The 139,590-nt window shown below is 38.0% G+C and overlaps 1 protein-coding gene, 1 long non-coding RNA gene and 2 pseudogenes across 5 annotated transcripts; 1 reads left to right on the forward strand and 3 right to left on the reverse strand.

Annotated features, from left to right (window-relative positions):
• Positions 1–24,634: 24,634 nt before the first annotated feature.
• LOC141516124 (adenylate kinase isoenzyme 6 pseudogene) lies at positions 24,635–25,569 on the reverse strand (annotated as a pseudogene).
• Positions 25,570–58,023: 32,454 nt separating this feature from the next.
• Positions 58,024–74,529, reverse strand: ING2 (inhibitor of growth family member 2). Its single transcript, XM_074228906.1, has 2 exons — positions 74,065–74,529; positions 58,024–66,732 (listed from the first exon to the last, which is right to left on the reverse strand). The coding sequence occupies exons 1-2, from the start codon at positions 74,243–74,245 to the stop codon at positions 66,062–66,064; spliced, it is 852 nt and encodes a 283-aa protein (XP_074085007.1). The 5' UTR covers positions 74,246–74,529; the 3' UTR covers positions 58,024–66,061.
• Positions 74,530–75,050: 521 nt separating this feature from the next.
• On the forward strand, positions 75,051–98,197 carry LOC141517651 (uncharacterized). 4 transcript variants are annotated; one of them, XR_012476934.1, is made up of 5 exons: positions 75,051–75,518; positions 75,620–77,570; positions 87,585–87,827; positions 89,711–89,971; positions 97,987–98,197. It is a non-coding gene; the product is annotated as an uncharacterized LOC141517651 (long non-coding RNA). The 4 variants fall into 4 exon arrangements; XR_012476933.1 differs by having other exon boundaries at positions 75,051–77,570; XR_012476935.1 differs by having other exon boundaries at positions 75,051–76,057.
• Positions 98,198–136,709: 38,512 nt separating this feature from the next.
• On the reverse strand, positions 136,710–137,558 carry LOC141516125 (mRNA turnover protein 4 homolog; annotated as a pseudogene).
• Positions 137,559–139,590: the final 2,032 nt, after the last annotated feature.

Raw genomic sequence — 139,590 nt, forward strand, 5'->3', positions numbered from 1 at the left:
CCCTCTCCCCTAGACCAGTGTAATGGTTTCCCCACTGGTCTCCCTGCCTCTTTCAGTCTCTTCCACATAGCTGCCAGATCAATATTCTGAAAGCACAGGTCTGACCATACCATTTCCCCTTTTAATTATAATGAGCAACATTCATTTATTGCAGCACTTTAAGGTTTTTAAAAATATTTTTCTTTTGACTGTCCTAATAGGTTTCTACAAATTTCATTATACCCAGTTTACAGATGAGGAAACTGAGGCTCACAGGGGTTAAGTGATGTATTTATGGTCATGTATCTAGAAAGTATAAGACTGGGAAAAGAACTTAGCCAAATTGGCCTTGGAAACTTACTAGCCTAACTTCTGTCTCCCTCAGCTTCTTCATCAGCAAAATGAGAATAAGAACAGTCCCTGTTTCCCAGGGTGGTTGTGAGGATGAAATGAGAAAAATAATTGTAAATCTTTTTGTAATGTCTGACACAAAGTGAGCGTGATATAATTTATTATTGTTGTTTTTATTGCTATTATTTTTAACTACCTCATAGAATTGTGAGGATGAAATGAAATATTAATTGTAAAGCACTTAGCACAATGACTGGTACACAGAAAGTGCTAGATAAATGTTAATTATTGTTATTATTATTATTATTATTATTATTATTACCTACCTTACAGAGTTGTTGCAAAGAGAAATGAGATATTTGCAAAGCTCCTAGGACACGTTGAAAAGCTCCTTCCTTCTCATTCCAATTCTCTTTTCAACACACTGTCCTGCATCCAGGTAAAGATGGAGAAGAATGTTTATTTAGGTACTTCTCTTCACTCTTCAGTTCTTTCTCATTCAAGTCCCCTTCAGAAAAAAGTTCGACGATGAAGGTGACAATCTGGCTCAAGGCAGAGAGCTAGGTGGGCAGGCTCCCATTGCTGAAGCCCAGAGCCCTTGTGGGGATATGTGGCTGCCAGAGAGAGCACTGACACACAATACTTCCCAGGTAGATAGCCAGAGAACTCCACTTCAAGTTAAATCAAAGTAATTACTCAAATATGACTCTCTGAATGATAGTCCTCAAATGGAGACTTACTATTAAAGAAGAACAGAAGGTCACTAAGGATAAGTGGAGCTCTCTTATATCCCCAAATATAACTTAAGTCTAAAATGTATCACTTGCGCTGGGAGCAACTGAGGCACAATGGATGATGCAGTTCATGAAGGGAAAGGATGAGGAAAGGTGTAAGGAAGAAGAGAAGAAAAAAAGGAGGAGGAAGGGAAGAAAAAAAGGAGGAGGAGGAAGAAGGGAAGGAAGGGAAGGAAAGAAGGAAGAAGAGGAAAAGAAGGAAGAAAAGAAGGAAAAAGAGGAGAAAAAGACAAGGAAGAAGAAAAGGAAGAAAAAGAAGAGAAAAGGGGTGGCTAGGTGGTGCAGTGGATAAAGCACCGGCCTTGGAGTCAGGAGTACCTGGGTTCAAATCCGATCTCACACACTTAATAATTACCTAGCTGTGTGGCCTTGGGCAAGCCACTTAACTCCATTTGCCTTGCAAAAATCTAAAAAAAAAAAAAAAGAGAGAGACAGAGAGAGAGAGAAAAGAGGAAGAAGAGGAGGAGAAAATCATTTGACTCACTTCAAACTCTACCTAGGAACCTAGGAGATATCTTTCTAATAGACTTAAAGGTGGACACCCCCCCTTCACTTACACTGACCCCAGTGTAACTGAGGAAGATCTAATTAAAAAAAAGAGGTTGATACATTAAATTAAAAAGTTTTGCACAGATAAAACCACTGTAATCAAGATCAAAAGAAAAGTAGTAAATTGGCAAACAATCTTTACAACTAATGATTCTGACAAAGGACTCATTTCTAAAATATACAGAGAACTGAGTCATATTTTTAAAACAAAAAGCCATTCCCCAACTGACAAATGGTCAAAGGATATGCAAAGGCAATTTACAGATGAGGAGATCAAAGCAATCCATAGCCATATGAAAAAATGCTCTAAATCATTAATTATTAGAGAAATGCAAATTAAAGCTTCACTGAGGTACCACCTCACACCTCTCGGATTAGCCAGTATGACCAGGAAGGATAATGATCATTGTTGGAAGGGATGTGGGAAATCTGGGACACTATTACACTGTTGGTGGAGCTGTGAACTCATCCAACCCTTCTGGAGAGCTATTTGGAACTATGCCCAGAGGGCAACAAAAATGTGCATACCCTTTGACCCAGCAATACCACTACTGGGTCTATACCCTGAAGAGACGAGGAAAAAGGGTAAAAACATCACTTGTACAAAAATATTTATAGCAGCCCTGTTTGTGGTGGCAAAGAATTGGAAATCCAGTAAATGTCCTTCAATTGGGGAATGGTTTAGCAAACTGTGGTATATGTATGTCATGGAACACTATTGTTCTATTAGAAACCAAGAGGGACTGGATTTCAAGGAAACCTGGAGGGATTTGCATGAGCTGATGCTGAGTGAGATGAGCAGAACCAGAAAAACACCGTACACCCTAACAGCAACATGGGAGTGATGCTCAACCTTGAAGGACTTGCTCATTCCATCAGCGCAACAATCGGGAACAATTTTAGGCTGTCTGCAAAGGAGAGTACCATCTGTATCCAGATAAGGAGCTGTGGAGTTTGAACAAAGTACAAGGACTATTCCCTTTAATTCGGGAAAAAAAAAACACCAGATGTCTTATTGTTTGATCTGTTTACCTCTGAGAATTCTGTTCTCTTTAAGAATATGATTTCTCTCTCATCACACCCAATTTGGATCAAGGTACAACATGGAAACAAAGTAAAAACTGACAGAGTGCTATCTGTGGGGTGGGGGTGGGGGGAGGGAAGCAAGATGGGGGAAAACTGTAAAACTCAAATAATATCTCTAATAAAAATTTAAAAAAAAAAGAGGTTGAAACCAGACTAACCATAAGGTTTCAATGAATAGCACAAGGTTCCTTCCCACTTGGAGGTGTATGTTTTCTAAGAAATGAATGGGAGCCTTGAGAGAGGGGAACCAAGAACTACTTAGGAGCCAAGAAGTAGAGCCCCTTCACAAAGAAATTGCCGGAAGCAAATTGTATCAACTCTGAGGAGAACTTCAAACCCCATCCCAGGATGGATCTTCCAGAGGGAATTCAGATCTTGTCTCAATTCAGCCCAATGCTCTTACTTCTAAAGAAACAATCTGGATGCAGAATGAATTCTACATTCTGTAGCTCATAACTCACAAGGGAATTTGTTTTTCTTAATTGTATTGTTTAAAATGTTCTTTTTTTTTCTTTTCTTTTTCAGTGTATGTGGGAGAATGAGAAAGGAAAGGAAAAGGGAGGGGAAAGGAATTCTTGTTAATTGAAAAAAGTAAAATTTAACTGAAAAGTCCAACTGGGAACATTAAACGTTTGGCAACCAGGATAAGTTCTTGCTATATGTAGATACTTAACATGAAGAAGAGAAGACTTGAGAGAGAGGGGCCATAATAGCTGTCTTCAAGCATTTGAAGGGCTGCCACATAAGACTTGTTCTGCTTGAATCCAAGCAACAACCTTTCCTTAGTCCCCAGTTGGAGCAACCTCATTTTAAGTGAAAGGTTTCTTTCCAAGTCCTTTCCTGCGCTTGGCTAGGTAATCGTAAACCTCAAAGATTCTCTAAACTTAAGAATTTCCCAGTTTCATTTCCAAAACATATAGGATGTTTCTGCCGCAAGTCTGATGGAAAAGTCACATGGTTCTTAGGGTACAGCTGCAAGGCAGATGGTAAACCCAAGAGCCAGTAGCAAGTTCCAGGTTCTAAAAAATATTTCCTGATAATCAATTGGTAATTTACCTTTTGGAAAATACAGTAAATTTTAGGATTTTTAAAGATATGAGCTGCTAAATTTTTTGTGTGAGGAAGATCTTTGGAAAGAAGTAGACTTGCAAATGGCACCTTAAAATGTGAATGATTCATACAGGAAATATTTATAAGTGTAAGTTGCTTAGGAAAGTTAGAACTTTTTTCTTTCCAGAGTGGAATTGCCTGATGGAAAATTCAGAAAGGTGATGATTCCTCCTGCTTCTTTCCTCTTTCTCCCTCACACATTCACCAGCTTTGACTACTGGTTCATATTTTTTTTTAAATCTCTGCATTTCAGTTTGCAATGATGTGACATTTGAGTGACTACAATCTGTTTTTATCATCCAAATTCTAAACTCATGAATGATTGCAACCTATTGTACCACATGTTCAGAGTGTATTCTAAAAGGACAAGTCAACTGTGGAGAGAAGGTCTTCCTTCTCCTCATTCTCTTCTTCCTTTTCCTCCTTCTTATGCTCCTTCTTCAGTCTAGAACAATGGCTGGCCAGGGACTGCTCAGCTAAGGCCATAGGGATTGGTAACGTATTCCATTCCTGGTTTTTTAACTGTTTTGAGAGCTTTGCCCTGGATTCATTACTCTGGGATTACTTTAGATTCCCCAGTGCTTCAGTCCACTCCCACTCACCTTTTGCTTTATCCTAGAGTTCCACCCCTATTCCTGCTTTCAAAGGAGGAATTAAAGAAAATGTTCAAAATAAAATAAGAATTAGGAAGTAGTTAGGGAATGCTAGGCAGTAAAAAATAAAAAAAAAAAAAGAATGATTAGAACAGAAATTAGTAACTTATCACCATCAATTGAGAAGCTAACATTTAAATCTTGTGTTGATAATTACAAAGTTTCTTTGTGAGGACTATTTGGCCATTTATCATTTTCACCTTCACACCAAGCACACTCGTTCCAGTAGTTTGTGTCTCAGGGTGATTTCACCAGGTTTGTCAGCTCCTGCTGTTGCTAGCATTCTGATTACTAAAGTAGCTTCTCTGCTGCTCAGGTGCCCTTTAAGATCTCACAAATCTCTGTAGAAGGGAAGAAGTCACAAATGGAAGTGAATCCAACCCAGGCACAAGGCTTGCCGAGGAAGCCTAGAGGCTAGTGACTGAGCTGAGCAAACCTTTTCAAGTCAGGAAGCAGAAGCCTGAGGGGCAGGGTTTGCTCCTTTAATATCTTCAAGGAGTTCCAATTCAGCAAACAATTAAAAGACATTTTTCTTTGTTTCCATATTGTATGAATCCCTAAGTCAACCTAGCCAATGAGAAACAGGCTATCTGCATATGCTATGAAGTGTATGGGGGGGGGGGAAATTCTCTCCAATGTTCGGAAACAAGCCCAACTCAAACTTCCCATATTTTTCCCATACTAAAGGATAAGAAAAATCTAGATTTCTAGTCTTATTCCTTTAGAGTAGGAGTTATTAATCAATTTTTATGTCATACAATCTGTATCCCTTCTCAGAATAATATTATTATTGTAACATAAAAGAAAAACAATTATATTGAAATACAGTTATCAAAAATTTAAAAAAAAACCCTGAGTTCATGAACTCCAGGTTAATGGGGGGTTTTTCTCTTCCCCAATAGCTTTCCTATTGATGTTATTAGCATGTTTAATAGCACCTGTGTGACCTTGGACAGACCGCTCTAGAATGTCACTTTATCATCTATAAAATGAGAATGGATTAGATAACCTTTAATGTTCTTTACAGTTCTAGACTAATGGTGCTAAGAAGTTTTACTTGCTTCTTTCAGGATTTTCCCAGAGAGGTGTTTCTAGGCTAGTGGAAAGAGCCTGGACCTGAAGGTGTGCAAAGTTCAGAGGGCCAGTTCCCAAAGTAAGTTTGACCAGTACTTAGTGTTGCCTAGCTACCTGGAGAACAAGGTCAAGAGACTCTAGTAGGAATTTCATGGCTTTAGGGAATTCTAAAGAAACAGGGTGCAAAAACAATTGAGGGCGGGGAATTTGCAAGAATTCAAATTTGACACTTTCCCTTGCTTGACTTTAAACTATGACAGAAATTTATTGTTTGCAGAACAAGCATGTCAACCCTCATAATTTGCCCTTCTGTTCCACCTTCTCCATGCTCCTACCTGAGGCCTGTACTTGAAGATCAAACTTTCTGTTCAGCTCTGGTCATTTTGACAGGAAAGTTTGAAAATCTCCTATTTCACTGAATATCCATCCATCTTTCTCCCCTGAAAAAGTATATTCAATTTTGCTGGAACTTCGGTGGACTATAAGACATGGTTCCTGCCTTTGTGGAACTTACAGTCTAATAGAAATGCGATACCAATTCAAGAAGTATATTTAGCATGGAGAGGATATTCAACAAAGATGTAACATTTATGTAAGTAGATTTGATTCACCTCTTTTACATGTTGAAACTTATCTGTTTAATAGGGATTAGTTAGAAGTGTCTGGTGATTTGCTGATCTGAGGACCATCCTACCAAGTTTGAAGCGAACTGACTTCTTTTACACCTTTAGGTGTTGGGAATTGTTCAATCTTCAATCTTCAATTGCTCAGTCTCCTGAGCTAATTAAGGCTCTAGGACTGTGGGGTAGTGGTCTAGAAAATAAATTTTAACATCCATGGTCACCCAATAGGTAACTACATCTAAGAGCAAGGTCATGAGAACTCTGTGAAAGGGACTTTCAGGCAAAAGAGAGAGACTATTTTAAATTTGAACCCACTTTCCCCAGGTATCTTTGTGTTCATGGGTATAGTGAGCCCATCAGTGCTTGAAATACCTTTTCAATGAATTTTTTTCTAAAAGTTTTATAAAAATAGTTAAGACATTTAATAAAGTAATTAGTGAAAATAGTAAGTTACTAAATGACTGCTTCCTTGAAGGTGGGGGAAATGGGATAGTGGTGTTGCTGCCAGAGCAGTTGGAGTAGGGAGATCTGGGAGAGACAGCTATGGCTTGTTTGAGTGATGAAATCACTAGACTGGCCCAGGAGAGTAAAAACAGGCATAGACTCTAATTCACAGTTTACTACTAAAAACTCAGAGATTACAACGAAAAGTTCACAAGTTAGGTTCTTTAACAAGGTAAAGAAATCAAGTTTTTAAGAAGATAGTAAGATTAAGCAAAGAAGAGACAACTTTACAAGTTGAACTGGGGGATAAGAGCAAAGACCATTGAGAAAAGAAACAAAAGAAACAGCCAGGAGATGGTGATTAGGCTTAGATGGTCATGAATCCACAGCATGGAGCAGGGATCACATAGATCCAGTAAGAAGAAAGGAAGGGAAAAGGAAGCAGGGCAGTCATGTAGAATAGGAGAAAGAAAGAACCAAGCAAAAGGCTAGACCCTCTTTAAATACACTTCTGGTAGGATGAGCAGGAAGGTGTTTCAGGAGTGGTTAACACCTGGTGTAAGGTGTCGGGGCAAGGTACTTCTTTGTCCAGAGTGCACCTTGACCAAGGTCAGATACATGAGCAACTACTGTTAAGTCCAGAGGAGTTTAGAATTAAAGATAAAGGGATCAAAATGGGGATTACAAAAGTCAATACAGAAAGGGGAAAACATTGTTAACAGTACAGAAAAAAATTGCTAAATTTGTTTCCAATACAAAAAGAAAATTTTTTCTGTGCAGAGTTCCCCTGCTTCAGTGTGGCAACTTCCCTAGTACTGGCCTTATATTATCTGAGGGTCTTTATCTTTCCCCAACCCCAGTTGAGGGTTTCATTTATCTCAGGTGTGAAATCATAAGATTATGGTCTAAGAGCTGGAAGGAACCTTGGATCCTATTTAGTGCAGCCTCTTCCTTTTTATAGTTGAGATATTGAGGTTCAGAGGAGGTAAGTGATTTGCCCAAGGCCACACAGCTAAGAAGTGACTGAGATAGGACTTGAACTCTTGAGACTGTGAACTCAAGTTTTCTGTTTTTTTTCCACACAAAATAATTGGAGGTTTGTTTTACAGATACAAAAATTCCATTTTGTAGTCCTTTTTCTTCCTCACAGAACTTCTTCATCAATTTCATGGTGCCTTCCATGACCTAGATTTACACTTTTGAGGACCAGCTCAGAAGAAAAAGGACTGCCAATGGTGCAGCTAAGTGGTGCAGTGGATAAAGCACCGGCTCTGGAGTCAGGAGTACCTGGGTTCAAATCTGGCCTCAGACACTTAATAATGACCTAGCTGTGTGGCCTTGGGCAAGCCACTTAACCCCGTTTGCCTTGCAAAAAAAAAAAAAACTAAAAAGAAAAAGGACTGCCCAGAGTGGTATGGAAGATGGCAGCTATTTTCCTGGCTTGATCTACGATACTGTTAGACTACCCACTCACCTGCTCAGAGGAACAAAAGATGAAATCTATTTGTAAGGCATTATTAGGACTTCCCACCGCACTGAAGAAGTGAAGTTGCTCTAGAACCCGCCCACAACATAATTGTGAGGGATTGTGCCTCACCTTCTGAGGTTTAGTGTTTACATTTTTTAATCCCAAGATTGCCTTCCCTGAATTTGGGTATCTGGAAATGGACTCACCGATGGTTCTAACCATTCTGTTTGAGTAGGAGGAGAAGCAGGGAACAAACATAGATCATCCATGTTAGGTTTTATTTATCTCCTCCAAATAAGGTAGGATATTCTTTTAGCTAGGGCTAATGACTTTGAGCTGTCAAAGGAAAAGGCCTCCCTTTTTTAACTTCCTTCCCTAAAATAAATACTTCTGCTGACTTTGGCTCAGATAATGAGATGCTTTATAGATATTCTGGGACATTGTAGTTGTTTTTGTCAGACTGGCCCTGAAATATTTTTTAAAAAATCTGGGTAGTTGGGTTTTTTTAACATTTAAAAAAAGCCCCCAAAATTCCATTTGAGGAAAGCACTAATATTTTCCATGTGGGCTGGCTATTGAGGGTAGAATTAACATTCGGATTCAATCGATATGGGCTGACCTCTGCGGACCTATGTATAGACGGCAGAGAAAACAAGAAAGCACATTGGAAAAAGCTATAGCACCAATCTTATGGGATGGAAATTGGACTGAAATTCCACATCATTAATGCTGTAAGGCAGAAGTAGGTAAATTTGGAAAGGCCCTGTGGTCTTTTCCCTCATTATGCTAAATGCTTAAACTTTACCTTTCATTAATGACTAGGTATACATTCACATTCACCAAGCAAGCAAGCTAAGCAAAAAGTCTCAACTTCCTAATTTGGAAGAGAAGCATGTCTTTTTATATATAGCTGGGTGATGTAGGGGATAGAGCTCCAGACCTAGAGTCAGGAAAGCTCATCTTCTTGAGTTCAAACTCTGGCCTCAAACATTTACCTAGCTGTATCTGAGCAAGTCGCTTAACCTTATTTGCCTCAGTTTTCTTATCTGTAAAAATGAGTGGAGAAGGAAATGGCAGATCAATCAAGTATCTTTGCCAAGAAAACCCCAAATGGGGTTGCAAAGAGTTAGACATGAATGAAAAACATGTCCTTGTGTTTTGGCATTGTAGAGGCCTAGGTAGTCCAGTTGATAAATCTCTGGTCCTACAATCAACAGACCTTCGAATTCAAACATGGCTTCAGACACTTACTAGCTGTATGACCCTGAGTAGATCATTTAACCCTGACTGCCTCAAAAAGAAAAAAAGAAAGGGAAAAAAAAAAGAAATGCTTTGGTGCTGTCTTAATAGTCTCCAGATCAAGTAAGGTGCAAGGCATAGTTTTTATTTTTGCTTAAGATCAGATGTGGGTTTTCAACAGTAGCAGGAACTCACAGTCAGAAAGCCCTCCATCCAAGATCTTGATCTTTTCTTCAGCTTAAAGAGTTTAAGTGATTTGACTAGGCGGTGTGATAGAACGAGACTTGAGCCCAGGTCTTCTTCACTCTGAAGCCAGCTCTCTAACTACTCTGATAATTTCTGATAGTCATATATTACTATAAGGTTCCCCAAGGAAATTTATTTATTATGGGAGTCAAGGAAAAAACCCAATAAGAGTGGCATCTTGCTTAGGAAATGTCACTGAGAATGGGAGGGGTGGAAGGGGAAGGTACATTTCCTTAACATTTTGCCACTAAAATATATACTTCCTTCTGTACATATGGACCATGCCTGTGGCCACAAATGCTTTAAAGCACGTAGGTTCTGCTCTTGATGGATGGAGCTTGTGCTTGATGTCTTAATCTGTCTGACCATAAGGATTGCTATTGACTAGGAAGCTCAAAGAAAACAAGGGCAGTTGTGGTTTTGATTGGTAAGTGGCTGGAGAGACATTTTCCAAATCTTCCCAGATCACCTCTTGACATCTCAGATATGACATATATATATATTTGTCTTCATGAGGCAATGGGGTTAAATGACTTGCCCAAAGTCACACAGCTACTAAGTATCAAGTGTCTAAGACTGGATTTGAACTCAGTTCTTTCTAACTCCAGGGCTAGTGCTCTATCTACTGTGCTACCTAGCTGCCCCTCATATGACTTTTAAAGTAGATTTTCATTAATAACTTTGGTTTTCACACCTAAATTTTTCCATGTTTCTTCCCCTCCTACCTCTCAAAGAGGAGTTATTTAACACCAATAATTGTTTATTTTATTTTTTATTTTTAATTTTTTGCAAGGCAATGGGGTTAAGTGGCTTGCCCAAGGCCACACGGCTCAGTAATTATTATGTGTCTGAGGCCGAATTTGAACCCAGGTACTCCTGACTCCAGGGCTGATGCTCTATCCACTGAGCCACCTAGCCACCCCCAATAATTGCTTAAAAGAAAAAAAAAAAAAGAAAGAAATCTATAAAAGTGATCAATAGATAGGGGAAAAGATCTGATGTTCCATACCCATGGGCTCCCTACTTCTGCAAAGGATTGAACTGAGCTGTCTTCAGATGTCTCTTCTCTGGGGTTAATATTGCTCTTTAACATATTCATCTTTGTTTTGTGGTAGTTGTTTTTGCTATTTATTTTGATGAGGTCATTTTGTATTATTGTTTTACTTTGCATCAGTTCATGTAAGTCTTTTCATCTCTCTATAATCACTAGATTTTTTTAAAGAAAAATCTTTCTGGGTGGAAAAGAGTAATTAACAAAATAAAGGACACAAAAATATTACAGAAACAGGGTGGTTAGGTGGCTGGTGGATAGAACACCAGCCCTGGAGTCAGGAGTACCTGGGTTCAAATTCGACCTCAGACACTTAATTATTACCTAGCTGTGTGGCCTTGGGCGAGCCACTTAACCCCATTGCCTTGCAAAAAAAAACTAAAAAAAATATATTACAGAAACTTAGGTGGCACTGGGATATAATTGCTTAAACCCTGAGATGACTGATACTGGGTTCTGTTCAGCTTTGCCTTGTGATGTTCAGGAAGACACATCATTATTATATTTCTCAGCTTCCCTCTATGTAAAATAATAATCATACCTGATTTTTATACAATGTTTTAAGATATAGAAAGCATTTTCTATATATTTAGCTTGTTTTATTAAGTTTACAACGATCCTGCAAGGTAACCATGAAAAGCCCAATTATCCTTATTTTATGATTAAGGACACTGAGGCACAGAGTCTTGTCAAAGGACACACAGTATCAGAAGTGACATAAGAACCCAGATCTCTCCTGAATGTGAGTATTCTTTCCAATATACTAGGTAGCCTCTATAACAGCTATTATCTATAATAACAGCTAACATTTGTGTTATTCATATTCATGTATGAATTATTCTTTGCATCAGTAACCCTATGCAATGTATTTGCATGTATAATTTCAAAAAGTCCCATAAAGAACTTTGCTCAGAAAAGGCATTAAATAAATATTGCTTTTCTTAATAGAATGTAAGTTCCTTGAGGGAACAGTGTCGTCCTTGTCTTTGTCTACATGACTGGCATAGAGTAGGCACTTAATAAAGGTTTGTTGATTGAATGAATGACTAAAGGTCATAATGGCTCATACCATGCCAGCTCAGGAAAGCTGATCATTAAATTTCCAGTGTGAGCATTTACACCTCAGAAACAGGAAAAGGCTAAAAATCTTGAGTTGATTTGTTTGTTGATTGTATAGGCTTAAGGAAGTGATGGAAAAAAATATTAACAATACATATGAAATTGAAAAGTGTGTGTCATCAATACTAAAAGACTTGCAATGGAGAATAGCATTCATATCTAGAGAAGAAAATGGAGTTTAAATGAAGACCAAAGTTTACTAATATCAATTTTTTTAAAAAGTTGTTTTATGAATTATGTCTTTTTTTTCTAATTTTTTTTCTGTCATTTGGATGTGATTTTTCTTTCATAATATGAATGTCTAGCATGGTTATAGACATAGAGCCTATATTATATTGCCTTCTGTCAGGGGAAGCAAGGAGGGAAGGGAGGTGGGGAGAAAAAATATAAAAAAATGATTGTTTCATGAAATTGGAAAAATAAAGAAAAGGAAAAGAAAAATCTCATGTACATTTAACAATGAGAGAGGAGGTTGTTAATCAGTTGCCAATAATACCTGGGTAGACCTTATTCTATTGATGAACAGGGGGACTTAGAGGAGGCCTAGTCTGAATAGACAGTCTCATTTTATAGGTGAGACAGCACAATTTGGAGATATAAAAGTGCCAGATCAGGATTAAAATCCAAGTCTCCTGATTTCATGAGCTTTCCACCACATACAAGGAAGAACTTTGTAACTTTTAAACAGTTTTTTTTTTTATTTTCGAGGAAAGCGTAGTGCCTGACTCATAGTAAGCTCTTCATGAATTTTTGTTTCAACTATTAATTGTTTATCTCACTTAAAGGCCTAAATTAAAACGGTTTCTTCACCTCTGGAAATGGGCCTTTTCTACTTATGTGAATTACAATATTCTTATTCTCTGAGGGCTTTTTTTGTGACTTCTGACCTAGGAAATATTTTAAAAGTCCCACATTCTCTAGGGAGCAGGCCGCTAGGATTTGCAGCTTGAAATGAATTTTTTTAAATTTTCTTTTGTTTCATTTTTTTTTAATATATCTCCACTAGAAAGTTCTGCATTTCTAATGAACTTCTCACTGATGGGAATTCATAACCTTGACTTTTCAGGGAACTTTTAAAAAAAATCAGCTGGCTCTGGGCCACAAGGACAAATTCTTCTCCAAGAATGTTCCACAGGGTCAGTTCGCCCACAAAGGACAGCTCCTGTCTGGACAAGAAAAGACCTTGAAAGGAAAAAAGGAACAGGAAAACACAGGTTTTAAGGATTGTTGGCTTTGGGTGGGGAGGATAACTGGTCATGTAATAGACAAAAAGCTGTAATTGGAACCAGGCAATAAGAACTCAGACATTAGGATTAACTTGTCCTAAGAGCAATCAATGTATTTGAAAACAGAAGATCCATTTTAGAATCTTAGCTATATGACTATTTTTCCTGTCTAAATTTCAATTTCCCCATCACTAAGTTTTGGGGGGATTTGGAGGCAAACAGAGTAATGTAACTGGCATAGGGTCACACAGGTAATAAGTGTCTGGAGGCCAGTTTTGAATTCAGATCCTTGTGACTCCAATGCTTGTGCTCTATTCACTCTATTCACAGGCCACCTGACTACATCATCCCTATCTATAAATCAGAGATTGGACTAAATCAGGGATTCTTTTTTTATATATATTTTATTTGTTTTCCAATTATATACAATAGTAGTTTCTATCTATCTCTCCTAAAAGTATTCTTTCTAATATACTAGGTAACCTCTATAACAGCTACTATCTATAATATCAACTAACATTTATGTTATTCATATTCATGTATGAATTATTCTTTGCATCAGTAACCCTATGCAATGTATTTGCAGGTATAATTTCAAAAAGTACCATAAAGAACTTTGCTCAGTGGGGGGGCGGCTAGGTGGATAAAGCACCGGCTTTGTTGTCAGGAGTACCTGGGTTCAAATCCCGTCTCAGACACTTAATAATTACCTAGCAGTGTGGCCTTGGGCAAGCCACTTAACCCCATTTGCCTTGCAAAAAAAAAAAAAGAACGTTGCTCAGAAAAGGCACTAAAACTAAATAAATATTGCTTTTCTTAATAGAATGTAAACTCCTTGAGAGAACAGTGTCATCCTTATCTTTTGTCTATATGACTGGCATAGAGTAGGCACTTAATCAAGGTTTGTTTATTAAATGAATGACTAAAAGTAATAGTGGTTCATACATACCAGCTCAGAAAAGCTAATCATTAAATTTCCAGTGTGAGCATTTAACACCTCAGAAATAAGCAAAGACTAAAAATCACCTCCCTCCCCCCCCCCCACAGAAGGCAGTCTGATAATCTTTACATTGTTTCCATGCTATACATTGATCAAAATTGAATGTGTTGAGAGAAAAAAACAAATCCTTGAGGAAAAAATAAAATATTAGCAATAGCAAAATTATGTAGTACAAAAGACAACTTTTTTTTTTTTTTAATTGAAGGTAGTAGTCTTTGGTCTTTGTTTTAACTCCACAATTCTTTCTCTGGATATAGATGGTATTCTCCATCACAGATAGCCTAAATTGTCCCTGATTATTGTACTGATGGAGTGAGCAAGTCCATTAAGGTTGCTCATTGCCCCCATGTTGTTGTTAGGGTGTACAATGTTCTTCTGGTTCTGCTCATCTCACTCAGTATCAGTTCATGCAAGTCTTTCCAGGTTTCTCTAAAATCCCATCCCTCCTAGTTTCTAATAGAACAATAGTGTTCCATAACATACATATACCATAATTGGTTCAGCCATTCCCCAATTGATGTAGGCACTTAATAAAGGTTTATTGATTGAATGAATGACTAAAAGTAATAGTGGTTCATACCATACCAGCTCAGATTCTTTGCCACTATAAACAGAGGTACTAGGAATATTTTTGTACCAGTGATGTTTTTACCCTTTTTCATGATCCCTTCAGGGTATAGACCCAGTAGTGGTATTGCTGGGTCAAAGGGCATGCACATTGTTATTGCCCTTTGGGCATATAAATCAGGAATTTCTAATTTCTGTTTGGGTAAGTGATGAGCCCTTTGCACTGTCTCAGAATGTTTTTAAAAGTATAAAAGACTCATCCAACCCTTCTGGAGAGCTATTTGGAACTATGCCCAAAGGGCAACAAAAATGTGCATACCCTTTGACCCAGCAATACCACTACTGGGTCTATACCCTGAAGAGACGAGGAAAAAGGGTAAAAAACATTACTTGTACAAAAATATTTATAGCAGCCCTGTTTGTGGTGGCAAAGAATTGGAAATCCAGTAAATGTCCTTCAATTGGGGAATGGCTTAGCAAACTGTGGTATATGTATGTCATGGAACACTATTGTTCTATTAGAAACCAGGAGGGATGGTAATTCAGGGAAACCTGGAGGGATTTGCATGAACTGATGCTGAGTGAGATGAGCAGAACACCCTAACAGCAACATGGGAGTGATGTTCAACCTTGAAGGACTCGCTCATTCCATCAGTGCAACAATTGGGAACAAGTTTGGGCTGTCTGCAAAGGAGAGTACCATCTGTATCCAGATAAGGAGTTGTGGAGTTTGAACAAAGTACAAGGACTATTCCCTTTAATTTGGGAAAAAAAAAACCCAGATATCTTATTGTCTGATCTGGTTACCTCTGAGAATTCTGTTCTCTTTAAGGATATGATTTCTCTCTCATCACACCCAATTTGGAGCAAGGTACAACATGGAAACAAAGTAAAGACTGACAGAGTGCTATCTGTGGGGTGGGGGTGGGGGGAGGGAAGCAAGATTGGGAGAAAATTGTAAAACTCAAATAATATCTTTAATTTAAAAAAAATAAATAAATAAAATATTTAAAAAGTATAAAAGAAAAATACTTAATTACAAAGAAAATCATTTATATTAAAAATAAAGATGTAATTGTTTTTCCCATCCAAGCTCACTAATACCCCCTGAAATCTATCTATGGTTGTCCAAGACTCTCTAGGTTAGACCAATTAAGCATTCAATCCATAAGCCCTTACTTAATGACTAGTTTGTATCAGACAATGTACTAAACATTAGAGATGATTAGAATAGAAGAGAAACAGCCCCTGCCTTGAAGAAGTTTGTCTTCTATTAAGAGACAATATGTGCATGTTAAGTATATACAAAATAGATACGGGGGCGGGGGGGGGGGTGGGGGGGGGGGGGCGGGGGGGGTGGGGGGGGGTGGGGGCGGGGGGGGGGGGGTGGGGGGGTGGGTGGGGGGGGGGGGTGGGTGGGTGGCTAGGTGGTGCCTAGGTGGTGCAGTGGATAGAGCACCGGCCCTGGATTCAGGAGTACCTGGGTTCAAATCCGGTCTCAGACACTTAATAATTACCTAGCTGTGTAGCCTTGGGCAAGCCACTTCACCCCATTTGCCTTGCAAAAACTAAAAAAAAAAAAAAAAAATACAAGGTAATTTGTGGGGAGCACTGGTGTTTGATGGCAAGAGGAAAGAACTTGGGTAGAAGGGGTTTCTTGAACTGAGTCTTTAAAACTCAAGAATCTAAGAAAGGTGGGTAGGCTAGATGGTACAGTGGATAGAGAGAGCACCAGCGCTGGAGTAAAGAGTGCCTGAGTTCAAACTTGGCACTTAATACTTACCTAGCTGTGTGGCCTTGGGCAAGCCACTTAACCCCATTGCCTTGCAAAATCCTAAAAAATAAAAAAAAGAATCTAAGAAAGGGAGATTCTTCAATGCTAAACAAAGATGAAAATGGAGTGTCATACGTAGAGCAGTGGGACAGTGGGAAGACCAGTTAGACTGACCTGTTGGGAAAGTGAAAAGGAATAAGTTATAGGTCAGATTATGATAGGCTTTATGAAGAAAGGAGTTTGTAAGGAGTTTGTATATGGTTTTAAAGTAACTGGGCTTGTGAATAGAAAGGATAGATCAGTCCAAATAAATAGATTTCTAGAAATTGGAGGTTTGCCCCCAGGGTCCTCCCACATGAGGCAGGTTGCTGGACTTCCTTGCTCTCATCTTTCTCCTTCTGCCCTAACACCCTCAAGGGTTCCAATACCATCTGCTCATAGTTCTTATCAGAAACAGAATGTTAATTGAATGTGAATTATACCTTTTTAGAAAAATAGCACTGAAAGAGGATGCTAATAGAAGCAAAACATATTGGACTAATCAGCCCTCTACTGCTGTCATTAACCTCATTTCCCCAGAGCCTCATTGGTTGTCTCAAGTGGCTCCAAGTTGTTTGGAAGAGAATGCAACCAGTGAAGCATAAATCGTGGTCTTTCTTGGAGAACCTCCTTGTTAGCCATCCCATTTACCAGGAGGTGGAATGCCTATGGATGTCAGAGGGTACAGGGCACAACTCAGAAAAAGCTATTCCAGTTAGTCTTACATTTCTAGCTCCCTGGGATTAATCCCAATGTTCAATTTTTCTTCAAAGGAGGACTTTCTTAGCTTGCAGCCTGGGTACAGCTACAGAGGACTCCCACTTTCTGAGCCACTTGTGTGGGGAACATCGCTTGGGCTAGCCCATAAGGAATACTTGGAGAGGGTGGTGGTGCTTAGAATTTCTTTTGGGATCTTGGCTCCTACTTCTTTATGACTTTCAGTACATCCTGATATTTTCATTTTTTAAATCCAGATTTTAAATACTCAGTAATCACGGATATGTCCTTAATTTTTAAATTCTAATTAAAATTGTGACCCAAGGAGATTAAATTGTCTTACATCATTATATCTTCTGTTTCTCTAGACTTTAAGGTTTTGCAAACTTTTGCTATTCAATTCAATTGAACAACTATTTACTAAACTCTATATTGTACAAGAAACTAGCAAAGCTCTGAAATAAAAAGGCATAAATGGAATAATCCCTGCTCTCAAGGGATTTACCTTCTTGTAGATAATGTTGAAAGGAACAGAAAAAAAAGGACATTTGTATAAGAAAAGCTGCTAAAAATCAGCTTAAGAAGAAATGCAGTCCTGCAAAAAAAGAGTCTGAAGAATTGCTGGAACATGGCCTTTAAATGAGTGAACTGATGAGAGGATGTTTGAGGAAAGAGGAAAAGATGATGGTTGCAGGGCATGGAAGTCCAGCAGCTTATTTGCTGTTGTATGTTTTCAGATTCTTAAGTGTTTTGACTGAGAAATAGCAAATCAAAAACCTGGGAGGCTGCAGGGATTTTAGGGGAGGGGTCACACATAACAAAGGTGGAATAGTTGCGATTCACTTCATAAGTTAGAGATCAGTGCTTATAAGGAGGCATTACCTGAGACTTTAGATGCTAGAGGGGGAAGCCAGTTTAAAAAAAAAAAAAGAGAAAGAGAAAAATTGAATGCAAGTAGAGTTGTGAACGGAAGCCACAGGCAGCAATAAACCAAATCAGACAAGCTTCTGATGGGCTTTGCAGCTACTAGAAATTCATTGGAAGAACATTAAATCCTGCTGACATTTTAAGAGCTATTTGGGGTTATTGCTCTCCAAGGCCATCTAATTTGGGTTTATTGCTCTTTGACGCCATCTACAGACTGATAGAGGAAATCAGTGTAAGGGGTTGCTGGCTTTCTGCTCCCCATCTCTGGTTAAACATTCCTTAACGTTCCAGAGCAGATTTAAGGAGTTTGACAGGTAAGGAACTGCTTATCACTAAAGGATATGTCAGCACCCGATCAAAGGTGACTGTGTGCTAAAAGGGGATATCAGTGATTCAATGGTCCCCAAATAACAGAAAATAGCTTTACCTATCAGGAAAACTGGGAGGACCATATTAGAGCAGATAGCAAGGAAACAGTTATGTCTGTCAGGTGATGCATGGTGCAGATCATTTGCTAATGAGACCACAGGTTTTACAGACTGACATCTAGAATAATAAGTTGCTCCAGGCACATGGCTTTCTCTTCTGATATACCTCTCTAATAGATCTCTGCAAGTATGTGGCCACTCCCCCTCATCAATTCTGTAAATTGTGGGAGAGTATAACCTAGTTTTATGAAAAGACTACTATATTTTGATTATTTCTTCTCTTGTCTTCTGTTGAGTAATTGCTATGGTCAGTAGACAAATCAGCCAAAACATACTACTTCTCCTGCAACATTCTTTCAAGACAATTCTAGCCATGCTTCACTTCATTCCCTCCTTTCTGGTTGACTCTTCTACAAACTCCAATTGCCAAGGCTCTCGTGAACATAGTGGCTTACCCTTTCCTTCCTCCCCATTCCTTAGTGACATTGTCCTTTTAGTGGCAGTCTCAACCAACTCTGCCATTACTCTATTCAATGCCCACTAACCATCCCTATCACTTTCCAGTCTAAAATTCCTCTAAGGGTATTTTCTCCTTTATTAAACATATAAGCTTCTTGAGCTGTCTTTGCTTTTATACCTGTAGCCTGGGGATTTAGTGTATTTCTTTGCACATAATAAACCCTTAAAAATTCATTTATTCATATTATGTCAGGCATAGGGAGTATCACAGATTCTTTAGCTTTTTGTCTATCAGAACCCTTATTGGAATAATGTTTTTAAATATATAAAGTTCATAGGATTACAATTATATTGAAACATAATTATCATATATAGTAATAGTTCTATCGTATTCAAGGTTATTATTAATGCTTTTCAAAAATAAAGTAAATTTGGATCAATGTATAGCATGGAAACAACATAAAGACTATCAGACTGACTTCTATGGGGGAGGGAAGCAAGATTAGGGGGAATTGTAAAATTAAAAATAAATTTTAAAATAAAGTACATAGGATTACAAATGGAATTGATTGTATTGAAATATAATTATTATAACATATATCTTAAAAGTGTCATTAGTAGTATCTTGTTCAAGACTATTATGTCCTGTCAAGAATGTTGCTTATGAGGAGAATTAAGATTCTTCCCTGTTTTTCCATGTGGATTGAATTACAGTTTATTATGTGTGGTAGGATGCCATAAAAATGAATTGAACAGAGTTTGGAGTAATGCCAAATTTCTAACACTCCACAAACATCTGACACAGCTGCTAGGTAGAAGATTCTCTGGCACTTCCAAATTTTGAGATCTTTAAAGGCAAATCTTTAACTAGGTCATCAGTTCTTCTTGGCTCTCCTGAAGCTGGCTGTTGAATTCAACAGTTAATGGAGCCAGAGTATTTGGTTGAGCTGTTGCTGTTCCACAAAATCTGCCAATCCATTCCCAGCCTTGGGTAGAAGATTCCAATCCTATGTGCCTTGGTTCTGGGGGCTCTGAGCAGGTTGCTGTGGAGGGAGCAGAACTCTCCCAACATTGCCTTTAGCCTTCCTTTCTTCTCTGCTTCATTTCAGCTTTCAGGATTTCTGGTGGTAGCTGAAATGAAAGCAAGTCAAGAAAAACACAGAAGACTGGAAAACTTGCTAAGGCAGGAAATGGAAAACCCTCAACAGCTAACCAGGGTTAAATCCTCTCCATTCCTTCTGCACAGAAGATTTTCCTTGTGCCATTTTACTGACAGAAGATAGCAATTTGCTAATTGAGGAGAAGATCCTTAGGATTCTTACAGAGATGGAAGAGTCATAAGATCACAGATTTAGAGTTGGAAAGGACCTTAGAAAGCGTTTAGGTCAACTCCTTCATTTTTTCAGCTGAAGAAATTAAGTTTTTCCCAGAGAAACTTGAAGACAGACTTGTGCAAGGTCCTAGTAAAAGGGATTTGAATTCCATTCATTTGGCTTGAGATCTGGAGATGATATCTCTCCCCTGGGCCTCACAACTTTAATATCACAGGATGCTTGAAGTCTTCAAACTCCAAGATTTCTCTCCTCCTTCCTCAGAAAAGTGGTTCACTGTTGTTCTTTTTCAGTTTTTAAGTTACCATCACTTCTCACTTTCCTGCATCTGGACATCATAGAACCCCAGGATTTCTTTGTACTGTCTCTTCTAATTCTTAGATTTTTAAAGAGAATTTACTGTGGAACAAATTAGGCTAATATGGGCTGGGGAAAGAGCAATAGATGTAAAATTTCAGCCAAATAAGGTTCTAAGGATTTTGCTCACATTCTTAGTCTCTCTTTTCTCTCAAATTCTTTTGCTCTCGTCCTTGACTTTAATTCAGCTCTAGTGGTATTTCCATGGGAATCCTATTACCTAAGCTAACTTTTGTAGCCTTCTGCAACTAGCTTCAATTCAACAAACTTCATCTTATTTCCTGTTATTGTAGGACAACAAACAAATTTTCATTGAATTGAATTAGAGATTCTAGAAGATTGTAAAGGCTAATTCTATAATAATAATAATATAATAATACCACCACCAATAGCATAGACTTGAAGAATTACAAAGCACTTTACATTATCTCATTTGGTAATCAACTACCCAGTGGGGTAGGCTCTATTATTATTATTATTATTTGTATTTTACAGATAGGAAAAAGGAGGTGAAGGATGAATAAGAGACTTGCCCAGAGTTACACAACAAGAAAATATTTGAATTATATTTTAAACTCACTCCTTACCTGTGCTCAAGGTGCTTAAATTCTGCTGGGGGAAGACATACATGTGGACTAGGAAATGCAGAATATATACAAAGTCATTTCATAAAGGAGAGTGGAAATCTCTGCAAATATGTCAGGCATTGGGAAATGTCAATACTTCAAGGACTTATGATTTTGTCAGTGTTCCAACTCTCTAAATTCTAGATGTAAGAGATGGCTCCCCACCACAGTTATTGTTTTCAAGAATTGTCTGAAGTTCAGAAAGTTTGTGATTTGCTCACCATCACAGTGCTTGTCTAAGAGGTGGGATGTGACCTTGGACTAAAAGTGCTTCTCTCCTGGTGGGGAGGTGTGATACAATCATAAAAACAAAAACACAGTCCTCAAACATTTAATGTAAATAGGTAGCTCCCTCAGCATGCCTTTCTCACATATAGACCACCCATAGTAGTTACCTCAGGCTCACAATACACTTTGGGGCCATACCCCAAAGGAAAGGGTTCAGATATATATTAACTTTTTTAGTCATTCTCTCTCTCTCTCTCTCTCTCTCTCTCTCTCTCTCTCTCTCTCTCTCTCTCTCTCTCTCTCTTTCTCTCTCCTTTCCCCCCTTCTATCCTTCTTGTGTCTCTGACTCTTGATTCTCTGTCTCTGTCTGTCTCTATCTTTCTCTATCACTGACTCTCTCTGTCTCTGCTTCTCTAACAGTCTTTGTTTCTGTCTCTGTCTCTCTCTTCCCTAGCTCACTCACCTCAAACTGGGATGATGCCTTTCCTACCAGAAGATCTGGAGTTCCTAAACGTGGGTTTGCAACTATGACTCAGATTCTTATATGGTAACTATTGTGGGAGGGATACACTCCCATTAGTCACCACTATAGCTCCTGAGCCCTTACTGGTATATTTCCCCATTTATACAAAACCAGTCACTTTTAGCTCTAAAACATAAAATATTCATTTATTTATAAGCTAAAAGCCATAATACCATAGTTATTCAATGTAAAACAAATGCACTAATAATGAAAACATTATATAACCTGAGGTCATGCTCTCCCATTGATACACTTAATCTCTTCAGAGGAGAATATGTACACACTTACAGAAACCTAGCAGGAAGAAACTTGAGGGAGGAAGCCTCCTATGCCCTCGGTGACTCACAGCTCTGGATTTCCAGCTTTGATGACCTTGGTACTTTCATGAACAATGCTCATGGACGCACCAAGCTCTTGTTGAGGCTAGCTACTCCCCTTCTGGTCCTTTCTGCACTTCTGCTTTCAAAATGATGAAGTAATGTAACATGCTCTTTTAACTCACAATCCCTTTAAGTGAAGGTTGAGAAAATGTGGTGCTATTGGAGTTAGAGGCATTTCTTTGCCTTAAATCAGGGAAGGCTCTCTGGGCAATGCAGAGAAATCCAACCAACTTTTCACTCAAAAGGATTATATATTATCAAGTCAGTTCTCATGGTAATGTTTTAGCATTTTAGCAAAATAGAGTTCATAGCAAAACTCCCTTTAAATATATTATATATATATATATGTATATATACATATATACATATACATATATATATATATATATATATATATATATATATATATATATCACACTCTCCCACAAATGTATATGTCTTTGGTGGAGACCAAGAACATATATAGGAATTACTCATCAGCTGCTCCCACATGGGGAAATATGAGGGACCCTGATGTCTTCTGGTGATGTTATCAAGCTGCTCTCACTAGGTCTTTTTGTTGTTGGGTATGTTATCTCTGTTTAGCACATTATTCCACTGGGCTCTTATGGGCTCCCCAGGAATAATCCTCTGTTCTGGTTATTCTTGTAGCCTGGAACTGTGTGACTGATCCCTCTGGATACATCAGTGATCTAGTGACACTGACCTTCTTGCTTTTCCTTGAACAAGACCTCCAACTCCCAGCTCAAGGGTTTTTCCTTAGCTATCTCCAGTGCATGAGAGACATCATTACTGCCTTCCTGATTTCCTTCCTACCAGCTACAATCCCACCATTAGCAAAAAGCCTTCATGGATTCCTCCTTAATTCTAATGCCTTCTCCCTAAGTATGATCTCCAATTTATCCTATATACAATTTAAACATTTGTCGTTTGTTAGTTTTGTTGTTGTTACATTTGATGCTGTTATTGTTCGGTCATGTCTTACTCTTGGTGACCCTTTTGGGGTTTTCTTGGCAGAAATACTGGAATAGTTTGTCATTTCCTTCCTTAGCCCATTCCATATGAGGAAATTAAGTCAAACAGGGTTAGGTGACTTGTTCAGGGTCACAGTGCTAGTAGGTATCCATGATCAGATTTGAATTTAGGTCTTCCTGACTCTATCCACAGTTCCACCTAGCTGCCCAGCATGTTTGTACATATTTGCTTGCATATTATCTCCCTCATTAGATAGTGAGCAGGAATATCTTTCCTTGTATCCCCAGCACTTAGGAGTTTAATAAATGTTAATTGGTTGACTGACATCTCCTCTGCTAGTCCTTGATGACTTCACTTCAGTGTTTCTCTGATATCTGCTGAGCAGTAGTTTCTGTTAGTCCAGAGGGTCTCCTTTTCACCCCAAGCAATCAATCCTAGCTTCAGTTCTAACATTTCCAGATTTAGGCTGGGATTAGATAGTTTCTTTTAAACCCCTTTGTTGAATTAGAGGTCCAAGCCCAGAGAGACAGAATAACCATCTGAGATATAGTAGATGCCCCTCCCAATTAGTTTGCAAATAACTTGAACCTATTCTAAAGAAAAACTTAAGAGGCTTGGTCTAAGATTCTCTCCCAGCTCACATTAGGGTCTTTATCAAACAGAACAGTTAGCATAAAAACTTGATTACTTCAACACTTTTGGTCAGGGAAAAACTTCAGCCTCCTTTCATATAAATAAGCAAAAAACACAATATGAGATAGGTGAGGATGCTACCCACCACAGACTCCAAAATACTTGCTGAAGTGGCTGATAACTGGGCTTGAGTCCTGAAATAAGGTAAGGTCCCAAGAGGCAGAAGAATGCCCTCCAGGAATGGGGGGGGGGGGCGGGGCGGTACTAGATAGTTTACAAAGTTCAGACAGGAGAGTTGGAAAGTCAAGTTCAGGGAACAGCCAGTCAGGTTGGTGTGATTACAACTTAGAATGATTAAGTCCCACCATCCAAACTCTGATTGGCAAGTTCCTACCAGAATCACCATTTTGAAGTGCCAGGGCCAATTGTGACTCCAATTCTGACTCTCCCGACTTCTCCACCCCCCCCCACCAACTAACCAAGAGTCTTCTCTCTATTGCCCTCTCTCCTATCCCTCCCCTACTCCATTTTACTACCCCCCGCCCCCAACACACACTTTTAAACTCTCTCTCTCTTAGGGGTGATCTTTGAGTTAATGTTGATAGCTTCATCCTTAAGCTCTTTTATTTACAAAGTCAGCAGTTCTTCCCAGTCATTTTTCTTTTTCATGTCAATTATAAGATTTCCATCTAGTTTCTCAAATTTGCTTACTCTTTAGCAGGTAACCAAAATAAATGAGAATGTTGAATATATCTAAACTTTAAAAATCCTTAATATCTTCTTTGTTTATTTGGGGGTTTCTCAGTTTTCTCATGGAGAAAAAAAAATTTAGTCATAACTCAACCTTATATATTATCCACCTGCCACTTGTACAACACAATTCTGGATAGTAAAATTTAGTGTATGTTGTCTTAATTCCTATTGCATAAGGAGGAAGAAGTCATCAAGAAAATAATTTGCAGAACACCTTGAAAATCCATGCTTTGCCTTCAAAGTTCAATTATTATCTTTCACCCACTGTTCAATCCATTTCATTATCTGATCTAAATTACTCTCTAGTTCTTCTGGTACATTGCTTGGCAGCTTGTGCACTATTTCATGCTTGTAGGAGGCCATGGCTTCTTCATAAAGAATTTGGAAAATTTCACACTGTATATTGTCCTGTAGTTTCTTTACACTGTATCCCCTCTTTTCAAGTCTTGAATATAACACAGAATTATCTGTTTGAAGCAAAAAAAAACTATATGAAACCATCGTTCAGGAAAGAAGTCACCGCCATGGTAATCAACAATAATTCCACCTTCGGTCATTTTATTTTCTAACTCATCAACTACTCTGTCTTCATCCAAAATAGGACGTTCGTATTCTTCATCAAAGCCATCATATAACTGTCCTTCTTGTGCTAAATCGCCCACATTAATGTATGTCAGTCCTGTTCTTGATGCAAGTTCTTTGTCTAGTGTGGTCTTTCTAACCCCTGGTGTACCCGTGAGCAGGATGTTGGGCAGCCTCATGGCAGCCGCGGCGCTGACTCCGCCCCGGCGCCGGCCCTCCGCGAGGAGCGGCAGGCCGGGCAGGCCGGCTAGCAGCCGAGGGGGTGCGATCTTTGAGTTAAAATGAAAGCCCCTTGAGGGAAGAAGCTGTCTTTTTACTTGTATTCTCAGTGCTTACCTGGCACATGCCTGACAAATAGTAAAAAAATCCTTAATAAATGTTTGTTGACTTGGAAATGTAGGCTACAACCACTAAGAAGAACTTTAAATGCTGACCTTGGGAATTTCTGTCCTAGAGAGAGGCAAGAAAGAATCACTGAAAATTCTTAAGGAGGGAGCAATACAGGTCAGCTGTGCTTTGGGAAGATAACTTTATTTTGGTGGGGGGGTAGAGGAGATTAACTTTAGAACCCGGATGGAGGATATCTTGAAGAGGGAAGGAATTAGTAGCAGACAAACCAAGAAACTTTAGAATTAACTACACTTGTCTCTCTGCTCTATCATTTTGGCACACTGCCTTCTCAACACACTAACCTAGACTTGGGAAACCTTTTCCTATCATTCCTTCCCTCTTCTGACTCCCAACAAATGAACAACCAAAATAGAATCTCTGAGTGAAAAATTACTCTCTTTAGTTTGGTACTTACAAAACTGACTTTGGTATGACAAAACTTACAAAACCCAATTTATCTTTCTTGGAGGTTTCTGAGCTCTGGAGCTACCTGAAAATTATAGACCTTTACACCTCACTTGTCTCTCTCTGACCATCTACTGATTCAGATTCTTCAAACCAGTCCTGCTTTAAAAAAAAAAACACCTATAAATACTGCTGAGTTTTCCTATGACACTTTTATGTTTTATATAAGTGATTTCATTTGAGACTCATAACAGTCTTGTACTGTTGATATGAATATAAGTATTGTTGTTATGAATATCCCCATTTTATAGATTAAACTGACATTCAGAAAGGTTAGTTGTACTAGATGTTCTCAAAGGTCTAAATCTATGATTTTATGATTAGTTGCCTGTGAAGACAGAATTGAGGCCTGAATACCTTTACTCTATGTTGGGCATTGCTTCCTGCTACTATCTCCTTTATTTGGTGACTACTTTCAGATTTAACTTTTTTCTTTTTTTAATGACATTTTATTTTATTTTTCTAATTACATGTTATGAAAATTTTTCAACCTTCATCCACATTCATATGCATATTTTATGTCATATGATTTCCTTCCTCCCTCTCTTCCCACCCCCTTCCCCTCAGCAATAAACAGTCAGGTGAATATTGTACATACACATTGTGTTTAACATATTTACAGATAAGTCATTTTCAATATGAGGAAAAGAAAACCAGGAGACAGGAAAAAATACCTGAGAAATTTTTTTAAAAGATTTTATTTATTTTGAGCTTTACAATTTTTCCCCTAATCTTACTTCCCTCCCCCCACCCCCCACAGAAGGCAATTTGTCAGTCTTTACATTGTTTCCATGGTATACACTGATCCAAATTGAATGTGATGAGAGAGAAATCATATCCTTAAGGAAGAAACATAAAGTATAAGAGATAGCAAGATCAGACAATAAGATATCAGGTTTTTTCCTAAATTAAAGGTACTAGTCCTTGGTCTTTGTTCAAACTCCACAGGTTCTTTCTCTGGATACAGAAGGTATTCTCCACTGCAGACAGCCCCAAATTGTCCCTGATTGTTGCACTGATGGAATGCACAAGTCCATCAAGGTTGATCATCACCCCCATGTTGCTGTTAGGGTGTACAGTGTTTTTCTGGTTCTGCTCATCTCACTCAGCATCAGTTTATGCAAATCCCTCCAGGCTTCCCTGAATTCCCATCCCTCCTGGTTTCTAATAGAACAGTAGTGTTCCATACATATACCACAGTTTGCTAAGCCATTCCCCAATTGAAGGACATTTACTTGATTTCCAATTCTTTGCTACTACAAACAGGGCTGCTATGAATATTTCTGTACAAGTGATGTTTTCACCCTTTTTCATCATTTAAGAGAAATTTTTTTTAAAAAGTGAATGTAGTTAAATAAAAATTTATAAAAGGGGGGGCAGCTAGGTTGGTGCAGTGGATAGGGCACTGGCCCTGGAGTCAGGAGGACCTGAGTTCAAATGTGACCTCACACACTTAATAATTTTTGTAAGTCATACAAACCCTATTGCCTTAAATAAATAAACAACATATATATATATATATACATAAATAAATAAAAAGATGAATGAATAAATAAATAAATATTTTTAAAAAGAAGTGAATAAGGGGGTGACTAGGTGGTACAGTGGATAGAGTTCCTGGAATCAGGAGCACCTGAGTTCACATCCGGTCTCAGACACTTAGTAATTACCTAGCTGTGTGGCCTTGGGCAAGCCATTTAACCCCATTGCCTAGCAAAAACCTAAAAAAAAAAAGTGAATAAAAAAAAAAGGTGAATTCAGATTCTGAAGGGTTTTTTGTTTTGTTTTGTTTCTCTTCCTCTGGATGTTGCTATCATTGTCCATAGCCAGTCTTCTAGGGTTGCCCTAGCTCTCTGGACTGCTGAGAGGAGCTGCATCCATCAAGGTCGTTCAACTCACAATGCTGTTGTTAATATACACCATGTTCTCTTGGTTCTGCTCTTTTTGCTCAGCATCATCTATCTTGTTTTCTGATCCTAAAACTGGGCTTTCATATAGACCCTCTCCTAGCTCATCACTGTTGTCCATTGAAATATACTAGAGATTTTCCCCATCCTCACCTAGTGATCTAATCTCTCCTCCCATGATCATAGTGAATTACTAACTCAGATTGGGCTTCTTTCCCCTAGGAAAATTTTGAAAACTATATGATATTTTTTTTTTTTAGATTTTTGCAAAACAATGGGGTTAACTGGCTTGCCCAAGGCCACACAGCTAGGTAATTATTAAGTGTCTGAGGCTGGATATGAACTCAGGTACTCCTGACTCCAGGGCCAGCGCGCTATCCACTGTGCCACCTAGCTGCCCCATATGATGTTACTATGTTATTATAAGCTGCCCCATAAGATGTTATTATGTTTCAAACATAACAGCTCCCAGAATAACTCCAAACTCATTGTTGCAACCATATCCATTCCAAACTATAACTCACAATTTCTGCCATTGTTTGGGGTTCCACCCCCAGTCAATCAAAAGACACAATTTGTTGAAAAAAGAGACATTTCATTCTTCCATAAAACTCAGACATCCTCTGCCCTAACTACACAAAATATCTGTGTCAAGAGCAGGCATACATGACCTTAAAGAGTATAGGCATAAGGAAAAAGTTTGTCCTGGGTCTGTGTGTGGAGGGAGAACTAAACATCTGATAGAGGGGATCACTGATGTCACACTGCTTTCCTTGGGCCTGTTCTCTGTTGGATGAGGTGAATTGGTTCCTGCTTCTAGTGCTTGGGATCAGCTCTTCAGGGTCTCTCAGCTCTCTCAGATCAATCAACTAGGTTATACCAATTAAAACATTTCTTTGATAAGGGCAGAGGATCAGAACCAGATAACAAAAGCAAGATGGAGTAATTCCTGGGTAAATTTAATTCTTTTCTTTTTGATCCCCTGGCTGTTCAAGAAATTAAGGGTCTCTTTATATAGTTTAGGTTTAAACACTTTCATGTAGCTCTCTAGTATACCATATAAATCATTTTGAGCTAGAATATAAAATAAGGAGATAGTCGTTATTCTTCATTCAACTAGCCTGCATTCTCACTTTTATTTTGTTATTTTTTAAATTAAAATTGGGGCTTCTGAATCTTACATACAAATTAGAATAGTTAAGTAATAAGAATTTTACTTGAATAGTTATTTGAACTCTAGTTATTTGAATAGTTATTTGAACTTGGTAAAATGAGACCTAGAAAAGTAATTTATTCCAATGTGATGAAGCCCGTGTCTTTTGCAAAATGCCAGAAACACTGATAGTGCATCTTGAGGCCATACCTTCAGGTTAGATCATGATGGATAGAGCAGATGTTGCATGAACAAGACTACTGGTGATTTCACCTTTATCAAAAACCCAAGATATCAAAGACCCTGCTTTGATTTAGTCTATCTGTCAGCAGCAAAGAACCCTAATTTGGTCCTATATTTTGGCCAATGAAAAGTTTTCTTATTTCTCTATATGATATATTTAGAGAATAGTATAATATGATTTTTCTTTTCCCACCCTGAATCCCAATAACTGAGCAGGGCATTTTCCCTTTATCCTTACCATATCATCCTGCCAGAGATGACTCTGCTCTATTGCTACCTGATATGCAATTGATGGACTGACTTCTTGGACACTGAGAATATTCTATTATCTAGGAGTAATTCATCTACAGGAAATGTCAATGACAAATGTCAGTGGTCAATGGTAAACTCCAGGAAGGAGAAATGAGTATTAAGTAGAGAGATTCTTAGTAAAGGAATCCAAAAGGATTCCACCAAGAACCTACAGTGACCTAAAGTAGATGTTTTTTCCTTCATTTTCACAGAAGACCATGGCAACAGGAAGGTTATACCATGACAAGCAAGTAAATTGGATTTGAGTGAGGGGATGCTGTGCTAAGTCACCAGTCTCACTTTCTCCTACAGAGCCATCTGGATCCAGTGAACAGATATGAATCAGGACAATTGGAGATAGTCCTGTTTGTGAGACAATCAGGGTCATGTGACTTGCCCAAGGTCACATAGCTAGTAAGTGGCTCAGGTTGGATTTGAACTCAGGTCCTCTTGACTTCAGGGTCAATGCTCTACCATTCACCATCTAGTGTGGTTAGCAAATGTTTAACCATCAGCACTCCAAAATGTATAACTCACTGATATTTAAGTTAAAGTGGATTTGTAGCATCAATTCAGAGGTTAAATGCTCACACTGAGAATTTCAGAATCAGCTCTCTGAGGTTGGTTTGAACTGATTCCAACATACCCCTAGCCCTAGACACAACTAACTTTCCTCTACTCTTTTGTCCTGGACTTTGGCTTACCAATAAAACTAATATAATAATAGCTAGCATTTCTATTAGTATCTACTATGTGATAGGAATTATGTTAAGCTCTTTACAATCTTCACAACAACCCTGGAAAGTAGGTATTATTATCCCCATTTCACAGTTAAGGAAACTGAAGCAAATTGCAGTTAAGCAACTTACCCAAGGTCACAAAACTAGTAAATATCTGAGGTTGAATTTGAATTCAGGTCTTACTGAACATAGGACCAATGTTCTATCCATTATGTAACTTAGCTGCCTGTGGGGGAACATGACCTGCCTCAGGTTATTCATTTTTTTTTTTTTTTGGCCAATCATTTTTCCTGAGTTTCATCTCTAACTGGTTGAGGAAAACTATTTTAGACTGCCTTAGGTTTGTGATGTTCAAGGGAAAATCCATTACTCAAATGTCTCCCCATTTTTCCTGTTGGGGAGAGAAGGGAAAATAGGTGAGTTTCCCACTTTTGTTCAGACACACACTCTTAAACCTCTCTCATCAAAAATAACTTTGATCACAAAACAAAAATTAGTGACCACTAGTTTTATTTGTATGACAATGAGATGAATAGTAGCAGGAAAGGATGGACAGAAAACTGAGGGAAGAAGGGGACCATGAAGAGCCGACTGATAGTGTTTTGTAAATAATAGCAGTCAATATAAAATGCTTCTGACTACAGAAACCTCCCCAGGAAATCTGTTTCTTCATAGAGAAAAGAGCCAGTGATTTCAGAAGAATGTTACAATTAAAGAGATGACATCCTTCTCTTTGAGAAAAAGAAGGGGATTCATCTCATCCAATCATCATTCACTCTGTTACAGTCTACCATTTTCTGGTCACAGATATTTCTGATGCTCCAGTAGCAACTACAAAAAATGCTTCAGACAGTACCAATAGGACAACATAGAGTGGGTCTGAAGGAGCACAGATGTTCAATTTATCAGGACCTGCACTGAGATGAAGGATGACTTCTTGACCTAACTTCTCTCTCCTTCCCCAAATCCTCTGTGAACAATTGCAGAAGCCACTCCAGCTCATAACATCAGTGGATGGTGGAATCCTGGGACAGTATCTGCATCTCCATGGTAACTTTGAATCAGGATCAGACTGGTGCAGGGTTACATAAGAAGCTCAGCATTATATTTTGTCTCTGAGTAAGAGCATATTTGTGGCTACTCAATCTGTGGACAAATTAATTCATTCTTGAACAGGCCAAAATGAAGTGGCTCCCTAGGAAATGTGTAGAGGTTTTTAATTGGAAAAATTCTTTTCCATTCAAAAAATATTTTGAGGGCATCCTCTATGTAGTCAGAACTCAGCATCTATAGTGGAAACTAAAGGATTAAGACATGGAATTTTAAAAACGTAGTAGGGGAGAGTGGTCAATAATAAATCAGATTGATTATATACTTTGTAGCCAAAGATGGAGATGCTCTATACAGTCAGTTAAACATAGAGCTGACTATGGCTCAGTTTCTTATCGCAAAAATCAGACTCAGATTGAAGAAAGTAGGGAAAACCCTTCAGACTATATTGGTGTGACATAAAAAATGTCTTATGAATAAGAAGTAGAAGTGATGACAGATTTAAGTGATTAAATCTGGTAGATAGAGTGCCTGAAGAGCTACAGACCAAGATTCACAATATTTAAGAAGACAGCAACAAAAATCATTTTAAAGAAAAAGAAGAGCAAGAAAGAAAATGACTGTTTGATGAAGTTTTTCTAAGCTGAGGAAAGAAAAATGAAAGGTAAAAAAAAGAAAGAGAAACTATATCCAACTGAAAGCAGAATTCCAAGAAATAGTAAGGAGTGACATAGTAATATTACATGATAATCATTTATGAAAGACAACTATTTTCAGCAATACAGTGTTCCAAGACAATTCCAAAGTAATCATGATGAAAAAAATGCTATCCACATCCAGAGAAAGAACTGATGACATCTGAGTGCAGTTCAAAGCATACTATTACTTTCATTTTCTTTATTTTGTATGTGTGTGTGTGGCAATTGGTCCTGTCATTTTTCTGGAAAACAGAAATAAAAGAAAGGGAAGTAGTGTCAGATTTTATATTCTTAGGGCTCAAAGATGACTTCAGATAATCACTGTCACCATAAAATTAAAAGATGCTTCCTTCTTGGAAGGAGAGCAATGGAAAAGCTGGACAGCATACTAAAAAGCAGAGATATCACCTTGCTGACAAAGGTCCAAATAATCAGGTTTTTCCAGTAGCAATGTATGGCTGTGGGAGTTGGACTATAAGGAAAACTGAATGCTACAGAATCAATACTTCTGAATTGTGGTTCTGGAGAAGACTTTTTGAGAGTCCCTTGGACAGTAAGGAGTTCAAATCAGTCAATTGTTAAGGAAATTAATTCAGACTCCAAGGTGACTTCAAGGTTAAATAGTGAAACTGTAGTTCAACTACTTTGGCCATATTACAAGAAGACAGAACTCACTAAAAAGACCCTGATGTTGGGAAAGGTTGCAGGCAAAAGGATAAAGGGATGGCAGGGAATGACATGGATAAGACAGGGGTGGCTAGGTGGCGCAGTGGATGGAGCACCGGCCTTGGAGTCAGGAGTACCTGGGTTCAAATCTGACCTCAGACACTTAATAATTATCTAGCCGTGTGGACTTGGGCAAGCCACTTAACCCCATTGCCTTGAAAAATCTTAAAGAGAGAGAGAGAGAGAGAGAGAGAGAGAGAGAGAGAGAGAGAGATGGATAAGACAAGTGTCCTGGATGAATATGACTTGGACAGTTCTCTGGAGATAGTGGAAGAACAAAGGGCTGGGTAGGCTATGGGATTACAATGAATCAGACTTTACTGAATGATTGAACAGCAACAATAAAAATAGTTTGGAAGGATTATTAACACCATTAGAGATTGATGACAGATTGACAAATTGATTTTTAAGTCAGCTGTTTAGAATTCAGAGAAAGTTAAAATTTGATGTGTTTTTTTAAAAAACTGGTATTGTAGGGGTTCCAGAGAAAAGGAGATTAGATGTGTGGTACTCCTAAGGAAGACTTCTTCCTGGTGATAAGACTTGAGTTGGGCCTTGAGTGTCTAAATAGTGTTGGGAAAGGACATTTTAGGTGAAAGGGAATTAAGTTGGGAAAATAAAAACATAGACAGGTGGTATCTAGGGTATGCAATGGATAGATTCTCATTGGTTCCTAATCAGGAAATCTAGACCCAGACATTTGCTAGCTTTGTGACCTTGGGCAAGTCATTTAACCTATTTGCCTCAGTTTCCTCAAACATAAAAAGGTAAATCAGAGGTGTTGTGAAGACCAAATGAGATAATATTTGTAGAGACCTTACCACAGCTCCTGGCCCAGAGTAGTCCTATATAAATTCTAGTGATGATGCCACAGGGATACATTTTCAGAGGTGGACTTGGAAGGACTCAGACTCAAGAGCAACTCCAAATTAGACACTGAGTGACTAGGAGTGTGGTGATATTCTGCAGTGTTCTGTTTAGTGTCAAGATGAAAGAGGGGCCTGACTGAACATCAATAGTGAATCTAAGAGGCAATTGGTGGCACACTGGATAGAGTGCTAACCTAGAGTCAGGAAAATCTGATTTCAAATCTAGCCTCAGACATTTAGCAGTCTGAGCAAGTCTCTTGATCTCTCTCTCTCTCTCTGTCTTTTTTTTTCAGGTGTATTTTTTTTGCAAGGCAAGGGGGATAAGCGGCTTGCCCAAGGCCACACAGCTAGGTAATTATTAAGTGTCTGAGACTGGATTTGAACTCAGGTCCTCCTGACTCCAGGGCCAGTGCTCTACCCACAGTGTCACCTAGCCGCCCCTCTCTCTCTGTCTTAATTTCCTCATTTGTAAAATGGGAATCACAATAGCACCTACCTCTCAAGGTTGTTATGAGGAACAGATTAAATATTTATAAAGCTCTTTGCACAGACTTGGCATCTAGTAGAAGCTTTAAAAAATCCACCTTGTTGGGGCAGCTAGGTAGCACAGTGGATAGAGCACTGGGCCCTAGAGTCAGGAGGACCTGAGTTCAAATCTACCCTCAGACACTTAATTACTTAGCTGTATGATCTGGGGCAAATCACTTAACCCCAATGCCTTGCAAAAACCAAACAAACAAAAAAACCACCTTGTTCTTATTAAATTGTGAACTCTCTGTCTAAAGAAGAATGTTGGAAAGGTTAAGGGGATTCCTCCTTCAGGTTCAGGTTAGACTAGGAACCAATCTCTTGAAGTTCATTCTAGCTCTGATATTCTGAAACTCTTAAATGCTTATTGCTATTTCCTTGAAGAAACCTACTATATGGAAACAAACACATTTGGAGTCAGGAGTTCTGGGTTCAAGTCCCAACTCTGCCACTTTCTGGTCACATGATTGATCAGTTAAACTTCTCTAAGCTGCAATTCTTTTATCTATAAAATGTGGGTAATAATATTCAAAGTACCTACTACATAGAATTGGCATTAGTCAAGAAACATTTATCCATATTTTGTAGATATTAAAATACTAACTAAAAGTATAATTTTCAGAAGAAATTAATCTGTGGAAATGGATATCAACCCCATATCTCAGAAATGACTGCTTTTGCTCTTTATTTTCTATTATCTTCTCCCCTGCTTCTTATCTTCTGGCTATTTTTCTTCCTATTAGCACCTCTCTCAGTGGGTAAGCTAATAAGGAATGATGATATTTGTTCTTGTTCTTGAAGATGAACATGACATCAGGGAGGTGATGCCATGACATGAAGATGAATTGGATTTGAGTGAGGGGTGCTATTCCAAGTCACCAGATTCACTTTTTCCTCTAAGTCCTGTGACCAGATATGAATTAGAACAGCTGGAGATGGTCCTGGATGTGAGGTAATCAGGGTTAAGTGACTTACCCAAGGTCTTAAAGTGTCATGTATCTGAGGTCAAATTTGAACTCAGGCCCCGCTGACTCCAGGGTTGGTGCTCTATCCACTGCACCACCTAGCAAGGGACAAAGAGATTCAGTGAATGTTTTATGACGTATAAAAAAGTTTGAGAGGTTTTGTTTCCTGGGTAATAAGTAATTTTATTAATCATGCTAGCATATTATTAGTAAAAGGGATCATGACACTCTTGAATGCCAAAAACCTATCATGGAACTACTCCATGTTTATATACTCTTGAGAGTGCATTCAATTGGTTAACAGTTAACGAAATAATGAATATTATAATGAGAGGCTAGGGGATATGAATTTGATTAAGTCATTTCCTTCCAAATCACCACAGCCTTGAGCAATCTAGACAAAGAATCTACCACCCTACCCAAACCTGCCTGAGTAGAACACAATGGGCTAGAATTTACCTTCAATTAAATTCTTTGTGAAGTTTTCTAGTTGGATATGTCTCAGTGGAGTAAAGTTTTGGGAAAGATCAGGGATCTCCCCAATAATTTGTTATTTACTAATCATTTTTCTTAGTTTTGATAGACCTAAAAAAGTTTTGCATCTTCCTGTTTGGATAGTCACTGAAGTCTTCACCATAATAATTGATCCGCTTACCTTTTTTTAACTATTGGTCAAGTGCTTTCCTCACAATGACATCATGGGTATACCCTCATTTTATAGTTAAATAAACTAAGAAGGTAAATGACTTTACAAAATCATGGAATTTAAGAGTTCTAAAGGAACTCAGACACAAGCTGTCACCAAAAAACCCAAACCCTCCATACAAGAAAAAGAATTTCCACAATCATACCCCAGATAAGTGCTCAGTCAGCCTTTACTTGAAGAATTACAATCTCCTCCCAAGACAGTCTGGGTGTTCCATTTATATGTAGCCAATATTTTTAGGAAATATTTCCTCAGAGCTCATCTAAATGTACCTCAATGCACCTTCTACCCTTTGTTCCTAATGTCTTTTGGCACCAAATTGGATAAGAAGAATTCCTTTTTTCATTTAACAGCCCTTCAAAGACTTGAAGACAATCTCTGGGTCAACATGCATCCTATTCAATAAGCCTTTATTGAAGGCTTGATAATATGGTTGACATCTGCTAAGTATAAAAACAAAAGTTAAAACAAACCCTGATTCTCCTTTTCTCTAGGCTAAATTACTTCATTTATGAGAGAAATTAGTATTTCTCTCTTATATTAATAACTAATTATTCATTGAGATTAAGGTTTTCCCTTTCTATTTCCTCATTCAGAAATAATGAGGTTTATCAGTCAGTCTCTGAAGGACATTGATTGTGAGATTGCCTTGGTTACTTGATTTTCAGTCTTGGGAGAAACAGCAACATCAACAATAAACAGAAAAACCTTATAAAGAGAATCTATTCTACTTAGGCAGGCTTGAGTGGAGGTAAATCCTTTTGTCTGAATTTTCTGAGTTAAGTATGATCTGGATAGAGCAGAATAAGAGCATCATATCCCCCAAGTCCCTAATTAGAATACACCCACCTCTTATTATAGTATTCATCTCTTTCATTAATTGTTAACCAATAAAAATTGATTTCCCTGTTGGAAATACCCAGTTTTCCAAGGGATATAATCACTGAGTCACTTCCATGCCTCATCTTTGGAGCCCAAGAGTGTCACTTACCTCTTTTATTATTTGATAGCCAAAATTAATAAAAATGATTGTTAATTACCCAGAAATTATCTCTTGGATTTTTAATATGTCACATCTTTTTCAATAATAGTACATACAGCTGACCTAGAATTAGAACTCAGAACTTTCTTTCCACTATATTGCTCAGATACCGTCCCTTTAATTATATATGGTGCCTTGTACTACTGGTATACTACAGTCTCATTTCTGTGGATCATCATTTTTATTTTTATTTATTTATCTATTTATCTATTTATTTATTTATTTATTTGCAAGGCAAATGAGGTTAAGTGGCTTGCCCAAGGCCAGGTACTCCTGACTCCAAGGCTGATGCTTTATCCACTATGCCACCTAGCCACCCCGGATCATCATTTTTATATGGAAAGGAGGAGCTTGGTTGCTTTGCTTGGTCTGAACACTCTTCTTATAATCAATTTGTGCCTTTCCAAAAAGATGCAATATCTCTTTCAAAGAGATGATTTATTCTTTAGGTAGTGACCCATTCCTAAAGTCCAAGCTATTTGTACTACATTAAATATACCTTTTATTTAATAATCCTTGTATAATGGGACAGGCTTTGTTATCCCAATTTTACAGAAGAAGTGAAGACTGTAGAGAAAAGCCTTGCCTCAAGTCATACAGTTCATCATAGGAGCAGCCAAGACTAGAAGATAAGTTTTCCAAATTCTGACCCATGGCCTTTTCAGCGCTGCCACACTGGACCCATTAGTTTTAGAGCCTTGTCAGTGACCACACTTGTGGGTCATACAATTTACTTTGGGCAATGCTAGGAAATGCATGGTCAGTTCCCCTTCCAGTACTGTCCAACTGCTAGTTCAGATCTCCTTCTGAATATTCCTAGACTTAAGGTTTTATATATATATATAATACATATTTATATCTAATGAATCTAATCTAAATCTGTCCTATTATATAAGATAAAAATATGAAATAAATATATATATCTCAAGTTACAGAAATAATATATGAGATATATAACCTAATTTAATAGTTAAAATAGATTTCATTTCAATCTCATAAAAACCATGGGAGATAGGTGCTATTATCCCCTCTAAGTAGAAAAGCACTTCAGAGATCATCCAGTTCACACTCCTCATTTTACAGACACTGAAGTCCAGATTGATGAAGCAGTATGCCCAAGGTTATTAAACCAATTTCATAGACCCCAGGTTCTGTGGTGCCAGATCCAGGAATCTTTCCATTATACCACTATGCCTCTCACCTACAATATTTCTGGCACTTCAGTCTGTTTTATTATAACCTTCATTAGAAGTAATTCCAGGAGACTAACTAGTTGTTTTATTTACTTGGAAAGAATGAAAAAGGATGGTTCAAGGAGAAAAATTCAATTGAACTTGGTACATGACAGAACCAAAGGTTTAATATGGCATTGAATCCTAATAAACTTTAGGGTAAACAAGGATTAGATGGGGGTTGTCATTACTTCACATACCACCCATTTGGGGCTGTTAATGACTACAATTATACAGACCATTATCATGTCCTTTTGACATCCCAGGCTTCTTTTAGGACCAGCATTAAAGAGGGATCTCAATTATGGTTTTTTCTGAATATAATGTATGGTTTTTCTGAAAGCTATACTAAGGTAAATGATGCAAAGAACAAATACTGCATGAGCTCCAAAGGACTGTACAAACTTCAAGAGAATAGAATGATCCTGTGAGAAAGGACTAAATTTTACATCCAGCCTCCTGGCTTTGTGATTATGAGCAAGGTTGTTGCCACATCTGAATTTCGGTTTATTTATCAGCAAAATGAGGATAATAGGACCCATGTTAATGTAAAGAAAGTATTCTTTACAAAGAGATATAGAAATGTCAGCTGCTATTATAACTATCCATATGATGTTTTCAAATATTGAATAAAAAGATTTAGAGCCCAGCTAATTGCTAACTAATTACAAATTATTTTTGACTCAACAAACTTTTATGGGATAATTATAACTAGAATTTATATGGTGCTTTAAATTTTGTAAAGTGCTCTATAGCTATTATTTCATCATTAAAACAATTGTAGGAGGTTGGTGCTATTATTATTTCCATATTTAAATGAAGAAATTGAGATAGAGGATAATTCATTTACTTAGGATCACACAGACAGTATCTGGATCTGGATTTGAACTCAGGTCTAACATTTGATCCATAGTGCTATCCAGCTAGTATTTATTAAAATATAATTTTCCTTTTAATAGGAAGGATCACTACCAATATATAAATTTCATATACTACTATATAAACTCCAGCCTACTGGATTTCCCCATTCTTCCCCTGCCCTTCCCAGTGTCCTTAACAATGTCACCTGTTTAATTACCATAAAAAGAATATATGTCCTGGGGCAGCTAGGTGGTGCAGATGGATAAAGCACTGGCCCTGGAGTCAGACCTGAGTTCAAATCTGGCCTCAGACACTTAATAATTACCTAGCTGTGTGGCCTTGGGCAAGTCACTTAACCCCATTGCCTTGCAAAAAACCTAAAAAAATTAAAAATAAAAAAAAAGAATATACGTCCCTGAAAGCTTATTGAACATCACTCATACCTATCAACTCTAGAAGAATCAAGGATTGGGGAATGAATGACAGCTAGACTTAAAAATTGTAAAGTTTTAATGTCAAATACAAAATAAATATGTTCTGGCTTTCTTTCATGGCTAGAGTATTAGAAGAGTAAATCACTGGAGGCAGTTTGATTGTACAGTGGGTAAAGTGCTGGGCCTGGAAGAGGGAAAAGCTTAAGTTCAAGTCCAATCTCAGATAACTCCTACCCTCTGCTTCAGTTTCCTCAATTGTAAGTCATAACAGCACCTTTCATCCAGGATAGGTGTGAGGTATGATTCAACAGCTATCACATGTAATAGATGCTGAATAAATGCTTATTTCATCCTTCTGCTAGTGATATAATCATTAGTTATGAAGAGCTTTATCTCTGTTAACATCTCTTACTCTCAGATTGTGACACCTTTCTTTTTGGACAATTATATAAATGTCTCAGCCACATCTGTGAAAAATCAGTGGAAAATCTGAAAGATAGATTACTATCTCCTCACCTTTCCCATTAATCAAAGTCTCTATATTGTATTCATTACCAAATAGTTTTTTTTTTTTTTTTTGGCAAGGCAATGGGGTTAAGTGGTTTGCCCAAGGCCACACAGCTAGGTAATTATTAAGTGTCTGAGGTCAGAATTGAACTCAGGTACTCCTGACTCCAGGGCCAGCGCTCTATCCACTGCACCACCTAGCCACCCCACCAGGTAGTTTTCTGATGGTTACTACTTTGTAGTAATAGCATTTGAGACCTGGTGCTGCTAGGTCCCAGAGTACAATATTAAAGGATATGTTATAGAATGATTAAAATGCACATGACTTCGGTAAGATGTGGAATTGAATATCGCAGTTCATCCAATCTGACTTCAGTGAATAAGAGTGAAGGACCTTCAGCTAAGATAGTTGCTTTAAATTCCTTTAAATATTTTCTCCTTTGAAATCATTCTTGTGTATAACTGGGTTATGACAAATATGGTTCTCTATTGATTTACCTAGTCCTCACAGTGCAGTCTGAATCCATCATTCCTGATAATAATCTTTCTGTTCTATTCCAATAACTTAAATAAGTAGGAGATCAACCTACCCCTTTCTAACTGGCTTTAGCTGGACCCTGTCCATTCAGATTGCTTAAGTGTTGGTGTTATTAAGCATTTCCCACAAATTCAAATTAATAGCTCCATTTGATACCATACATAAGAATTCAACTTATCAACATTTGTTCAATATTGCTAGACTCAGAAAAAGCAAATTGGGAGGGGCAGTTGGGTTGTGCAGTGCATAGAGCACCGGCCCTGGGTTTAAAATCTGGCCTCAAACACTTAATAATTGCCTAGCTGTGTGGCCTTGGGCAAGTCACTTAACCCCATTTGTCTTGCAAAAATATAAAAAAAACCAAATTGGGAAAACTTGCAATGCTCCTAACTTCCCCAAATTACAAGACCAATTCTAATACCCAAAGGAAATGTCTATACCTTCATACTACATATCTTTTTGGTCTCTTACATCTTTTCTGCTAATAAGACAATCTGTAGTGCTTCAAGTTTTTTTCTCTTTTCTTTTTTTTATTTAATATTTATTCTCATTTTGTACAAATAATTTTTTTACATTAATAAAATATTCTTGTTTAAGAGTAAATGAAATACCCCCTCCCCCAAAAAATATAGACTTGTTTGAGTGATAAAGTAAAGAGGAGAGGAAAAAAAAATTAAAATAAAAAAAAATAGTAATAATTGTAGGTATGGCCAGGTGGCGCAATGGACTGAACACCAGCCCTGGAGCCATGAGCACCCGAGCCCATATCCGGCCCCATACACCCAACCATCACCCAGCTGTGTGACATGCAAGCCACCCCAAACCCACTGCCCTGCAAAAACCAAAAAGAAAAAAAGAAAAAAAAAGACCCAAAATAAAATAAAATAGTAATAATAGTAGGGGTGGCTGGGTGGCAGACAGAGCATTGGCCCTTGAGCTAGGAGCACCCTGGTCCAAATCCGGCTTCAGAGACCCAACTATCACCCTGCTATGAGGCCCCAGGCAGGCTACCCAGCCCCATTTGCCCTGCACCCCCCCCAAATAATAATAATAAAAAATGTGCTGGAGTCTTTGTTCCAACACCAACAACTCTGTCACGGGTGGATCTCATTCTTTATGATAAGTCCATGGAAAAAGTTACTTCCATATTTTTCCACTGTTGCCATTGCTGATTGAAACTCCCTCCTTTCTTATTTCTCCACTACCATGTACTGTGTTTTCTCTCTCCTTTCACTCTGACTCTGCTGTAGGGTACCTGAGAGGTGCAGCAGACAGATCCCCAGCTCTGGAGCCAAGAGGCCTTGAGCCCCCATAGCACCCCTTAGGCCCAGCATCCACCTGGCCCTATGGTCCCGGACAGGCCATCCAATTCCAGCCCCTTGCAAGAAGTAAAAAAGAAAATGTGTTATATCTGACCCCTCTCCTCTATCACTCACATCTCCCCCTTCCCCCTATCCTCCTTTCCTTCTTACTCTAGATGCCTATACCCCATTGAGTATATATGCTGTTTCCTCTCCTAGCCACCTCTGATGAGAGTGAAGATTCCCTCATTCCCCCTTGCCTTCCCCCCTTCCATATCATTGCAATAGCTCATTGTAATAAAGAAAAATCTTATTATATGAAATATCTTAGCCTATTCTCCCCTCTCCTTTTTCTTTCTCCCATTACATTCCCCTTTTTTCTATTGACTCCATTTTTTACTCCATATTTTATCTTCAAATTCAGCTTTCTCCTGTGCGTCAACTATAAAGCTCCCTCTATCTGCTCTATTAACTGAGAAGGTTCATATGAGTATTATCAGTGTCATTTTTTTATGCAGGAATACATGCAGTTCATCAAGTCCCTCATATTTTCCCCTTCTCCTCCAATCTCCATGCTTCACCTGAGTCCTGTATCTGAAGATCAAACCTTCTGTTCAGCTCTGGCCATTCCAACAGGAACATTTGAAATTCCCCTGGTTCATTGAAAGTCCATCTTTTTCCCTGGAAGAAGACATTCAGTTTTGCTGGGTAGTTGATTCTCGGTTGCATTCTAAGCTCTTTTGCCTTCCTGTATATTATATTCCAAGCCCTACGAGTTTCCAGTGTAGTTGCTGCTAAGTCCTGTGTGATTCTGACTGTGGCTCCACGATATTTGAACTGTGTCCTTGTGGCTGCTTGTAATATTTTCTCTTTGACTTGGGAGTTCTGGAACTTGGCTATAATATTCCTAGGGGTTGGTTTTTTGGGATCTCTTTCTCGGGGGGATCTGTGGATTCTCTCCATTTCTATTTTGCCCTCTGCTTCTAGGATATCAGGGCAATTTTCCTGTAGTAATTCTTTGAAAATGATGTCAAGGCTCTTTTCCTGATCATGACTTTCAGGTATTCCAATAATTTTTAAATTATCTTTCCTAAGTCTGTTTTCCATATCAGTTGTTTTTTCAATGAGATATTTCACATTTTCTTCTAATTTTTCATTTTTTTGGTTTTGAAGTATTGAGTCCTGATTTCTGGTAAATTCATCAATCTCCCTGAATTCTATTCTTTGTCTGAAGGATTTATTCTCCTCAGAGAGTTTTCTTATCTCTTTTTCCATCTGGCCAATTTTGCTTTTAAAAGCATTCTTCTCCTCAATAACTTTTTGAACTGTTTTATCCATTTGACCTAAGCTGGTTTTTAGCATGCTATTTTCTTCAGCATTTTTTTTGGATTTCCTTGACTAGGCTGCTGACTTCATTTTCATGTTTTTCCTGCATCTCTCTCATTTCTTTTTTCCAGTTTTTCTTCTAACTCTCTCATTTGTTTTTCAAAGTCTTTTTTGAGCTCTGTCATAGCCTGAGCCCAATTTCTGTTTTTCTTGGAGTCTTTTGATGCAGGAGCTTGTGCTTCCTCATTTTCGGACTATTTTGATCCTTCTTGGGCTCATATGCAAAATATTTCTCAGTGGTGTTCCTCTTGTTTCTCTGCTTGCTCATTTTCCTAGCCTGAGCCTGGTTTTGGGGTGCTTCCTGAGCTTTTGGGGCACTCCCACAAGGGTCTCAGTGTGTGAGGCTCTGTCCTCCCTCCTGGTCTGTGAATGACCATATGTGCCTCCCTCTGCCTCGGGGCTGAGGTGGGGGGGCCCTGCTGTTCTATGGGGGTCCTAGACTGCGATCAGGTTCTGAATGTGGTCAGAGCCCCAGAGTCCTGTTCCAGGGGCAGAGGACAGAGCTGGGCAGTCTCTCTCTCTTCACTCCCCTCCCTAGGTTCAATGGGCTCATGCCCTGGGGGCTCCTGCTTATCGGCTCTGCCTACTTCTGTTGCTGGATCTGGGATGTGGTGGCCAGGCTGCTCTCTGTGTTCCCTGAGGGCTGGGCTTCACGTGCTTGCTCTGGCAGAGGTCCCCTCCACGCTGTTCCCCTAATTTTTGCCTGGTGCTCCCTGGGGCATAGCTCAGGAAACTCCCCCCACTGCTGTGAGCCGTGGCTCCCAGCGCCCTGGGGCTGCCTCCGGGAGGCTGAAGTTCTTTTGCTCTGGTGGGCCACCCCCTGGCAGGCCACCCCTCTGACCCTGGGGAGCAGAGTCTTTCTGCTCTTTTCCAGGTTACCTTGAGTAGGAGAACTGCCTCCCTGGGACCCTCTGTGGGTTCTGTCTCTCAGAAATTTAATTAGAGTCCTTAGCTTATGAGTTTTATGAGAGAGTGCCTAAGACACCATCAGTTCTTGTTGCTATCTTGGCTCTGCCCCTCGTGCTTCAAGTTTTAACCAGATAGAATGCAGAATTCATTTTTAGATATGACCAACATGAGAATTTCTTTTGCTAGAGCATACATATTTGGTATAAGGGTTTTGTATTTTTTTTTAAATTTTCTAATACTAAGGAGAGCATGAGGGAGAGCTAAGAAATGCATGTAATTTTTTTAATAGATGATGTAGGTGATGTAAAAATAAAAGATTTTAATAAATTTAAAGGGGAATATAATCCAAGGCTTGAATCCAATGGACTAAGATCTCTCATTGGTGACAATTGATTATTCAAAACTCTGTGTTTAAGATTTAGATTATAGAAAAAAAGAAAAAAGTTAATTAGGAGATTCCTTGGAATAATTCTCTTGCCAACTACATTTTATCCTTTTCTGGACAGTTCCTGAAAAGAAAAACAGACTCACTATTCTCATCCAGTTAGAATTGAAAAGGATCTGTGAATATCCAAAATGGATCAGTTTGTAGGACCAGGAAAAAAAAATCCAAAGCTCATTTTAGCAGTTAAAATATTAAATATTAATATTAATTAATATTAAATATTAAAATATTAAAATATTTTGACTTGGTCTTGTTTTATTATAAATGGCATCCAAGGAACAAGGTTATAGTTTGCTTGGTTATGATATATAAGATAATATGATGTAATATGATATAATATGATACAATAAAAATTATTAAAGACCTACTTTATTTCAGAGTCTATGCTAAGCACTGGAGATACAAATAAGAAAAAGACAATACCTGCCCTCAAGGAGCTTACAATCTGATGAGAGAGGATAAAACTCAACAGGAAGCTGTAAAAGGGAGGATATGGTGCCAGAGGGTACACAACATGAGAACATTATTATGATGATGATGATGGTACAACAGCTGGTGATAAATTAAAAAATGACTAGGATTTTGAATCCTTTATAAAGGGAGGCTATGAGAGGTTTTTTCCCTCCACCCTTCACTCCACCAATCAGAGAAATAGAAACAACTGAGGGTACAGATGATGTATGAATAGTGAAGATGAAGCCATCTCTTTGATGAGTTTCCCGGTGATGTGTTTCTCCTAGGAGGGTCATGGTAGATAGGATTTATATAGCACTTTAAGGTTTACAAAGACTTGATACTCCTGATTAACAATGTTGTCCTTCATTTTCAAAGGAGATCACAACATCATGACAATCACATGAAATAGATTTGAGTGAGAAAGGGTTGTGCCAGTCACCAGCCTCACTTTCTCCTCCAGAGCCATCTGGTTCCAGTGTCCAGTTATGAATCAGGATGACTGGAGATGGTTCTGGATGTGAGGCAATCAGGGTAAATGACTTGTACAAGATCACACAGCTAGTAAGTGTCTGAAGTTAGATTTGAACTCAGGTCTTTGTGATTTGAGAGTGCTCTACCCACTGTGCCATTTAGTTTCCCCTACATACCAAACTAGAGTCAAGCTCAATAGGGTCTTCTTTCCTCACTGATTCTGCCAAGCTTGTTCCGCTAGATAGTAGATAGGGACAGTGGAAATCTCACTCATAGTAAATATTCCTTTGAAAAAGTCACCTGATGATTCTTAGATGAAGAAATTAAAGCTATCCATAGGCATATGAAAAATTGTTCTAAGTCATTAGGTTAGGAAAATGCAAATTAAAACAACTCTGAGATACCACCTCACAATTAACAGATTGGTCAATAAGACTAAAAAGGAAAATGAGCAATGTTGGAGGGGATGTGGAAAAACTGGGACACTAATCCATTGTTGATGGAGTTGTGAACTGACCCAGTCTTTCTGGAGAACAATTGGAATTTTGCCCAAAGAGTAATAAAACTGCATACCCTTTGATCCAGCAATACCACCACTGGGCCTGTAACCTGAAGAGACCATAAAAAGGGGTAAAAAACCCATATGGACAAAAATATTCATAGCAGTTCTTTTCATGGTGGCAAAGAACTGGAAACTGAAAGAATGCCCATCAATTGGGGAATGCAAACAAATTGTGGTATATGAATGTGATGGAACACTATAGTTCTATAAGAAATCATGAGGGATGGGATTTCAGAAAAGCCTGAAAAGACTTACATTAACTGATACTGAGTGAAATGAGTAGAACCATAAGAAAACTGTACATGCTAGCAACAGCATTAGGTAATGATTAACTATGACAGACTTGTTCATTTCAGCAGTACAATAATCAAAGTCAATGCCATCCATATCCAGAGAGGAATTGTTGAGTTTAAATGAAGACCAAAGTTTACTATCTTCAATTTTTAAAAGTTGTCTTATGTATTATGTCTTTTTGCTCTCTAATTTTTCTTACCATATGAATTTGATTCATTCACAACATGAATAATATGGATCTATGTTTAGCATAATTACACATGTACAACCTATATTAGATTGCTTTCTGTCAGAGGGAAGGTGGAAGGAAGGGAGAGGGAGAAAAATGTAAAACTCAAAACCTTGCAAGAAATGATTAGTGAAAACTACTGTTGCAGGGGGAAACAAATAAATAAAAATATTTTTAAAAAAAGAAAAAGTCATCTGATATTAAATGGCTAAGTTGAAGAAAGAATACTAGAAACTAGTACCATAACAAATCATGCCAATGGCATAGAGAAGAGTTACCCCAAAAACCTCCTCATGGTACTCCAGCTCCCAGAGGGAAGATATAATTTGTACACTCTGGGAAAGTGGGGTCAAAGTGTGCATGTTATCAGAGTATACCATGAGGAGATCTTGGGGGGTGGGGATGATTTTTATATAGATAAAATATTTACTAAACGATTACTGCATCCTAGGTATTATGTTATGACATATAAATACAAACAAAATAATCCCTACCCTCAAAAGCTTACATTCTAGTAGAAGAATATAATACACAAATGAGAGGTAGAAAGTAAGAGTGAGAAAGGTGCAAGTAGGCTGTCTCCCTTGGGAAAGTTACTGGTGAGGTAGTAAAGCAACTTAGAATGCACTTTTATTAATCTGGTCTCAGATATGCTCTAGTTGTGTGATTCTGAACAAGTCACTTAATGCTATTTGCCTCGGTTTCCTCATCTATAAAATGAACTGGAGAAGGATATGGCAAACCAATCCAGTATCTTTGCCATGCAAACTCCAAAATGGGTTCAGTCAGGCACGACTAAAATGACTGCACTAAATCAAATATGACAGGTACTATGTTAAGTCTTAGGGATATGAATGAGGAGTTTTCAATCTAAAGGGGGGAGGATGGAACACAAAAGGAAAACTGAAAAGTTGTGGGGGAGGTTCCAATACCAGAGGGTACCCAGAGTGTGGGGACATGAGCAGGTCCTTTATAGAGGCAGTCTAGACAGCTTTGAGCCTGAGCCTCAGAATGGAGGTATCTTGGGGGAAGATGATGGATGAGGAGGAAAGAGAGTAAGATGAACTGGAAGTGAAGTCAGCATGGCTAAGATCCCTCAGGAATGGGTCTAGGAAAGTCATTGAACTCTTCCAGAGTCTGGTTTTCCTAGTTTTGCAGCTGACTCTCTAACCATTAGGTCACACTGCCCATATATTTTTATTCCTCTTCTCCCCATCTAGACTTTAAGTTCTTTGAAAGCAGAAAACATGTTTTACACTTCTTAGGATCTACTATAGTCCCCCAGCATTGAACCTTTACAATTGATCAGAACTGAATCATCATTTGATAATGTACTTAGTACACAGCACTTAATAAATATCTTCCACCATCTATTCATCTTTCTGTTTCTCCCTCCATTCATCCATCTATTCATTCATTGGGTTTAGAGCTGTAAGGACCAGCTTTGAAATCATAAAGCCCAATTCTCTTATTTTACTGATGAAGAAACTATGGCCCAGTGAGACTGGCTAGTGAGTGGCAGGGCCACAATTTTCACCCAGGTCTTCCAAGTGGAACAAAGTCAGCGTACTTTCTACTCTACTTCCCAGTCTCCCCTTTAGAAGTTGATATTTGGGTGTGAAAAATAAATGAGAGAATACGTATTATATTCTTTGGTTAACTTGTGAGGAGACTAATAAATACCAGAGCTTCTTTCTGTCTATACTAAGTGGACTCTTAGGCAGCTACCAGGAGGATTTCACAACCCTGGAACCTGCTGAAGGAGAGTTGGGTTTGGAGACAAGGGAGTCTCAGAGGTCTTGCAACTCTCTAACCTGCTACTGTTTCTCTTTGGTTTTTCTTTTTTTTTTTTAATTTTTTTAAGTTTTTGCAAGGCAAATGGGGTTAAGTGACTTGCCCAAGGCCACACAGCTAGGTAATTATTAAGTGTCTGAGACTGGATTGGAACCCAGGTACTCCTGACTCCAAGGCCAGTGCTTTATCCACTACACCACCTAGCCGCCCCCCTGCTACTGTTTCAAGCATGGTTGTGATTCCATATTTCAGATCTCAGCTGCTCGCTCTCTCACTTGCAGTTTCTACATCTCCTTATCTTGCGGCTGTCTTTGCTTTGAGCAGAGGGCCCTTATTTAGTCACCTGTCAAATAAAATGACTGCTTCTTTCCAGAGTGTGACTAAGCCTTATGTTAACTAATCCCTAGAAGGCAGGGGATAGAGCTGATTGACTGCTGGAGGTCCTTCCATGGCCATGTGCTGCTTTGTTCTGCAAACCACGGCTTGAACATCGACTTCTATCCCACACCAATTTGCTCAGCTTTGGCAAATATTAAATGCCAACAGCCTCGTGTTCTATTTAAGATGATGGTTGTTTGCGCATGTGGCAGAATCACAGAAAAGCAGCGTTGTAAGAGACCTCAGAGGTCCAACACATACCCAACAAACAAGCATTCCTGACACTGAACATCTCCAGCAATGGGATGGGGGTGCGAGGTATAGGGCAGGAGTGGGGAGAGGGAGAAATCCCTCCTCTCTTTCCCCCAGGCAGCTAGGCAGTTCACCCCAGTCTTGAGCCTCTTGTAGCTTCTTCCCATCTATCCTGGTTCTGTTCTCTGAGGCCAACTACAGCCATTCTAATCTCCTACCTGGTAGCCCTTTAAATAGATGACATGTATTTATATCTATATAAAGATATGATGATGATGATGATAATGATAATAATAATAATAATAACAATAATAATAAACAATAGCTTACATTTATCTAGCCCTTATTTTGAGCCAGGCACTCTCTGTTAGGAACTTTGTAATTATCTCAATTGCTCCCTTGGGAGGTAGGTTATCCCCATTTTACAGATGAAGGTACTGAAGCAGACAGGTCAAATGAATTGCAAATGTGTGTGGGAGGGTGTTTGGGGCGCTGGGGTTCAAATACAGTTTATCACTTCTTCCCAAAAATTTTGATCATGTTCCTTCTATCTGGCTCAACTCCAAGCCCGCTATAGCTTCACATCCTTTCTTCTATCTCTGATATCACCTGTCTGACCTAAGGCAAGTCATTCCCTGGGCCTCAGTTTCTTCTTGAGTAAATTGGGACATTTGGACGATATGGTCTCTCAGATACCTCCCAGCTCTAGATCTGTGCTATTTTCTAGAATGGAAACTCTTTAAGGGCAGAGACTTCTTTGCTTTTGGTGACAATAAAGCACTGGGACTGGAATCAGGAAGATCAGAATTTAATTCTGCCTCGGGCAAGTCATAACTTCTGGTTTCTTATCTGTAAAATGGGGATTGTTATGTGGATCAATTCTAATATTTGGAGATGCTTAGCACAAAAATGTTTAATTCCTTCCTTTCTTTATAATCATGATAACTAGCACTACACTCTTACTTAATGTGTGATTTCTTGATCTGTAAAATGAAGGGGTCAGACTAGATAACTTCTGGGGTCGCTTCCAGCTCTTACTTAATATGTGACTGAACTCCAAGTTCTTTAATAGATCCCTCTTGAAGAATGAAAGCTTCCTGAGAACAGGAGCTGCCTCTTACTTAGACTTTGCAGACATTCCAGTTTGCCTGGCATAAAAAAGTGGGAAAAATGAAAATACTAATGATAATAATAATAGCATTTGTATGGAGCTTTAAAGTTTGAGTTTATAAATATTATCTTATTTGATCCTCACAATGACCCTATAAGTATGGGTTATTTTTATTCCTATTTGATAAAGAAAATTGAGGCAGGCAGAAGTTAAGTGATTTGCCAAGGTCACTTAATTATCTGAGAAAGGACTTGAACCAGGGTCCACTTTATCTAGTGTTCTTATCTACAGCACCACCTAGTCATATACTATAAGCAGACAACTGGAACCTAGGCTCTGCATGTAGAATGTACTTAAAAAACAAACAAAACAAAACCCTGAAGTCCCCTGCTGACCTTGACATACAGGACCTGTTTCAAATCCCAACTCTTCCATTTACATATGATCTCTGTGACTTTGGGCAATTGACTTCCCCTCTCTGGGCCTCAGTTTCTTCTTCTGTAAAATGAAATAGTTAGATTAGATGACTTCTGAGGTCACTCCCAGTTCTAGTCTATAATACTATGAGTTGTTTTTCTTTCTCTCCCCCATGAATCTCCAAAGTACTTTGTTCCTATCTCTTAATGTGCTTGTACATTCTATCTGGTAGTATAGTGATTTGTGTGGATTTCTTATCTACTAGATTAGGCTGTAAACTCTCTATGGACATTATCCCACTGGCATCTAGCCAGTGTCTTAGATTATTCAACAACTATTTGCTGAATAAAAACTATTTGGAAAAGATTTAACAACACAATAGTCCTCAGGCTTTAAGTCTTCCCATAGCATCCTCTCACTGGACAGATTTAGTCTCTACAGCTGAATAGAGACAGCAGGCTTCTCAGTTTTAAACCCTGACCCTGGTTTAAAAATAACATTTTCAACTTCCACATAAAAATAAAAATTCCCCCTTTCTCAAGAAAATTTGACTTCATTTAAGGATAGACACAAAATCAATCTCCTCCTTCAAAGCTTACAACTCATTGGAAATCCACTTTTAAAATCTATGATTACCAATGATGTGAGCTCTCTCTCTCTCTCAGACACACACACATACACACACACACACACACACACACACATTTGTATGTATAGACACATACAAATGAAGGTATTCTCATTTCTTTTAGTTCTATATGATCCTCTACCAAGTCTATCAACCTTAACACAATTAAAAAAGCAAGATTAATTTCCAATTTTATCCACTAACATTTTCATCAAGCACTTTTGTTGTTTGTCCTTTGTACTCAAAAGGTGATTCCTTGAGTTGCTCATGAATTACATTTAAGTGAGGCAGAGCTATATAAAATAGTTGTGCTACAGTACAGGAAAGTGCTACAAACACAAATATGCCATTTAATCATTCTTTAATTCCCAAGAGGTAGCCAGTTAAGCTTTTACTAAATTATTAGAATTAGAAAATTTGATGAATTTAGTCATAAAATGCCTCTGTGTTTTGAAATAATTAATATTTTAATAGCAATAAACATTTCTGGATCCCTCTATTCCTAAGGTCTATAAACTTTAAAAATTGATAACTGGCTTTCAACGTATGGTTTCCTTTATGATACTATCTATTTTATGTATTTTAAGATTTTATTATCATAAAGAATCCATAGGTTTCACCACAATGCCAAAAGAGTCCTTCACACACACACACACACACAGACACACACACACACACACACACACACACACACACACACACACAGACACATAAATATTTAAGAATTCCTGCTCTGTGTTACTCTACCTTCTGATGATAATTTCAGGTCAGCTTCATTCTTATTTTTTCAAAATAGCTGTTACTACCATAGACAAGACATTGAACCTCAATGAACTCAGCTGTAGAATGGTGACAAGAATAGCCAACTCTCACAGGATTGTTAAGGAAGGTCAGAAGCTAAGGGATAGAAGTCATTTTATAAAGCCCCCAAAGCTATAGATGGTAGCTGTCATTATTGTTGTTGTTTAGTCCTTTCAGTTGTGTCCAATCCTATCTGAGGGTTTTCTTGGTAAAGATGCTAGAGTGATTTGCCATTTCTTTCTCCAGTTCATTTTTTTTTTTGTTGGCAAGGCAAATGGGGTTAAGCAGCTTGCCCAAGGCCACACAGCTAGGTAATTAAGTGTCTGAGACCGGATTTGAACCCAGGTACTCCTGACTCCAGGGCCGGTGCTTTATCCACTGTGTCACCTAGCTGCCCCTTTCCAGTTCATTTCACAGATGAGAAACTGAGGCAAACAGGCTTAAGTTGACTTGCCCTGAGTCACAATGTTTGAAGACAGATTTGAATTCTGGAAGAGGAGTCTTCTCAATACTAAGCCCAGTGCTCTATTCACTGAATCATTTAGCTATCTCATTATTACTATTATTATTATTATTACTATTATTATCTCTTGGGCTTTAAAAAAAAGCAATTAGAGATCCAATTATAGCATCCTAATTTACATACAAATTCAGTCAACTGTGAATGTTCCTGGATTGTTGTAGTATAAAACATAAAAGATCCAAAGATAAAACTGTCCAAGTGTTTACTTGAAGCTAAACTTGGAATGAATACTTGTTAATTGTTTTGTCACTATGCACTATAATCAGCTTTCACATAGGTCCTTTAACTCTTTTCCAAAATCAAAAGAAAAAAATTCTGAAAGTAACAAAGTGACTATGCCTAGAAAATGGTAGTGGAAATCCTCCCTAGTCTTCAACAGATGCTTTATTGTCTTTATTGCAGGTAAGAACCAAGACAGAGGGAATGGAATATGGGTGAAGCTGTTGCAGTGACCTGCAACCTCAATCTAAGTCCATGGTGTGACATAGCCACCAAAAAATGAAGGCAATATCTCTGCCAAGAAAACTCCAAATGGGGTCACGATGAACCGGACATGATTGAAAAACAACTGAACAGCAACAAATCTTTGGCAGCATTAACAATGAAGCTGGTGTCCAGTAGAAGGAAGATTTGAATCCCACCACACTCTGCCCTGGTCAGACTCTATCCCGAGAACTGTATTGGATTACAGAGATCACACTCCAGAAAGGACCCAAAATTGGAGCAAGTCAGAGAGTCATGAGCAGGCTAATGAGAGGATTAGAACCATGTCTTATGAGGATAAATTGAAGAAATAGAATATTTAGCCTGGAGAAAAAAAAATCTGAGGGAAGACAAGGTGGTTGTCTTCAAAGATACATGTAGTAGGGGGTAGCTAGGTGGCGCAGTGAGTAGAGCACCGGCCTTGGAGTCAGGAGTACCTGGGTTCAAATCCGGTCTCAGACACTTAATAATTACCTAGCTGTGTGGCCTTGGGCAAGCCGCTTAACCCCATTTGCCTTGCAAAAAAAAAACAAACCTAAAAAAAAAAGATATATTTAGTAGAGTAACTATTCACTCATCTTGGCTATCCTGCACACAACTAAAAACTAGGAAGGAAATCAAACCAAAGCCTCCCAACATCACTCAGTCAGTCAAATATCATAGAGAGAGGGAGTAGTTTTGCTTTATTTGACCTCTGAGGGCAAAATTAGGAGCAATGAAGGGTAGTTTCAGAGAAGCAGATCTCTCAACAAGTTAAGTAGGAAGTTCTCAAACATTTTAAGGGAAGTCTAATTCCTTCTTTTTTAGGGATCTTATAGAAAAGATCAACTGTGAGGACTTTATAGCCTAGAAGATTCCTTCCCACCTAAGATTCTATGATGCTAAAATCTTAAAATCTTAAATGGAAACACCCCACCTTTGAAAGAGTGTGGAACAAGAGAAGATAGTTTAAAAAATGCTTTCCATCAAAAGTAAAATGTCAAAACTGGGTATCCAAAAGTTGAGTTCAGAGATGAAAGAAATAACTAATGGGAAACTTATTTCAGTATGAACAGTTCTCTTTTGTCAGTCTTTGTTCTGAAGTGAGTGGTTAGGGGTTGATTTTTTGGTATACTAAATACTACAAGATTGTGGAAGTCTTGTGTAAATATAAAAACAGTTGGATATTTGATGTTTGATTTTTGATGCCATTGCATAAATGTAGTAGAGTAACTATTCACTTATTTCAGCTAACCTGCACACAGTTAAGCACTAGGAAGGAAATCAACCAAAGCCTCCCAACATCACTTAGGCAGTCAAATTTCACTTATAAAGCTCCCTCCATGTGCTGGGCACCGAGTAAAATGTGGAGGACACAGGGAAAGACAAAGAAACAAAAAAACAGTCCTTGTTTAAGGAGTTCACGTGCAACAATGGCAACATGCAAACAACCATGTTCAAGCAAAAATATAAATGGGACAAATTGAAGGCAGTCTCAGAAGAAGACTCTCAAAGACTATAAAAACTTCTTGAAGAAGGTAGGATTTCACCTGAGATCTGAAGGAAATCTGGGGAGCAAGGAGGCCGGATGAAGAAGGAAAGAGGTGCTGGTATGGGAAAGAGCCAATAAGAATGTTTAGTCAGGAGATAGAGGAACAGCAAGCAAGCCAGCATCACTGGATTACAGAGAATGTGGAGGGGTAGAAGAAGACTGGAAAGGTGGAAAGGAGCTAGCTAAGGGAGAATGCAAAGTTCATACATGAAAGCTCATATACTTTATGAAAGTTCCTCTGCTCCTTACTCAATGCCTATTTTTCCAAATTTTATGCACATTCCAACAGCCTAGCCAATAAAAAAGTATAAATCACATATTAGAAGTAGGACAATCTAATAAAAATTAGTATAGTAACAATAACACAAAGTGACAGGTAGAGAAGAAATTTTTTAAGCTATTTTAATTTGATGGTTGGAAAAGTTCCTTGAATTAATCTATATGGCCATTCCTTCCACTTTTAGGGATGGCAAATTCTGTTACCAGAGGTCCCCATTTTGTATTCCTATCCATAGAAAAGATGAGAAGGGTGGTAAGGGTGACTCCTGGAACATAAAATATAACCCCCCCCCCACATAAAGAAAGCAATCTGGTAAAATATCCTATCTTCATATTGATGACCTTGAGTTATCAAGAAAACAGTTAAATCATATTCACTCTATTTAGAAACATTTTCATCCTTGGTTCTTGAAGCCAAATTGTCAGTTATCCTGGGTTTATTCTTTTAAAGTTTAGGACTGCCAGGGATTTACTTTATTAAAATGAGAACTTAGAAAAACATTTTTTGACCATACCACCAATTTGCTCAAAAATCGTTATTAGTTGCTTGTTGTCTATTGAATAAAACTGAGAGAAATGATTATTTCACCTATATTTTTTTTGTTAAAATTGAGGAGACCTCATCTTTTTTTGTCCTTTTCCTATTTCTCTATCCAATCTCTCAAGAACAGATAAGATTAATATTCTCCTCATTCTGGGTATTAACACTCTGTCTAACTAGCTCAGGCTCAGATAGGGGATATAGATTGTCTAGATTGCCCAAAACTGGGGGTGGCCTGGGTATAAGGATGTTCTCTTTGGCCAAGAGTGACATGATGTACCTCTCACTGGAGTGAGCTCACTTCTCTTTGTTAAATTCACCTCTCATTAATTGTTAACTAATCAGAGTTGATTACCACTCTCAGGCATACCCCTCTTCCAAGGTCATATAAGCTGTTAATACTCAAGGTCATCTCCAGCAGTCCTGACCCATATCTGGTCATTGGACCCAGATGACTCTGGAGGAGGAAGTGAGGTTGGTGACTTAGCCACAGCTCCCCTCACTCAAATCCAACTCATTTGAATATTGTGGCATCACAACCCTGATGTCATAGTCTTTTTCAAGAATGAAGGACAAGGGCAACTATATGACACAATGGACCAGCCTCCTGGAGTCAGGAGGACCTGAGTTCAAATCCAGCCTCAGACACTTAATGATTGCCTAGCTGTGTAACCTTGAGCAAGTCGCTTAACCCCATTGCCTTAAATAAAATAAAAAAAAAAGAATGAAGGACAAACCACAACAAACTGTAAGCCCACTGCCATGAGGGTCTTTTGACCTTTTATTTAAAATACTGGTATTATTAATAAAATGATTACCCAGAAATTACGTCTCAAACTTTTTAAATATTGAAATTAAAGTCCCACCCCCACCACCTAACCCCGAACTATCTAGGTCTAACCTATGCTTTCCAGATAGGATACATAAGTTATAGAAAAGGGTTCTTTCAAATAATGGCACCAGAATGTCATATAAGGAGCTAAAAGGCATAGTGGATGAATGGATCCAAGTATTGTATTGGGAATCCAAAAAACTTGAATTCAGATACTGAATCTGCCTCTAGCTAAAAGTGTGACCATTCAGTTTGGATCAATGTACAACATGGAAATAATGTAAAGACTGACAAATTGCTTTCTGTGGGGGGTGGGGGTGGGGGTGGGGGAGGGAAGTGAGATGGGGGGAAATTGTAAAACTCAAAACTCAAAATAAAAGTGTGACCAATAGCTCAGCTTCTATGCCTCACTTTCCTCATCTCTAAAATGAAATGAAGTTTCTGCTTTAATTCTATGATCTAATGATTTTTAAAATTATAATTTATGGAAATGGCTGATACCTCTGATGGTGTGATAGTGAGCAGGTCATTTAGCCTCTCACTATTCTAGGCCATTGCTGTCCAAAACAATAGGAATAAGGGTCCATAAACTATATATAAAAATCCTTGCAGCTGAAGATTGACATAGAAAATCAAATAATTAATATTATCAATGCTTTACTATATTTTTATTTTGTTAAATATTTGCAAATTACATTTTAATCTGGTTTCAGCAGTACTTGAGAGTGTTATTGACCACTTTTGATAGCTCTGCTCTAGGCAAGTCTCTAAGAATGTTGTTTTTCAGTCGTGTCATACCCTTCATGATCCCATTTGGTATTTTCTTGGCAAAGATACTGGGAGTAGTTTGACATTTACTTCTCCAACTCATCTTACAGATGAGAAACTAAGACCATCAGGGTTAAGTGACTTGCCCAGGGTCACACAGCTAGTGTCTGAGGTCAGATTTGAACAAAGATATCTTCACACTTCAGGTTCAACACTCTGTCCACTGCACCACGTAACTGTCCTCTCTAAAATACATGCCAGTCAGTGTTAGTATATGGATTCTTTACATGGGAGTTTCCTATATGAGTGAAATCATAAGTTCTGCCCCTGTATTTATTTATAAAAAATAATATATGCCTATTAATAGTTAGATAAATTAAAGTTGGCATTTTCCTAACTACTCTTACTAATGAAATTTAGGTACAATGCTCATTTTGGGTGAGCAGGAATAATATGTCATATATATTACAATGAAATTACCCATCACACACTGAATCTAGGATTCACTTTTGTTGTGCCTAAAGGTTTGTAAATTGTTTCAATCAAAATAACCTTGTGTGATAAGTAGTGAAATATTTTTATTCTCATTTTCCAACTGAAGAAATTAACTATGAAAAAATAAGGGATTTACCCAAGGTCATAACTAAGATCTGTCAAATTCAATTCGTCAATGGTTCCATGATCTTTCCATTAAACTCAAATAAAATGTGTTCTGAAGTATTACATAAACATCCCTTTCTCTGATGGTTCTACTATGAAATTTTCAGTGAATTTAATGTATACTATTTTTTAAAGTATGAGGCAGCTAGGCAACACATGGATAGAGTACTGGATAAATTTATGAAGACCTGAATTCAAACCTCTGCCTTAAATACTTATTTAGTTGTGTGACCTTGAGTAGTTATTTACTTTCAGCCAGTTTCTTAATCTATAAAGTGGAGAAAGAATAATAGAATGAAGTTGTAGTGAGGATCAAATGAGATAACATATAAAGTTGTAAACTTTAAAGTGCTATATTACTATTAAGAGAAGAATTGTTTCATAGGGGACTGGTAGTACAAATGATGGGTCCCACAACGATCTATATAATACTTTGAAATGTATCTTTGATTTTCATTAGGAAATGGGAGTACCTAATACTCAAGTGTGATGTTTAAAGGTTCAATAGACATAATTTCTGGATAATTAGTCATTTTATTAGCATTTTAAATAAAAGGTCAGTGTCATTCTTTTAGCAGTGGGCTAAAGGCATGTGCCCCTGAAAAGAGGTGTTCCTGAGGGTGGCAATCAACTTTGAGTAGTAAACAATTAATAAAAATGAATATTACAATGAGAAGTAAGCTCACTCCAAAGAAGGGCTGAGAGGGCCATCATATTACTCTTGGTCAGAGAGGCTATCCCTATACCCAGACCATTCCCCACCCTGGGCAGTCTAGGTGAAGAATTTATATCTTTTACTCAACCCCACACTGAATGAGGAGAATATTAATCCTATCTTACATCAGCCTTTTTCTTAAGAGACTTGGCAAGGAAATAGGAGGGGGGAAAAAAAAGCTGAGGTCTCCCCAGTTTTAATAAATGGCTATTAATATGAAACAATCATCTCTCACATTCATTTGTCACACCCCCAAAAGTTGACTAAAACATTACAGACACGTCATCACAACTCTAAATTCTCAAAATGTTCCTGTTTTCTATTTCATGTGTTTATCTGTCTTGAGGCAGTACTCAGTCATGCAGAGAGATAGGGAGATAGAGAGGAGATAGGAAGCTGCTGTTCATTTGGGTCCATTTAATATGCCGATATTCAAGACAAGCCTAACTTATTTTGTGGTTTTCATACCTGACTGCCATTTGAGTAGACTCAGAGATAGAGCTGGAAGGGGAGGAAATCCAGCCAAACCCTTTCTCTGTACAGATAAAGGATACTGAGGTCCCCCAAATTCAAATGACTTGGCCAAGATCACTCTGCTAGTAATGGAGGTGGGTTTGGTACCCAGATCCTTTGATTTGAAATCCAATAATCTTTCCAGCTAAGGCTGAAATTCTGCATAAAACATCCTGATAATGAAGAGTATACCTATATAAACACTGGAGTTTCCTTTTCAGAGGAAGGTTTTAGTTTAATGAGGACAGAACACCATTTTATACTGTGAACTAAAACTTTTCGGGAAGGAATGAAAGGTAATGAAATCCTAGCTTAGCTATACCTTTCACAATTTAAAAATTAGTTAAACTTAGATAATCTTTAGTGGACAGTCTGCACTTAGCTAAACAACTAGCTACTCCATAAAGCTAGCATACTTGAAAGGATCCCAGCTATTCTGTGGAAAGATTCATCGTTCTTTAGAAACATGTTATGTTTCCTTAATCTGCTATCCTTAGAGAACAATGTGTTTCATGTATTTAAAATTTTTAGATGAACCTCACCCTAAAGTGAAGAAAATGATTTTTAATCATTTTGATGGAAGATTACTTTAAAAAATTATACATTTCCCTTCCTCCTCAGAATGCATTTTTCATTGTAGACTCCCAGGATGTTTGCACTTTGCATCCTAACAGGAACTACTTAAAAAAAGGCAGTTTGTCTTTTCCTAAATTGCTACCACCTTTTCTTGACATTCTTAATTTTTGTTTTTGGTCTTCTCCCTTGCCACTGACAATGGGCCCTTCCCTGGTTATCTTACCCCTTTGAAAACCAAAAGCCTTCTAGAATTGAGTAGGAAATAAGGGTTCTCCTTTAAATATGGTGTATGAAATTTATTCAAATGAATGAGTTTTGGGATCAAATTTCCAACTAATAAAGATAATTCAAAATACATTTCTAATATGTTCAAACTTCTGAAATATCCATATATTGATGTCTAGTGTCTAATGGATTTAAAAGGCTTTTTCACCCAGATCCATTATCATTCAATCTTTTCATTTTCTTAAAAACTACTAGCCAACAATATCAGAACACATTCATTAAACTGCCTCCATAAAAGATACGGCCCTTTCAGGTTTCCATGTTTTCAGGCTGATATTGAGATATTGCTGCAATCAAAGACCTTAAGAAGCAAAGGAATCTTTATTTTCACTATTCTTTGGGTCTGGAATGTTCTCCTCCTTTCATGTTGTTATATCCTTTATAGTCCAACTCAAATACCTTCTCCTTTTCTCCAATACTTCAAAGTAATACCTTGAATGTTGTATATTCAATTTGTGTTGGGGATACCACCCCTCCATTAACTGTAGGCTTGTTACTAGTAAAATTTGTAAACTAGTGAAAATTTGCCTGACATCCACTATTAAGAAACATTGGTGTACAGTAAACTTTCCTTGGTAAAGGTTCCTGCTTGACTGGTGAATGTCTCTGGGTGATCAAACCGTTCTTGAGTCCCACTCCCATCTTTTTCTCCTATCCTAATTTGGCTCTGATCCATTCATTAGCATTTGTTTCACCCTTCCCTCTTCTTCATATTACACTGGGAGACACTTGAGAGTGACACTTAATTATAGTTGCTGGTAATGTTTTCCCCAAAAAGGGTGATGCTCTCTAGATATAGTGTCATGTGGCTAGATGACAGTATAGATGACTAGATGACATTTTTTGAGAGACATGTATGCATGAATGAAAAACAAAGTATAAATTTGAAAGTGATATAATCTACTAAGAATATCATCAGGAAAGCTCAAATCCAGAAATGATAAGGCTTTCAGTTAGCAAAAAGAGGCTGGTGCTGGGCTATGCTGGTAGCAAGTGAACAACATTCCTTAAACAGACAAAATAATGAAAAAAGGCATTCAACTTTTTTTTTTTACTGAGGAGCATAATCTTTAGGTTAGGAGGGGAGGAAGGCTACTATTTAATAAGGAATTGAAATTCAGAATAAAGATGTGGTAAAAAAGATACCCAACTGTCCTCAATGACTTCAAGTCATCAAGCCCCCATCATTTCTCTAGGTACTGAATTATGTTGATCTGTGACACAAGACTTAAAAAGTTAAATGATAAACTCAAAAAAAAAATCTGGGCAAGGTAGAAAAGCCTGATGAACATTCTTTTGATTTTTTTTTGAAAGATTCTGAAAGGGACTACTAAAGGGATGATAAAAGGGGAAGAGTAGCTTATTACAATACCATAAAATAATGTAGTACAAGATACTATATTTAGAATCAAGCTCCAAACTACACTATGATACACCATTGTAGATCTTTTATAGAGCCTTCATCAGTGTAAGAGATTAAATGACCTAGGAAACAATCCATAATTCACCAAGAAAATGTCATGGGCATGGGTAGGATAATTAAATTCCAAGGCATTTGACAGTCTCATGTTTTTGAACAAGATTAGAGATAGACTGGATAACAGTAGTAGATTTGACACTGGTTTAACAGTCTGCCAAGAACAGTGACTGATTTGTGGTTCCTAAGGTGGGAGTCCATGGATTTCAACCCATGGATAGGAAGTCTTTATTTTCACTAACTTTTGGTTTCCTTTGTAATCTTATTTTATGCAACAAAAAATATTCTATACCTTGAACTTGAGAGTGAATATAGGATAATGAATAGAAGATGAAAAACTTAGGTGTCATAAAGACTTCAGTTCAAACTTTCTCACTTGGTGGTTCTAAGACCCTGTGCAAATTAACCTCTCTTGACCACAGCTTCATAAAAAAAAAGTAAACTATTATTGGGATTCAAAAACTCCAATAGGCTAGAGCAATGGGTTGAATAAGAACTCCTACATTTTAAGGTTTACAGAAAGCTTTCTTCATGATCACTCCCAAGTAAAACAGGCATTTCTTAGGTATAGAGGTAAAATTTTTTACCTATCACAGTCTGAGTTAAAAATTCAGTTCTCCTAACTCGTAAGATTATAGCTTTTTTCTCTATGCATGACTATCTCATCGATATGTTGAAATTTATAGTTCTAAATGAGGAAGATCTAGGTTGGAATATAAATATTCAATAGGAAAAGTACTAAGAGGTTCCAATGGATTATAAGCTCCATATAAAGTTACATGAAATGATAGTCCTAAATGCCTCGAAGACCTTACTTAGGTGTAAAAGTGAGTAGAATGAGGGATTACAACCCTAACCATACTTTGTTCTGGTCAAATCACATGTGGATAATTGTTACATTTTGTCAAGACAGAACAATGAGAGGGGATTTAAAACCATATATACAAGGTTCATGTTGAAAGAACCAGAGGACTAATATTTAGCTCAGAGAAGATACAACTTGGAGTGGGATAGGGGGGTGGAGAGCTGTCCTCAAATATTTTACAAGGCCATCTTATGACAGAAGTTTTACATCCATTTTGTTTAGCTCTAGAAGGAACAACTTGGAACAAACAATAAGCATTTATTAATCGCCTATGGGCCAGGCACTGTAAATACAAAGACAAAAATGAAACAAACCCTTCCCTCAGGAAACTTACAATCTAGCAAGTATGTACAAGACCAACAGGGTTAAGAGTTGTTCAGGCACATTTTGGCTCAAAATAAGGAAACCTCCACTTACAACTTCCTAATACTGTCTAAACATAAAATGGGTTACCTTGGAAAGTAGTGAGCACTAATGCACTGTTGGTAGAATTAGGGAATGATATAATGGCTCTGGAAAACCACCTATATTATATTTTTAAAAATCACTAACCTGTATATACCCTTTGACCCTGTGACCTTCTTTGTAGCAAATGTTCAAGATGCCAAAGGTAGAAGGAAAGATCTTATATACACAATACATAAAAATATTTATAGCAGCATCTTTTGTAGTAGCTGAAAACTAGAAAGTTGACCATCAGATAGGGAATGGCTAAGTACATTGTGATATCTAAGTATAATGAAATGTTACTGCAACCTAGAAAATGATGAGTTTGGAGAAATTTGTGAACTGATAGAGAATAAAAAAAATAAAAATTAAAAATAAAATAAAATAAAAATAAGCAAGAACCAGACTACAGTACACAAGGGTCACAAAAAAAAAAAACCATAAAGGAAAACACTAAGAGGTCTAAAGAATCCCTGTGATCTTAACTACAGAGGTCTGAGGGTGATCCTTGTCTTACCTCTAGACAGAATGGAATAAACATTCTCAGAAAAGGTCAATGTGCTGATTTGCTCTAAATGTATTTATATGGTACAATTCAAGAATCCAAAGAGGATTCTATTGAAGGGGGTGGGGGAAGAGTGCATTAGAGAAGTAACCATGATATTTAAAGGGACAGTAATAAAAACTTTTTTTTGCTCAAAGGGGGAAGTTTCCCTTCTCTATTGTGCATCTGAATGGCCATTTGTTATGGATATTGTAGATTCTTTGATTCTAGGTCTGGTGGAGTATGGGGTTTCTTTTTTGTATGACCAAGATATAAAAAGCAGCAGTGTTGCATAAAAACTTGTTTGGGATCAGTGAGATTTGAAAATTTTTAAAGAGGAAAATAAGTTAAAATTGTTCATTTAGTATCAGCAATTAAATATTTTTCTTTCCTTGTGGATTTCCAGTCCTTTGTTAATATTATTGTTCTGTGGCACTCCACCCCCACCCCCAATCCCCTCCCATATGATAACATTTCTAGGAGAATGAAGCTGAGAAATACTTTCTGGGCCCAGGTTGACACACCCTAGTTCTCTAAGGAATCACCAGCTACATTTTGAATGTAGCATCTAATCCAGATTAAAGGGGGGGATGCTATTAGTGAAAGAATAGATGACCTAAAAACTGAATAAAGGTATTTTTTAAGAATATTAGGAACATTAGGAAGTAAAACTTCTAAGCAACTACACTTCTTTCTTTTCTATTAAACTAGTCTGATTAGTCACAAGTTATTAACCACTGTCCTAAGTACTCAAAACAAGTCTATTTTAATCAATTTTCATTTGGCAGATTACAATTAAACCAGGCTTAAGCTTACATTAACTGGTATTATTATTGTTCTAGCTAACATTGATATAGCACCTGAAAGCTTGCAAAGCACTATATATATATATATATTATATATATATGTATACATATATATATACATATACAATAATATATGCATATATTATATATATAAACATTTTCCCACTTCATCTCAGCTGGTTTGACAATTATGTGAAAGCATTTTGTAACCATTAAGCACTAATATATATATCTATATCTATATGTATATAGATATATATATATCTATATCACAAAAATACAAAAAACAACCTCATGACAATCTAGTAACAAAGAAACATATTACACAATTGTCATGAGTAAGAAATGTTCTAATTCTATTGCCTGGGAAAGAAATTTCTTAATGTTACAATTTACATTTTCTGTATAAAGGATGAATTGTTTATACTGTTTTCTGATGTTTCACCCAGGATTGATAAGATCGTCTGTGAACATTCAATCAAAACTAGCTATTTCTTCCCTCTTGCCAAAGCTTTATATGCCTTCACATATCAGATGAATGAAAATGTTTGTTTTGAAAAATTAAATGTCTATTTTACTAGCTTTTAAAATCTTCACTCTAATTCAAATTAGTACAGAAAATGAGAATTTTAATTGTAAGGAACTTTGTGGATCATTTGATTCAAATCTGTCACCTTATTAATTGCCTATGGGCCAGGCAGGAGGAAATCAGGGCCAGAGAAGCTGAGCAACTTGCCTAATATGAAGTAGCTAGTTTTAGTGTCAGGGTCAGAATTAGAATTACAGACTCTCAAGAGTCCCACATTCTTTCCACAACACCTTGTTGCTTACACAGTAAACACCTCTTAGACCCAGATAGGGTTTTCACCAGGTTAATAAGAATCAAGATTGTCAGGCTCAGAAACAAAAAGGAAGCGTACAAGGCAGGTAGCACACAGATAAAGCCCCACCCAAACAACAAAGATCTCCAACATACACCCTTCAACATTCTTAGCTTTTTAACATATAAGACTCTTTGAAAACCCATTTTACAAACACGTGATTAACTACATTTTCCTAAAATCATATTGATTCAAAGCAAACATATCAGGGAGCACCAATTCGACAAAGAAGATGAATACAACCAGAAGTTAAAATAATGATGTGTCATCATCGATGGAAATTGTTTAAATGAAAGTAAGTTGTTTAAGTGACATCAAAACTATTTAAAACAACTGTTTGATATACAGATATTAAGGACTACTATATTGCTTTCCAACTGATTAGAATTGTGCCCAAGCATCCCAGCAGATCACACAGAAATTCAGAGTTTGGGTTTTTTTGTTGTTGCTGTTGTTATTGTTTTAGTATCAGGAAATACAATACACCTTTAAGAATGCCCAAAACCAACGTGAACCCATACTGCTACACAAGCTCAAATTCTGCCACTCTAACCTTATGGTAGTATTTTTTGGTATACCAACTACTCTGTAGTGCCCAAGTTTATTAAGGAGAAGTTTTTAAAATTTTAAAAGACAGGTGGATTAATAGCTGCTTTTGTGAAAAGGAGTCATTTACAAATGGGTTACCGACAGTGTATCAAAATGCTGCTAAGAAAAATACAACAGCAAAGTACTCTGATTAAGAGTACATTATTCCACATGGAATCCTAAATTAACTTTCTTCTCTAGCTCCTTAAATGAGTCCTTATGAAACTAGAGATAAGGTTCAATGTACCACATAGGTAAAATCACATCAGCTGAAGAGTCTAAAAACTTTTAAAGTGTAGAGAAGAATTAAATGCTAGCAAACCTTTGGTGTTTACCCATTAACAACATTTCCATTTTAAAAGTGACAATGAGATATGTATAGCTTGTGGAGAAAAATAAAAGCAACTTGTTCACACCATATACCCACTATTCCTAATTCTTTCCATGTGTTGTTCTAAGACCACCTGGCTTTAAAACATTTGGTTATTCAGTGCAGAAAAGTAAACCACAGACAAAGTACGACAATTTTTAATACTCTATTAATACTAATGATTAAAAATTATTGCATAGCCTTATGCATTTATCCTAAAACATTTTCTGTAAAGTAAATGAATTATATAAAAGACAAATAATCCCTTAAAATGTGGATGGCCTTTACTACCTTGATCTTCTATCTTTTTTTGTTTTTTCAGTACTTTTGTCCATTGTTTTCTCATTATCTCCTCTGCACTTTGGGCAATACCATTTTCCCTTTGGTTTATAAGTAAGTGAAACACATGAAAAATGAAACCACTCAATTGGACATTGTTCATTGTCACATCCTATCATTTCACCATAAGACACTTGGTTACATAAGCAGTATGTAGGTTCATTGGGATCTATTGCAAACTCAACAGGTGAAGCTTCCCTTTCCTGCTTGGCCTTTGAACGTTTCTTTTTCTTTGCAGATTTGGATTTCTTTTCTTTAGGTGGTTGATCATCACAGTCTTCAATCCCATTTGCTATGTGGCAGAGATCACGGCTTTCACTGGTCCGCTGTCGGCGGGGTCTTCTTGAAGACCTTTCTGGTTGGTTGGAATCCATTTTTGTCTTATCTGAAGGTCTCTCGCTTTCTGAAGGATCTTGAAAACATTGTGAATGCAACTCCATTTGCCTTGCCCGGTTCTCTACCAGCTCAAGCATTTGTGTAACAATTTGAATTTTCTCATCACCTAGTTCTTGGCTGTTGATTAATGCTCTCTGAAGATTCTGCTGAAGACGTTTCTTCTGATGTGGATCATTTTCTTTCTTATATTTTTCACAGGCATCATCAATTTCCTTTAATGCTTCTGTAAAAGATAAAAAAAAATCAGAATATTGCCCTATATTTAAAAAGTTTGTTTTTAAGAAGCTGGGTTTTTTATAGGTTTTTTTTTTTGCAAGGCAAAGGGGGGTTAAGTGGCTTGCCCAAGGTCACACAGCTAGGTAATTATTAAGTGTCTGAGACCAGATTTGAACCCGGGTACTTCTGAGTCCAGGACCGGTGCTTTATCCACTGTGCCACCTAGCTGCCCCCAAGAAGCTGTTTTTTGAAAGTTGCTGGAATACTGTAAATAGATGCAACTCTAAATATAATGCCTTAAGTTCAACTATACTGCTGACCATATCCAACATGAAAACTCCAATCAATTCTTAATTGATTGGTATGACCAAGACAAAATTTTAAACAAATGTATAGCCCCAAATCACTCAAATGTAGTCTTGAAATATAAGAATGCTTAACATCTTAATTTTTTCATTAATGACTCCCACATTTTAGTTTCATGTTGGAAAACTTTGAATTCTTCAAATTGAGAGATTTCCAGTTAAATTTTAATACTAATAAGTATTATCAAAAAGCATTATAGTGATTCTATTCCTTTATATGCCTAGGCAATGGGTTTTTTTGGCCATTTTATTTGCTGACAAACTTTCTGCCACATCTTTAAAGCACTAACTTAAAAAAATCATTTTATAAATCCATTTTTATCCTAGCAGAAGAAGCAACACTACCTTTCGAAGGAAAATTTGTATTGTGATTCAAAAGTATATTCTGACTCCTTAAAGCTCTTCTGTTCTATCATGTAGGGTCAGAGGTGTCAAATTCATGGCCTGAATCAGATTAAAATGAAATTGGGAAATGTTTAATACATTTTTTAAAAATATTATTTACAAGATGTTGATTTGTAATTTTCTAAGTCAATATGAAACCTGTATGGATTTCCTTCTAAAGTTTGTCACCTCTTTGTTGGCCACCTGAGTAATCCAGTCACCTGGACTAGCAACAAGCCCATAGGTTGCACAATGTAGGGTATCCTGTGTGACAGTAAGCCCTTAGCCCAGGTTATTCTATTATTTCAAAAGCTCAAATTATTCCCCTTTATAAAAGTATTCAAATGCTCTAATAATCAGCTGCTAGGTTTCCTTTGGGAAAAGGAGAATGACAAAATTTCTAGACACAAAGGTTTTAAAATGAATCAGTAGTGGGAAATGGCTTAATAAACTGTCGTATATGTATGTGATGGAACAGTATTGTTCTATTAGAAACCAGGAGGGATGGGAAGTCAGAGAAGCCTGCAAAGATTTGCATGAACTAATACTAACCGAGATGAGTAGAACCAGAAGAACATTACATACCCTAACAGCAACATGAAGGTGATGATCAACTTTTTTGTTTTGGTTTGGTTTTTTTGAACTATAAAGATTTTATTTGAGTTTTACCATTTTCCCCCTAATTTTACTTCCCCCCCCCGAAGGCAATTTGCCAATCTTTACATTGTTTCCATGGCATACATTGATCCAAATTGAATGTGATGAGAGAAATAGCATCCTTGAGGAAGTATAAAGTATAAGGGATAGCAATATCAGACAATAAGGTATCAGTTTTTTTTTCTAAATTAAAGGTCATAGTCCTTGATCTTTGTTCAAACACCACAGTTTTTTCTCTGGATATAGATGGTATTCTCCATCACAGACAGCCCCAAACTGGGTGATGATCAACTTTAATGGACTTGCTCATTCCATCAGTGCAACAATCAGGCACAATTCTGGGGTATCTGCGATGGAGAATACTATCTGTATCCAGAGAAAGAATTATGGAGTTTAAACAAAGAACAAAGACTATGACCTTTAATTTAAATTTTTTAAAAAAGGTATCATGTAATTTTGCTATCTCTTATACTTTATACTTTAAGGATATGATTTCTCTCTCATCACATTCAACTTAGATCAATGTATGCCATGGAAACAATGTACTTTTTTTTTTAAGATTCTTCAAGGCAATGGGGTTAAGTGGCTTGCCCAACACCACATGGCTAGGTAATTATTAAATGTCTGAGGTCCAATTTGAACCCAAGTACTCCTGACTCCAAGGCTGGTGCTCTATCCACTTACGCCACCTGGCTGCCCCCTACCATGGAAACAATGTAAAGACTAAAAGACTGCCTTCTGTGGGGGGTAGGGAAGTGAGATTAGGGGGAAAAATTATAAAATTCAAAATAAATTAAAAAAATTAAATTAAATTAATCCTCCAATAATAATTCTAAAAAATGAAATCAGGGCCAGGAGGGGGTGGACACAGAAGGAAGCAGGACAAACTAATCTCAACTATCCCACATTTTACCCACAATGATCTGCAATCTTATAAACTTAATATGTTGTACCCAATATAGAACCAATTTTTGGTGCTTAATACCAATCATTATAAACTATGTATATAATATACCCTTTGATCCAACTATACCACTATTAGGCCTATAGCCTAAGGAGATCTATGAAACAGGAAAAAAATCCTGTACATATATAAAAATATCTATGGCAACTCTTGGTGGCAGAACTGGAAATGAAGGGGGGTGCCTACCTATTAGAGAATGTCTAAACAAATTATGGTATATGAATGGAATATTATTGTGCCACACATAAAAAGATAAAACTGTTTCAGAGAAAAACTAGGAAGACTTCTTTGAACTGGTGCACAGTGATCTAGGAGAACAATATATAAAATAATTTCAACATTATAGAGAATTTTTTTTGTTTTCGCAAGGCAGTGGAGTTAAGTGACTCTGCCAAGGTGATTATTAATTATTAAGTATCAGACGGAATTTGAACTCAGGTCCTTCAGACTCCAGGGCCAGTGCTTTATCCACTGTGTCACCTAGCTGGCCCCCAAACCAACAACTCTGAAGGAAAATAGAATCCTGATCAATGCAATGATGATGCAGATGAAAATGCAGAATGAAACCTACATTTTTTGTATATGGCCAATATAAGAGCTTGTGTTGCTATACTAAGTATATTCATTATAATTAAGCACTTAATCTTGTGCCAAGCACTGGGCTAAGTATGTGTGTGTGTGTGTGTGTGTGTGTGTGTGTGTGTGTGTGAGAGAGAGAGAGAGAAATAGAAGCACATAGAAGCAAAAAAAAGAGAAAGACAGTTCCTGACCACAAGGAGCTTACATCCACAGCAGGAAAAGCAGACAAAAAAAGAGAAAGAAAAAGGAGGGAAAGGGGAAGATACTCTCAAATGGTGATTCCTAGACAATTCAACAATGGGAGAAGAGGACCACAGGACTAGAGAGAGGGCAGATGAAGGGTGACGTTTTTTAAAAATTGTTTAATGGGAAGGAGTCATAACAAATGCCTGTGTAAATGAAATAAATAAAAGAAATATTGAACTATATTATAAAAGTTGAGCAAATGAAATAGTTAAAAAATAATCTGTCCCAATATACATGGTAAACATTCTTCCCAGTTGATTATTCATAAAGTTTATCTATCAGACAGAATTCATTTATGTTTCAAATATTCTCTCCTTCCAGAGTCATTATAATTGTTTGGCTCTAAAGGCACTTACACCAGTGGACAAGCATTCCGTATCAAGGTGTACTTCAACATAGAGTACCACATGTGAAATCTCAATCAATCACAAATGTAATACAACATTATTATTAAGGGTATACCATGTACAAAACATTGCAGTACAACTGAGATAAACCAGTAAATGCCCTTAAGGAGTGACTCTAATAGGTTGGTGTTGTTTGTTCTTTGTTCTGGAAGAGAACCCATGACATCAGGGAGGTGACACCATGACATGTAATTGAATTGGATTGGAGTGAGGGGGAGTTGCACGAGGTCACAAGCCTCGATTTCTCCTCTGGAGTCATCTGGATCCAGTGGTCAGATGTGAATCAGGACGAACAGAGATGGCCCTAGATATGGTGGGAGACCTTGGTCTTTTTAAGCCAAAGTCTTTACAGGTTTCAGTCTGACTGAGGCAATACCCCCTCAATGATTAAGGTTAGGTAAGGAAAATGAGGAAAAGAATGGCCTCTTTTACCAAGTTAAAAAAAAATCTGGGAGGGGAGGACCTTTGTTTCTGTAAATATTAAGTAAAATATAGGATATTAATATCATACTGAGAGATTGGGAAAAGATAGTATGCACTTAGGATACAAATTGTTGCCTTAAATTTATTTAGAAATCATCTTTTTGTTTTTAACAAGAGTTATTATTACCAGGATGGAATTCTGGTTGTTCAGTCTATAAGGCTGCATTATTCCTCCTAGGTCTGGAGATACAGGACAACTGTATATACTCAGTACAGTAAATCTCCTGTCCTCACATCAGTTACAAAATATCCTACCCCCAACCTCTGAAGGGGGCTTTAACTTTTATGACAGCTAAATAAATGTTTTTAAAAAAGTTTCAAGATTGAAAAATAACTTTATTATACTTAATACATATCCTAGACAGAATATTCAGTAGGCAAATCTTAAAAACCCTAGCCTCTTAATTCTAAATTATCTTATAAATATCAAAAAGACAGTCACAGATTAAGATCATAAGAAATAACTCTGGGGCGACTGGGTGGCACAGTGGATAGAGCACTGAGGCAGGAGTATCTGAGTTCAAATCCGACCTCAGACATTTAATAATTACCTAGCTGTTGTGGCCTTGGGCAAGCCACTTAACCCCACTTGCCTTGCAAAAAAAAATCCCCAAGACCTAGAAATACCTTTGGGGATTTTTTTTCTTTTAGTGAGCTTTCCATATTTAAAATCATAGGTCAGTCCAAACACAAAAAATATATATATAAATTAAAACTGAAAAAACCACTGTCTGTTTAATGCTTTACTATCTAATAGATTACAAGTTTAGATAAGACAATCTGGAGCTTATAGTTTAATGGAGGAAGAGTCATAGTTATAAAAGTGCTAACTCTGTGAGAGGAAGAAGACAATACCCAGTAGAATGATCAGTATAAGCTTCCTGGAAGGAGGAATATGGGGTAGGGCTTTAAAACATGGATGAAAAATTCAACAGGTACAGGGTGTTCTAGGCATAGGAAAAGCATGAACAAAAATCAATAGGCAGAAAGTGTAGAGGAAGGCCAGCTGTGGAAGTTGACTGGCCTGGAGAGAATAACAGCAACAAGAGCAGCAATCGACATTTCTACAGTGTTCAGTGTGCCAGGAACTGTGCTAAGCACTTTACAAGCTTCTCACTTGATCCTCATGACAATCCCTAAGCAAAGGTGAAGTGGCTTGCTTAGGGTCACACAGCTAGGAGGATCTGGGTCACATATGAATCCAGGTCTTCCCGACTCTAGACCGGAACACAGAATCACTAGCTACCTCTCACAATACTTTGTCAAGTGAGATCTAGGTTGGGAACCCATTTTTGTTACTACCTGTAATCTTGGACCAGTCAGGATCTATCTCCTCTATGCATAAGTTTTCTCTTCTGTCACATGAAGGTGTTAAGATTAGATAATGTCTGTGATACCAATTTTATATCCCTTTAATAAAATTCTTTTTGACATGTTACATAGGTGAAAATTGAGTAAGGCTGAATTAAACTGACTTGGTCAGGGTCATATGACTAAGCATCAGTGAATTCAATGAGGTGTGTCCTGACATCAAATTCAGTATTTTTGTTAAATTGCAGCATATAAGGAAGCTATAAAAGTAGAACTTTAAGTTTGTAAGGAAGTAAAAACTTCAATTGTTGGGTGTTACTTATGGTGAATAGAATATTGGCCTTGGAGTCAGGAGGACAGGAGTGCAAATCTGGCCTCAGACACTTGATACTTACTGTGTGACCTTGGGCAAGTAAATTAACCCTGATTGCCTCAAATCCTGGGTGATCTCCAATCATCTTGATTCATATTTGGTCACTGGCCCCAGATAGCTCTGGAGGAGAAAAGTGAGACTGGTGGCTTAGCCCACTACCTCCTCACTCAAATTCAACTGATGTGCTTGTCATGGCATCACCTCCCTGATGTTGTGACCCTCTTAAGAGAATGAAGGACAAATATCACATCAGTTTGGAATACTGAGGAGGAGCTCAGGGAAACAGTCAGCAGATGACAGGGAAACTTAGCAACTGGCCTGTCAACCACTACACAACCCCAGGATCCACTGAGACCAACTGTGGAGGTGAAAATGAATAGGATTTATTAGTGTTTGGGTTGTTTGGTTTGGTTTATTGGTAGGAGGAAAAACTAAACTTGCCAGTGGAAAATTTATGCAAAGAAACTGAAGTATGGTAGAAAGAAAGAGTGCCCTATAGTTTTTAAAACTAATTCTTCCACTAATTAGCTGTGTAACGTAGGACAATAACCGAGAAGAGACCTAAGTTTCCTCCTTTACAAAGAAAATGAGTTAAGATCTGTAAGACCCTTTCCATCTCTAATTCTGTTTTATATTTTCTGTGTATTACTGAAAATAAAAAAAAAACGGGGCGGTTAGGTGGCTAGTGGATAGAGCACCGGTTCTGGAGTCAGGAGTACCTGAGTTCAAATCCGATCTCAGATACTTAATAATGACCTAGCTGTGTGGCCTTGGGCGAGCCACTTAACCCCGTTTGCCTTGCAAAAAATTAAAAATAAAAATAAAACCCCACAAGAACGATTGCTTTATTGTAACAACGCCCATCTAGGAAAGTGGGGTGTCACCCAGCTACAGACTTGTGAAGCAATCTCTAGAAAGGTGAAAGGGGCCGGGTAAATGCAGGAGCTGGCGGCGCCGTGGAGGGGGTGGGGCAGAGGAGTCAGCATCAGCTCATTATGCCATTTTTAAAGTCAAAGCTGGAGACCGTAGAAGGTGCGGTTTTATGTCGAATGCTACAAAACATCCACGAACATCAAGACTAAAAAACGACCAGAGCGGTGTTGCAACGGGCGGTTTCCGGGGAGCACAAGGCGGGTTTCAAGGGGCTGAATTGCCCCCAAGACTGGCAACGAGGGGGGGGGGCTGCGGCCGTTCCCTGACCTGAGGGTCTTCAGAGATGAAGGACCACCGGCTTCCCGAGCTTGTTTTTGCGGGGAGCGGCCGGGGACCCCGCGGACCTGGCGTCTCCGTGCTGCCCCGCCCCCCGGCGGTGCCGCCGCCACTCACGGGCGCCTTCCGGGGCGGGGCCGCGGCCCACCCCGGAAGTGACGCAGCCCCCCCCCCCCCGCACACACGCGGGGCCCGGGCTCCCCGCCCGCCGGCCCCGGGCCCGCAGGCGCCGCCCGGCCCCGGCCGCTCCTCCTCCTCCTCCTCCTCCTCCTGGCCGCGGGCGCAGCCGGCCGGCCGGCGCTCCCCGGCGGCTAAGATGGCTGATGCCCCGGCTGTCAGCGCCCCGCCGCGCCCCGCTCACCTTGGTACTTGGTGTCTATCTCCCGCAGCACCGACACGTTCCGCTGCATGTCCAGGGGCAGCGACTCCACGCACTCGAGGTAGTCCTGCACGTAGCAGGACAGCAGGCGGCCCCGCTCGCCGGCCAGGAGCCCGGCCGCCGGGTACAGCTGCTGCTGCTGCTGCTGCTGCTGCCCCAACATCCTGCCGCCGCCGCCGCCTCCGCATCCGGCGGCCGCACATGCAGCGCCGCGGCCGCCCCCCGGCCTCCGGGGGGGACCCTCGCGGGCGCCGCCGCGGGGCTCCCCGGCGGCCCGGGCCTCCCTTCGCCGCTGGGCCTCCGCCGAGCGTCCCCGCTTCCGTCCCCCACTTTCCCCAAGTCCCCAGCGTGAGAGTGTCGGGGTGCGAGTGTGAGTGGACGTGTATGTGAGCGAGCGTCGGTCCCAGTCTCCGCCGCCCCCTCCCCTCCGACTGCAGACGCCTCTGCGCTTGCGCGACGCTCGGCCCTTATAAGGCTCGGCGCCCGCCCCTCCCGCCGGCCCGAAGGGTTCGCATTCTCCCGCCTTCCTCCGGCCGCCCCGGTGATTGGCCCGTCATCTCGCGGGTGGGGGAGGTTAGAGGAAGCGGGCAGGAGGGGAAGACAAACGGCAGGCTCTGCCCCGCCCCTCCTTAAAGGAGACGCGCCGTCACCCCGCCCCTCCGCTCGGTCGAGGTGGGGCGGCTGAGCTCCGGAAGCACCCGGGGGCGCCCTGCCCGACTCCGGCCGCAGCCTGCCGGCGGACGGCCTCCCCGCCGGGAGATCCCGAGCGGCGCTGCCCGGGCGTAAAACGGAGCAGTCGGCGGCCCCTTTCCCCCCTCCAATATGGAGCGAGGCTGGAGGAGACTACAGTTCCCAGAGTGCAGCGGGGCCCCGGGGCTCCCGGCGTGCCGCGCGCGCAGGCTCGGCCGGCCCCGCCCCCGCAGGCCCCGCCCCCAGGCCCCGCCCCGGGCTCCCGGAGCACGTGGGCGCTGCCGGCCCGAGGCCCCGCCCCCCTCACCCTGCTCCCCCGCTTGGCCTCTGGGGTCGGGCAGCGGGGGTAACTGGTCCGCCGGACACACCCGCACCCGGGGTCCCTGTACCCCCCCCCCATCGGGGACGGCGTTAACCCGAGGCCAGGAGGAGCTGCACCTTGTGCCAAGGGCTGGCTGCCCTCGGTGACCCCCGCCCCGGGAGGCTGCCAGCTTCAGCGGGGCGGGGGGCGCCCAAAGCAGCCCAGCTTAGTGGCTTCCCCAGGTTTGGCCTTGGATTTCCGTAGCTGACGTCTGTCCGATGTCGTTGCAAGTCATTATTCTCCTCTTCAAAACTTTTTATTTCATCTTCCCCGAATTTAAAAGGGGCCCTGGTGCTTATTACTCTGGTGGATGCACAGCAAACAAGCCCAACCGTGTTTAAAAGGCTCCTTGTAGTCCAAAATTCGACGTCTGAGGACCAGGAAAGTAAGATTTTTTTTTTTAACAGGGATACCCCAGCTGATGGTTTGATGGTATTGAGGTTTTTCTTTAACCTTGTCACCTTTTGTTTTATAACTCCAACTTAGGTCACGTGATGTGAAAAGGAGAATGATTTGGAAAGAGAGCTGTACCTGTCTGCTCAGCTGGGTGACTTTGCTATCTGCCCTCAGTTGAAAGTATTTTTTCCCCTCCCGGGAGCTCTTTCAAAGTTTTAGTAATGCATTTTTTACATGACTCAGCGTTTTCTCTGGAGCTGCACTTTGTGTCTGCCCTACACTGCCTTATATCGTGCTTATACTAATAAATCTAGTTAGCAGGTTCCTTCTTGAAGAGTGGTAAAGCACCTTACATGCGTTAACTCCTTTGATCTTCACTACAATCTGGGGAGGTATGTGCTTTTTTACCCCCCCCCCTTTTTTTTTTTAACCAATATGAAAGCTGAGGCTGAGTAGGATTGAGAAACTGGCTCAAGATCTAGGTCTTCCTCAAGTCCTGTGCTGTTGGCTGCCAGAAGGTCTAATGTGGTAAGTATTTGTTGAGGAACAACTATTCTGCCAGTGCCAGTCCAAACAAGAGTTCCTGAACTCAGGGAATGGTCCAGGGAAGGGGAAGCTAGTTGTAGTAGACTGAACTCTGAACTTGCTTTTTGGAAGACTCGAGTCCTGCCTCGGATTTTTTTTTCTTCTTCTGTGGGCAATGAGATTAAATGATTGCCCAGAAGCTAGTTTTGAACTCGGGTCCTTTATCCAACTATGCCACCTAGCTGCCCCCAACTTCCTCAAATGTTTAATGCCAGATCCACAGGAAAATCATTTATAGGAGAGTCTGTTTCCTTAAATGTGAAATGAGAATAGTAATAGCATCTTCCTCAGAGTCATTGTTGAAGGTCAAATGAGATAGTTTGTATAGCATTTTGTAATAAAGCTAAAATGTTAGCTTTAAATGTTAACCATTTCTACTAGGAAATACAGTATGTATAGACATAAGTGAATACAATATAATGGTAGGAAGGGAATCAAAGTTGTTTTCCTTATAAACTGGAGTCTTTAAAATATTTGATAACTGCATTTAAATATAATTGATTTCTTTGTAATCTTATATCTTTTGTGCATTTAAAAACATTATTTGGAGGGACTGTGGTATCTATCAAACTGCCCAGAAAAGTACAGAACAGGTTTTAGAAAGTGGCACGAGAGTTGAACCTTGAAGGAAGCTAAGGCTTCCTGGAGAGGGGAACAATGCTTTGGGGACCACCTTGGGGAACCAGGAGGTGAAATGTTGAGTTCAGAGATGAGCAAGTAGGATCATTGGGTTGGAATTTAAACCTATGGAAGAAAGAAATTTTAATTCAAGTCTAAATGGCAGCCTGGAGCCAGATTAGAAAGGTCTTTATGTGCCAAGTGAGGAATTTGAAGATTTTTAAGTAAGCATGTAAGGTCCTTACAGGCAGAAACTGCCTTTTTTTGTTGTTGTTCTTACTTTAGCAAGGTTATCTTGTACATGGTAGATGCTTAATAAATGTTGGTTTCATTGAATTAAACTAGTTAATAACTGAGATTATATATGTAAAATGAGGGTGTCAATCAGTTAATAAACATTTATTAAGTGACTTCTCTCTGCCAGGCTCTGTGCTAAGCTTGAGGGATACCAGAGGTGACAAAAGATAGTATGGGACTTGAAGCACTTCACAGTCTAATGGTTGTAGACTAGAGAAATGTCTTCTCCAGCTAAGACTATCCTGAGTGGGTGAAATGCTTTATGAAATACCACCTTTGCATTTCTGAGTACACTCTTAGAAAATTTGGGATATAAAGAATTGTCATTAGATGGAATAGATTAGTCAGGTTCCCCCAGCAATCAGGCAGCTGTGTCGACTTGGAGTCCCTAGAGAGATTGGCCAAGTGTCACCATGTGTCCATTTGACTTATCTTTTTTTATGCTCCTTATTTTTAGGTTTCCTTATGGAGTTGATAATGAGTTTTTATGGAATAACTGTTACCTGTAAAGCACTGTGCTGGGTACTGGACCTGCCCATTGGTAATACTGTACACAATTTTGTAATACTTCACAGAGTGCTGACCTCACAATACCCTTGGAAATAAGCGTAAACTGAGGAAACTGTTGTTCACTTTGTAGACTCAGAAATTAGATTTAGTCAGCTTACCCTAAGGCTCACCTCAGGGAAGAACAGTAATTCTAAAACTTTCTAACTTCTAAAAAAACTTATAAAAGAAGTCTCTGGACTTCTTTACACTCTAAAAGATTAATATGTATTGATATTATCATAATGAAAAAAATTTATGAATATTTTTAAAAATACACATTAATTTTAAAATAGCAATAATAAACTCATAAATAACATTTTTGTAAAAAATAACTTTTCCAGAACAAATTTTAGTGAGAAGATTGACATTGTTTTTATAAATGTTTTTATAAATTTTATAAATGACTGACTTAATAGAAAATAGCTAGACTCTCAAATCTGCTTCTGCATCCAGTCTGCCATGATATATTGTTTGGTTTAATTCCATGAAGAAAGTCCAGCTTTACACTGAAGCTGTAGTTGGAAAATGGAGAAGTCACTTAGCTACCAAATAGCATCTTATTATAATTATGAATTAGTTTTGACCTCACTTAGACCCACAAATGGTCTCAGGGGTCTATGGACTACATTTTGAGAACCGCTGATTTACAATATTTTAATTCTGATTCCACTCTCTTTAGAATATAACTTTATAATGATCATATATTTCCATTTTGCTTGGATAGTGTGCCACTTTAACACTGATATAGCCTTTCTTTGGAAATTTGAAACCTGTTTCTTTTTATTAGTAACATACTGCTCTTTCCAAGATTTGTTTTTCTTAATTTAGTTTTTATTAAATACTTCAAATCAGTCAACAAATTTTTGTAAATCACCAGCATGCCAGGCACTCTGCTCTTAAGAAGCCAGTGTTCTGGATTGAGATAAGGATATATCATAGATATATCTAAGTGGATGTAAAATATATACAAGGTAATGGGGGGAGGGGAGATGTACCTAGGGGACTCAAGAAGGGCTTTATGTAGGACTTGGTACTGGATCTGCTGAGAAAGGGATACCTTACAGGGATGAGACATAGCCTGTCCAGGGAGGAGGCAGTAAAGCAGAATGGCACATGTGTAAGCCAGTTTGGCTAGTTTCTGGAGAGTAAGAAAGGGCTAATGTGAAATGCAAAAAAGTTTGGAAAAGTAGGCTGGAGCCAGATCAGATAGTGAAGTCCTCTTGAGTTTATATTGTAGTAACTATGGAAAGAGCACCCACTGGAGTCAAAGTACCTGGTTTCATGTCCCACCTCTGACAGATGCTAATGATTTTGTGAGGTTCTTTTCATTTACAGAACTGTGATCCTGAATTTTATCTTAGAGGCAAGAGACAGCCCCTAGAACTTTTTGGTTAGAGGAATGACTTGATAAGATCTGGGCCTTAGGAATATTTTAAGCAGGTTTGGAAAGCAATATTTTGCTGAGATAGATTAGTACAGCATATGTGATGAAAAGATTAGTGATCTGAGAGTCTTGTCTTTGCCGCTAACTAGCTCTCTGATCCTAGACAACCATCTTGCTGTTGCCTCCTATTTCTTTATCAGCAAAATGAAGGAATTGACTAGGATCTTAAAATTTGAGAGCTGGTAATCAGGATGCCATGAAGTTGCCTGCCTAGGGGAGGGCAGGGGTTATGGTCAGATCCACCCTTGAACAAAATTCTGGCAGTCCAAGGGGAGGATAGTTTGGAATAGTAAAGAGATGTGAGAAGAGGATACCAATTAGAGGACTTCAGTAGTCTTGGCAAGGAGTGGTACCAATATGTAGAGACAAGAGGGTATTGTTTGAAAGGTGGTAAGTTGGAAATGGTTAAATTACTTGCCCAAAATCACACAGGTAAGGGAGTATAGAGATGGAACTCAAATCCAGTTCTAAATCAGTGCTCTGTCCATCATTGCATACTGCCTTCTTTGAAAACTATTAAGGAATTCTGTCATTGACTCCTGCTTTGATGATGTACTGTACTGACTAGCTTCTATTTGAGAGAGAGATTTTCTGGCACTTCTGACCAGATTCTATGTCATTTCCCTGTGAATTCAGATTATTTCAGACACTATGTCTATTAGTGGACTACACATAGATATGGGCACTGACTAAGTCCTACACAGAATATATGTGTACTTACAGTTGTTGGTGACAATATTAGACATGGCCAATGTGAATTTCTATTGTAGTACTTTACATTTTTGTGATGAGAGTTTGAGTTTTTGATGTTTGTTTGTTTGTTTGTTTCTTTTTAGGTTTTTTGCAAGGCAAATGGGGTTAAGTGGCTTGCCCAAGGCCACACAGCTAGTTAATTATAAAGTGTCTGAGACCGGATTTGAACCTGGGTACTCCTGACTCCAGGGCCGGTGCTTTATCCACTACGCCACCTAGCCACCCCTGATGTTTGGTTTTTTGGGGGGTGGGGGGGACCATGTGGTAAAAATGTATGTAAAAATTTGTTAAACAAAAAAAGAAAAGTGGTTAAGTGTTTATGCCTAGTACTAAATTTTGCACATAATAAATAGAGTTTCAATAACTATTTGTTGAATTTTAATAGGCTCAGAATAATAGTTTTGGGACTCTTCAGGGTATTTTCATATTGCTTATTTATCCCTGAGAGGCAGTATGGCATAGTGAAATCAGGTCTGAGTTAAGCATAAAAAAAAAAAAGTTGAAAGGAAACATGTTTTAAATAATTTCCTTTTCCTTTTACTCTAAATAACCTTTTAAACATCCTAAATTAGGAATAGATGCCCTAATATTTATAAATTTTCAATTATAAATTCTTCTGCCTTTAGTAGTTTACAAAGGTATATTAAAGTGTTGTTCCCTCCCCTCCCCCCAAGAAAAGGGAAAGGAAAAGAACAACAACAAAAAAAGTGAATCCTTAAAATGTCCCTTTTGTCCTTTTATATGGCTTAACTAGAAGTTTTGGGCCATTTGAGAATAGTTTCTATGCCAATGTTCCCTAAATTCCAGTCTTGTAAGATGCATTTAAGGTTATGGAGAGAGTGAAAAAGGAGGGAGAACCAACTTGCTGGATGACCACTTGTTTGGCATGTTATAATAATGATCCTTTTTAGTTATAGGTTAAATTGGATGGAAGCTAAGATCCCTTATATGATTAAAATTTTGTGTTTTTGGTTAAAAAATATCTCCACTGTTCTCCTTTCCCTTTTCCTTTTTTTTTGTCTTATAAATCAAAGCTATAATGAGTAATTAATCCTTCAATAAGCTGATCTTTTGCACAAATTGAAGATAGTATTATATGAGCCTTAGAAGTAACATCATTATAAGGGGGTGGCTAGGTGACGTAGTGGATAGAGCACCGGCCCTGGAGTCAGGAGTACCCGAGTTCAAATCCGGCCTCAGACACTTAGTGATTACCTAGCCGTGTGGCCTTGGGCAAGTCACTTAACCCCATTGCCTTGCAAAAACTTAAAAAAAAGTAACATCATTGTACCAGACTTATAAATTATTAGTAAATACTTGTTAAAATAGCAGAAATAGATAGAAATCTCTGTACTTTCTCAGTCAAATACCTAGGGATCTCTTCAACCTAAACGTCTAGGCTTTTTAGGGATGATTCCTTAGCTAGGTGATGCAGTGATCCTGTTTTCCTCAGTTTCCTCATATGTAAAATGCCCTGGAGAAGGAAATGGCAAACCACTCCAGTTTGATCTTTGATAAGAAAATTTCAAATGGGGTCACAAAGAGTCAGACATGATTGAAAAAAAATGACATGTTTTCCAACTTATCTACAATGACAGGTAAGTAGAGTACCTGAAGGTAGAAGCAATAACTCTAAATTATAGTTGGTGAAGCAGGAGTTTCCAAACCACTTTGCCTAGGACCTTGTCACAGGAAAGCTGACTGGGCTAATGATTCATGTCAACTGAAATATTTAAAATCTTTTATCAAAGCCATTAGAGAGGGTGGCTAGGTGGCGCAGTGGATAGAGCACTGGCCCTGGAGTCAGGAATACCTGAGTTCAAATCTGGTCTCAGACACTTAATAATTGTCTTGCAAAAAACCTAAAAATAAAAAAAAGCCCTTAGGGATGCCAGAATCTAATTCCTTATCTAATTAGGGATATTCCTTTCATGAGGAAAATGTTAATGAGTGATTAAATTCAAATAAAGTTTGAAAATCATTAGTTAGCTTCATTATCTTAAAAAGTAAAAATCATAAAAGGAGTTTGAAGAAATTCTGAAATTAAAAGATAATCAATGGGGTAGCTAGGTGGTGCAGTGGATAGAGCACTGGCCCTGGAGTCAGAAGGACCTGAGTTCAAATCCGGCCTCAGACACTTAATAATTACCTAGCCTTGTGACATTGGGCAAGTCACTTAGCCTCATTGCCTTGCAAAAAACAAAAACAAAAAAGGTAATAATTCAGACTACTTTTGGGTCTGTGATAAAAGATTAAATTAATAAACCCTTGGGTTTATTAAAAACTTGGGATGTTTATATGATCCAGATGGCCCATTTGAGTATCTTGAAGTACATTAGAATGTAAAACAAATACACTCTTCCCCACTCCTCCAAAAAAAAAAACTAACACAGTTTTGCAGAAAAAGTAACAGGGAAACAACTACAATTTAAAGAATTTGCCAGTGTTCCCTTTTTAGTATGGGTCAATATTTTTACATTAATGAAACATTATTACTAAGATTTTTTTTTTCTTTTTAGGTTTTTTGCAAGGCAAATGGGGTTGTAAGTGGCTTGCCCAAAGCCACACGGCTAGGTAATTATTAAGTGTCTGAGGCCGGATTTGAACTCAGGTACTCCTGACTCCAGAGCCGATGCTCTATTCACTACACCACCTAGCCGCCCCTTTGATTTTCAAAGGATAATTTAGCAAATTATTAATCACCTCTGTGTTTGGAGTATAGTACATATGGAGATAAATATCAGATTTCCCAAATAGCATACCTGATTGTAAGATCAAATCAGCATATATATATATATATATATATATATATATATATATATGTATTATGCATATGTGTTGTTGGATACAATTATAAGATTATATTGCTTGCAGAAATGATACTGTTAGAAACTATAACTTTTGTCTGTGAAGGACCAACACTATAGTGATCATAAAAACATATGAATGTAGTACAAAATGACCAGTTAGATCTTTTCCTCTAGGGACCATCTGTGAGAGGAAATTCGATAAAATAAAATGTTGTGTCCTAGTTCCAGAGAGGAAAAATAAACACATTTTAAATGGTACACTTTGTATATAACTGCTCAGAAAGTCATTTTTTCCCTGAGTGGTTGCCATGGTAATATGAACTGTTTATATAACATCAAGGGGGAACTGGGTCACAATAGTGAAGGAGTTTAAATTTTGCAATTATTTTGTTTAGGGGAATATTGGGGGGAAAAGATTAGGTTTAGAGAAGAAAATTTTCAAGCTATATAAAAGTAAATACATATTATTTAAGTTTGTTTAAAATTTTTTATAAAATTAAGATTTTATACTTTGGGCATTACACGTAAAACTTTAAAATAAGGTTAAAATTTGATTTTTTTTGTTTGCTGTCATAGTCTTAATATGTGCTGTGCTACCACTGTACCTTGGTGAGGTATCAGAGTAGGAATTTATATGGCAAGCTCTAATTTTTTCGTTAGTAGAAGTATCCATAAGAATGAAATCAAAAATTTTTGATACTTTTAAAATATATTTGGATCTCATACAGTATTTTACACAGTAATACAGATTTTGAAATTAAATAACAGTTATCAGTCCTTTGGACACATTTTATTCCTATTTGTTTTCTCTTCTATAAATTTCTCTTCTTGATATTTCATCCATGTTTGTGACTTGTTAAACTTTTCTTAGTAGAAAATAAAATGAACATTTTTTAAAATTAAAAAAAAATTTTAGACAATGGGATTAAAGTGACTTGCCCAAGGTCACACAGCTAGGGAATTATTAAGTATCTGAGGTCAGATTTGAACTCGGGTCCTCCTGACTCCAGGCCAGTACTCTATCCATTGTGCCACTTTAGCTGCCCCTATAAAATGAACTTTTGACACACAAGAGGGTTAGGGGAAGGCAGGTCTTTTGGCCAAGCCTTTTCCTTCATCAGTCTCCTCTCCCCACCTTTTTAATGAACTTTTATCTGACGGAAAGAAGTGAGGAGAAGGGTTTAGTGGCATTTGAAAGCTGTAGTAGTAGCAGTTTGGATAGTTTAGGAGGAAATAGCAAAGGAATGTAGATTTGACTCTAGGAAGAAAATGGATTTTAAAGTTTGTCAGAGTTGATGTTGTGACTTTATCTTTAAGGACTACTATCAAATCTGAATTTTCTGGTGTTGGAATGTACCTAGACTAACCCACAGCTAGTTAGTGTGTGCTCTTTCCTCCCCTTCCCCTTTTGTGTGTGTGTGTGTGTGTGTGTGTGTGTGTGTGTGTGTTCCCCTATATTTACATATATAGCCACATGCATATCAGTGAATACAGTTACCTCCTTTTGGAGAATAAAAACATTCGTGAAAATTATAAATTGAATCATTTTCTGATTAGCTTCTATGGCAAGATGTTCCTTGGAAAAATGGGGGAATAGTATTAAAATGACACTGCTTCAAAGTTTTGAAAAATCACTTCCTTCAGTACTCCCTCTCCAGGCAAGTTTTATGCCTCTTGACTTCTCTGCAGCATTTGTTCCAGTTGTCCATTCTCTTCTAGATAGTTTTGGCTCTATGGCTGTTCTTTACAGTGTTTTTTGATGACTTAACATATCATATGTAACTGAAGCACCCAAGAGTTCTGTCTTAGACCTTCCTCTGACATTTAAAATTCTTCATAACCTGACTTCATCCTCTTTCTAATTTGCTTAAAAATTATTTCCTGTCATGTTCTTTAAATTCTATCAAACTTGCCTTGTCATTTTTTTTTTTTAAGATTTTTGCAAGGCAATAGGGTTAAGTGGCTTGCCCAAGGCCACACAGCTAGGTAATTATTAATGTCTGAGGTCGGATTTGAACTCAGGTACTCCTCTGACTCCAGGGCTGGTGCTCTATCCACTGCATCACCTAGCCGCCCCCTTGTCATTCTTTATAGCAATACTCCATCTCCCATCTCTTCCTTTTCATTGGCCATACTCCATTTCTGCAACTAATTCCTCCTTCACCCCCCCCCCTGTAATACCTGATTTCCTTTAAAACTCAGCTTAAGTAGCACTTTTCTGATCTCCCTAGCTGCTGATACCTTTCTTCAAAAGATGATCTTTTTTGGTTATTTTTTAAATTTATTTTCTTGTTGTAAGAGTAAACATTATCCCCCTCCCCCCAACAAAAATATAAAGCCTCATGAGAATTAAAGTGAAAGAAAGAGAAAAAAAAATGTGCTTCAGTCTGTGTTCTGATACTATCAAGCTCTCTCTCTGGGGTAGAATGAATTCTTTATCATAATAAATTCATCAGGGAAGTTACTTCCATATTTTTCCACAGTTGCTGATTGTAATTCCCTCCATCCATTCCTCCCCACTACCAATTATTATATTTTCTCTCTCCTATCACTCTGTCCCTCTTTAAAAATATGCTCTGGTGGGGCTGAGGAACACAGTGGACAGAGCACTGGCCCTGGGGCCAAGAGGCCTCAAAGCCCACATCCCACCCCAGAGACCTAGCAACCACCTGGCCCTGTGGCCCTGAACAGGCCACCCAATCTCACCACCTTACAAAAAGTAAAATAGAAAATGTGTTATATCTTCCTATCCTCTCCCATTATCTACCCTGTCCTCTATCACCTACATCCCCCTTCCCCTTCCTCTGTCCCTTTTCTCTCCTTTTCTAGATTTCTATACCCTATTGAATATGTATGCTGTTTCCTCTCTGAGGCATTTCCGATGAGAATGAAGTCTCCCTCATTCCCCTTCACCTTTCCCCCTTTCATACCATTGCAAAAACTATTTCTTGACTCTTTTACATGAAATATCTTAGCCTATTCTACCCCTCCTTTAAAAGAAGATCTTCTGTCTGGTTTGTATATCCCTAAATATTTATATGCTGTCTCTCCTGCTAGAATGTAAGATCTTTGAGGGAAGTAATTTTTTTGTATCCCTATTGCTGTGCACAATAAAAGAAATGTAATAAATGCTTGCTAATCGATTCTTTAAAATGCTTTTAGGTATACATTAATATCCAGAATTATTCACAAAATAATACTAGAGAGAAATATTTTCATTAGGGCAGGATATTAATGTTAGGCCAATTATTAATGAAAATTAAAATTAATTTTTTTTATTATCTAATCACAGACTACTTAGTGGATCTCTGGATCCCAGGTCAAGGACTCTTGTTTTAGGACCAAGTTCCTTTTGGAGAGTAAATAAGTCCGGTAGCTATAGTAATAGCTTTACTCCAAGTATATAGTCTATTTTAAAACCTCTAGCTGATGAGGTAAATGGTAAAGATCAAGTAAATAAATAGACCTTTCATTCCTACTCTAAAAAGACATTTTTTTTCAGATTTTTCAAGGCAATGGGTTAAATGGCTTGTCCAAGGCCACACGGCTAGGCAATTATTAAGTGTCTGAGCCCGTATTTGAACCCAGGTATTCCTGACTCCAGGGCCTGTGCTTTATCCACTACGCCACCTAGCTGCCCCAAGACTTTTTTTTAATGTAATAGCCTGGGTGGCCCTATTTAAAGGTGATGTCACAGTTGATTTGATCTGTATCTTCCATGGGTGTTTGTTTTAAAAGAAAATTTACAAAATTTTTGTAAATGCAGTTTCTCCATTGTGAGCCTCCCATAAGCAGGAAAACCACTTAGCCTTGTTTTGAAATAGACAATAAATGTGGATAATGAAATGTGTATTGAAGTTCTGATTTTACTAAACCCCCTCTGCATAAAAAGGCCCCCAAACCTTAGCAAAGATTATACTACGCGTAATTATACTTATCTGTACTATAGTTCACATTTTTACACATGAATTTTTAGATAAAATAGAAAATAACTACACAGCTATGTTTTACTTAATTTATGTATTTTCCAATATTGCCCTCTGTTGGTATTTTGAGGAAACACAGGATGATGCTGTTTTTCCCCACAAAATCACTAGATCAACTAATCTCAAAATATCTCACATGACTCCTAATATATCAAATGACTATTGTAGACAGCCAGTCATTATTTGAATATAGCAGGGATTCTACATCATTGTCTTCTACAACTAAATTGTATATGGAAAGTAGTTTGATTTGTACTTCTGCCCCTGTTTTATATTCTTAATAGTATAATATAACCATGGGGGAATTTCAGTTTGAATCTATCAAGAAGTGATGACAGGGAGAGTACAAATGTTTCCCTCAGACACCTGGCTAAAGGAACCAACTGTGGTAGAGAAAAGCACACCAGCATGGGAGACCTGGGGTGTGTGTGTGTCTATATATAATAAAATAAAATTATACTTAACTCTAATTAGTACTAGGTTACAGTCGATGAGTCCAAAGATTTTCCCCTAGAGAATCATAACTCAATGTCTGATGTTTATGGAAGGGTTATTCACTGAAGACTTTGGATTTCAGAGAAAGTAGTTTGCAGGAAGTTTATCTGATACTGAAAAGTAGCCAGGGAGTATGAGCAGTAGCCCAGGAGTTGTGAGGGGTCCTGCCTCAAGCACAGGATTTATTATGGTGCTGAACTGATTCATACTTCCCATGAGGCCAGTTGAAGGCAGAGTGCCTACTTCTGAAAGAATCTTGACAGTATGGAATGGAAGAAGTGCCTTGGAAACAGATGGAGAAGAAACTTTTTCATTTGGTTGTGTAATTAGAGCCTGAGGGTGCTTTCCACAGAGGCTTAAGTTGACCTCCTAGTGATCACTTTTCTTAGTCTAGGTTGTATGACTTCTTCACTGATAATATCTGGTGAGACACTATATTGGAAGAGGAGAAATAGAACTTGGTCTGTTCCTTTCTAGGCAAAGAGATTGATTGATGTATCCCATCTTGTGTATTTCAGGTGATGTGAGGAGTGCGCAGGCTCCCTAGCATCCATCTACCTGGAAGCCAGACTAGCATGGTGCCTAGGGAAGCAGGAGGAAGCCCAGCTTAGCTGAGACTAGGACTGCTCCAGTAGTCCCACTGCATCTGAATATGAACTTGGTGGAGCAAATATCATATAGGAATTGAGCTCAGTTTGAGCTCCCTCTCCTCTAGAGATACAGAGGGATGGAGGTACTTCTGTTATTGCTACATCTTTGAAGTAAGTATTGCTTTATAAAAAGTTAATTGAAGTTAAATGGTTAAAAAGAGTACGAGCACAAGTTACAGACATTTAACAATAGGGAATCCAGTTGGTAGGCTCAAACCCAGTAAAGAGATGATGGTGGTGAAGAAGAGAAACCCTGACTTCTCAGGTACCCCTAGAAACCAGTAGCAGTCTAGCTTTGAGAAAGTAGACCAAAGAGGTCTCCCTTTAGTAGTGCTTATACACTGTAAGAAACCAATTTTTTTACTTCTGGTGTTTATTATAGTTCTATTTGCCTGACTAGAATGAAAGCTCCTTTAGGAAGGGTATGGTGTCATTTTTGTCTTAATATCTGCAGTTTCTAACATTGTACCTTGCATGTGGTATATACTTAATAAATATTTGTTGAATTGAATTGAATTTTTCAGATCTGTGATTCCATCAGCCTTGAAAGGTATATGGTACCCAGCTGTCTAGCTGTTGTTACTGAGTCCTTTATGGTGGAGAAATTGATCCAGGAATAGTAGATTTAGTGCAAAATATTGGATATGGAATAAAATGGAAATTATTGACTAGTGAACCCAAAAGAATTGAAAAATGCATTTCAGAGAGAGCTTATTCAAGAATTATTTTTCTTTGCAGAAAGATAACAGGAAAAAGAAGCAAAGCTCCCAGTGTTAACAAATAAGGAGAAAGTGGAACCTGGGATTGCAAGGCACAACATTTCTTTCCTCTTTGTACTGTTTATATTTTTCTTTCCACCAATCACCTCAATATTTTAATATAGGCACATTTCAGAAATATTATAGGTTTGATTTCAGGCCACCACAATAAAGCAAATATAGCAATAGAGTCACAATTTTTTTTGTTTCCTCATATATACTTAAAAGTTTTGTTTATATTATACTGTAGTCTATTAAGTGCGAAAAATATTATGTCTAAAATCACAATGTACAATCCTTAATTAAAAAACTATTTTATTGCTTAAAAATGTTAACTATTCTCTTAGCCGTCAGTGAGTCATAATCTTTTTGCTAGTGGAGGGTCTTATCTTGATGTTGATGGCTTCTGACTGATCAGAGTGGTGAGTGCTAAAGATTGGGGTGACTAGGGCAATTTCTTAAAATAACTTTGAAGTTTGCCATATCATTGTTTCTTCTTTTTTTACAAAAGATTTCCCTGTTGCATGCAATGCTGTTGGATAGCCTTTTACCCACTGTAGAACTTCATTGAAATTGTAATCAGTCCTCTCAAGCTCTGCTACTGCTTTATCAATAAATTTTTGTAATATTCTTCAATACTGTCATGTCTCAGAGAATAGAGACACCTGAGGAGAGGGAAAGATAGGGAATGTCTGGGGAGCTGTCAAAACACACAACATTTTAACGATTGCTGTGTTATATGGGCATGGTTTACAGTGACCTAAAACATTACAGTAGTAATATTAAAGATCACTGATCTCAGATCACTCAAAAGATATTATGATGATAAAAAAGTTTGAAATATTGCAAGAAATACCAAAATATGACAGAAACATGATGTGAGCACATGCTCTTGGAAAAATGTTCCAATAGACTTTTTGGCAAGGCAGTGGGGTTAAGTGGCTTGTTCAAGGTCACACAGCTAGGTAATTATTAAGTGTCTGAGGCTGGATTTGAACTCAGATACTCCACTAATAGACTTTCGATTAAGGGTTACCACAAACCTTCAGTTTGTTTTTTTTTTAAAAGCATAATCTGCAAAGTACAATATAACAAAAGCACAGTATAAAAAAAGTATGCCAGTACTCATCATTGAGGGGCACTGTGTTCTTTATTACATTCTTTCTTTTCCTTTCTTTCTTTTTTTTTTTTGGTAAGAAAGTGGGGTTAACAGAAAAACACTTTATACCCTAACAGAAACATGGGAGTGATGTTCAACCTTGAAGGACTCGCTCATCCCATCAGTGCAACAAGTAGGAGCAATTTTGGGCTGTCTGCAAAGGAGAGTGCCATCTGTGTCTAGATAAGGAGATGTGGAGTTTGAACAAAGTTCAAGGACTATTCCCTTCAATTTAGAAAAACACAGATATCTTATTGTCTGATCTTATTACCTCTTAGACTTCTTGTCTCTTCTCTAAGGATATGATTTCTCTCTCATCACACCCAGTTTGGATCAAGGTACAACATGGAAACAAAGTAAAGACTGACAGATAGCTTTCCGTGGAGGGGTGGGGGGAGGGAAGTAAGATTGGGGGGAAAATTGTAAAACTCAAATAATATCTTTAATAAAAATTAATTAAAAAAAAAGAAAATGGGGTTAAGGAGAAGCTAGGTGGCACAATGGATAAAGCACCGGCCCTGGAGTCAGGAGTGCCTGGGTTCAAATCCAGTCTCAGACAATTAATAATTACCTAGCTGTGTGGCCTTGGGCAAGCCACTTAACCCCATTTACCTTGCAAAAAAACCCCAAACAAACCTAAAAAAAAAAGTGGGGTTAAGTAACTTACCCAAAGTCACACAGCTAAGTAGTTATTGAGTGTCTGAGGGCAAATTTGAACTTGAGTCCTCCTTACTCATGGATTGGTGCTCTATTCATTGCATAACCTAGCTCCCTCTTTCTTTTCAAAACTTCCAACTTAGAAACTAAAGATTCTTGAGAACGTGTTAGGAGAGTGGGATTAAAAGGGTGTCACAAACATACAACAATTGAATATTTATGGAGTATAAGGTACTTAAGCAGGAAATAATGTGGCACAAGATATACTTCCCTGCTTTCAGGAGCCTATGGCACACTTCACATTTTCTTTGATTTCCACTGAGCTCTCTTCTCTAACATTACATAATAGAAGTATTTCTTATATGTAACCCCCTCCCAAAAAAAGAGCCCAGCTGATGTAATTATTGACTCAACAGTGATTTTTTATATTTCTTATCTTCCCTCAAGGCTAATAGAGAATTGATGAACAAAACCATCTGTTTGTATTTATCATGAAATGGGCTTCCCTGGAAGAAAGATTTCTATTTGGGAGGGAGGGAGGCAGTAATCGACAGCTAGATCAGTCTTGATGGTCTCTATTCTTTTGACCAATTCTTTTTTATGATGTCTGTTATGGAAAATTATTTGTGTGTCCCTACATATTTTCATCTGAGAAATCCTTGGGGAGAGAGAATTTTTTTAAGATTTTATAATGATGAATTAGCATATTTAAGAGTAGTATTTGAAATTGTATCTCCATTCTTTCATTAACTTTCCCCCCTTTTGTATCTATTTGTATTTATTTGCTCTGTCTGTATTTTTCTATGTACATGTATATTAGAATGCAGGTTTCTCATGAGTAGAGATTATTTCCTTCTTTTTACTAGTTTCCCCAGCACCTAGCATAGTTCCTGACATGGTGTGGGAACTTAAATATTTATTGACAGATACCTGTAAAATGAAGCTTTGATACTTTCAAATTTGTGTTGCTTCCAGCATTGATTTTGTTATTATTTACTTGATCTGATCCCCCTGCTTTTCCCAACTTTGTATTCAGTATCATTTTGATTTTACTATGTAGCATCTCAGGATCTTGAGTCAGGGCCCTGCTTTAGGACTTTCCCTGTCATAAAGAATCAAAATAGATTGTAAAATAGGTGCCTATTATTTGAGGAGAGTTGAGCAAATTGTGAAATGTGACCAAATGGACTATTTCTACACCATAATGAATGATAAATGTGGAGAATTCAGAGAAGCTTGGTAACACTTTGTCATATTGGAGTCCTCAGCTCAGAGGTTTAGGATTAGAAGGAAGTTGAAAGACTATCTAGTCCAAACCTCTCATTTTACAGATAGGGAACCAAGGTCCAGAGAGGTTAAGAGATTTGTTCATACAACAGGCATAGCAAGCAAGAGATGGGTTTGAAATCAGGCCTGTGACTCTGAACTCAGCACTATCTCCATTGTATTTTATTCTGTAAAGATTTTATAAAGATGAGTCAGTAAGGATCAGAATTGGTAGTTGTTGAGATTGTGTCAGTTGCCTTTTTTGAGTAGTAATTTGGTCTGTGAATGTTTCAGTTTTGCTGCTTTGCCCTTCCTTTGAACATATTTATTAACTTCATTATTTATTCTGTATTTTTCTACGCGCTTATCTACCTGTTAGAATGTAAGGTCCTTATGAATTGGTATTGTTTGATTCTTTGTATTTGTATTGGTAGCACCTCACCTAGTTCTTGACACATAGTAGATGCTTAATATATACTTGTAGATTTATTTGTTTGTATCACATTTGGATGTGTGCACAGTTAAATAAATAGAACCAGGAAAACATGTACTCCATGATTTAGCCAGTGAAAACAGAAGAAAAATCCAAACCTAAACACTGTAATTATAATTACAAAGGCTATTCCCAGAGAAGAGTTGAGAAAATGGATCTCCCTTCAGTTTTTGTAGGGAGTATGGAATTTTGCATGTAGTATTAGACACCATTGATTAGTTGAATTTATTGGTTGTTTTTTCATTTTGTTGTGTCATTTAAAATGATGGCTCATTTTACAAAAAGGGAAGGAGGAAGTGAATGTGATGTAAAAAGAAAGATGTCATTAAAATAAGATTTAAGAAATAGGATGTTAGGGGCAACAAGATGGCACAGTGGATATAGCACCAGCTCTAGAGTCAGGAGGATCCAAGTCCATCTGGACTCAAACACTTGATACTTACTAGCTGTGTGACTTTGGATAAGTCATTTAACCCCATTATCTCACCCCAAAAAATAAATAAACAAAAATTCAAGAAATAGAATGGTATAGAAACATTACACATTTGTTCCATTTCCCATCTATTTGTTATCCTGCCAGCCTCCTATTAGAATTAGAATTAGAATTGATGTTGAGCCTCACACTGTTTTCTGTAGCCTCACTTTTCTTTTTCCTGCTTTTTTCTATGTTATGGTATTAGTCTAAATTGGGCATCGCTCTTAGAAACCATTTTTCTTCAGTTGACAATTTCTGGCTAAGGTATTTTCAGTGCTCTTGGCTTCATTTTCATGGTAACTTTATGTAAACCTTTTCAGGAAGTGATAAATGAGGCAATATCTTTGCCTTTTTTTTCTATTGAATAAGTAAATTTGAAACTGATGCAGTTGTTCTCATCTTTTCAACTTTACACCTCTTCTAATGTAATAATGGTATTTATTCTGATCAGTCCATAGCCTGACTATGTGGAGACAGCTTTGCCCCTGTTTTTGTGGATATCAGATCAGGCCTGGGCAAGGTCCATGTGGTAAAGAAATTTCTGTGGATGTCAAAGGTCCTCCAGATGAATTTGCTTCAAGATAGCAAATGGCTATTTATCAAGCCCTAGAATATTTTAGAGCCTCCTTATAAGATCCAAATATTCCTGAATTGAGTCAATTATCCACACTGGAAAAACTGAGTGGACAGAGAGAATATTTGCCATCCAGAAGCTGTTCTATAGTCAGGCAGTGAGGTCATTGGTGGGTATACTTGGACAGGCATTGAATGATGCCAGTGAGTTAGACCCACACTTTCTCTGGTGGAGAAAACACAGGTGGTTTGTAATGTACATTCTGCTCTATGAGATCACCAGTCTGTCAAAGTTTGCTAAAAGGTTTATGGACTGCTGTCAGCACATTTCTTTGTGATGAGCAGGTAGTGAAGATAACCTCACTTGACAGATAGAGAACCCTTTCTGCCCAAAAAGATTGCATGACCCCTTCTCCTGCTAGTTAGTTCATGACAAAGGCCAGACCATTGAGATTCTCTTTAAAACGTTAAAGCAGGTAGTATATCTATATACATATCGTCCCAGTATTTCCTCAAAAGTAAAAGGATTTACACTGAAGATAAGTGCCACAAAATGCTCCTAGGGAGGGGCAGCTAGGTGGTATAGTGGATAAAGCACCAGCCTTGGAGTCAGGAGTACCTGGGTTCAAATCCAGGCTCAGACACTTAATAATTACCTAGCTGTGTGGCCTTGGACAAGCCACTTAACCCCATTTGCCTTGCAAAAAAAAAACACCCTAAAAAAATGCTCCTAGGGATTTAAATGAATAAAAAGGCCTGTTTGGTACCTTTATGCTTCTTCAGATTTTTTCCATTCCTGTTTATCAGACATGCAGTGCTTATTGTGAGCATAGGCCAACCGCCCCCCCCCCCAAATCCACCCTCTCAATAATTACAGTTTAAGTGGCAACATCTTTTACAGAAGATGAAGGAATAGATAAATTCTATGACTTATGTGGAGATATTCTTCAAACCATGACAGCATAGAATATTTAATAATTTCATTGAAAAGATCACTCATTACATAAGGGAAGATGACAAGAGATATTGGAAAATACAGTTCAGAATTTAAAAATGAAAGAGGCTAAAATCTTGAAGGTTATTCAGAAATATTATTCCCTTATTTAATGAATCATTTCCTCAAAGTAAAAAAAGGATAGTGCCAAGACACGAATGAAACGCATTGTGTCTTAGCATAGAAAATTACTAGTTTACCAACATGGAGTCGTTTCAGAATCCATGCACTCAGATCACTGGTTAGAGCAAAGCTAAAAATCCACAACAGATTAGAAGAAAGGAAAAAGGTGAGATGAATGCAATTTTAATGATTCCACCCAATCTATCTAATTTAAACATGGTATTGATTCTGAGGAATAGGAAATAGATCACAATTTCATTTTTAAAAGTTAATTAAATAACAGTAGCTAACGTGTATTTAATGGTTTAAAGTTTGCAATGTACTTGTCATTTGATCCTCTCAACAGTCCTGTGAGGGTGGAGGAGTATTATCCCCATTATAAGTGTGTGTGTGTGTGTGTGTGTGTGTGTGTGTGTGTGTGTGTTGGGGAGTGGGTAGGCAATGGATCTTTACCTGTTTTTTACCCCGAGTGGAGAAAATGCCTAAACTTCTCTTTAACAGTCTTGCCTTTCAAAGATTCCATGCCCAGCCCATTGTCACTCAAACCCAGGTCTTGTGATTCTTAAGGTCTGTCTTCTGTCCACTAGGACATTCTGCCTCTCTATACCCATTATGATAAAGCAGCTCAATACTTGATTAAGTGACTTCCTAACAAGCACAGGGCAAGTATTAGAAGCAGAATTCAAATCTAGGCAGTGCCAAGAGCAGGGCTCTTTGCTTTTAATAAATGCTTCATTTAACTTGCAAAAAAGTTTCTTCTTCATTCCCACCCACAAAATAAAACCCCCTCTTATAATTAAAATAAAAGTAGAAACTAAGTCTAACAATAGAATGGCCATATCTGGTATGTGTTGTATCTTTTACCCCCAGGTTCATTGCTCTTTTCCTTCTCTCTTGCTGTCTTAAATTTAACTAATAAAAAAACAGTTGGCACAGGAAATCAGAAGCACCTGGATATAGTGGTCATAATCTCATATTTATGTCACACTTAAATATCTGTCGAACATTTAACTTACATTTCTGTAAGACTTGCAATACATGGTCTACTATCCTCACTTAAGAGTAGGCAACTGGGTCTTAAAGGTTGTGATTCTTGTCCCATAGAGACAGGCAGAATTAGTACTTAGGTCTCATGAGACCTTATAATATGCTGGGGGAAACTTGGAATAATTCATTAGAAAGTAAACTAAAAGTGGTAATGCTTGTTTTTATTTTCAACTTTTTGAAAAAGTGAGCATTCCTTTGTTCACCCCATGATCCATATTATATCAAAGGAGCAGAAGAACCTGATTCAAACAAAAAAGCTCTGTTCCCATCTCTCCTAGACTGTTCCTCATTCTTGCTGATATAACTAGCCACAAGTCTCTAATGCTAAGAACCCACTGAGTGGTTCTACCTGGAAGGCCTGGACTTAAAGCCTATTTATAAAGCAACAAATAAAATTCAACTTATGCTCCTATAAACTGACTAGATAAGCAAAACAAGTGTTGTAAAAGATGGTGAAAATTGGAATGGGTTAATCAGGAAAAACTTCCTGGGGCTGATTTGAAAGAAGTCAGACTTTTCTTAATCATGACTCCTCTTGACCTGAGGTGTGGACATTGTTGACTGTGGCCTAGTTATTCATTCGTCCCTTAGCTTGTGCTCTATACTCTTTTCCTTTGTATCATTCCTACCATTTTTTTCCCTTTTGATTTATTCTTAAAATGCTGGCATCCTCTTAAGAGTGACCTTAGTTCCTTTTTCTTTTTGCATTTTCCCTTTACCACCTTTCTTATGCCCTTTTTACTCTACTTGTTCCCTCAAATTCATTATCTTCCCTCTGTTTCCTTCCTTCTGATGTTCCAATAAGGTGAAAAATCTTGGTGTCATCCTTGATTTCTCCCATGTTGCAGGTCATTCCTAGTTCTGTATCATCTTACATCTGTCCCACTGTCTTTATTCCAGTTTAACAAGTCCTAATTAGCTTTCACATACAGCTCCAATGCTTTCTGTCTGTATACAATTATAGTTTTTCCAAGACTGTAAGTTGCAGAGGAGGTGTTGATCTGCATGGGTAAAAAGGCCTTTCTCAAATGGACTTTTCTGTCCTTCTCAAAGCATAAGTCTGGTCCTCTCCCCATAGTCCATTTAAAAAAAAGCCCAAAATATGCATCACCAGCATTTTTGGAGAGCTGGCCTAAGAGCTGTGGGCAAGTCCCTTCTCGGTGTTCTAGGCACCTCTCTAATATCCCCTCAGTGTCAGAGAGGGGCTAACCCTTTTGTTCCCTAGGCTCAATCCTGCTGCTGCAGTCTATACCACTGCCCTGCCAAATAAACCATAAGGACTCCAACAGCCTCAGAATGAAGTTGCTTGCTCTCTACTCATCATTCCCAAACACAACAAATGTCTTCCCACTTCCCAAAACTATTCTCTTTCTCTCCATCTGGAATGCTTTCACATCTACAAGTTGAAATTTTACCCATTCTTCAAGCCCCAATTAAAATCCTGTCACCTCCATGCTTTGCAGATCCCTTAGCTTAAAGAAATCTTTCTTTTCTGTGGTTTCACAGTGCTTTGTTCATATTCACATAGCATTTACATTATATTATGTTTTAGATATTTGTGTATGTCTTCTCTTTTCAGAGATTATGCATAGTTCACAGAGCCCCAGACTAGGAGGGGACCAACTAGTTCAACCTGTATTGCAGTCATAAATCATTGCCTTCCTCCTCATGACAGCATCTGAACAAAGAGTCAAGCAGCCCTCACTGAACTATCTCATTGATGGGGAACTTAATACCTCTAAGAAAATCCCAATTGTTAGGAGCTTACCCCTTATATTGAGCTGAAATTTGCCTTACTGCAACTTTTTTGTATATGACACCTAGTTCTGATGTCTGTTTACAGAGCAGGTCCTCCTCCTCCTCCATCTAATCCCTTCAGATATTTGAAATAAACACTACTTCCTAAGAACTTTTCTTTTCCAAATTAAGTGGGGGAAGGGGGGGAGATCAAGGGGGTTGAGAGGATGCTCATCAGATTTAAAAACCAGAGATAATATAATTCAAATTAATAAAAAAGAAAAGGGTCTGAGCTGAGAGAAGGGGAAATGAGAATGTATGAGAGGTTTAATGAAGAAAAAGGAGGTTTGGAATAGTTCTGCAGCAACTCTTGCTCACTTAAAGATCATTAATTGCATTTCAGGAAGAGCATCTATGAGTTCTTTTACTACCCATCAGACCAGGGAACTTTGAACTCTTCCCAGAATCTTCTTTTTTTTTTTTTTGCAAGGCAGTGGGGTTAAGTGGCTTGCCCAAGGCCACACAGCTAGGTAATTATTAAGTGTCTGAGGCCGAATTTGAACTCAGCTACTCCTGACTCCAAGGCTAGTGCTCTATCCACTGTGCCACCTAGCCGCCCCTCTTCCCAGAATCTTGCACAATGTCTTCTCCCATCTTTGACTATAGTGCTTCATTCAACTTTAATGCTATCTCCTCTAGGAAGCTTAACTCTGATTCCCTTTCTTCCCTTCATAACTTATTTTTCTCTTCAGACCTAACATAGAAGCTTGCTTCAGAACTAATGTTTTTTTTAATCATGTAATATCATTCATTATAGCTTATTTTGATATCATCCATCTTTTCTCCTCTCCCCCCATTAGACTAAATTTGTTGAAGGGAGGAACTGACATCTAAATGTGTTTAACTCACTGCCTAGTCTTAGTTCTCTGTGTGTAGAAGGCATTTATTTGATGATTGATGTTTCATCTTTTTTTTTTTTTTTTTTTAGGTTTTTGCAAGGCAATTGCCCAAGGCCACACAGCTAGGTAATTATTAAGTGTCTGAGGCCAGATTTGAACTCAGGTACTCCTGAATCCAGAGCCGGTGCTCTATCCACTGTGCCACCTAGCTGCCCCACCAATGTTTCATCTTTTTAAGACCAATGAAACCTTCCTTGATTCCCATGAATAAAGAATGACTTTCCTTGCACCAGTCTAGAACCTTGTCTTGTCTCCTTCTAATTTACTAATCTGTCTTTGTATACCATGTTTATCTGTGTTTATATGTTCTAGAAGGGCAAGAACAATTTAGATTCTGAATTTTAGAAGTGCTATTGAGTAGTGGAAAATGGGCTGAAATTAGAGTTCCAATTTCATATGAAAATAAGGCCTTTCTCTGGGCAACTCATATTTCTATTTCTTTTTATTCTTTTTTAGTCCAGCCATCGTTAAAATTTAGAACCAGATTATCAAATGGTAATCATTCTTTTGTCCCATGCAGTTCAAAAGAAATGAAAATAGAAAGATAATTGTAGATTTCACCCAATATGACTTAAGGACAAATAAATGTATAAGTAATTTTAATTGTGGGCTTAAAATTTGTGCCCACATATTTTATGAGATCTCAGTATTAATGGAATCTTCATATAAAACTTTCCGACAAACCCCACACTTCCTGAAATATATTATGTTTCATTATTTCTTTAGACATTGTCTACTATTATCTACTCTTTTCCAGTAAGTAATAATCTACCCTGAAAGTTCTAAGTGAAATTCCCTCATTAATGGTTGCCATGAAGATCATCCAGGCTACGGAAGTTGTCTCAGATTCCTGTTCCTCACTTTGGTTGATTAAAAAAATTTCTTAAATCAATGTTTTTCATCCCCAAATGTGATCCACTATGTAATCTAATAAAAGAGAGGCTGAAACCCCTGACTATAGTACTGCCTAAATATCCCCTGAGTTACCATGAAGATGAATGAATGAAGCCAACTGTCCTTCCTATCTCCAAACCCTGCAGAATCTTAGAGGTCCAGTGTTCCATCTTTTCTTTAAGTAAAAAGGAATCAATTTACTATTTATCTGACTTTACATACTAGATAATTTTTAAAAAAATTATTTGGTTTTTTTGCAAGGCAATAGGGCTAAGTGACTTAACCAGGGTCACACAGCGATGTAATTATTAAGTGTCTGCGGTTGGATTTGAACTCAAATCTTCCTGATCCCAGAGCTGGTGCTCTATCTACTGCACCACCTAGCTGCCTCTAGGTGATTTTTAAATTTTTTTTTATTTATTTAAGGCAATGGGGTTAGGTGGCTTGCCCAAGGTCACACAGCTAGACAATTGCCAAGTGTCTGAGGAGGGATTTGAACTCATGTCTTCCTGACTCTAGGGCCAGTGCTCTAACCACTGGGTCACCCGGCTGCCCCCAGGTGATTTTTTTAAAGGAATAGGTATATTCAGTTTTTTATGAATTAAATTACTTTTCAAAACTAATAAGAGTACTATTTAAGGAAACACTGCAGTAAACTGAAGGATCCTTTTGTAAGTTAATATTTTTATTACTTCTAAAATGGGGCCTAAATATATCTCTAACCTACTTCACCATCTGTTTTAGTTCACCCAAACAAGTTCCACTCTCTTCCTGCACTGGCCCTCATCTTCTCTGGTAGAGCTCCTCTTTCATAAAGGCCCAGTTGAGAGGTCATGCTTTTCAAGAAACCTTTTCAGATTCCCCCAGCTCTCTTCCTCTTCAGTTTTCTTTAAAATACTTTAACTGGATTTCTCATTTGTTCTGGAAAGTGTACTGTCTCTAGATTCAGAATGATGTCACCAATGCTTACTGTATTTTCATGGAACCCTATTTCATCATCTATAAAGTGAGGGGTGCTTGATTAAATAAACTTTGGTCCCTTTCAACTCTATGATCTTTGTCACATACTTTTTAAAAATTTTATCACACAAATTATATTTCCCCTTCTCTCCCATTAGATGATAAATTCCTCAATTGTGGAATTGGTGCTTTTCAACTCTTCCTCCTTGTCCAGATCACAATATTTTGTACATGGTCAGTGCTTAAATGTTCATTGAACAGAATTAAATTTTTTAATCTTTACAACTAATGTTTCTGATAAAGGACTAATTTCTAAAATATACAGAGAACTGAATCATATTTTTAAAAAAAGCCATTCCCCAGTTGACAAATGGTCAAAGGATATGCAAAGGCAATTTACAGATGAGGAGATCAAAGCAATCCATGGTCATATGAAAAATTGCTGTAAATCATTACTTATTAGAGAAATGCAAATTAAAGCTTCTCTGAGGTAACACCTCACACCTCTCAGACTGTGGGAAATTTGGGACACTATTACATTGTTGGTGGAGCTGTGAACTCATCCAACCTTTCTGGAGAGCAATTTGGAACTACACCGAAAGGGCAACAAAAATGTGCATACCCTTTGACCCAGCAATACCACTACTGGATCTATACCCTTGAAGAGATGATCAAAAAGGGTAAAAACATCACTTGTACAAAAATATTTATAGCGGCCCTGTTTGTGGTGGCAAAGAATTGGAAATCAAGTAAATGTCCTTCAATTGGGGAATGGCTTAGCAAACTGTGGTATATGTATGTGATGGAACACTATTGTTCTATTAGAAACCAGGAGGGATGGGAATTCAGGGAAGCCTGGAGGGATTTGCATGAACTGATGCTGAGTGAGATGAGCAGAACCAGAAAAACACTGTACACCCTAACAACAACATGGGGGCGATGAGCAACCTTGATGGACTTGCTCATTCCATCAGTGCAACAACCAGGGACAATTTGGGGCTGTCTGTGATGGAGAAAACCATCTGTATCCAGATAAAGAACCGTGGAGTTGGAACAAAGTTCAAGGACTATTCCCTTTAATTTAGGAAAAAACCCTGCTATCTCATTGTCTGATCTTGTTATCTCTTATATTTTATGTTTCTTCCTTAAGGACATGATTTCTCTCTCATCACACTCAATTTGGATCAATGTACAACATGGAAACAATGTAAATACTGACAGATTGCTTTCCATGGGAGGTGGGGAGGGAAGTAAGATTGGGGGGAAAAATTGTAAAACCCAAAATAAATAAAATCTTTAATTAAAAAAAAGAAAAAAAATACCTTTGTAGTAGAATTATCATTTTAACTAGCTTTTAAAAGATTTTTTAATTGCATGAAAAAAAATTTTAATTGTCAATTTTTAATAAAATTTTGAGTTCCCCCCAAAAAGAATTAAATTTGTTAAAACACTAACTATTCTGCTTTGCACCCTCTCTATTGACTATTTATTTTGGTTGCCTCCTGTTTGGTTTTCCTTCTTCAGTCAACCTTCCATGTAGCGACCAAAGTTATTTTCTTAAAGTTCATATCTAACTTATGTCAGTTCATGGTGACTTGCTATTTTCTTTAGGGCCAAATGTAAATTCCTCTGGCATTAGAACCCTTTGCAAGTTGACCCCTCCCTCCCTTTCCATCCTTAATACACATCACACTTTTTTTTTAGCAATCTACCAGCTCATCAGGCTGGTAGTCTTACTATCCCATGTACATAGCACTCCATTTCCCATTTCCATGTCTTTGTACTGCCTCTTCCCTCATACGCAGAATATACTCCCTCTCTGCCTTTGCCACTTGGGAACCCCAATTTCCTTCAGTAATTAGCTCAAACTCAGAGATTCGACCACTAGGTCACTGATAAAAAGAAAGGCCATTTATATACCAAAATAGTGATTGAGAATATGCATTCATCTATTATCTGCTAAGTAGCAAGTACTACTCAGTTTTTCAAATATTGTCTTGTTTGATCCTCACAACAGCCCTAGGGTTTAAGTGCTATTATTATCTCCATTTTACAGTTGAGAAAATTGGAGCAATAAGTGGTTAAGTGACTTGCCCAAGGCCTCACAACTAATAATTATGTCTTGAGGCTAAATTTGAGCTCAGATCTTCCAGATTCCAGTCCTAGCATTCTATTCATCTCACCATCTAGCTGCCCCAGTGCTTTTTTAGCAATGCTTTTTGTGGTAACAAACTGGAAACAAAAGCATTTGGCCAAACAAAATATGGTACATAAATGTAATGTTTAACTGTGCTGTGAGAAGTAACAGTATGAGGAATACTGGGAAGCATGGGAAGACTTATGAACTGAGCCAAAATAAAGTTAAGCAGAGCCAAGAAACACTGGGTCTACGACATTATATATGGAAAAAATGGGAACTACAAAACAATAAAATGTGAATTTTGCAAAATTATAAAGAACTAACTTGGTTCCAAAGAAAAGTAGAGGTAGGATATGGGGAGGAGGAGGGGGTTCATGGATTTGGAATGTTACATATAATGTCAAATGTTTTCAGTGTATTAGTTGGTTTAGTTGAATTGTTTTTTCCTCTTCCTTTTGATTTTGAAAAATTTTTTGTTAGAAGGGAAGGCTTCCTGGCAGGGACAGAAGGTCTGTTATGCAGAGAGAAATTTGGGTCATATATTTAAAAAATCAATAATTAACTCAAACTCAAGCATTACATTTTAATAATTTAGAAATTGGAGAAGCATAGTGGAGCCAAATCTTGGAGAGTTTGAAAGGTAGAGGAGTAGGAGCCATGGAAGGTTTGTAGGAAAATGACACAACAAAACAATATTTTAGGAAAATGTATCTGTCAGAGGTAAGAAAAATTGCATCCAGGATACCAGCTCTTATTAGTAGTAGTGAGAAAGAGATATTCAAGTACAATATCAATGTTTGTGAAATTCCTGTATAGAAAGGGGTCTCTGATATCCTTATGGGCCCTGAGAAATTCCTTAGAAATGTAACTTTGGGGGCAGCTAGGTGGCGCAGTGGATAAAGCACTGGCCCTGGAGTCAGGGGTACCTGGGTTCAAATCTGGTCTCAGACACTTGATCATTACCTAGCTGTGTGGCCTTAGGCAAGCCACTTAATCTCATTTGCCTTGCAAAAACCTAAAGAAAAAGAAATATAAATTTGGCTAGGTGCCTTTGGGACTGAAAATAGTCTGATAGGACCCAAGGGGACACAGATGTAAAATAAAATTGTCTAAAGATTTACAAAGCACCCTTGTTAGCCTAATTATCTTGCTGTATCTGTTCAGTTCCAGGACTGCCTCCCCTTCCCCAGATGTGGCTGGAACCATAAGATAGTAAATTCCACTCCCTCAGACCTGTGGGAAGTCTGTGAATTCCTGACTCCCTCCATCTCAGAGAGTATGTTCAAACATTACACAAGGACCCTGACCCTTTCCCACCCCTATCTATACAGAACCCTATGTTTACATATTTTTATGACAAGACAATATATCTAACTGCTGTCTTTGCTTCTATATCCTGCTTGCTCTCAGTAGCCCCCCCCAAAAAAACACTATAAAAACCCTAACCCTTGAACACTCTGGTACTGTCTGATTTGGGTACTCTTCATCCCCAGGCAGTCCCCCAAAATAAAGATTTCCAAACTTATCCAATTCTGGTCTCTGTCTTACTCTTTGGGTTCAGCAATATGAGAAACAATTCAAAGGAAAAAATCAGCAGAATGTGATAATTGCCTACATACAATATATGAAGGAAATGATGAGTTAGATAGGTGCCAGGGTTTCAAGTCTGGTAGATTAAAAGCACACTAGACCTTTTAATAGGAAATACAGAAATTTACAAGTGGGGAGGAAGAAATAGAAGTCTCATTTTGGAAATATTGAATTTAAGTTGACAGTGGCATATTAAAATAAAACTGTCCAATTAGACACTGAGGTGACAAGATAGATTATATAAATACATATAATCACATTAATCAAGGACAACAGATAAATATGTTGCCATTTTATATCGGTTTGAGAGATAATAGCCCTTTTAGTTGACTCTGACTTTCTTGATTTAGCCATATATAAAACCAATAGTTAAATGCTTGGTACAGATTAATGTTCTGGCTAATTTTTTAAGCTCTAAGCAGATAACCATGCTACATTTGTAAAAATTAGCAGGTTTTAGTGTTATAATCAATTAGAACTCATTGTACAACAAAGTTGATTGGGTATTGATTTTATAATTATTATGCTATATAGTAACTAGTTACAAATGGGAAATAATTTCGCCTCAGTGCTCCTATGAATAATTTTTGCATACCCAGACCAATTTTACAGTTTTTCCCCTCTTTTATTTTTCGGTGGTACTTATAAATAATATTGACATCATTTTTCTCTGTTGCCATGTACAATTATAATTCTGATGAAGGATGATTGGTTTGATCAAAGTGGAAAAACTCACAAACCATCTGACCCCCAGATGCAGGTATAATAGAAAAACAGATTTATTAGAAAGTAGTTTAAACACAAAGTAGAGAAAGTGAGAGGTAATTAAGCATTCTTGGGGTGGCTAGGTGGCAGTCAGGAGGACCTGAGTTCAAATGTGGCCTCATAAACATAATAATTAAGTTAATAATTAAATAATTAATCATTATTATTAATAATAAAAAATTAATAATTACCTAGCTGTATGACCTTGGGCAAGTCACTTAACCCCATTGCCTTGCAAAAACAAAAACAAAAAGAAAGTTCTTTAAAGGCCTTGTGGAGTTTGGGTGTGGTAGTTTAAAGGGACCAACAGCTGACTGTGTATATAGTTAGTCCAGGTAAGGGAGCTAGGTAAAAAAAGGCACACTCCAGACTTCCCTGAAAAGCCCTCTCAGGAGCTGTGGAAGGGGTGGTATTTTGGGGAATGGGAGAGTCTTGGAGAAATTACTGTAGAAGGAGCAGCTGTAAGAGGATCTCCTCTGGTTTTATGGAGATATGTACTATCTTCCCTGCATATTCTAGTTTGATCACAGGTAAATACATGGCAAGGGTCAAAATAAAAGTCAAGAAGAGATATTTTAACAGTGCAGAGCAGATTACAAAAATCAGCTTCCAATATATGTAATATTACAGGATTTAAACATTTTAACAGTGTAGAAAAGATTACAAAAATTTGTTTTCAGTTACAATACTTCTCTGTGCCCAGAATTACCTGTATCAGTCTGACATGATTTCTCATTCTCTAGTGTTTCCTATACGCTTACCACCCCATCTCTTCTACAGACCCAAAGTCAAATCTCCAGATCCCTACACATTTCCCCAATCTCAAGTCTATAAGTAACACTTCCAACTTTTCCTAGGCCTCACTTCTGCTTAGAGCCCTTGCTTCTGGGGATCCCTGGGCAGTGCAGGCAAGGAACAGGGTAATCATATTATTTTATGGAGTAGATTAGGTGAAAAATGAACTTCTTCTTTCCTTGCTAGTAATTTGATGTCTTTATTTTTATCCAAACAGACACTTCACCACAGCAGGTGCTTTTAAAACTTTTTATTGTCTCTGGCACCCACTCCTGGGCCAACTACACTGCTCAAAGCCCTGATTGTTTGGGACTGTCTGCCAGGCAGGGTCTCTTTTCTTCCCTAGTTCACGAAAAGTTTCTAATAAGACTATCTCTATTGGAGACACAATGAAATAGATCTGATCAAAGAAAAACACCTGTGGCCCTTCCTCTCAGTATCTTTCTCTGTGTCTTGATCCTGTCCTGGAGTTGCACACTACCCTTATTTTCCCTTGCTAGGAGTCCCTTTCACTGCCACGCTCCAGTCTATAGGAAGATTATGATAATAGCTTATGTGGCAGGCATTTCCCTGTTCAGCTGACAGTTCCCTACATGGAACATACATAGATACTGAGTATGGTTTTGGTCTACTATGACTTCAGAGGCAGAGCCAGACTGATAAGCATACAGACAAGTCCTGTTCGGTCTGGCCGTTTCTGACTTGGGGTTGGCCCTTCTCTTGGGCTGATGTTTTGTGCTCTTTGTTCCTGTGAGAGGGGAGACAATGGTGAAAGCAGAGACTATCAGTGAGTAATCAACAAACCTGTATTAAACTCCTACACTGTGCTGAATAAGAATCCTGGTTCTTTGCTTTGAAAGGTCAGGAAATTGAACTGTCTGGGTGTCTGAGAGTTTAGGGAATCCAGGGGTTGAAACTATGCTAGGTTTTGCAGTCAGGCCAGCAATGAAGGTCTAGAAAATAGAGAGAAGTGACTTTGGAACTCAACCCATTGTATATGAGAAAAGGATTCATTTGGTAACCACTCGGACATGAACTTAGAAGAATCAATGCTGTGTAAAAATTGTAAATCCAAGGCTATTTTTCCCAGAGACTGTTAGAGGTGTTAGAATATGCATCCAAGGTATGGGGTGGGGGTGGGGGGGATATATTTACTTTGGTTCTTGCTATGTTGAAAGCAAATACCCCCCCCCCCCCGTGTAAAAGATAATAGATGCTAAATAAATGGTTAAATGGAACCAAAGTGGGAATCATTGACATTGAATTATAGGGAAAACAGCTGAAATGGAAGCTTTAGCTTTTGTGTTAGAAAAAAAGACACCCAACCCCTCAGATTTGCCCCGCAACCCTGAGGGTTTGATATAGTAGCCAATCTGGTTTCTATTGTAGTGATCCTAGAGCATGTTTCCTACATGTAATAAAGAGCCAATAAAATTGGGTCTTAGAATTCTCAGGAACCCCTGAAGAAATTCTCTGAGAATCCAAAGCTTTTGGATACCCTAGCCTATGTGATGATTTTTGATCACTTTTCCTCCTTTGCTTTAGACTTTTCCATGTGTGTGTTTCCCTTAGAGGTGATTTCCTTTTGAGCTGCTTTGGCACAGATTTTTTATGTTTTTTTTTTAAAGAAAGATTTTATTTATTTTGAATTTTGCAATTTTCCCCCTAATCTTACTTCCCTCCCCCCAACCCCCACAGAAGGCAGTTTGTTAGTCTTTACATTGTTTCCATGGTATACATTGATCTAAGATGAACGTGATGAGAGAGAAATCATATCCTTAAGGATGAAACATAAAGTACATGAGATAGCAAAATTACATAATAAGGTAATTTTTAAAAAATTAAAGATAATAGTCTTTGGTCTTTATTCAAACTCCACAATACTTTCTCTGGATACAGATGATATTCTCCATCACAGATACCCCCAAATCATGCCTGACTGTTACACTGATGGGATGAGCAAGTCCATTAAGGTTGACTATCATCCCCATGTTGCTGTTAGGGAATACAATGTTCTGGTTCTGTTCAACTCACTCAACATCAGTTGAGTCCTTTCAGGCTTCCCTGAATTCCCATCTTCCCATTCCTCCTGGTTTCTTTCTTTATATACATATACATATATATATATATATATATATATATATATATATATATATGCTTTAATTTGCATTTCTATAATAATTAATGATTTAGAGCAATTTTTCATATGACTGTGGATCCCTTTGATCTCATCTGTAAATTGCCTTTGCATATCCTTTGACCATTTGTCATATTTGATTCATTGATTGAATGAATAAATACTGATGTATATTGTGTTAGTGATTCCTGATATTGAGATTAATATAGGAAATATTCAGTTTGTAACTAAAATGTTATCACTAAAATGTTGGAAAGTACTTATGTTTGGATAAAGAAAGAAAGATTCATCTTTTGTTCTTTTAAAAAATAAATTTTTATTGCCACCTTTGTTTTTATATCACATTTATTTCGAACTGACTTACTCTTTCAACCCTTGCTAGAGAGCTATTCCTAATAACAAAGAATTAAAAAAAAGAGGAGAAAGTTGAAAAATAGTTGACCAAAATTAACCAGTATATGGAATAAATTTGATGTTCTATGCTGTGTTAACTATCCATGGTCGACCCTCTCTATCTTCTCATTTCTTCTTTCCTCCCATGATCTTTTTTTTCTTTTTTAACCAGGCATTTATTATCCCTCCTTCCCACTGCTGCCCTCCCCACCCTCAAGTGAAAAATAAATGAATGAGTTAATGAAACATTTTTAACCTATGGTTTTGTCTTTATCTCCTTGGCTTTAGATATCAAAACCATATTTATATAATAGAAAAAGGTTTGAAGGGTGCCTTTGCCTATTTTTACATGGAGTTTATTTGAAAGACTTAAATCCATCTGTCCTGGGCTGTTTTTTTTTTTCCTTTTGGAGTTCATTTATGACTTGTTCAGTTTCGGGGTTGCTTAAATAGTGTTTTTGTTATTTTGTGCCTTGGAAAGCTCAAGTAACAAATCTTAGTACTTTAATCCCCTTTTTTGGAACCCCTCAACCCTTACCTTTAAGAACTTATTTGGCCATGTCTCTCCAAAATATGTCTCAGGTAATCTGTTTGATCAGAGTTCCAAAGACTTTCATTGTGTCTTTACAGTATTTTTGTTATTGAATATTGGGGGTATTTTTTTGTTTGATTTCAGGGTGACCAAACTTTTTCTGTAAAGAATCAGATAGTAACTCCTATAGCTTTTGCTGGTCAAGAAGCAGTATCAAGGATATTAAGTAGTTATTCATATAATGAGGGAAAACAAAGTTTCATTTTTTATTAATGATATTTAAAATATAAAATAATGAGACTTGCAAATGTACATATTAATGTTTATTTATTTCATCTTTGAAAATTTTTTTAGTATGTCATTACATTAAAGATTAATCATTTCCAGTTGAAGGGTTAGATGGGAGCTCTTCAAAGGCACAGTTAAATGAATTTTGAGATATGGAAATTTCCTTTGCACTTGCATCCAGCTCTGAAAAACACTGCTGCAATTGTAGTTTGGACTTGGAAGATATATCTGCTGCAAATTTGTGTGGGAATGGAGATTTCACTTTTTTTAACTTTTTGACAACATGAGAATATATATATATATATATATATATGAATATATACATACATAAAGTAACTTGAGATTACTTATGATTCAAACAACTTCAATTGTCACTGAATTGACTTTTCTACAGTATAAGTTTCACATATAAACGCTGCTCTGTTTTGCAATTTTAGGATGAATTCCTTAAGAAATATTATCAAGCAGACTCACAAGGAACTCTATGAAAACAACTTACAAAACACTTCTTTCACAAATAAAATCAGATTTAAAAACTGGACAAATATCAACTGCTCTTGCATAGGCTGAGCTAATGTAATAAAAAATGACAATTCTACCTAAACTAAACTACTTATTTAGTGCCCTGCCAATCAAAATTCCAAAAAAACTACTTTAATTAGAAAAAATTGTAAGTAAATTCATATAGAAAAATAAAAAGTCAAGAATTTGTAGGGATTTAATGAAAAAAAAGTGCAAAAGAAGGTGGCCTAGCCCTATCAGATCTAAAATTATATTATGAAACATCAGTCATCAAAACTGTCTGGTATTGGCTAAGAAATAGAGTGGTGGATCAGTGGAATAGACTAGGTGCAATATCAGGAAATGATTATAGTAATCTGTTGTTTGATTAACCCAAAGAGTCCAGCTTTTGGGATAAAAAGTCTCTCTTCAATAAAAACTGTTGGGAAAATTGTTAGTTAGTATGGCAGATACTCAGATTAGACCAACCCTAACGCCTTATAACAAGATAAGATCAAAATGGGTACAGGATTTAGACATAAAAGACAATATTATAAGCAAACTAGGAGATCAAGGAATAATTTACCTATCAGATCTATGGAAAGGAAAGCAGTTTATGACCAAGGAAGAGATTGAGAATATTATTAAAAACAAACTAGATAGGAGCAGCTAGGTGGTACAGTGGATAGAGCACCAGCCCTGGAGTTAGGGAGTAACTGAGTTCAAATTTGGACTCATGCATTTAATAATTACCTAGTTTTGTGGCCTTGGGCAAGCGACTTAACCCCATTGCTTTGCAAAAACCTAAAAAAAACCCCAACTAGATATTTTTGATTACATTAAATTGAAAAAGCTTTTGCACAGAAAAACCACTGTAAACTAAGATCAAAAGAAATGTAGTAAATTGGGAAACAATTTTTACAACTAGCATTTCTGACAAAGGACTCATTTCTAAAATATATAAAGAATGGAGTCAAATTTATAAAAAAAAATAAAGCCATTCCCCAACTGACAAATGATTAAAGGATATGCAAAAGCAATTTACAGATGAGGAGATCAAAGCAATCCATAGTCATATGAAAAATTGCTCTAAATCATTACTTATTAGAGAAATGCAAATTAAAGCATCTCAGAGGTACCACCTCATACCTCTCAGACTGGCCAATATGACCAGAAAGGACAGTGATCAATATTGGAAGGGATGTGGGGAAATATGGGACATTAATACATTGTTGGTGGATCTGTGAACTCATCCAAAGTTTCTGGAGAGCAATTAGGAATTATGCCCAAAGGACAACAAAAATGTGCATACCCTGTGATCCAGCAATACCACTACAGGGTCTATACCCTGAAGAGATTATGAAAAAGGGTAAATATATCACTTGTACAAAAATATTAATAGTGGTGGCAAAGAATTGAAAATTAAGTGAATGTCCTTCAGTTGAGGAATGGCTTAACAAACTGTGTTATGTGTATGTTATGGAACATTATTGTTCTATTAGAAACCAGGAGGGATGGGAATTCAGGGAAGCCTGCAAGGACTTGCATGAACTGATGCTGAGTGAATTGAGCAGAACCAGAACATTGTATTCCCTAACAGCAACATGTGAATGATAGTCAACCTTGATGGACTTGCTCATTCCATCAACAATCAGGCACAATTTGGGGGTATCTGTGATGGAGAATATCATCTGTATCCAGAGAAAGTATTGTGGAGTTTGAACAAAGACCAGACTGTTAGCTTTAATTTAAAAACAAACAAACAAACAAACCTGTTTTCTTATTATGTAATCTTGCTATCTCTTATTTTTTTTAAGGATATGATTTCTCTCCCACATTCAATTAGATCAATGTGTAGCATGGAAACAATGTAAAGACTAATAGACTGCCTTCTTTGGGGGTGGGGGGAAGGGAAGTGAGATTTGGGGATAAATTGTAAAATTCAAAACCAAATAAATTTATATAAAATTTATTATATTATCAAGAAAAATTATCAAGTTTACAGTAAAAACTAATTTTCAAAGATGCTCAGTGTTCAGAGTTAAGAGTCATTTTCATTCAGAAAAATTTCAGTCTCTGGTCTGAGCTCAGAAAATTGTATTAAAACTTTTTCCCCCATATGTTTTAATTTATATAATTTTTTTAAGTTGTGGTACTTTGATAGGCAGGGCACTTCAAGAAACTATGGAATTCTAACTTGCATTGCTGCAATTTATAGTGAAGTGAGTGATAAGAGCACCATATAACACCTCTTGTTATAACTGCTCAAAAGCAGCTATATAAATACAATCAACAAATAAACATGGCTATGTTTCAAGAAAATTTAATTTAAAAAACATAACCACTTTTAATGCAAGAATCATACATAAGTAGTGATAACTATATAGAATTGACAATAAAGAATATTTTATCTTTTATTTTTATTTGTAAATTGTGTACTATTCATTCTTTATGTCAGTTAAATTGATAATAAACATGTGTATATTTGTATTAAAATGAGTCTATATATCAAATGCATAAAAAAGTTGTCCATCAACATTTAAATGATTGCATGTATATTTTTGCATATATATATATATTTATATGCCATCTTTTTTTTTTTTTTTCTTACTGGAGAGCTGGTCATTAAGCTTTACCAACACATTACTGAATTTGCACCTGGCCAGTTCCCAATCCCTAGTGTTCAGAGACCTCTCTGTCTCTCTATGACAACCTAACTGGAAATATGACTTCCTGTGACTTTTTTTCCTTGGATTTCCTAATCACCACCAAGTCTGGTTCATTCTTCTTGAAAAAAGGTTTCTTTGGAAGAACTCAGCTATTTTTCTTTCTGCTTTACCTTAGTTACTTAGTTTATTTCCACTAAATGAATCCTCTTGTCCTATTATTTACAGTATTCAATAACAAATTTATCAGAGGTTGGCAAGTTTTTTTTCTGAAAAAGGTCAAATAGTAACTCTTTTAAGTTTTGCTTATCAAGAAACAAAATTAAGGATATTAAGTAGATATTCATATAGCCAGAACACAAAGTTTCATTTATTATTGTTGATATTCAAATAAGGGGGCTATAACATTTTACCTAAATGGTGTTGCAAATGTTCAGTTATTCTGAGGTTGTCAGTCAGGTCCAAGTACTAGAGAAGACTAATTCTCTTTTCTCCAGAAATTTCCCTAGTTTCCTTAGGGTAGCTCTTTGCAGTTAAAACTTTTTTACCTGCTGTACTTCTTTGGAATTCTTATGTAGATGAGAAACTGGGGACTCAGGAATGAATTTAGTCTTCACCCTGGAGGCATTTTCATTGTCTTGCTGGCCTCTTCCTTTATAATTAAAACTCCCAACCTTTCTATGATGAGGAATGCCCATTTTTTCATTTTAACCCTTTCCCCTTTATTTTCCATATTTCTGTCTTTTAATCTCTTTTTGCTGAAGTCATACTGAGGCACTTTTACACTCATATTTGTAAAAGGAAGTTTCACTAACTACTTTACCCTCAATTCCATAATTTATTGTGGTGCTGTAGGGGAGATAATGTACTAGAAAGTATACTGGACTCAATTTCTGTGTCCTATCTCAGTTATTACTACTAACAGATGGGAAGTTGATTTGGACAAATGACTTCACAATCCTTTGTAAAATGAGGTCACACACATATACTTCTAGTTCACTTTCATCTTTAACATTCTTCCAATTTTAGGACTTGACTCTTTTCTCATTATTTCTATTTTCACTTCTTTCGGGGTAGGATGATTAAAGTAAAAAACCCCAAAGGAGAAATCCAGTAATGAAAGATGGACAGGAAAGAAGAATTTTACTGACATCAACTTTGCTTAGATTTGATCTCCCCTATCAGATCATGAACTATTATTGCCTGATTCATTTCATGTTGTCCTTCCTTTCCTACATTTTTTTGCTTGTCCTTCATCCAATCTTATTATAAGAAATAGCAAGTTTCTTCTTCCTTTATTTGTACACTATTTTAGTTTCTTCTTTTTATTTTCTCTTAGTTTCTTCTAAGATCTTCAGAACAGAACTAATCCCCTCCCTCTCCTATTTTCCTTATTTAACTCCCTCAATACACATTGAAGACATTTAAGGTTCTAAAGAGACATTTCTTCTTTAAGATTGTTAGCCCTCTATCATCATACATCTTCTAATTGCTACAGTAAATTTGCATTTTTAGGTTTCTCTTAGCTCTTCATTCCTTGGAGGCATGGACAGCATGTTCTGCCTGATAAAATCTCTTCTGTGAAAGTTTGGTAAATCGACTTCAGGTCATGAGTAATGGAGTGTTCTACTTTCCATTTCAAAGCATATACAAGTATTCAATGGTTATTTTCTGTCTACTAGTAGATTGACAAAAAGGGGCCTTTTTAATTAGCTAGGGGGGTGTCCATGAAAGGTTGTGCTTACCCAAATCAACTATTCTTCTCTGTGACTTTTTTCTATTGAGGACACCCTGTGGTGGTCTTACAGGTGGCAAAGGGTTCTCAAGCCCATTCCCATTCTAAGAGTGTATGAAGTCAAGCCAGGATGGAACCACCTCTTGTTGGTGTCTTCTTTGTTTTGGTGCAATGCCTTGATAAATTGGTGGAGGGAGCCATACAAATCAGAGTTCTTACTGAAGCTCACTGGCACCTAAGCCCAAGGTGCTGGTGCCTCATGAAGGATTTGCCTTTTTGCCTCCAAACATAAGTGAATCTACCCAACAGACAAGATAGTGTTTCCTTCTTCAAGCATTTTACCACTGGTCATGCCAAATTTGGAAAAGAACCTAGTGGTCCAAATGCTTTGTAGCAACTGCTACTATCTCTATGACTGATACTTGGTATACTTTATTAAGTACACAAGTTGGTTACTGACCATCTAAGCTAGTACATGAATAACTGAAATCAAATCATTTCTTTTTTTTTCCCCATCCTACTTTTCCTGTATTCATAATTAGATGACATGAAAGGATTTTCTGGGAAGAATTCTTATTCCACACTATCAAACAAAAGCTGAGATGCCTTGGCTAGACATTTCTTCTTTACCATCCCATTTTATTAAATACCTTTGCTTTTAACTCACTTTGTCCTGTGTATGATTGTAGAAAAAGTAAACACTTTACTGAGTGCTGTTGTTTTGAAGTAGGTAGGTGATTCAGTGAATGGAGCAGATCTGGAAAAAAAGATCTGGCCCCAGATATTTAACTATTTGATTCTGGGAAAGTCAAACTTTTGTTCGTTTTAATCTGGAGAAGAAAATGACAAACCACTCCAGTATCATTTGCTGAGAAAACACCCTGGATCGTATTCATGGGGTTACAAAGAATCAGACACAATTGAATAACTGAACGAAAGCAATAGTAATCACTTTGAGTGACTATCTTTATAGAATGGCTCATAACAGGAATAGCTATTTTGGAGACTGAAAAATTGTGAGTATGTCTGTAGAGAGGTGACAGCCGCCAACAAATTCATACTAAGTAACATTAATGTAAAGGTGAACATAAGGGAAAATGATGGAGAATATGTTGAAAAATAAAGTTTAAGATTAACAGAAGATGCTAAAGGCATATAACCTTCTTAAAAGCTTCATGCTTAAAAATAATGCATACTTTCTTTTTTAAGAAAAATATTGGGGGGCAGCTAGGTGGCGCAGTGAATACAGCACTGGCCCTGGAGTCAGGAGTACCTGAGTTCAAATCCAACCCTAACCCCACTGCCTTGCAAAAAAAAAATCCTAAAAAAAAAATTGGAAGGCACTGGCACTAACGAGCAATTCTCACTCCCTGTAAAAGACATATCTTAGCAGATGGGAAATAATTGGTTACAAAAATGGGAGTCATTACAGAATTAACTTTCTGTATAAAGTTAAACTATCAATTTTTGTTGTTTTTTAAATTTTTTTATTGATAGCTTTCCATTTCCCAAATCAATAGGTTTCTTGAGAATCAATAAACATCAGAATTAGACAAAGAAAATATATGTCTAAGGAGTTTATTTTTTAAATAATTTTTATTGATATCTTTTTGTTTTAACTTCTCCCAAGTGTCCTTCCTCACAGAGAAATACTATATAGCAAGTTTTTAATTTAAAAAAAAAAGGAAGAAGGGGGGGGGGAAATCAGCAAACCTGAATAGTATAACAGAAAAATATGAAAATATTTGCAACTTTGACAAAAAGTTCAAGGACCAAGAAATTGGTTAAGATCTCACAATATTTGGAAGATATAGGAGAATTTGGACTATAATATGCCAGAAGGAAAAATAACTAGCAAAATAAATGAAACAGACCTATAAACTTCACTTTTTTTTAAAAGATTTTATTTGAGTTTTGAGTTTTACAATTTTTCTCCCAATCTTACTCCCCCCCCCCCCCCGCCCCGGAAAGCCATCTGTCAATCTTTATTTTGTTTCCATGTTGTACATTGATCCAAATTGAGTGTGATGAGAGAGAAATCACATCCTTGAGAAATAAACAAAAAGTATAAGAGATAACAAGATCAGACAATAAGGGTTTTTCCCCCCTAAATTAAAGGGAATAGTTCTTGAACTTTGTTCAAACTCCACGGCTCTTTATCTGGATACAGATGTTATTCTCCATTGCAGACAGCCCAAAATTGTCCCTGATTGTTGCACTGATAGAATGAGCAAGTCCATCAAGGCTGATCATTGCCCCCATGTTGCTGTTAGGGTGTACAGTATTTTTCTGGTTCTGCTCATCTCACTCAGCATCAGTTCATGCAAATCCCTCCAGGCTTCCCTGAATTCCATCCCTCCTTGTTTCTAATAGAATAGTTGAACTTCACTTTTAAAGGAGAATTTTTCAATTGCCTTAAATCTTCTGTCTTCAATCTCTAAATCTTTAATAACTGGCAACAATAAGAGCATGTAAATTTTTTTAAAGTAATTTTCTTTTAATTTTCTGTTTTTCCAACTACATGCAGCAGTAATTTTCACCATTTTTTTGCAAGGTTTTGGGTTTTACATTTTTCTCCCCCCCTTCTCTCCCCCACCAGAAAGCAATCTAATATAGATTCTACATGCGTAACTATACTAAAGATAGAACCATATTAATCAGAGCATGTTAATTTTTACAGTGAGCACTAGATACTAAAACTTAATAGCTGTGAATCTTTTATAAATTGGAAATGTTACAAATAGGTAGGTAAGAAAGATGTTAAAAGAATCTGACTAGAATTTTGGAAAACTAAAACTAAAATGATGGACCCCCAAGAATTACTGATAGGGAAGAAAAAGAAATTTATGTATTTCTCAGGTATAAATATGACCTTTACAAAAAATGACCATGTTACTAAAAGCAAAAAAGCAGAAATTTTAAACACTATTTACAGGGGCAGCTAGGTGACTCAATGAATGGAACATCAGCCCTGAAGTCAGGAGGACCTGAGTTCAAATGTGACCTCAGACACCTTGGGCAAGTCACTTAACCCCATTGCCTTAAATAAATAAAAATTTTAAAAATACACTATATACATAACACAATAAAAATTAAAAAAGGACCTTTGAAAAGATTAAAAATCAAGTTTGGAATAGTTTAATTTGGGGGGGGTTGCTAGGCAATGGGGTTAAGTGACCTGCCCAAGGCCACACAGCTAGATAATTATTAAGTATCTGAGGTCACATTTGAACTCAGGGCCTCCTGACTCTAGGCCTGGTGCTCTATTCACTTTACCACCTAGCTGCCCCTGAAGTAGTTTAATTCTTCCTTTTTTTTTTTAAAGGTTTTTGCAAGGCAATGGGGTTAAGTGGCTTGCCCAAGGCCACACAGCTAGGTAATTATTAAGTAGGTAATTGCAACAGAGGACATAACTATTTTTGGTATCTAAAAGTTATGTATTAAATTTATATATATATATGTGTATATATATATATATATATATATATATATATATATATATATATATACATATTTTAAAAAGCAACCTCTGCATAATCACAGAGTATGTAGAGAGCTGGGCCTATAAGTCAGGAAGATCTGATTTCATTTGTGGCTTCCAACACCGGCCATGTGACCCTAGTCAAGTCTTTTCACCTCTATTTGCCTCCTGATTTCTCATCTGTAAAATGGAGATGGTAGTAAAAGCATCAATTTCCCAAGGTTGTTGTGAGAATTAAATGAGAATCATTGTAAAGCACCACACACCAGTGACCAGTCCTGGGCTATGTAAATGCCAGTAATTCTTATTCCCTACAGTTTCATGGGCAGGCCTCTTCTGTTATGCTGGGCATATTGGAAATTCTGATGTTATTTGAAGTTTGTTTAGAAAAAAGATTAGATTCCTATAAAGGTTGTATGAAGGGACTTCTGAAGTCCCTTATACGTCTGAAATTTTGTGATTTTGTGAAGGACAGCTCAGCAAGACAATTGAATATTGTTAACAAACTTAAACTAACAACATTGCTCCTTGAGGAGAACATTATCAATTCCCAAGAAGTGACTTCAAGGAGTAATATTTAATTCCAACAACACTCCTGCTCAGAACAGCTTTGAAATACACTTCTAAAGTAGCATAAAATTCACATGGAAAAACAAAAGCAGACTCCTTGCTTTATAAATATCCTCCAGGATTTTGAACTAAAGCAGAATTAGACAACTTGCCTCTCCATCTTGAGCAGGATTGACTTCAAGTAAAATTTTTTTTTGTTCATTTACAGAATCTGAAGCAAGGGAGCTCTAGAATGTGTAATCCTTTAATATTAGAAACAAATCTTGTCATTTTCCTGAACTGTTAAAATATTCTCAATACTCCATTGGCTTTTAGAAACCCCCTCCTGGTTTCCCTGTGTCTGGACCTCAGGAGGGTGGGGTGGCCAAGGCATTTGACCTTAGTGGGCCCTGGGTGGGCAGTGCAATGCCAAGAGATGCCAGGCATGCTCAATGGATAATATATTAGGCATCAAGCCCCGGTTTAAGGACTGACCATATGGGATGTGAAGTAGAAAACCCACACCACTTCTCAAGCACCACCCTTGCTTCTCCCTCACAGAAAATATACTTAAGGAGTCCTCACATCCTCATCTCATTGCCTTCTTTCTTTCCATGTGACTCAACTGGGTAACTGCCACCTGATTTCTGTATCCCTTCCTTTCTCCAGACTGGTCCCTATGATCCCAGCTTCATATGGCTGGACTGATATTGATCAAAGCCCAGTCACTATCATGTGGCTGTTTCCTTTCCTTTCCCTTCCCCCCCCATTTCTTAACTTGACTACTTCTGCTATTTTCCCTCAGCTGTAAACTTGATTCCCTTGTGATCATGTTAGCCCTTTTTCCTTCAACTTCTACTAATCAGCCTGACCTTTCAGGCTCTTTCTCTTTAGCTCAGAGCAGGACTGACACTCACTATCTTGCTACTTCTCAAAAAAGAACCTAATTTGTGAACTTTATGTAGTAATTCATAAACTATTTGCGCAACCTGTCAGAGAATTTGGTGATTTCATCACCCAAACAAACCACACCTATCCCTCCCTCTGGGAAAAAATCAAATGCAGATTTGTGGATTTGGGAGATTTGCCAACAGTAGATATTTCTAAAAATATATGCCAGGCTCCAAAAGTGACATTGTTGGAAGAAGTATTTAGATTCTCAGGGGGGGACTTCTTTGAAGGACAACACTAATTTGGCTGTCTGAGTTCTTATTTGTCTATTTATAAAAATCAGTTCCATTGCCTTAAATTTTAACCTTCATTCCTGGTGTCACAAAAACACAGACAAACACAAATAATCTTCCACTGTTGCCTCATTAGGCTATTTGAAAAGAAATGTCAAGGGGCAGCTAGGTTGCACAGTGGATAGAGCACTGACCTGGAGTTACTTAATAATTACCTAGCTGTGTGACCTTGAGCAAGTCACTAAACCCCACTGCCTTGGGGGAAAAAAACAACCCAAGAAAATAATGATTGCTGAAAAACTATCATTGCCTATAGTTGGGAAAGTAAATAAAAATAATAGGAATTAAAAGAAATGTCAAGGCTTTAAGAACAATAATAGTTAAATCCCTACTCAATCATCAAGCATTTATTACACTCCTACTGTGTTCAGATACTATGCTAGCATGTTGGGGATAATAGAGTAAAAATAAATTCATCTCTACCCTCAAGGAGTATACATTCTTTTCAGGGAGACAACATACATAAAAATAAACATATACTAAATATATACTTTTGGTAAAAGAGTGAAAGTAAGCTTAATACAAAAAATACTATGTATGTATCTTTTTTTAAAAGTTTTTGCAAGGCAATGGGGTTAAGTGGCTTGCCCAAGACCACACAGCTAGGTAATTATTAAGTGTCTGAGGCTAGATTTGAACTCAGGTACTCCTGACTCCAGGGCTGGTGCTCTATCCATTGCACCACCTAGCCACCCTATGTATGCATCTTTTAATAACTTGTGTAGCTATATCTGAAGGCAACATGACAATAGCTTTAAGGATAGAATCAGAAGTCCCGAGTTCAAATTCTACCTCTGACAGTGCCTAGATAACTTTCAGGAAAACTTTGCTTGTTCTCATGGCCATATACTTGATACCCTTAGCATGGCTCAGACTCAATATGCTTTTTTTTTAAATTCTCCACTCTTCCAGAAATTCAGAGACTTTTTAAAAAGTGAGTATTTCTTTATGCATGAAAATATAGTTGAAATTTTATTTCTGATACTGATCTTCAACAGAAGGACCTTATTTAACGATATCTAGAGCAGAATGAACTTCCTCCATTTAATTTTTCAGAATGAAGAGGCAAGAAGCTGGCCAAATGTTACTTGAAAGAATTATGAGTCCTACAGAAGTTTGTGTAACTAGTTCTGGAAAATATTTTATTTCTTTGTTTTTCCAACTACATGCAATGGTAGGTTTTTTTTTTTTTTTGGATTTTGCAAGGCAAATGGGGTTAAGTGGCTTGCCCAAAGCCATGCAGCTAGGTAATTATTAAGTGTCTGAGGTCGGATTTGAACTCAGGTACTCCTGACTCCAGGGCCAGTGCTTTATTCACTGAGCCACCTAGCTGCCCCCGCAAGGGTAGTTTTTACCAATTATTTTATTTGGAAAGTTTTGCGTTTTACGTTTTTCTCCCTCCCTTCCCCCTCCTCCTACAAAAAGCAATCTGATATAGGCTTTATATTTAAAATCATGTCAAACAATAGATCCATATTGATCATGTTGTGAAAGAACATTCAAATCCAAATGGAAGAAAGAAAACATTAGAGAGAAAAAAAGTGATATAATACAACTAAGCTTTCATCTTCATTTAAAATCCACAGTTCCTTCTCTGGATATGGATGGCAGAAAATTATTATTTTTTAAGATTCATTGCTTCATATTCTGTCTATTGTCTAGCAGTAAGGCCAGTCTACAGTCATATATGAGGTCAAAAATAAACTATAAAGCTAACACTCCAATAAGATAAATGAGCAAAATACACATTTGTTGATGTTGTTTCTATTTGTCTGGATGAAGATTCAGTAAGACAGCTTTGAATGACATATAGTGGGATGATAGCCTTCCTCTAAGCCAGAAGAGTTCAAATTTTTGAAATTGAAAATACATCCACAGAAATACACTTTTCATGGATCTTTTTTTCACAACAGAGTTGTGCTGTCCTTATATTGATCATCTTTTGTTAGAGCCAGTCATATTTTCTTTCATTTGTTTTTCTGCCCCCTGAAACAGTAAAGTGAAATTTACAGGATTCCTGACCTCTGAAGCATTATTCTGTCAGAGCTTTAAAGACTGAAAATCCTATAAACTTCACTTGGCTGCTCATGCATATAGTGTTATAGAAGGAAGGGAAAAAAGTAAAAAAAAAAAATAATGGGGTAGCTTAGAAGAAAGATGAATGGGAAGCAAAAGCACAAGAAAGAGTTGGTCTAGACATGGTAGAAAGCAAAATCTGATAGAATACACTGAGGAAAATGGATTAATTTTGACTAATACAATTTTCTGCCTATGCAAAATTCTCCAACAGTAACATTTCCAAGTAGGCAATGACATCTTCACTTCTTTTTGGTAAGGCAATGGGGTTAGGTGGCTTGCTCAAGACCACACAGCTAGGTAATTAAGTGTCTGAGGTCAGATTTGAACTCAGGTACTTCTGACTCCAGGGCCGGTGCTCTATTCACTGAGCCACCTAGCTGCCCCAACTCTTCACTTCTGATCTCTTTCTTGAGATCTGTTGGGACAATTTTCATAAGTTACTTCAAACAATCACTACTATGCTGACAGAAAGCTTTTCAATAATTCCTCTCCAGGATAAATATATTCTAGGAAAACTCCTAGAACACTTGCAGAAGACTTTTGCCTGTGCTGTAATTAGAAGTTGTTCATTCAAATTTAAGAGAAACATGGCTTACATTTACATGGTACCTTATTGTTTATACAGCACTATCGTCCTAAAGATAGAAAGCACAAATAGCATTATCCTCATTTTCAGAAAGGAAAACTGAGACTCTGAGACATCCAAGATTCCATATCTAGCCAGTAGTAGATCAACAATATGGAGCAACAGTGGTCTTAAATATTTTTTTTAATTTTAAAGATTTTATTTATTTTGAGTTTTACAGTTTTTTCCCTAATCTTGCTTCCCCCCCCCCCCGAAGACAGTCTGTTAGTCCTTTACATTGTTTCCATGGTATACATTGATCTAAGTTGAATGTGATGAGAGAGAAACTGTATCCTTAAGGAAGAAAAATAAAGCATAAGAGATTGCAAAATTACATAAGATAACGGATTTTTTTTTTCTTAAATTAAAGGCAATAGTCTTTGGTCTTCGTTTAAACTCCCCAATTCTTTCTCTAGATACAGATGGTTTTCTCCATCTCAGACAGCCCAAAATTGTCCCTCCTTGTTATACTGATAGAATGAGCAAGTCCATCAAGGTTGATCATCTCAAGTCTTAAGATTTTTTTAAAACAAAAATTCATTCTCCTTTTCTGACTATGCTTCTGACTTTCTGCACTTCACCTTTTCCCACTGCTGAGTTCCTTCTGGTGAATCTATTTTAAGGATGGGCCCAGACTGGCCAAGCTTCATTTTCTTCCTGGCTATGCTTTTGACTCTCAGGACTTAACCACCATGCCTCTTTGAGGCATCCCACCAACCTCTACCCCTTCCACATCTTTTCAACTCCCTTTTATGTGTTGTCTTCCTCCATTTGAATATAATTACTTTAAGAGCAGGGAGTTTTCTTTTAGTTCAAATTAGCATTCCCCAGTGCTTACTTAGTAAAATGTTACAGTACGAGGGGAGGTAGGAAAGAGAGGGGTAGAAGTTACAATTTAAAAAATTATATATAGGAATATAGGTAAAGGGTGTAAAGAAATATAAGCATTTGAAATCCTCAGAAACTTAAAGTTTAAACAGTTCTTCAACAATATTTTGAATTGCAATCTCACTTTAAGTGATGTGGCAGCCAAAAAAAGTGAGGATAATCTTGGATTTCATTAAGAGAGTCATAGTTTGCATGAAGAGGGAAGTGAGAGTACCATAACATGCTTGCCTTTCTCAGACTCATCTGTAATGTTGTGTTCAGTACTTATCTCAGAGATTATTGAACAACATAGTTTTCCTTCCTTCCTTCCTCCCTCCCTCTTTTCTTTTTTCTTTTTACCCTTCTCTTCCATTCCCTAACTCCCTTACTGTAGGGTGTTTTGCCCAAAGGAGTGTATATTTTGATCACTGAAACCTCTCCAAGATATCTCATTGATTGCCCAATTTAGTACCAAGAACATGGATAATCTGGAATATCCCTGAGTTCATGTCATATGAAAACTATTTGAAGGAACTGGACATGGAATTTATAGAGAGGATGGAGGCAGAAGGGATGATGGCTACCTTAGCCCAAAGGTCTTTTAGATTCAACTTGAACAGGCTCTGAAGAATTCATTTAAAATTTGTCAAACACTACAAATCAAGTTTTGACTTATTATTTTGTTGATCATTTATACCAGGATTGTCCAATCTTACTTTTAAAAGTTTTTATTGAAACAGGCTACTAATTTTGATTTACTATTTTAGTGAGAGCTCTGCCCTAGCTGGGTTTCTTTTACTAAAATATTTAGTAAACCAGCAGCTCCCCCGCCCCCCCCCCCACATAAAATTGAACTTTGGCCTGCATTTTGGACAGCTGTGGTTTATACAATGAAAGTAAATATAAATAAAGTTTTAAAATTTAAAATCAAATTTAAAAAATCTTAATGATGGTACTTATTCTTTTAAGATCTGGTAAGGGGTAGCTAGGTGGCGCAATGGAAAAGAGTGCTGGCCCTGGAGTCAGGTATACCTGAGTTCAAATTTGGCCTCTGATACTTAATAATTACCTAGTTGTGTGGCCTTGGCCAAGCCACTTAACCCCATCTGCCTTGCAAAAAAAAAAACCCCTAAAAAAAAAAAGATCTGGTAACAACCATTCAGTAGAATATTGCTGCCTTCATATATTAAAAACCTTTCAAGTTTAGAAGATCTGAAATTTGTTCTAGTCTGTTTGGTATCAGAGAACAGAACTAGGCATAATGAATTAAAATTGCAAAGGAATTTATTTAAATCTGATGACAGGAAAACTTTCCTAATAATTAGAGCTGTTCCAAAGGGTTACCTTGACCAGTAATCTGTTTTTCCTTGAAGGGCTTCAGGCAGAGGCTTTGGAAACATGAGTAACATCAAGGTATTATAAGTGATTCATAAAGGGGTAGCTAGGTGGTGCAGTGGATAGAGCACTGGCCTTGGAGTCAGGAGGACCTGAGTTCAAATGTGGCCACAGACACTTACCTAGCTGTGTGACCTTCAGCAAGTCACTTAATCCCATTACCTTGCAAAATGGTGATTAAATTTTTTTTTCTAATTAAGGCATATTAATAAATGGCACACCTTTCTCAAGGGGTCTTATATGCAGTTTGAAAGACTTTGTTTCTGCCTCTTTGTGCCAATCTTTGATTGGGGTCACAAAGCTTTTTTTTTTTTTTAGTTTTTGCAAGGCAATGGGGTTAAGTGACTTGCCCAAGGCCACACAGCTAGGTCATTATTAAGTGTCTGAGGCCACATTTGAACTCAGATACTCCTGACTCCAGGGCCAGTGCTCTATCCACTGTGCCACCTAGTGGCCTCTTGGGGTCACAAATCTAATTGTTTTATTTGTCTCCATACATTTTCCCCTCCAGATCATTGTACTAAAGAGCAAGAACAGCTACCTCCTTGAGCATGCTCAAAGGAGAAGGACTCAGACCCTAGGTTAATTTAGAACTAGCTTAAAACTGGGTAGGGCAGACCTGGTCTAATCTCATGATCTGATGAGGTCAAGTCTTTTGTCTTAACCCACACCCTACCCATAGGCAAAAATACTGCAGATCTCAGCCTTTGTAATGTAAAATGAACAATCTCCCTTCACATTCGTATGGAACCCAAGTACCACCAAATTCTTCACAAAGGTGGCTTCCACTTTTCAAATGCTGAGATTTATGTGAATTTTCCTTTTTTAGTTTTTATTATTGAATAATTGGTTTTGCTTTTTTAAAAAAAAACTATATTAGACAAGAAAAATTTTTTGTCAGATTGTTCACTGCCATGGGGAAGGGAGAAGGAAGGGAGGGTAGTAAAAAAAATGTGGAACTACACCTCTCAGATTGGCCAACATGACCAGAAAGGACAATGATCATTGTTGGAAGGGATGTGGGAAATCTGGGACACTAATATATTGTTGGTGGAGCTGTGAACTCATCCAACCTTTCTGGAGAGAAATTTGGAATTATGCACAAAGGGCAACAAAAATGTACATTCTCTTTGATCCAGCAATACCACTACTGGGTCTATACCCTGAAGAGATTATGAAAAAGGGTAAAAACATTGTAAAAAAATATTCATAGCAGTGCTGTTTGTGGTGGCAAAGAATTGGAAATTAAGTGAATGTCCTTCAATTGGGGAATGGCTTAGCAAACTGTGGTATATGTATGTCATGGAACACTGTTGTTCTATTAGAAACCAGGAGGGATGAGAATTCAGGGAAGCCTGGAAGGATTTGCATGAACTGATGCTGAGTGAGATGAACAGAACCGGAAAAACATTGTATGTCCTAACAGAGACATAGGGGTAATGATCAACCTTGATGATGTACTTACTCATTCCATCAGTGCAACAACCAGGGACAATTTTGGGCTGTCTGCGATGGAGAATGCCATCTGTATCCAGAGAAAGAGTTGGGGAGTTTGAACAAAGACCAAAGACTATTACCTTCAAATTAGGAAAAAAAAACCCTGATATCTTATTATGTAATTTTGCTATCTCATAGTTTATTTTTCTTCCTTAAGAATATGATTTTTCTCTCTCATCACATTCAACTGAGATCAATGTATACCATGGAAACAATGTAAAGACTAATGTCTTCTGTGGGGGTTGGGGGGAGGGAAGCAAGAATGGGGAAAAAATTGTAAAATTCAAAATAAAATCTTTTAAAAAATGTGGAACTCATAAACTTGCAAATGGATGAATATTGAAAACTACTTTTGCATGTAATTGGAAAAAATAAAGAAAATTTCAATAAAGAAAAATCATGTTAATTAATAACATTTCTTTTATTAGTTTTTAAAACCCAGTTCCTTACTTCATTCATCAATTTAATGGTTTTTTGTTTTAAATTTTGTTCATCTCATCTTTGATTTTCAAAATTTCTCATTTGATGCTTAGTGGTTTTTAAAATTTTGTTGCTTTTCTGGATTTTTTTTTAGCACAAGATAAATTTACCTCTCATGATTTATTTTTATGTGAAAATTTTTACATTTTTTTCCAATTACATGTTAAAACAATTTTTAACATGGTTTTTTTTATTTTAAGGCCAACTGTCTATTCCTTCCCTTTCTACTCTTCCCCATTGAGAGGGCAACGATATAGATGTATAATCTTGCAAATCATATTTCCAATTAGTCACATTATGAAAAACAGCAGACCACCCACCCCCAAATAAACCCAAGAAAAATAAAGTTTAATAAAAGTATACCATTTGCATTCAGACTTCATCAGCATTTTTCATCAGAATTGGTTTTGATCTTTGTATTGCTAGGCATAGGTAAGTCATTCACAATGCAATATTGTTACTGTGCATGATGTTCTCCTGATTCTGTTCTCTCTACTTTGCATCAGTTCATGTAAGTCATTCTAGGTTTTTCTGAAAACTGTCTGCTTATCATTTCTTATATCACAATAGCATATACCATTACATTAATATGCTATAACTTGTTTAACTATTTCCCAATTGATGAGCATTCCCTCAATTTCCTTTTTTATACCACCACAAAAAGAGCTGCTATATGTAGATGCTTTCTCTTTTTTAAAATATCTCTTTGTGATAGAGACCTATGAGTGGTATTTCATATCATAGCAAATGGACAGTTTGATTGCCCTTTGAGTACAGTTCCAAATTGCTTTCCAGAATGATTGATGTTTTTCAAATTAACTAATTTTTTCCATCTGCATGCAAAATCAATATTCATTTTTGTAAGATTTTGTATTCCACTTTTTTCTCCCTCTCTCTTTTTTCTCCCCCCTCCTATACAGTGAGTAATCTATGTTAAACATATTTCCATATTAGTAATGTTGTAAAAGAAGAGTAAGAACAAAAAAAGGGGGGAAAAACATGAAGGGATAAGAACATAAGGCAATTTTTTCAATTATTTATTTTTTCATTACTACAATAGTCTTGTTGTAAAAATAAACATAATATCCCCCCCCCCCCCAGAGATAGGGGGACTTCAAGAAAAATAAATTGAGAGAAAAAAGGTGTACTTTGATCTGTGTTCAGATACTATCGGCTTTGGTATGGATCAAATTCTTTATCAAAGTCCATTAGAGAAGTTGCTTCAATATTTTTTCCCCACAGTTGCTATGGCTAGCTATATTTCCTTCCATCCTATTCCTCCCCATTTCCAATTATTTATTCTATCTTACCCTATCCTTTCACCGTGTCCCTCCTTAAAAATGTGTTGTACCTCACCCTAATAGCAACTTGTGGGCAATGATCAACCTTGATGGACTCACTCATTCCATCAGTGCAACAATCAAGGAAAATTTGGGGCTCTCTGTATCCAGAAAAAGAACTGTGGAGTTTGAACAAAGACCAAGGACTATTACCTTAAATTTAGGGAAAAATCCCTGATATCTTATTGTCTGATGTTGCTATCTCTTATACTTTATGTTTCTTACTTAAGGATATGATTTCTCTCTCATCACACTCAGTTTGGACCAATGTATACAATGGAAACAATGTAACGACTGACAAATTGCCTTCTGTGAGAGCTGGGGGAAGGGAAGTAAGATTAGGGGGAAAATTGTAAAACTCAAAATAAATAAAATATTTAATTAAAAAAAATAAAAAAAAGTGTTGTACCTGACGACCCTCCCCCATGATCTTCCCTTTTTTCTATTACCTATACACCCCTTCCTCTCCCCCATCCCCTTTCTCCCATCCCTTTGCTCTCCTTTTTTCCTCTAGGGTAAGATAGTTTTCTATACCCGATGGAGTGTGTGTTATTTAGCCTTTGAAGCACTTCCAATAAAAATGAAGTCTCACTTATTCCCCCTCACCTTCCCCCCCTTCCACTCCATTACAAAAACTTTTTCTTGCCTCTTTTACATAAAATATCTCAGTCCATTCTATGTCTACTTTCCCTTTCTCCCAGTACATTCTTTTCTTGCCCATTAACTCCATCTTTATAATGTATTATACCTTCATATTCAGATCCATCCAGTGTCTTGTCTATATATGCTCCTCTAAATAACCTAATAAAGGAGAAGTTTCATGTGATTTATCAGTATCATCTTTTCATGCAAGAAAAGGCAATGCAACATCCTTAAATCCCTCATAATTTTCCTTTCCCATCCACCCTCTCTATGCTTCACCTGAGTCCTGTACTTGAAGATCAAACTTTCTATTCAGCTCTGATTATTTCAACAGGAAAGTTTGAAAGTCCCTTATTTCATTGAATATCCATCTTTTCCCCTGGAAGAGGATGTTCAGTTTTGCTGGGTAGTTGATTCTTGGTTGTAATCTAGCTTATTTTGCCTTCTGAAATATCATGTTCTAAGTTGAATGAACCCTTAATGTAGATGCTCCTAAATCCTGTGTAATTCTGTCTATAGGTCCATGATATTTAATTATTTACTTATTTATTTATTATTACTATTATTACAATAGTCTTTGTTATAAGAGTAAACATACCCCCCCCAAGAAGATGAGAAACCTCAAGAATAGTGAGAGAGAGAGAGAGAGAGAGAGAGAGAGAGAGAGAGAATATATTTTAGTCTGTGGTCAGATTCCAATGGCTCTCTCTCCACCAGGGGGCAGGGCCAAGATGGCAGCATGAAGGCAACATTACCTGGGAACCCCAAACTCGAAAAACCAACAAATGATGACTCTAGCCAAAATTTAGAGGGGCAGAACCCACAGAAAGACTGAGTGATACATTTTCCCAGTCCAACATAACTTAGAAATTCTGTGGCAAAGGTGTGTTTTACCAGGACCGTGGGTTGGAAAAAAGCCAAGGTGCAGCCCAACCTGGCCCAGCCCAGCCCAGGGATCACCGGCAACAGGTTGAAGGGGCAGTGAGAGAACTCTGCTACACCAGAATGAATGTGGAGTGAAGGAGCACTGGCTGCAGAATCTGCAGGGAGAATCTGCAGAAAGTGGCCTAAACCCCCAGAGATGGTAAGGGAAGTCTGCAGATTTCTCTGCTCTCACTCAGGGTCCGACTCTGCTGTTTGCCTACACTCAGATCCAGGTTGCAATTTGGTCTTCCATACTAAGATAGCAGGATCCTCCTTATAACTCCAGGGCAGAGGGAAGTACAGGTCCATCTGCATATCAAAGCACAAGCAAGAGAGCATAAGACCTTAGAGGAATAAAGGTCCCAGTGGGGTGTCCCTCCCAAAAAAAATCCAAAGCCTTGGAAGTGCTGTCTTGGGCTGAGGAAATGAGTAAACAACAGAAAAAGAAGAATCTGACCATAGAGAACTACTTTAGTCCCATGGAAGATCAAAACACATACTTAGATGATGACAAAATTGAAGCTTCCACATCCAAAACCTCCAAGAAAAATAGAAAAATGGGCTCAGACTATGGATGAGCTCAAAAAAGACTTTGAAAAACAATTAACTGGGTGGAGCTAAGGTGGAGACATGAAGGGATCAAGTCTTAGGTGCTCTCTCATAAAGCTCATAAGCTAAGGACTCCAACTAAATTTTCAAGAGACAGAACCCACAGAGGGACCCAGTGAGGCAGTTCTCCTACTCAAGGTAACCTGGAAAAGAACAGAAAGGCTCTGCTCCCAGGGTCAGAGAGGCACCCCGCCAGAGTGAAAGAACTTCAGCTTCCCAGAGGCAGCCCCAGGGATCTGGGAGCCCCAGATCACAGCAGTGGGGCAGTCTCCTGAGCTGTACCCCGGGGAGCACTGGGCACAAAGTGGGGGAACAGCAGGGGACCTCTGCCAGAGCCAGCATGTGGAGCCCAGCCCTCAGGGCAGCTTGGTCTTTCCATAGCCCAGACCCGGAAACAGAAGCAGGCCGAGCAGTAAGCAGGAGCCTCCAGGGCATGAGCCCATTGAGCTGAGGGAGGGGAGTGAAGAGAGAAGAGAGACTGTTGAGCTTTGTCCTCTGCCTCTGGAACAGGACTTTGGGGCTCTGACCACATTCAGATCCTGATCGCAGTCTAGGCACCCCCATAGAACAACAGGGCCCCCCACCTTGGCCCGTGGCAGAGGGGGCGCTTATGGTCATTCACAGACCAGGAGGGAGGACAGAGCCTCACACACACTGAGACCCTTGTGGGAGTGTCCCAAAAGCTCAGGAAGCACCCCAAAACCAGGACCAGGCTGGGAAAATGAGCAAGCAGAGAAATAAGAGAAAGACTATTGAGAAATATTTTTCAAATGAGCCCAAGAAGGATCAAAATACTCAGTCTGAAGATGAGGAAGCACAAGCTCCTGCATCTAAAGACTCCAAGAAAAACAGAAATTGGGCTCAGGCTATGACAGAGCTCAAAAAAGACTTCGAAAATCAAATGAGGGAGTTGGAAGAAAAACTGGGAGAAAAAGGAGAGAGATGCAGGAAAAACATGAAAATGAAGTCAGCAGCTTAGTCAAGGAAATCCAAAAAAATGCTGAAGAAAATAGCATGCTAAAAAACAGCTTAGGTCAAATGGATAAAACAGTTCAAAAAGTTATTGAGGAGAAGAATGCTTTAAAAAGCAAAATTGGCCAGATGGAAAAAGAGGTAAGAAAACTCTCTGAGGAGAACAAATTCTTCAGACAAAGAATAGAATTCAGGGAGATTGATGAATTTACCAGAAATCAGGAATCAATACTTCAAAACCAAAAAAATGAAAAATTAGAAGAAAATGTGAAATATCGCATTGAAAAAACAACTGATATGGAAAACAGACTTAGGAAAGATAATTTAAAAATTATTGGAATACCTGAAAGTCATGATCAGGAAAAAGAACCTTGACATCATTTTCAAAGAATTACTACAGGAAAATTGCCCTGATATTCTAGAAGCAGAGGGCAAAAATAGAAATGGAGAGAATCCACCGATCCCCCTGAGAAAGAGATCCCAAAAAACCAAACCCTAGGAATATTATAGCCAAGTTCCAGAACTCCCAAGTCAAAGAGAAAATATTACAAGCAGCCAGAAGGACACAGTTCAAATATCATGGAGCTGCAGTCAGGATCACACAGCAACTACATTGGAAGCTCGTAGGGTTGGAATACAATGTACCAGAAGGCAAAAGAGCTTAGAATGCAGCCAAGAATGAACTACCCAGCAAGGCTGAATGTCCTCTTCCAGGGAAAAAAATGGACTTTCAACAAACCAGGGGAATTTCAAATGTTCCTTTTGGAATGGCCAGAGCTGAACAGAAGGTTTGATCTTCAGATACAGGACTTGGGTGAAGCATAGAAAATATGAGGGACTTAATGATGATGAACTGCATGTATTCCTGCATAGAAAAATGACACTGATAATACTCATATGAACCTTCTCAGTTAATAGAGCAGGTAGAGGGAACTTTTATAGTTGAAGCACAGGAGAAAGCTGAATTCGAAGATAAAATATGGTGTAAAAATGGAGTCAATAGAAAAAAGGGAAATGGAATGGGAGAAAGAAAAAGGAGAGGGGGAGTAGTCCAAGATATTTCACATAATAAGATTTTTTTTATTACTATGAGCTATTGCAATGATATGGAAGGGGGGGAGGCAAGGGGGAATGAGGGAACCTTTGCTCTCATCAGAGATGGCTAGGAGAGGAAACAGCAAATATACTCAATGGGGTATAGGCATCTGGAGTAAGAAGGAGGGGGGAGCGGGGGAAGGGGTAGGGATGTGAATAAAGGAGGAGAGGATGGACCATGGGGGGGACAGTGGTCAGATAGAACACATTTTCTTTTTTACTTCTTGCAAGGGTGTGGGATTGGAAGGCCTGTCCAGGACCATAGGGCCAGGTGGATTCTGGGGTGGTATGGGGGCGCAGGGCCTCTTGGCCCCAGGACCAGGGATTTGTCTGCTGCGCCACTCAGCGACCCTACAGCAGAGTCAGAGTGAAAGGAGAGAGAAAATATAGTACATGGTAGTGGAGAAATATGAAAGGAGGGAGTTGCAATCAGCAATGGCAATGGTGGAAAAATATGGAAGTAACTTTTGTGATGGACTTATCATAAAGAATGAGATCCACCCATGACAGAGTTGTTGGTGTTGGAACAAAGACTCAAGCACATTTTTTGTTATTATTATTTGGGGGAGGGTGTAGGGCAAGTGGGGCTGGGTGGCCTGCCTGGGGCCACATAGCAGGGTGATCTTTGGGTGTCTGGGGCCAGATTTGGACCCAGGTGCTCCTGACTCAAGGGCCAATGCTCTGTCTGCCACCCAGCCACCACTACTATTATTACTATTTTATTTTATTTTGGGTCTTTTCTTTTTTCTTCTTTTTGGTTTTTGCAGGGCAGTGGGGATCAGGTGGCTTGCATGTCACATGGGTGGGTGATTGTTGGGTTTACGAGGCTGGATGTGGGCTCGGGTGCTCCTGGCTCCAGGGCTGGTGCTTCATCCATTGCGCCACCTGGCCATACCTACAATTATTACTATTATTTTTTTATTTTAATTTTTTCTCTCCCCTTTACTTTTTTTGCCCAAGCAAGTCTATCTATATTCATGGGGGGAGGGGTATTTTGTTTACTTGTAAACAAGAATATTTTATTAATGTAAAAAAACATTTGTACAAAATGAGAATAAAAAATAAATTTAAAAAAAGTCTAGGAGAAACAAATAAGTAAAAAAAAGCAATTAAGTGAGATGGAGGAAAAATTGGGAGGGGAAATGAGAGATGCAGAAAAATTATGAAAACCAAATCAACAGGGGCGGCTAGGTGGCACCGTGGATAAAGCACTGGCCCTGGAGTCAGGATTACCTGGGTTCAAATCCGGTCTCAGACACTTGATATTTACCTCCTGTGTGGCCTTGGGCAAGCCACTTAACCCCATTTGCCTTGCAAAAACCTGAAGAAAAAAAAAGAAAGAAAAGAAAACCAAATCAACAGCTTGGTGAAAGAAATATAAAAAAATACTGAAGAAAATAATATGTTAAAAACCAGTTTAGGCTTAATGGAAAGAGCAAAACAAAAGGCAAATGAGGAGAAGAATGCCTTAAAAAGCAAAACTAGCCAGCTGGAAAAAGAGATTAAGGGGGAATGAGGGGAGGGAAGGGGTGAATAGGTGATAGAAGAGAGTGAAGATCGAAGGAGAGGGTACTCAGATTCAACACACTTTTGGACACGGTCAGGATGAAAGGACAGAGAGAAAATAGAATAAATGAGAGTGGGGAGGAATAGAGTGGAGGTACAGCTAGTAATAGCAACTGAGGGGAAAATATTGAAGCAATTTCGCTGGTGGACTTATGATAAAGAAAGCAATTCACCTGAGAGACAGAGGAATTGGAATCTGAACACAAACTGAAGTACATTTTTTTTTCTCTCTCTGTTCTTGAGGTTTCCCATCTTCTTGGGGGGGATTATGTTTAGTCTTATAACACATTCAATTTGCATCAGTTTATGGCATGGAAACAATGTAAGGGCTATCAGACAGCCTTCTGGGGGGGGGGGGAAGGAAGGGTGGGGAAAATTGTAAAATTCAAAATCTTACAAAAATGATAGGTACATATTATTATTGTATATAATTGGAAAACAAATAAATTGTTACATGTTGTTTAACCTGAACAGAATAAAATAGGATTTAAGTATCTTAAGTCCACCAGAGAAGTTGCTTCATTATTTTTCCTACAGTTGCTATTACTAGCTGTGCCTCCACTCTATTCCTCCCCACTCTCATTTATTCTATTTTCTCTCTCTCCTTTCATCCTGGCCCTGTCCAAAAGTGTGTTGTATCTGAGTACCCTCTCTCTCAATCTTCCCTCTCTTCTATCACCTATTCCCCACTTCCCTCCCCCCATTCCCTCTTATCCTGTCCCTTTCTTCTTCTTTTTTTTTTTTTAGGTTTTTTGGAAGGCAAATGGGGTTAAGTGGCTTGACTAAGGCCACAACAGCTAGGTAATTATTAAGTGTCTGAGACTGGATTTGAACCCAGGTACTCCTGACTCCAGGGACGGTGCTTTATCCACTGCACCACCTAGCCATCCCATGTCCCTTTCTTCTTTTACTCTAGGGTAAGATAGATTTCCTCACCCTATTAAGTGTGTATGTTATTTCCTCTCTGAGCCATTTCTGATGAGAATGGAGGCTCATTCATTCCCCCTTGCCTTCTCCCTTTCCACTCCATTGAAAAAGCTTTTTCTTGACTCTTATGTGAAATTTCTTAGCTTCTTCATCTCCTTTCGTTTCCTCCCAGTACTTTCCTTTATCACCCATTGACTCCATCTTTTTTACTATATTATACTATTATATTCCACTCCTTCCTATATCCTGTCTATATATGCTCCTTCTAACAGCTATTATAAATGCGGAAGTTCATATGAGTTATCAATATCTTCTTCCCATGCAGGAATACAAACAATTCAATATCATTAAGTTCCTCATAGTTAGTCCTTCTCATCCACCCCCTCTATGATTCACCAGGGTCCTGTACTTGGAGATCAAACTTTCTGTTCAGCTCTGGTTGTTTCAATAGGAAAGTTTGAAAGTCCCCTGTTTCATTGAAAGTCCATCTTTTCCCCTGAAAAAGGATGGTCAGTTTTGCTGGGTATTTGATTCTCGGTTGTAAACGAAGATCTTTTGCCTTCAGGAATATCATATTCCAATCCCTATGAGCCCTTAATGTAGATGCTGCCAGATCCTTTGTAATCCTGACTATGAGGCCTCGGTAATTGAATTGTCTGTTTCTGGCAGCTTTTAGAATTTTCTATTTGATTTGGGAGTTTGGGAATTTGGCTATAATATTCCTGGAAGTTTTTCTTTTGGGATCTCTTTCAGGAGGTGACCAATAGATTCCCTCAATTTCTATTTTACCCTCTGCTTCTAGGATCTCAGGGCAATTTTGCTGTATTATTTCTTGAAAAATGAAGTCCAGTATTTTCTCCTGGTCATGGCCAATAATTTTTAAATTATTTCTTCTGGATCATTTTCAAGGTCAGTTGTTTTTCCAGTGAAATATTTCACATTTTCTTCTAATTTTTGGCTTTTTTTGGAAGAGTTTTATTTCTTCTTGTTTTCTTGCAAAGTCCTTTAGTTCCATTCTTCATTTGAAGAAGTTATTTTCTTCAGAGAGCTTTTTTATCTCCTTTTCCAGCTGGCCAATTCTGCTTTTTAAAGCATTCTTCTCCACATTTGCCTTCTGCTTTGCTTTTTTTCCACTAGGCCTAAACTGGTTTTTGGTTTTTTTTATTTTTGTAAGGCAATGGGGTTAAGTGGCTTGCCCAAGCCCACACAGCTAGGTAATTATTAAGTGTCTCAGACCAGATTTGAACTCAGGTACTCCTAACTCCAGAGCCGGTGCTCTATCCACTGCACCATCTAGCTGCCCCTAAACTAGGTTTTTGGTTTTTTTTTTTAGATTTTTTTTCCCCAAGGTAATGGGTTTAAGTGGCTTGCCCAAGGCCACACGGCTAGGTAATCATTAAGTGTCTGAGGTCAGATTTGAACCCAGGTACCCTGGACTCTAAGGCCGGTGCTCTATTCACTGTGCCACCTAGCCGCCCCATAAACTTGTTTTTAATATATTCTTTTCTTCAGTATTTTTTGTATTTCTTTCACCAAGCTGTTGATTTGGTTCTCATGATTTACCTGCATCTCTTTCATTTCTTCTCCCAATTTTTCCTCCACCCCCCCTTAATTGCTTTTCAAAGTCTTTTTTGAGCTCATCCATAGTCTGAGCCAATTTTCTATTTCTCTTGGAGGTTTTAGATGTGGAAGCTTCAATTTTGTCATCATCTGAGTATGTGTTTTGATCTTCCATGGGACTAAATATGGTCAGATTATTCTTTTTCTGTTGTTTAGTCATTTCCTCAGCCCAAGACTAATTTATAACACTTCCTAGGCTTTGGGGTTTTTTGGGGGGACACCCCACTGGGACCTTTATTCCTCCAAGGTCTTATGCTTTCTTGCCTATTCTTTTTTTTTTCCTTTTCTGCCAGTCAGACAGCCAACAAGCATTTATTAAGCTCCAACTATGTGCAGGTAATAGGGGCAGAGGGTAGAAAGGCAAAAGTCTTGCCCTCAAGGAGCTCCCAGTCTAAGGGAGTAAATTATGCGATCAACGGTGTAGAAACAAGACCGGGTCAGGAGGGGAGGCATTAAAGGGGGACTGAGAAAGGAAAAAAGGACAACCTGTGCCTAGACTGGTTGGTTTCCTTTGTGATGCTGGCAATTTTAAACATTGAAAAATATTCTGAGAAAGGGTCTGTGGTCTTCACTGGACACAGCCCAAGGGGTCACAGAAATAGGGAAGACCCCCTAGATGATACTGAGCCCAGGGGCTGTATCCCCAGCAGGTCATCTGGTGCCCTGTCATTGCTGGTACCAAGAAGCTACCAGGTGTTATGCCTCTGGAGTTGTAAGAAAGAGCATGGCACAGTGGACGAACACTGGATTTTGGAGTTAAGACTTAGGTTCGAATCCTCCCCGTCATGGACATAGGCAAGTCAATTTCAGTTTCCTCATCTGTGAAACGGAGACAACACTCATTGCACCCACGTCAGAGGGATGTCTGGAGGAGAATATTCTGTAAATCTTCAAAAAATGCTCTATGAATAATTAGCATTGTAGGAGGCAGCCAAAATAGAGCCATGGTCCCTGTCTTGGCACATAGCCAAGCCCAGAGCTGCTTACCTCTACCTTATACACAGCCCAATCCAGGTTGTCTCACCCTGAACCATGGAGCACTGGCCCCTCTCTCAGGACCCTAGCACTCCACTCTTTTGTTCTCCCTGAGTCTGACCACTTCACTACAGAGGTACTAGGGGCTTTCCCTAGAGGTTGCATCATTTAAAATCCCAACTTTGCCATTTGCTATCATGGAGGAAGGTAGAGCAGGAGAAAGTGAGTGACATAGAGAAGCACAAGGACTGTAACTAACCTCTGTTACTTTGGAACCTCCAGGCTTAAAGTTAGAGAGAAGTGGGCAGATGGTTAGGGCCTCCCCTAGCCCTGGCAGTAAGGAGCCATGTTCTTCCCACTGTCCCTGGGAGAGCCCAGGTGCACCCACTCCACAGATAATGCTTTATTTCTATATAAAAACATAGTCCCATGTGGCCTGCACCTCTCCTTTCTGAGAGTCTTGCACAAAAAGTCTCTTTCCTTGGAGAAGGGAGGCAGCTGCTCTGAGAGGCTAGACTGGGTGAAGCCCTGCACCTTGCAGGGCTCCTGGCCAGGCTGTCCCCGGTCAGTCGTCATCCTCTGAGTCTTCAGATTCCTTTGAGGAGCTATTGTCACCATCGTCATCATTCTTGTCCTCCTCTGTGTCCTCCCCAAGATGCTCAAACTTCCCTGACTCAGCTTGCCACAGGTATTTGATGTTAACCCTAAACTCTGCCATTTCAAACCCAAACAGCTTCAGGACTCGGGCCTGCTCAGGGGTCAGCACGTTGCCCTCTTTACACACTTGATAGTCCGAGATCAAGGTCACCACACCTTTCTTGAGAGCAGTGGGCAGACCAAGCTGCCTCAACTGAGGCTCCATTGAGTGGGGGAACTGCTCCAGGGGTCCCGCATCCAGACTGACGGTGAAAGTCGCTTTGTTACCAGCCCGGGCATAATCCATCTCTGAATACTTATTGAACCACTCATTCACTTCCTTCTTTGTTCTGTTGGTAAACAAGAGACCGACCTCACCCCTCAGCTTCTTGCTGACCTGGTGCAGATTGTCCTTATATTCATCAGAAGGCCCTCGACCCAAAGCCACCATCATAACTTTGTTCTTGCCAAAGAAAATCCAGCTGTGCTTCCAGGCACTCCTGATATCCTTCAGTTTGCTGTTCTTCATGTTTGCCACTGAGAAGATGAAAATGTATTTGTAGATGTCCACACATTTTCAAAGCTCTTCTATCAGGTTTTGTTTGAGTTCTAAGCCCTTCTTGGCGGTCTTTGTTAAGGAAACTTTCTTGTCCCGTTTGGACTTGGGCATAATGCTGCCTGCATGTGCAGAGTCTTTCTTGCCTATTCTTTGATATGTAGATGACCACAGCACTGTTCTCTGCCCTGGAGCTGTAAGGAGGGGTCCTGCTTGGCTATCTTAGTATGGAAGCCCAAACTACAACCTGGATCTGAGTGTGGGTAAACAGCAGAGTCCTACCACTGAGGGAGAGCAGAGAAATTTCTGCAGTCTTCCCTGAGCCCCTTACGGTCTGTGGGCTGTGCTCTGGAGTTGCAGGTTGCTTTCTCCAGATTCACACTACAGGTTCTGTGGCTGGTGCTTCCTCACGCCACACTCATTATGGTGTAGCAGAATTCTCTCCCTGCCCCTTCAAGCTGTTCCCTGGCTGTGCTGCAACCAGGGCTTTTTCCAACTCCTGGTCCTGGTCAAATACACCTTTTCTTTTTTTTTTTTTTAAATTTATTCATTTTTTTTAAATTTATTTTTTATTAAAGATATTATTTGAGTTTTACAACTTCCCCCATCTTACTTCTCCCCCCCCACAGAAAGCAATCTGTCAGTCTTTACTTTGTTTCCATGTTGTACATTGATCCAAATTGAGTGTGATGAGAGAGAAATCATATCCTTAAGGAAGAGACAAGAAGTCTAAGAGATAACAAGATCAGACAATAAGATATCTGCTTTTTTTTTTTTTAAATAAAAGGGAATAGTCCTTGAACTGTGTTCAAACTCCATGGCTCTTTATCTAGATACAGATGGCACTCTCCTTTGCAGACAGCCCAAAATTGTTCCTGATTGTTGGACTGATGGAATGAGTGAGTCCATCAAGGTTGAACATCACCCCCATGTTGCTGTTAGGGTGTACAGTGTTTTTCTGGTTCTTCTCATCTCACTCAGCATCAATTCATGCAAATCCCTCCAGGCTTCCCTGAAATCCCATCCCTCCTGGTTTCTAATAGAACAATAGTGTTCCATGACATACATATACCACAGTTTCTAAGCCATTCCCCAATTGAAGGACATTTACTTGATTTCCAATTCTTTGCCACCACAAACAGGGCTGCTATAAATATTTTTGCACAAGTGATGTTTTTACCCTTTCCCATCATCTCTTCAGGGTATAGACCTAGTAGTTGTATTGCTGGGTCAAAGGGTATGCACATTTTTGTTGCCCTTTGGGCATAGTTCCAAATAGCTCTTCAGAAAGGGTGGATGAGTTCACAGCTCCACCAACAGTAAACACACCTTTTCTGCAGAACTTCCAAGTTATTTTGGAGTGGGAAAATGTATCACTCAGTTTCTGTGGGTGCTACCCCTCTAAATTTTGGCTAGAGTCATAATTTGTTGGCTTTTGGAGTTTTGGGGGAAGGAGTTCCCAGGAAATGTTGCTTTCATGCCACCATCTTGGCTTCGCCCCAGCTCCATGATATTTGAATTGTTTCTTCCTGATTGCTTGTAATGTTTTCTCCTTGATTTGAGAATTCTGGAATTTGGCTATAACATTCCTGGGAATTTTTATTTTGCCATTTCTTTCAAGAGGTGATCAGTGGATTCCCTCAATTTCTAATTTTAGCATCTGCTTCTAGGATATCAGGTCAATTTTCCTGGAGAATTCCTTTAAAAATGAAATCTAGGTTCTTTTCCTTTCAAGTAGCCCAATAGTTTTAAAATTCTCTCTCTTGGATCTGTTTTCCAGGTCAGTTGTTTTTCCAATGAGATTTTTCACATTTTCTTCTAGTTTTTTATTCTTTTGGTTTTGTTTTATTGTTTCTTGATTTCTCACAAAGTCATTAGCTTCCCTTAGCTCCATTCTACATGTGAAGAAAATGTTTGTTTTTTTTCAGAGAGCTTTTTTCATCTGCTTTTCCATTTGGCCAGTTCTGCTTTTTAAAGCATTCTTCTCCTCATTAACTTTTTGGACTGCTTTTTCCATTTGACCTAAACTGGTTTTTAAGATATTATTTTCTTCAGTGTTTTTATATCTCATTCTCCAAGTTGCTAGCTTGGTTTTCATGATTTTCCTGCATCACTCTCATTTCTCTCTCAAATTTTCCTTTACCTATCTTGCTTTTCA

This window comes from Macrotis lagotis, chromosome 3 (assembly GCF_037893015.1).
Source record: "Macrotis lagotis isolate mMagLag1 chromosome 3, bilby.v1.9.chrom.fasta, whole genome shotgun sequence".
Classification (NCBI taxonomy): domain Eukaryota; kingdom Metazoa; phylum Chordata; class Mammalia; order Peramelemorphia; family Peramelidae; genus Macrotis; species Macrotis lagotis.

Coding starts and splice junctions, on each gene's coding strand:
- ING2 (XM_074228906.1), bottom strand. CDS start 74,245: ATGTTGGGGCAGCAGCAGCAGCAGCAGCAGCAGCTGTACCCGGCGGCC. Junction 66,733..74,064: donor GATAGACACCAAGTACCAAG/GTGAGCGGGGCG, acceptor TATCTTTTACAG/AAGCATTAAAGGAAATTGAT.